This window comes from Primulina huaijiensis, chromosome 18, assembly GCF_012295235.1.
Source record: "Primulina huaijiensis isolate GDHJ02 chromosome 18, ASM1229523v2, whole genome shotgun sequence".
Taxonomy (NCBI): domain Eukaryota; kingdom Viridiplantae; phylum Streptophyta; class Magnoliopsida; order Lamiales; family Gesneriaceae; genus Primulina; species Primulina huaijiensis.
Window position 1 is genome coordinate 19811644 of NC_133323.1, and position 144179 is coordinate 19955822.

The 144179-nt window shown below is 34.5% G+C and overlaps 12 protein-coding genes, 1 long non-coding RNA gene and 1 pseudogene across 17 annotated transcripts in view; 10 read left to right on the forward strand and 4 right to left on the reverse strand.

The window, feature by feature from the left end:
• Positions 1-13594: 13594 nt before the first annotated feature.
• Positions 13595-17450, reverse strand: LOC140964041 (cyclin-A1-4-like). Its single transcript, XM_073423531.1, has 11 exons — positions 16971-17450; positions 16044-16422; positions 15736-15872; positions 15557-15649; positions 15320-15453; positions 15153-15228; positions 14997-15073; positions 14879-14912; positions 14489-14638; positions 14290-14424; positions 13595-14024 (listed from the first exon to the last, which is right to left on the reverse strand). The coding sequence occupies exons 1-11, from the start codon at positions 17187-17189 to the stop codon at positions 13962-13964; spliced, it is 1497 nt and encodes a 498-aa protein (XP_073279632.1). The 5' UTR covers positions 17190-17450; the 3' UTR covers positions 13595-13961.
• Positions 17451-26801: 9351 nt separating this feature from the next.
• Positions 26802-30003, forward strand: LOC140965020 (uncharacterized). Its single transcript, XM_073425051.1, has 2 exons — positions 26802-26884; positions 27382-30003. Exon 2 carries the CDS (start codon positions 28263-28265, stop codon positions 29307-29309), a length of 1047 nt encoding a protein of 348 aa, XP_073281152.1. The 5' UTR covers positions 26802-26884; positions 27382-28262; the 3' UTR covers positions 29310-30003.
• LOC140963992 (uncharacterized) lies at positions 27398-28231 on the forward strand. The gene has a single exon (XM_073423469.1). It carries the CDS (start codon positions 27398-27400, stop codon positions 28229-28231), a length of 834 nt encoding a protein of 277 aa, XP_073279570.1.
• On the forward strand, positions 29332-29820 carry LOC140963993 (uncharacterized). Its single transcript, XM_073423470.1, has one exon. The coding sequence runs from the start codon at positions 29332-29334 to the stop codon at positions 29818-29820; it is 489 nt and encodes a 162-aa protein (XP_073279571.1).
• Positions 30004-30112: 109 nt separating the features above from the next.
• Positions 30113-31405, forward strand: LOC140963994 ((DL)-glycerol-3-phosphatase 2-like). Its single transcript, XM_073423471.1, has 4 exons — positions 30113-30167; positions 30362-30634; positions 31146-31206; positions 31318-31405. Exons 1-4 carry the CDS (start codon positions 30113-30115, stop codon positions 31403-31405), a joined length of 477 nt encoding a protein of 158 aa, XP_073279572.1.
• Positions 31406-35080: 3675 nt separating this feature from the next.
• Positions 35081-37656, forward strand: LOC140964089 (uncharacterized). Its single transcript, XM_073423614.1, has 3 exons — positions 35081-35273; positions 35763-35865; positions 36913-37656. Exons 1-3 carry the CDS (start codon positions 35220-35222, stop codon positions 37245-37247), a joined length of 492 nt encoding a protein of 163 aa, XP_073279715.1. The 5' UTR covers positions 35081-35219; the 3' UTR covers positions 37248-37656.
• A 1736-nt stretch (positions 37657-39392) lies between these two features.
• Positions 39393-43047, forward strand: LOC140965220 (3-deoxy-manno-octulosonate cytidylyltransferase, mitochondrial-like). 4 transcript variants are annotated; one of them, XM_073425350.1, is made up of 11 exons: positions 39393-39567; positions 40014-40072; positions 40209-40399; positions 40859-41085; positions 41163-41208; positions 41321-41407; positions 41495-41619; positions 42133-42272; positions 42366-42417; positions 42516-42626; positions 42732-43047. In XM_073425350.1, exons 3-11 carry the CDS (start codon positions 40339-40341, stop codon positions 42822-42824), a joined length of 942 nt encoding a protein of 313 aa, XP_073281451.1. In that variant the 5' UTR covers positions 39393-39567; positions 40014-40072; positions 40209-40338; the 3' UTR covers positions 42825-43047. The 4 variants fall into 4 exon arrangements, with proteins under 4 accessions (XP_073281451.1, XP_073281450.1, XP_073281453.1 ...); XM_073425349.1 differs by having other exon boundaries at positions 39406-39567; positions 40011-40072; XM_073425352.1 differs by lacking the exons at positions 40014-40072; positions 40209-40399 and having other exon boundaries at positions 39417-39567; positions 40860-41085.
• Positions 43048-45763: 2716 nt separating this feature from the next.
• Positions 45764-51763, reverse strand: LOC140964317 (SWI/SNF complex subunit SWI3C-like). The gene is made up of 8 exons (XM_073423985.1): positions 51552-51763; positions 50487-51065; positions 49339-49874; positions 48704-49055; positions 48551-48624; positions 47774-47906; positions 47539-47702; positions 45764-46546 (listed from the first exon to the last, which is right to left on the reverse strand). Exons 1-8 carry the CDS (start codon positions 51568-51570, stop codon positions 46097-46099), a joined length of 2307 nt encoding a protein of 768 aa, XP_073280086.1. The 5' UTR covers positions 51571-51763; the 3' UTR covers positions 45764-46096.
• A 1648-nt stretch (positions 51764-53411) lies between these two features.
• Positions 53412-56327, forward strand: LOC140964025 (N-glycosylase/DNA lyase OGG1-like). Its single transcript, XM_073423509.1, is given in 4 exon segments — positions 53412-53566; positions 53568-54136; positions 55191-55401; positions 55869-56327. Coding segments are annotated over 4 exon segments (1110 nt in total). The 5' UTR covers positions 53412-53440; the 3' UTR covers positions 56073-56327.
• LOC140964026 (uncharacterized) lies at positions 55439-55947 on the reverse strand. Its single transcript, XR_012172806.1, has 2 exons — positions 55820-55947; positions 55439-55771 (listed from the first exon to the last, which is right to left on the reverse strand). It is a non-coding gene; the product is annotated as an uncharacterized lncRNA (long non-coding RNA).
• A 1569-nt stretch (positions 56328-57896) lies between the features above and the next one.
• On the forward strand, positions 57897-62285 carry LOC140965142 (proteasome subunit beta type-3-A). Its single transcript, XM_073425209.1, has 7 exons — positions 57897-58103; positions 58198-58379; positions 59226-59333; positions 59732-59821; positions 60323-60407; positions 61809-61903; positions 61999-62285. Exons 1-7 carry the CDS (start codon positions 58098-58100, stop codon positions 62045-62047), a joined length of 615 nt encoding a protein of 204 aa, XP_073281310.1. The 5' UTR covers positions 57897-58097; the 3' UTR covers positions 62048-62285.
• Positions 62286-104999: 42714 nt separating this feature from the next.
• Positions 105000-106371, forward strand: LOC140963762 (NAC domain-containing protein 2-like). The gene is made up of 3 exons (XM_073423150.1): positions 105000-105259; positions 105350-105627; positions 105763-106371. Exons 1-3 carry the CDS (start codon positions 105091-105093, stop codon positions 106195-106197), a joined length of 882 nt encoding a protein of 293 aa, XP_073279251.1. The 5' UTR covers positions 105000-105090; the 3' UTR covers positions 106198-106371.
• Positions 106372-122264: 15893 nt separating this feature from the next.
• LOC140964104 (protein disulfide-isomerase-like) lies at positions 122265-126047 on the reverse strand (annotated as a pseudogene).
• Positions 126048-142469: 16422 nt separating this feature from the next.
• The window catches only part of LOC140964432 (aldehyde dehydrogenase-like), a 5433-nt gene continuing 3723 nt past the window's right edge, over positions 142470-144179 (forward strand). Inside the window, exons 1-2 of one of the 2 annotated variants that reach the window (XM_073424216.1) lie at positions 142470-142605; positions 142741-142947. In XM_073424216.1, the coding sequence (XP_073280317.1) occupies positions 142762-142947 (186 nt within the window). In that variant the 5' untranslated portion in view covers positions 142470-142605; positions 142741-142761. Of the gene's footprint in view, positions 142948-144179 lie in introns of both variants that reach the window. The other variant, XM_073424215.1, reaches the window with a different exon arrangement.

Here is a 144179-nt window from a genome sequence, read left to right on the forward strand (position 1 = left end):
GTTGTGTTTGTGTAAGGGGCTACTGATTTACGTTTTTTTAAGGGCTGTACATGTTGAGATCGAAGGCGTCTAGGTGCTGGATTTGGGTTTGGAATGTGTCATGGTAGAGGACCGATCGGATTTTTTGGGTGTCGTCTTGGTATGGACTAGATCGGGCTTTGGGAAGGGGACCGGCGGTAGGAGAGCCAAACCAAGCCACGGTGCAGACCCTTAGGGGTCTGAATCGTGGTCCAAGATGGCTCAACCACGGCTGGTCACGGCTTAGGAATAGATCGAGGCGCAGTTTCTTGGGATTAGCTAGGTACTACAAGAAGTTTATTCAGGACGTTTCTTCTATTGTAGTACCCATAACCGCTTGACAAAGAAGAATGCCAAATTCATCTGGGGATCAGAGTGCCAAAAATTTTTGAAAATCTGAAGCAAGTATTGACTTCAGCACCAGTTCTAGCTATGCTATCAGGGCAAGGCGAGTATTTGCTATATACAGATGCTTCGAAGCTTGTTTTGGGCGCAGATGCAACATGACAGAGTGATAGCCTAAGCATCCAGACAGTTGAAGGTTCATGAGAAGAATTATCCGACTCATGACCTCAAGCTAGCAGCAGTAGTATTCGCCCTGAAGATTTGGAGACACTATCTGTATGGGGAGAAGTGCAATACTTTCACAGATCACAAGAACTTGAAGTACTTCTTCACACAGAAAGCTGAATATGAGACAGAGGAGATGGTTAGAGCTGGTGAAGGACTATGACTGCAACATTAGCTACCATCCGGGTAAGGGTAATGTGCTAGCCGACACACTGAGTAGGCAGACTGCACTGATTGCTCAGTTGTCTGCACAGAGACCATTGCAGGCAGAGATTTGAGCTTGCAGTTCATGCTAGGGGAGATGCTCCTAATATTTCTACCCTAACAATGCAGTCGAATCTTACAGACCGGATTCGAGCAGGGCAGTCATCTGATGAGTAATTGCAAAAGTGGAGGCAGAGGGATGAGTATAAGGGACTAAGATTATATTATGTTGAGGATTGTATAGTCAGATATCACGATCGACGGTGGGTTCTTAGAGGTGATTCACTGAGAGCAGACATTATGAAGGAAGCCCACGCCCCACTGCACCCCGTACTCCATTAACCCAGGGAGTAAAAAGATGTATAAGGATCTGCTGTCTTTGTATTGGTGTTCGGGCATGAAACGGGATATTTTGTGTTTTGTGTCTGAGTGTTTGACATGTCAGCAGGTTAAGGCAGAGCATCAGAGACCAACAGAAAATCTGAAATCGCTCCTCTATTCCCGAGTGGAAATTGGAGAAAATCACTATGGATTTTGTGACAGGGCTACCGAGGACCGCTAGAGGGTATAATGTCATTTGGGTGATAGTTGATCGGCTTACCAAGTCAGCATATTTTCTACCGATCAAGAAGACTTTCACCATGACTCAATACGCAGAGTTGTATATCATACAAATAGTCGGACTGCATGTGATTCCAGTATCCATCGTGTCAGACAAGGACCCAAGATTCACATTTGCATTCTGAAAGAGTCTGTATAGGATACCAAGTTGCTATTCAGTACAGCTTTCCACACTCAGACCGACGGTCAGTCTGAGAGAGTGATTTAGATCTTGGAGGATCTACTTAGAGCTTGGGTGATCGACTTCCAGGGCAGCTGAGAGCCGAAGTTACCTCTTGTGGAGTTCACATACAACAACAGTTACCAAGCATCTATTGGTGTGGCTCCATACGAGGCACTTTATGGAAGAAAGTGTAGGGCACTAGTCTATTGGGATGAGGTAGGGGAAAGAGCAGAGCTGGGTCCAGACATCATTAGATAGACTGCAGAGCTAGTGATCAAGATCTGGGATAAGATGAAGACTGCCCAGAGACGACAGAAGAGTTATGCAGATCAGCGGCACATGGATCTAGAGTTTGCAATGGGTGATCACGTGTTCATGAAAGTCGCACCGATGAAAGGTGTGATGAGATTACTCAGTTCTAGATTCATAGGACCATTCGAGATCCTTGAGAGCGTTGGGACACTAACATACAGATTTGTGTTGCCGTCGAATCTGGCGAGAGTTCATAACGTGTTTCACGTCTCGATGATGTGGAAGTAAATGTTGAACCCTTTGCATGTGCTGAACTATGAGCCTCTACAGCTGACGCCGAACCTGTCTTTCGAGGAAAGACCTATCCAAATTTTGGATAGACAGGAGAGGAGACTCCGGAACAAGGTGATCCAGATAGTCAAAGTCAAGTGGCTGAATCACTCTGAAGAGGAGGCTACTTGGGAGACTGGGACAGAGATGAGGGGTCACTACCCGGAGTTATTCGGTACGTTTTAAATTTCGAGGATGAAATTCAATTTAAGGGGAGAGGAATCGTAAGTTCTAGAAATTCAAATGACGTAACCTGACTCAATGCAAATCTAGGATTTTGTTAAAATGTGTGTTTAATTATTTTTAATGCATCAAATGCATGATTGTGATATGAATATATGTTTTTATTTCTTGGTTCATTAAGATTGCATGATGTAGGGCTTTTAGCAATATTTCACGCTCGAACGAGGAGCGGAGACCGAAGAAAGTTAAGGAAAAAGGTTTTTATTAAATAATTATTTAATATATGATGTAAATATGAGAGATTTTTGAAAAATGGGTCTTTTAAGGTATTTTTACGCGCCAGCCATATTTTTAAATCGGTATGCAACTTTTAGCAAAACGGTGGACTTTTTGAGAGTTCGGGTAATATTTTCATAAATGTACCTAAACGAAATATTTTACGAGTGTGTTATTGAGCTTAATAAGCCTATTTTAATATATGTTGGGCCTAAACTCCTACACATCCTTATTAATTTTAATTAAGGCCCAATGTATACTTATTGTATATCAAACCCTACCCCCAAAACCCTAATCTTCCCTCACTCACACACTCGGCCTCCCTTCTCAAAAATCCGGCAGCTCTCATGAATTTCGAGCAGCAACCTTGCTAGGTTTTCTCAAGAAATTTTCATAGTAACTCTTCCCCGTCCTTTCGGTGTCCGTTCTACGCGATTGTTGTCAAGATTTTAGAGCGTATATACACAAAGGCAACCTCCATACCTCTTATTTCTCATTAATCACATCATGATTTTGTTTTTAATGGTTTTTGCATGATATTACATAGATTTATCATTGTGCATTGAGTTACATGATTTTTACACGAAAATATGCATATTATATGTCATGATGCTCACGTTTTTGACATGGTTGAAGGGGCTGCTGGATCTGTGAGGTTTAGGGAGAATTCTACAGTAGGTTTCAAAGGTGACTAAGGCTGATATCAGACCTGGATCGAGGAGGGTAGGGCCGATGTTGTTTTCTTTGTTTTAGGGTTCGAATGGCTAGATCGGGTGAAAAGGGGAAGGCACCAGTGCATGGCTCATTCCAGGCACTGGTTCAGGTCATGTGTTGTCCATGTCAAGGCTTGGTATGGTCCATGGCCAGCTGGTAGTAAGGCTAGGCTTGGATCGAAGCTTGATGACAAGCTAGGTTGAGTTTTGGGCGAGTTCGAGTGAACCCGATCACAAGAGCTGTAGACGTGGGTTAGGTTGGTCCAGTTAGGTGCACGTGGGTCTGGTCATGGTCCTAGAGGGGTTAGCCAAGGTCTGGAGACATCGGTTTCTGGTCTAGGGTCGAAGACTAGGTGCACTAGGGTTTGGACCTTGTTGCGTGCAGAAAATTCCAGCAGTTGTTCGAGGGTTTTTGAAGGCCTTAGATGGTCTGAAATGTGTGATTTAAGGGCTGATCAGGTGTGGTTAGGTCATGGTTTAAGTTTGGAAAGATTTGGTTGAGTTTTAGGTTAATTCGGATTAAAATCGGCATCCCAATCCAAGTTTTAAAACGAATTATAAAGTTGATGCATGGGCCCAAATTTACGTCTAAAATATGGTTAAACGTATAGTTTAAGGTGTTTGTATAAGTTTGGTTGGTTTCGAGTCGAAATTTTGAGTTTCAGGGGTAAAATGGTCAATTAGGGTTTCTATGGGCAAAATGGTCATTTGCACCCGGGTCGAGTTAGCAGTCCTAGCAATGCCCTGATAACCGAAGTTGCATGTTTAAAATGTTTATGTTTAAGATGAATATGAATTTTTATGAAAATAAAGAAAAATACGTTGCATGCTTGATTTTAAGAAAATGTACATATATACATAAATTTTATAAGTGATGAATATGATGGCATGTTTTTGAAGGAGGTGAATTAGTTGTGACTAATACGAACACGAACATATAAGATCAAGGCTCAGTGGATGGGTAAAAATGTCGCCGATGTCCCCGTCACTGGGTACTGCGGTTATACGTGGATGGATCCATCGATTTAGAGTTGATACGAAAGTCACAACTAATGATCTGAATTCAATAAAGAAAAATGAACACGCATATGACTACATGATGAGATATGAATTGAATACGTTTATGTTATGTCATGTTATGTTTAAGTTCACGCTTTTAACGATCATGAATCTTATTTTAATTACAATACTTTTCACTGTAGTATGTTATGTATATGTAATTGTTATATCGGTTCAGGTGTGTTTAGTTTTTAGACTTACTAGGTGTGATTGATGCAGGTGAGCATGATGAGGTATAGACTGGGGGCACTGAAGAATGAGTAAGCGGAGCTGAGAGTGCACACGATAACTCGAGGACCTTGCATTCTTCCGCATATTATGTTTATGAGTCAGGGGTGAAACAATGTTTAAAATGTTTTTGCATCTTTTTATGCTATGATGATGTTGAGTTCTTTTCAAAACAGTAGTCTAGGAGTTGATGATATTTATGATTTATTTAACTGCAGTTATTTTTTTTTCAATGGTTGACTGTTTTTATTCACATGCATGTGTATGAGTATTTTCGAACATAGCTTAAAAAAAATTCTAATAGTATTTTATTCGAAGACGTCACAGCATAGGTAGCTACACCTAAAATGAATATTCTTCATGCGACAAATATACCATCAAATCCAATCGTGTCGAAACTTAAAGAATTTATATCATTAATTACCCAAAATTTCCGAAATTTACATCACTTAATCCTTATAATTCTCGAGATATACACAATTTTTGCCCAAATTATTTTCGAAAATTGCATTTCTATCCCTTAAAGTTTCGAATTTCTTATTTTTGGCCCTTAAGATTTCGAAAATTGCATCATAGCCCCCAATTAATTCCGAATTCAATCAATTTATGCCCTAAACTTTCGAAATTCATTGTTTTGATCATTAAAATTCCAGAAATTATGGAAATAGCCCCTGAACTTTCCAAACTCTGCAATTTAATCCCTGAATTTTTGAAAATTCCATATTTCACCTTAGAATTTTCGGTCATCTTAATTTCAGTCTCTGAACTTCTTAAAAATATCCGTTTAGCCCTTGGGATTCTCGGCCATGTACAATCTAACCCTTAAACTCGAACTACAGTAGAGCATGCAACCTATTTTCTTCTAGATTCTTATTATCCCTATCAATTCTCATAAACAATTTAACATTTCATGCAACAAAAGCAATATAAAAATGTTAAACAACTAGGTTACCAGTAATCAGAGTCGTGTTTGGCTCTGCCTTGACCTTCTCAGCATGCATAACATAAACTCTGCCAACTGTTGGTCCTTTCTTCTTTGGGTAGTCAGCGGCTTTATGTCCTTCCTCCTTGCAAATGAAGCACTTGTATATTCCCCACATGCACTTGCCAAAGTGTGAGCGATTGCATTCTTTGCACAGTGGCATCTCTTCAGGTTTTGGGCCTCTAGACTGTGGTGGCTTCTATTGCCCGGTTTTTTCCACTATCCTTGGGGCTTTTACTGCCCTTGAGCTTTGAGAGGTCCCATAAATTGCCTCTTGACTGGCTGAGAGTTCTGTTGGTGCTACTGTCTCTTGCGCTGCATCTCAAAATCAATATCCTTCAAGGCTTGCTCATCTTGGAAAGCATAAGTAGAGACAGCTGCATAATCCGCCGGTCGCATCGACATCATATCACGGCGTATAGTAGGTCAAAGGTCATCCAAGAAATGCCTCAATTTCTCAGCAACATCCCTAGCAATAAGGAGCACCTTATCAAACTTCCTAACGAACTCAGCCACAGTCATGTCTCCCTAACAGAGAGTCGTAAACTCCCTCTTCAAGCGTCCTCGAACGTCAGCAGTAAAATACTTCTCATAAAAAATGTTCATGAGTTGCGCCCAAGTGAGGGTGGCTAGATTGACACCATGTTCTGCTCCTTCCCACTAAAGAGATCATTGTCTCGCAGCATATAAGTAGCACACCTAACTCGATCAGCATCCCCAATATTCATATAACGAAAATGCACCACAAAGGATCTAATCCAACCCTCAGTAGCAAATGGATCGGTGGTGCCGGAAAACTCCTTCGGATCCAGCCTCCGGAACTGATCATACATGGCATGCTGTGGCCTAGGAGCCTGCTGCTCAAAGAAGCGTGCCATATCCTTCAGAACATGTGTAGCAGCATCCCCATTGGGAGTTGGGGTTGCATTCTCTCTATAATCCTCATGAGTCTCAGCTTGCTTATTAGTTCTAGGTGCGCGTCTAGGAGGCATTATATCTGACGTTTTTCAAATTATAAACGTGACCAACATGCATTTAAATATAAGTTTCTAATCATGCAGCATATAAAAATCCTTTATCGATCAACTTAAGCGTAAATATGTATTAACTTTAAAATGCATTTAAACATGTAACTTAAACATATAAATCATATAAACATGTAGGTACCAACAATAAAATCATTTTAAAGCATTTAAACTTACAGACTTGAGGTTTGACACTGAGCTTTCCGGAACTGACGGTGGCACAACTCTTTGCAAGAACATTGCTCTGATACCAACTGAAACGTCTGCTACATGTTTTCTTTAAAATATACTAGAAAAATTTTTTGTTTTTTTTTAAAATACTTTCAGTCGAATATACTTACATACATATATACTTTGTACCATTTAAAATAACTCACCAACTATTTTACTCAAAATCCAAAATTGCGGTGCAAACGTAAAATAGTAAACCGTCAAACCAAACCTAAAACTAGCATTTTCAGAAAGAAGAATAAACACTTAAATCCTCTCAAAAACACACTCATAAGCATAAAAGTCATCAAAATTATACTAATGCGGAAAACTAGCAAAGATCCTTGGGTTACGTGCACCATCAGTCCAGCTAGTTCAACTATCAAGTCCTCCAACATCATCAAAATCATGATCACCTGCATCATTTACACCTAGTGAGTCTAATGACTCAGTAAACCTTAATCGTTATAACAAATAGTACATATATATTCACATGCAACAGTGAAAAATACTTTTAATAAAATTTTCATGAACATGCATAACTTTAAATCATTTCCTTTCATCATATACCTTATGACTTGCGTTTCAGCTGTAGGTCGATTGATCAATCTTACGTATAATCATGGTACCAGGCGGCGGGGACACTAGCGACACTCTCGCCCGTCAACTAAGCCTTGGCTTTACATATCATCATATCCTTTCGTATTCGTATTTGTATTATCTACAATCAAATCACATCCTTCAAAACCTTTCATCTTATTCATCACCTATAAAAATTCATGCATAATATCATTTTCTTTTAAACCAAGCATGCAACGCGTCTTTTAGCATTATCGTTTTCCATAATAAAATTCCATAATCTTTTAAAATAACATTTTAACATTCATTACAGCATTCAGGGCACTGTCAGTGCGTCTAACATTTTCCAGGTGTAACCTTAACTTTCCCAATTTACCCTTGGACCTTAAAACTACGACCCGAATTCATCCAAACTTAACATAACACCTTAAAATACACTCATAAATATTTCTTAGTCATAAAATTAAGCACTTCGACTAATTTCTAATTCATTTCAAAATTGAACCTACCTCTCGGTTTTAACCTAAATCGACTCAAAACTTAACCAAACTTGAACCAAAACTTATTAACACCTAACCATACCCTATGCATCCAAAATCAAGCCATTTAGAACCTTCGGAAAAGCCAAGAAGGCTTCTGAATTTTCTACCCTAGTTTCGAAAACCCTAGTTTTAACAACCCATGAATTCCTTCTACTCTAGCCCTTAACCAACAAGTCCAGACCCTATGAAACCTTCCTAGGACCATGACCGAGCTCTTAACAAGCTACTGGACAAGACCTAACGAATTGGGCTTGCACAGCCCTCAAGCCACGCCCTTACAAGACTCGCGTGGCAAGGTACTCGCCTACCGCCCTTTCCGTTCGAACCAGCTAGACCCTCTTAGGACCCTTGAACACATCCCAATTGCATCACACAGCCCTCTCTTTCCTAGCCACCAAAACCGAACCCTAGCTTCCACAAAACCCAACTTTTTGTTCGACCTATGTCCCCTCTTGTCCAGACCTTGTACAACCCCACCTAGGCTCCTAAACCCTCTGAAATTCATCTCTTCTAATGGCCTTACCATGGCAGCCCCTTTGTGCATCAAAAACAGGAATTTAAAAATATGAAAACTCAAATTTTATCATGTATATATGCCATAAAAATGAAAATAATTGAAAGGGTATCATGTTTTTCATGCAAATCGTAAATAAATACACATAATATGATATGAACGATGAGTAGAGGAATATTAAGGCGTGCCTTTACATGTTTCACACACGAAAAACAATTTGAGATGCGAAGAAAGTTGGCGGAGAGATTGGAGAACCATGTTGCGTTTTCTTCTTCCAAAATCACGTGAATTGACTTGGATGTGAGGGTGTGTGATCGTGTGTGGCTGCTAATGGAGAGAGTGCTAGTGTTTGGTGTGAGTTTGTGTGTTTTTGGACTTGTAGAAATCAAGTTTTGGTTATAAATAATTTGGTAGGGGTTTATACCCAATAACCTTAGTATAATAGGCCTATTAGGGAGTAAGAAAAATATTTCGTTTAGGATAGTTTTCGAAAATATTAGTCGAGTTCACGAAAAGTCCTTGTTTTCGTCAAAATTTAATTACCGGTTTAAAATACGACTCGTCTCATAAAAACAACTCAAAAAAGTCATTTTCAAAACTTACATATAAAATATACCATATTTTAAATAACTAAAATAATCATTTAATAAAAATATTTTCCCTTTACGGTCCCCGGTCTCCATTCCTCGATCACGTCTCGAATAACCTTTTAAAACATTGTTTTTTGCCTTCTAATAGAAAACCATATTTTAAACATGTAAACATGTCTACCATATTTAATTAATGCAATTAAAATTATTTAATTAAATATTTTCTATTTTCCTTAGATTTGCATGCAATTGGCTTACGTTATCGCTTTTTGGACCTTAAAAAAAGTCTAATCAAAAAAACATTTCCAGTCAATAACAGAGATCTACTCAAAATTCTAATATAATAATGAGATTACAGAGTATAGAAAATGGAACAAGATGATTTCTTAAAAAATCTGATAAGTCTTGTACGAGTGTGCTTCTGAATAATAAAATATGTTCACGTTGAGTGTATTGTCTCTTGTTGAAATATGATTTGAATTTATATAGATGATCTTCAAAAGGTTGGATCTTAACGGCTATAAATTGGTCATATCAAGATCATTGATGCATTTATCCAATATGTCAAATATAATTTAACCTGCTCCAAAAGTAGAAAGCGACATTAAATGCTTTACATTGTCTGTTAAATTAGACAAAAGTTGTCCTCTATAACTATAATGATGAACATTTTCTGAATATTCTTTCTACTGATTTTTTATGTTTCAATAAGTACGATGATAAATTCACTGCTCATAAATTATCGTTTTCAAGATTCAATAGTCTCTGGATGTTCAGTAATTGCTTGTTTGTTAGATTCGGTATATTCTGATTACATAGCAAATTATCGACTACTTACTACTAAATTTTTTGAAGTGCCGACTTTATTAATCTTGAGTTAATTCCTTTCGAATAGGTCATCACCAAAACGTAAATGTATAACATGATTCATCTCTAACTTTTTCTCATTACATCCAAGAGCTTCGATATTGAGTTATCAAACTACAAGAAAAAAATTAAAAATTATTATCACTATGAGTGCTTCCTTTTGCATAATTGGTTCTAGAGATACTTATTGTGACGAACTTTTACTTAAAATAGTAATACTTTAATAATTTCTTATTAAATAATTTATTGTAAACATAACTCATAAAATAAATAACGGTCATCAGTACTCATACTAAAAATAAAGTTAATATTACACTTCAATGTTTGAATACCACAATCATAAAAATTCCAAGTTAAAAACGACTACCATAATCTGTAAAAAAATCTAACATAATATAAAAAGTTTCAATCTTCTAGTCACCAAAACTAAGGCATAAAATCAGAGTAATTTGTTTTAAAATGTGCATAATTAAATTTCATAAACTACAAGGTCATCGGGTTTGCACTGTCACTGGCCCAATCCTGCTCACTGGTCACTACCTCCAGTCTCTTCATCTATACCATCTGCATCGACCAAGCCTAATGGCTCAGCATGCATAAACTATGTATAATAAGTAATACGTAATAAAAATTCATGCAATTCAAATGTAGTTCATACGTAGCGTAATATAAGCATAAATATGTATAACGCAACTTTCCTGCATAAAAATTTTCATAAAATTACCTTTTCATGCTCGTCATAGTAATCGTAATCGTAAATCATTTTGCATAGAGTTCTGTTCAATGCAAGTGACCCATAACATAAATCGTCTGATCAAACTAACCATAGTACTGAGCCGGCAGGGATCGCCACAACTCTTAGACTGGATGTCCACAACCTAACATAACATAATTCCTCCGAAGAGGTTGGAGAGGTCCCCGTACACGTTCTCTGGTTTCAAAGCTCGTAACATAATTTGGCCACAAGACAAATCGCATACCTAAAAAATAATTATTTTACACGTCATATATACTTACGAACATCGTGAATCTAGTTGAATCGTCCCTGGACATGCTGCCACCACATCCTAAAATATTAACAAAAACAGCTTCTAAAGGTGCATACGGACAAGTACGACTCTCGAATTAAATAGAACCACTTAGGACGTACCAATCAATTCAGGATTCGACCCACACGTTAAACACATCACAACCTACTGCCCAAGGCCTTAAATCAGTCCCGACCCCCGTACCATGCACAACGAACCATGAAGACACAAGCTGTCCCAAAGAGTGACACTATGGCATTTATGTGTTCCGTACGACTTTCTATCGATTCCAACTCGAACCAAGCCCTAAACTTGACCCTTAGACATCACTTACGCCTCTGGTTTGACCCTTTCCTACCCATTACACAAGAACATCCCCTTAAACGGATCGAGCCATGAGCCCTGAATCGCGCCCAACCAATCCATAACCAACCCATACCAGGCTTACCTCGGGACACTAAGACCCTACCTAGACCCTAACCACAAGCCCTGGTCCATCCATGCAAGCAACCACACGCTTAACCCACGATCATCCCCTTATGTGCGGGTGTGATGCTTCCTTCGACTATTGATGCACCAGCGGCCTACCGGCCCATCCCAGACCACTTAATGACACCTAAACACATCCCATAACATAATCATATGTAGCAGCAAGCCTTCGGATCGGTCCAGCGAAGCCGACGATCAAAAACTCGAGAAAACTAAGAAGTTCATATGTGTATTATATATTGAAAACAAATTTGATAACGTTCTAGCATTCATATAATCAAACCAACAAGTTTTCATGCATTTTTTGTATAAAAATACAGTAAGTAACATGATCGATGTGTCAAAAAAAGTTTTAGACATGCTTTGCGTTTTAAACGCATGAAATATCGAAAACCGACGCAGGGAAGAACGGAGGTCAAACAGAGAATGATTTGCTACGTTTTCTTGCTTAAAAAGTGACTATATTAATCAAGGAACGCTGTGTGATGATCGGCTAAGGCTGCTGTTGGAAGAATAATAGAAAAAAATCCTCCAAACCCTAGGCTAGGTTCGGCCGAAGTGTGTGTCTCTGGTGTGTGTTAGTGCATGTTTGTGTGTGTTAGTGTGTATTGTATGTATGTCTTTGGTGTGTGGCGTGTGATGTATGGAAATTAGGGCTAAGACTCTCCCTTTTATTTAATAAAAACATTAATTAGGGTTTTATGTTAATTACCCAAACTTTTAAATCATAATTAGGTCCTCAAACTTTTAGAATATGACAATTCAAGAGTCCTTAAAATCCTAAATTCTACTCATAATTAAATACTAACTAATTTAATTAATTAAGTAATAAAATAATTATTAAGAATATTATATCCCGAGTGGAAGTATTTAAATTCCTTAATTTTCGTAATTTGCTAATTAAATGCTTAACATACTTTTATGTTATGAAATTGATTAAAGCAAGCAAATTAGAAGTATATATTCTCTTTTTAAGAAGAATGGAAAATTCTTTCTTATCTTGAGTTAGATTATTCCTTTGTGACATTTGCTAATTTTCCCAAATTGTCTTTTCATTTGTTATATTTCAACTTTCAATGCTTTTGTGAATAAAAAAAGCAAGAAAGCTTTTCAAATTGGTCATTATACAGTGTTATCTAATACAAGAAAGTGGATTTTTTTATTTAACGTTTGATCAACTATATTTTTGTCTATGGGTATAGGGATGATGATGGCGTGGGCCCGGAGAGGATTTGTCATCTTCATCCAAATTTCATCCTCACTCTCATGTCCATTCCGATTTCTGCTTTCCCGAATCCAAAATCGCGGGAGGATCAAATTCTTATCCGCGCCCTCATCCTCATTTCAAAAATATTATGGGACAAGACGAGTGCGGGTTAGGGATTTTCTCAAACCAAAATTTGTATTATCTATTATTATTAGTGAAAATATTATTATTATTATTATTATTATTATTATTATTATTATTATTATTATTATTATTATTATTTTAAAAAATAATATTATTATTTTATTGTTAATATTACTTTCGAGACGTGTTTGAAATGGAGATAGTAATCTCATATTTGTCCTGAACTACTTTGGAGATTTATCCCAAACCCAAAAAAATCGAGAATCCCCATCCTTGTTTCGAATTTTCCGCACGGAGTCTCGAACTGGTGGAGAAAGTTGTCATCCCTAGTAGGATAATCCTTTTACATAAAATTAAAACATGTATTAACAACAATTCAATAATTGAATCCAAACAATCGACGAATTTTTCTCCATAATTTAATTTAGATATTTCAATGCAGATCATCATCGTTTAGTTCCTCAAAATCAAACAGCATGTCCTTCCAAAGAAAATATAGATAAACCCAATAAAGTACTGAAAAGATTATATTATAATTCAACTTGTTATGAAATTTGAATTTCAAAAAATGCTAAAGGACACGAAGTGTGTGGGTATTGAAGCTCTTAAATGGAGCACATGACATGAGGAAAGTCTTGCAAGTTGCAACAGACTTCCACAGATAGTCCACTAGCACTGCCCTACGCATTTTGGCTATATTTACCTACTGTTGAGATAGGCACATCGTTTGAATATATTTGTTATTTTTATATTTTCATATTTCTATAACTTCTTAATGTCATTTTTTTGGGGGGAAAAAAATCCTGATCCCAGAAGTAAGCATAACATCATAGAACACGACTTTCTTGAGAAATGAATTATTAGAACGATGCGAGTCTGTACATAAAACTAGAGTAAGATCTAAAATTGAGCGAACAGGATGTTACAAGGTTTGTAACGTGAGCTTATCAATGTCAACTGAAGCATACAAAAATCATATCCACCTGCATTCCCTCTTCCCTTACACATGCCTAGTTTTCAGCATGCAACAGCTTATCTATAGAAATATTGAATCAAGGGGAAATGTACTCGATTTTCATTGAGCAACAAGCAGCAGCAGATGAAGTTGGTGTGAGTTCCATCCAACTAGAGCATGGCAAAGTAGGCACGATTCTAAGGTTAGCTGCTTCAGTCGCCGAAGAATTCTGCTGGTATGGATGGAGGGCAGTACTTCTTCGCTACAAATTTGTACTGATTCATGAAAGAAAACATATTGTTAGGATCGGACAACCTTATAGTGCATCTACAAACAAACAAAACAAAACAAAACAAAACCAGACCAAATGTTGCAGGTCTAAATATTAGTTGACACAAAGTAAAGTAGTTTGCACTCTTGGTTTGAGATTAGCAACCATGGAGGGATGCACCACAATCTAAAACATGTGTATATTCTTTCCGGTCATTACTAATATTTGATAAGAGATGCAACAGTTGTAATGTTAGAAACTTAGCTTACCTTATGCTGGCTATATTTTTCTCTGATGGCCGGTAGATTAGAATTTTGGGTATTGCAGCAAAGGCCATGTAATGCCCAAACACAGTCATGTAATTCAGAGACCTGGTAAAGAGTATAATGTTGAAGGGTTGGATTCTGCATTAACATGAAACGAGGTCAGATTGTGCAATGGAACTCTGTTCAACGACATATTACATACCCAAGGCTTCTTGGAGGGGACAAGAATAAACTTTGCCAAGAAGATTGATGAAGCTGCTATCAATGACGGAGCAAAACAAAGCATATTATACTCTATAAGAGATAATTCTGCAATGTAGTTTGCTAAGCACTCCAGCTGCAGCAATGGAGCCTGGGATGACAGCATTTTGAAGAATCATATTAATCTATTGCTCCTGTAATTATAGTATTGACGCATATGCATTTGCGCAAATGATGAGCTCAGTTCAATTGAATGGATTTGACAGAAAGATAGTTGTCAAGGGCATTAAGCGTTCAATAATAACAGATGCAGTGGGATATTCCTCAAAATTCTAGACTATGAAACAGGCAGTTCCATATTTAAAACAAGTATTATTCAAAGGATTGATACCTCGTCAATGCCTTGTGCAACACGAACAAATCTCCTATAATAAATTACAAAATAAAAAGAATCATCACCAAACATATTAATCTAATAGAACTCTTTAATTTGTAAATCAAAGGATCACCTTAAGAAACATTTAGCTGTAGGTGCTGTCATCTCAAATTTCAGGTAATTCAATACAGCGGATTCCATTTGCAAAACCTGATTTTAAAGCGCTAAAATTATGAAATTACTCATAGAAAGGTTCTCAAAAGAAGAAATGGAAAGGGAACAAATATACCTCTTCCTTGAAGTATGTGTTATCAGTTATGTAACAAAACTCTTCAACCTGAGGGGCACAAATCTCTTCATATTTACTGCAATGTACAAGTTCACATTTCCAATGTCATAAAGGCAATAATGCGAAGAAGAACAGATACAGGAAAGATAGGAAATGCTGTAGCTTACGAAGCAATCATCATGCAAGCCACACCAAGCAACTGCAACCGTTGCCTGTCCATAACATTTCCCGAAAGATAACGATCTATGTAGTTAACAGTCAGATATAATGTGTCAGGAAAAAGCCTGTATTCCTCCGCAACCTGTAATAAATTTCTCGTTAGGCAAAATATTCTCAACAGCAAAACAGATTACCATATCTAAAAGATTCTTAAACTACTTCAACAATGCAAATATCAATGAGACCTCAACAAGCCAATCAACAAGAATCGCTCTCATACTGCTATTGATGTCCTTTTGGACCCTTTCCATGAAGTTGGTAGCTGGCCTTTTCTTTGCCTAATATATGCAAATATAAGCAAGGTAAAGGTCAACAAAATCACAGCTTCAGCTGCACAAACTTTGTGTGACATTTAAATGTGTACCTCGGATGCTTTCAAGTGCTTGTAAATATCACATGCAATGGTTGCACATAATTGAGGATCATCCAGATTCCCATCGACATCAACAATCCTATCATTTGATTCTATAGCTGCAAGTATGTCTCGTTTGCATGCATTCTCTGTGGGCATCCAAAAGACAAATTAGATACATACAAATCTTTAGGAATTCTCCCAAAAAAATCAATAGGAATAGGCAGGTGTGTAAATTATATATTAAAAGTTGTCTACGTCAAACAAGGCAAATGAGGCAGAAAAATAGAAGCATTGGTACACAGATCAAAGTACAAAACCTGCTATGTCGACGTGCTCTGAAATGAAAAGCATGTTCGAGGCCTTCCGCTCGATTGAATAAATATGTTCTATTTCATTATTATCCATGTATTCAATATCTGGACTGTTCAAAGAATCGCAAGTTGACATTGATTCATCCATGGAAACAGAGAATCCATCAGACTGGTCAGGGCAAATGTTCATGGTTTGTGGAACGAACACCAAATTCGTCTTGTAGAGTAGCACATCACTTTTTGGAAAAGAAATAACTTTTTCCAAAGGATCATCATTCTGTTTTACTAAGGAGGACGGAGGTGGAGCAGCCCCAGAGATGTTGACGTTTGTCGAAGACAAAGAGCCTTTTTTCTTGATGCTTACAAGTTTTGCAGCACATGGTACCTTCAAAATTCATCATGTTTATCAAATCTATAGGCTATAGCCCAGAAAACTTCTTTCTTCATAGCAGCTTGCTAGTCCCAAACTTGATAAAATGCAATTTTCACAACCAATCATTTTCCCAGAGAGAGAAATTGACGTAAACCTGACTGAATTCAGATAAATCTCCAATTTATTAAGAAAATATCTTTTTCTTCAAGAAATCGCTATCATTCGGATTTCCCTCCAAACCCTCAAAATTTTGAACAACCAATCGACATCAAAAGGCGATATTCCAGAAACCCAAAAGAAGGTTTCCATGCAAGCATGCAGGTTAATGCCTTAATTGGTGCCCTTTTACACGTGATTTTTACATTTTTCTGTCAAGAAAACTGAAAAGGAAAATCCCAATAATACATACTTCGTAGCTACAGAGATTCAAGATCGAAAATCCAAAATCACCCATTGGACGTATGATTTTGAAATAACAAGAAAATACAATCACACTTCAAATGCATAACAACTATTTACAACAAAAAAAATGATTGTATCAACAATAACACAACACGTACAATTTTGGATGATTCCGGTGGACAACCCCGGCTAGGGTAGATGGACCCGGAGCCATGACTCTGGTTAGTGATATTAGCGAGCGCGGGGCGCTTCTTCCCCGCCGCCCCGGACGCAACCTTCCCATGATTATCCCCCGCCGACAATGAAGCGTGACGCTTTGCCAGAGACGACGTCGTCGCTGACGTCACCGACCTCCTTCCTCCGGCAGCACTCGCCATGATTACCAGGAACCCGACCACAACACAACGGCGAGGAAACGAAAACGAAAATCCAACCGAAAACCCACGATTCCGAGACAGAAACGAATTCGAATTCTTATCAGGGCGAGTAATTGAATTGAATTCGATTATGGGATCAATCAAGGGTTTGGATTATACAATTATATTGGGGTTTAATTATGATTTTGAGGCGCGGAAGAAAGGGGCCGGATTTGAATCATGGATCCATCCGGACCGTTGATTTGGGTGCTCAAAGAATCGAATATCGATCTGGACCGTTGATAGTAGTGGGCCCCATGGGAGCCGTGTGTTTGAATCGCTGTGGGGTTAGAATCACGCGAGGGTGAAGGAAGGACGCGATCTTATTGGCTGCAGGGGAGACGGGTGGGTGTGTGGGCCTGAATTTGAATTCGAATTTTGAACCGGATCTGCCTCTGCATTGGAAAAGCAGTCGTCGCTCTAACTAGTACGTTGTCCAAATTGGTCTAACCGATGCATAGGGGGGAGTTACATAAAATTAGGCGTTCAGACATGTAAGAGGTACTTTAATATTATATTGAAGTTTTTAAATAAATCGATTTTGATCCCAAATAATAAATAAATAAAGTGTTTACAATGGGTGTTTAAGTTTATAGTAAATTGATTAGTAGTTACAATAAATTGATAAGTAGTTTTCTATGTGTTTCCTTCTTCGGGTTATAAAAAGTTCACTAGAAAGCTTTTTTTTATCTTATGTGGTCACGGTAAATTACCGACACCCGTAACGTTTTGGTTCACAAGTAGATATGTAAACGATCCAAAATAAAACAAACAATATCATGCTCAAACTTAGTTCGTTTAAGATTGATAGAGGCTCGAGCTCGATTCGAACTTCTATCATTATGCTCGAACTCGATTTGTCTTGAAATTACTAAACTTGCGAAAAGTTCGAGCTCGGCTAATTAAAATCTCGTTTATCATGTTAATCAAGTCAGGCTCGAACTTGATTCATTAATAGCTCATTTATCAGTTTAACAAGTTTGAATTAAGCTCGGCTCGGTTTCGAGCACGTAAAAACATAAAATTGAGCTCGAGTTTGAGCTTGTTAAAAATTAAATATATCTATTAACTAATTTTAAAAAATCAGACATAAAAGTATAAATTCATTTATAAATAATCAAAATGACAAACATAACAAATAAAAATACATAAACGAGTCGAGCTCGAGCTTACGAGCCACCTAAAGAAGCCGAACTCGAGCTCGAGCTCGCGAGCCTGTTAGCGAACATGTTTGCGAACTCGTGATCTGAATATACTTAAGCTTGAGTTTGGTTTGAATAAATTGATCGAGCTCGGACTCGAGCCACCTAAATTATTTTTATGCGTATTTATGTTATTTTATGTGATTATATGAGTTTATTTGATATTAAATGTACTGTTGTTTATATGTTAATTTCTTTGACATATTATTTGACATTTAGAAATAAGGCATGCTACTATAGAATTGCATCTTGAACCTTATCGTTGTTGAAACTCGATTCATGTTGTATTGTATTCTATTCTTGGCACACTTTGTTATTGTTTTGGAATCAGAGCGTTGTTTTTGAACCAAGATATACATGAGACACCACGATATACATGAGACCGAAACTATGATTAGCTATTCCTAGAAACATTTTCTTTGTGATATGCTTTTTTGATCAGATATCATATATTGTATTTTTATTGTGTCTTTCTTTTGTATTGTTGATAGTCGTATGGAGACCTAGTCAAGGGTGTTAGATAGGATATAGGCTAGCACGACATACCTCACATAATTCGCAGGGTGGTTTATCTGCATTACGATGTAGATTCCCTTGTGTTGTTGCTCGAACAATATTCATGTTGTTATCGTATTGTTCATTGGCTCCAGTTATCATGTTGTTATTGAGCCTAGTTACATGTGTTGCATAATTCATTTTATTGATGTGTTTATGCATGATGTATTTTTATTTTTATTGTTATTTATTTCTTTCATGCTAGAATCATAACCTCATTTATTTATAGAGCTATTGTGTTTGATGTTTGGGCAACATGGTAGTTCATCCAAATGATTTTTCAGTTATATTATATTATATTATAATGAATTGTGTAATTAACAATCACGATGTCGTTGCTCATGGATGATAGATTACTAGATTTTTATAATCTTGTTAGCTCGTCTACATTTTTCTGAGAGCTTTGACTGTTATTCACTCACCCTTAGCATTGAATTGTGAATGACTTATCGACCTCTAGTCCTTCGGTTTGTATGTAATGCTTCTGCTATTATATTTTGTATCGAGCAACATTACCTCGATATTGATTTCTTTTCATAACCCCCGATGACGATGATTTGGGATGTTTTGATTTTGCATAAAGTGAAATTTGTAACCACGTAGATTTTTTGAACATTTGGATTTAGTATTTGATTAATACTAGATGTCATCCTAAGTTATTGTCGTATAGCAAGGGATGATGGTTGTGAATTGCATCAAGTTTTAGCTAGGAATCTACTATTTAGTCATTCTTCTTAAATTTAAAATTATTTTTCAGCGGTGGGATAACCCTAGTTGAAAGCAATACAATATATTTGTGGTTTCCTCATAAACTTGTTCTTAGAGAGTAAACAGATGGCTTAGATATGATAATTTTTTTTGTAAAAGGTCTAAGTTTAGAATTCAAGTGAGTGTCAGGAGTAAATATTTCATTTTTAGAGTCGATTATTTGAGTGATCACTTGAGTTAGGGAAAGAGAGATATTCCTGAAACAGTCTAAAGTAACCGTAATAGGTATTTTGTGTGGGGCCCCGGGTCCGATATCTAATATTAATAATTATAATTGTAACAAACCAAATGATCGAGTAAAATACATAATTTGTGGTTCACAAATCCACATAAACATCGTCAAAATAATTTAATTGTCTCAAATGTTTGAAATATAATTTTCAACATGCCAAAATAAAGAAATCCCGACATCATAAAATAGCTCCTAAGACCCGAGAATCACACTCTAACTCTTATCTCCTCGCCTTGAGCTGGACTCTGGCATCCCAAGCCTCGCCTCACCTACCGTTAAGCACATGAAAACAAGAGGTACCGGACATGCCGGTGAGTATAAACCCAGTATGATAAAATCAATAACATATGAGAATTAAAGTGACAAATATTTCATATTAAATTCATAAAGATGCAATATAATGCAATATAATGCAATGCATTATCAGAAGCTGTGGGCTATCAATAAATCTCAAGATCAAGTGAATCATCTGGTCATAGGGTACCCAAGGGAAGAGAATCCCCCAACAACATCCACCGACTCATCCGTTCGGGGTGGGTTGCTGTGTTCTACAATCCCAGAACTATGGTGCGCCTATAGAGAGTGTTCAGGCCATAGCAGCGACCTCCGCATACACTATGCCAACTCAAGTATAGCCCCATACGTCCAAAAAAATCAATAAATCAAGGTGACCTCCGCCATATCAAATTTGAATCGACAAGTGGCTCAATATTCAATATAATGATGCAAATCAATATCATCATCTCAATATCATAATAAACTCATATCAAAACAACAATCATCATCAAATCACAAGTATTTCATCGAGTCATAGAATTTTCAATTTAAAATAAAAATGATACTTTTACCTCGTATGTTACCGACCGTAACATACCTTTCAAATATTACCAAACGAAGATCGAAATGTGTAGGTGAGAAGTCTTGAACCTTCGAAGTCTACTATAACTCAAGAACACGGATCATTTATCAAAACAGAGCAGTTTCTGTACAAAATTCATAATTAATTCAATACGGCTTCAAATCAAGATCCGCTAATTGGATATGCAAGACAACTCAACTCCCAACAATTCTTCTTCATAAACCTTTGTCAAATAAAGTCATTTACGCAGTCGTTCATAATCTGAAACATACAACATAATTCCCACGAATTCTGCATCAGTACAAATCTGCCACAGTTTAGTATTTGGAGCATAAATCCCTCAATACTCAATGGAATCAATCCCATTTTATATCATTTCGAAGACAAGACAATGTTCTATAAATTTCATTTGAACACCAAATTCGGAATCCTAACCGATTAATACCAGAATTCGAATAAACATAAGCCATGGACACAAACTCGGGATTCTAGACCAGGTTTAGTAAATATAGCATATCTCTTTCAATTCTTCATGGAATTGAGTTATTCTTGAACCAAATCGAAGCTAACTAGATTATCTACAAGTTTGATGAAGACCATAACTCCAAAATCCAAACACAAATGTCCCAGAAACACGAAATACAAAAGGTGTGGAAATTTTTCTTCGCACATAAACAAGAAACAATTCTCATATCCCTTTTAAATTCAAACCAACTCAAATACAACATCTTAAATATCTTAATATCTCAAATATCAACTCAAATATAAATTCTAAACTTCAACCCATTTACAAACTTGAACAAAAATGGGAAATACTTACATCCTCGTGAAGCCTGTTATGAGAGAATCACAAATCTAACTTCATTTCATAATTTTTTTGAGCATATCTCCCATAAAATTAGAAAGAAGTTTGAAAATGGAGAGGAAATGCATGTGGGTTTGTGTGAGGGAGGAGAAAAATGATTGGAGGAGGTGAAAGTTGACTTAGATATTGATTTTTCGCGTCTGTAGCGCTGCAACGCCATTTTCTAGCGCCTCAGCGCCAAATTCCCGAACTGTCAGCGCCTAGGCGCCACTATTCAAGCACCGCAGCGCGTGAATAGTAACTCGTGAACAGTAACTTTTTTTTTTCAATTTTTTTTTAATTCGGGTATTACATTTTGAAACTTTGTTAAAGCTCTGTGATCAGAAGGTTACATAATTGATTAATGTTCATAAAATTTCTGTGCAAATTTGCAATTATATTCATCAATGACATACTGTCGAACTTGAGTCATGAGAAAAAAGCATATAGAGCATTACAATTGGTTACGAACTCTTCGAGATGTTCATTTGTGAGTTAAATGCTTGAATATGAGTTTTGGATGTACATACTCTTATTATTTTGGATCTCGTGATATCAGCTTGAGAGATATCTGTAAATCCCATAAATGTATAATTGCCCGTGATATATTCTGACTTCAAGAGTATGTTTATAGATTACTTGGTTAAAGTAGATTATGAGACACAAAAAAAGTGGTTAGATATATTGACCTCCTGGGTAGTATGAATATAGTTGCACATGCGCTTAACATGAAGGTTCAGAATGCTATACTGACATCTTTGACAATCTTCAAAAGTCCACGAGCACTGGAAATTTCAGGATGGACATATCAACCTAGTGGAGACAACTTTATAGTTTCATCTATTCAGGTCAAACCATATATATTTTCTAACATCAAAAGTGCACCAAGGACTGTCCGCATATTCATATATTAAAGAATTGGCTTAGATATGTCAGTCAGAAAAGTTCAATGTTACTTCAGATGGAAGTCTGTGTTTTAATTGTACACTTGTGGTTCCTAACTTAATAGATCTGAAAGAATCTATACTGCGAGAAGCACATTGTAACAGACATAGTTTTCATCCAAGATCAGGAATATGTATCATATTCTGATACCTCAGTTTTGGTGAAATAACAACAAAAAATTTATTGAGTTTGTATCTCATTGTATGATCTAAGGTTAAAGCAAAACGAATGAGACCAAGAGGATTACTACATAGTCTTGAAGTTCCTCTGTGGAACCGAGAGTATGTGACTATGGATTTTGGTTACTCATTTGTCATGTAGTTTTCATTTTTTTTTATGTTATTTGGGTAATAGTAGATAGATTTTCTAAATCAACTCATTTTATTCCGTACAAGATAACATATTTGTACGAGAAAATGACTTGTTTATATATTAAAAATGTGATGATAATACATGAAGTGACAGTTACGATAGTCTCAAATCGTGACTCTTGCTTCATTACGAAATTTTTGACTAATTTTCAAAAATAAATAGATGCAAGTCTTATGATAACATATCACGTAATAAAGTTATACCACTTGTTTGCGTTAAGTGTTCAAAGCATGTGGCAGAATAATCAACTTTGGAAAACAAAGGAGAAGATGAGAGCATTGTATCTTTATTTTAAGGGCAGAGAAATGTAAGGTCTTGAAGCTAATTATTCTTTAATTTGACATAATTATAATATTTATTGAGTTATTAAATTAAAAAAAATTGTTTATGTCAGATAAATTGAAAATATGTGTTAAAATATGTATTTTGAATATCAAAATTTTAAACAAAATAAAATACATATTTGTGCTAAAATAACACGAGTATTAAAAGTTCAAAAAAAATAATAGGACATTTTATTGGGCACCTACTATATATAGCAGACGACACACACCTCAACACAGATACATACTATATTGTTTAATTCATTTCCTTTCTCTCTCCTCTAAATCATGTTTCGCATTTTCCAAAGCCCTTAAACCTACCACCACCATTGCAGCCACATCAAAACAACCATAACTTCTCTGTCCGACGCTGAAATTCCAAATTTCTTGAGGCGTTTCAAATATCTCATCTCAAGCTTCGATTCAATCCATAAATCATAAGTTTGAGTAAGCTTTTGGTCGGAATCGAAGTTGTTTGGTGAACATTCTGCATGAATTTCAAGCTTTTTCTCCAAAAAGTCTTGGTTGCACGAACATTGTTTCGATTTCATTTTTTCTTTCGATTCTTGAAGCATTTTAGAGCTCGATTCTAGTTTCTAAATTGATTTTTCTATATGTTTATTCAAGGTTGACATTTGGAAGTCGTCAAGGCGATTTTAAACTCGTTTCCAAATCTATTCTAGCATTGTTTCTTGAGTTCATCAAGCTACCCAGAATATGGATACTCTCCCTTCAAATTTAATTCGATTTCATCACATTTACCACACTATATTGATTATTGAATTTTTTTTTATTGTTGTAGTTCAATTTTTGGAAGTCACATAGGCCGATGGGGTTAAAGTTAATCGTTCATTGATCATTATTGAGTTGATATATGTATGTTAATACATTAATTATTTTTTATGCATATTTATGTTGTTCTATTTGATTATGTGATTATATGTGTTTAAGTGATATTAAATGTCTCGTTGTTTATATGTTCATTTTTTGACTTATTATTTGGCATTTAGAAATAGGGCATGATATTATTACATTGCATCTTGATCCCTATCATTTTTGATATCATATTCTTATTGTATTGTATTCTTGGCACAAATTGCTATTTTTTTCTAGAATCAGAGTTTGGCTTTTTAGAAAGATATACCTGAAATTTATTCATAGAAGCATTTTCTCTGTGATATGCTCTTATGACCAGATATCATATGTTGTATTGATATTGTGTCTTCCTATTTTATCATTGATAGTTGTATGGAGGCCCAGTCGTGGATGTTAAATATGACACAACACGACATACCTCGCATAATTGGCATGGAGGTTTAGCTGCATGAAGATGTTGCTCCCATGTGTGTTGTTATTCGAGCATTATTCTTGTTGTTATCGCACCGTTCATTGTCTCTGGTTATCTCGTTGTTATTGAGCCCAGTTATATGCATTGCATATTTCATTTTATTGATATATTTATGCATGATGTATTTTTATTTTTATTTAACTTATTTCATACAAGAATGATAACCTATGTTATTTCTGGGGTGGATACCGTGGCTGCTTTTTGGGCACCATGGTAGTTAACCCAAGTGATTTTGCAGTACCGGGCAAAGAGTCCGCCAGTGGAGCTCGTTGATGAGGTTGGATTGAGTCTTTGATCTCCTAGTTATATTATACATATACACATATTTACTTGGGAGATGTCCCAAGTATTTGTATTATGTTTTGAGAGTTTTGTGTCGTTTAGCTTAATTTATGTTGTTATCGAGCCTAGTCAGCTCGTGATCGTTATTGGATGATTTATGTTTTCTTGTGCCTGAAAGATATTTATATGCGTTTTATTTTATTTTGTTGATATCATAGTTTGTTATTTTTATATAAACTGTTGTTTGCATTTTTCTTGTATATTCTACTTATAGTGAGGTCTTGCCAAAAATTTTCTAGGTTCGAGTTTTATTTATAAACTATTTTCTGTTACTAAATATTTATTTCATGTTAATTAAATATAGTAACAGGGTTTCATATCATGTTATCTGAGCATAAACTAGGACAATCTCAAACTAGAGTCTAGGACACTTGATTCAGACATTAAACTTGTTTGTACACTTGTTGATGCTACTTGCGAGCATGTTTATTTGTCTATATGAATTGTTTTATTTTCATTCTAATTATTATTTTATTTGTATCTACTTATATGAGAGCACCAAAAAAAAAATTTTGGCCAGTTTAGGTACGGTTGTCGGTAAAATAAAATACACGTGTCCTAAGTTCCTTTCTCCAACAAAGCAAGCGTTTGTTCTGTCAAAGGCGCATCAGTTTTCTCCTCCTTTTCGTTCTTCTTCGATTCAACCTTCCTACTTTTCTCGCAATCGTACCCTACTAGCATGGGCATTAGTTACAGCAACTTCGATCATTAAATGTGTAAACTTGTGCAATCAGGAAACCTCAAGCCGCTCATATTCCACTTGCCGCTTGCAACCAACAGCTCCAGATTCTAGATTCCAGATTCTATTCCAGATTTAATCCAATAGCTACAAACAGATTGTTATTATGTTAATCCTCAATTAAAGCTTACCCATGGTGCGAAGAAGACAAATAATTACCGAGAAGTGGAGGAGTATGAGGAAGAACGGGAGATTTCGCTTTCATCAGATTCAGAAATCGGGGAGGCGTTTGATTACTTGGATTCGATAGATGGTGCGGAAGGTGGGACGCTCGGCGATTCTTCCACTCTGCTACATAAGAGGCACCCCAATGCCCATGGCAGGCTCCATCCCGGCCTAACACCTACTCGCTCCAACCTGTATCCAACAAATTTCAGAAACTTTCGAGTCATATCAAGGCGCCACCTTTGGAGGTACGAATGAATTGTTTGATGATATTTGTGTGTTTTGTCTGTTAGGTTGAAAGGCTGGATTTTTTCGTGAAATTTAGGTCCTTGTTCTCGGGCTTTCTGAATTTCTTGAATGTATTTTGTGGTTTATAGGATTATGAGCTACTCTTGAGACATCAAGTTATTGGAATTTTTTATTTTGGAAATTTGTAGTGATTAAGACTTTGGGATTTATAATTGGATTTTTAGAGGTCGAGTCCCCATCTCTGAGCGCAGTGCCTTGAACGAACAGGGGAAATTTCTATTTATTTTTATTTTGTCCTTTTGACTTGTAAATAGAGGCAGGGGCGGATTCACACAAATATTTTTAAAAAAATTAGTACTATATAAGATATATTTTATTATTTAGTATATATATTATTTGACCCATAAAAATTATATAGTATCTATAATCAGTCTAATGGTTAAAGACTTTCATGAATAACGCAAGTGGTCTGCGTTCCATCCTTCTTGGGTACATTTTTTTACATTGCTCTGCGACTTTTTTAAACTTAAATAACGGGCCTTTACAAGGGTCAAGGGCCCAACTTAAAATCTTTTAATTAACAAAAACACAATGAAGAAACCCATTTCAAATAACAACCTAAAATTGTTCAAAAAATATCCTATATTGTCGTCTGCCGACTGAGGAGGATTCTTGCAATTTTTTTCTGGCGTTTAGTAATTGAGCAGCGGGAGGTAAAATTATTGCTAATTTTTTGCTTCATTTTTTTATATGGTAGAAGATTTAAATGAAAAAAGGTAGAGATATTAGGATTAACAACAATATTCGGCAATATTAGTACAGCCGACGCGACACGCAATGCGTTGCTTCTGGTATGTGTTCCTCTTTAGTTTATTCGATTGCCTTTCTTCTCAAATACCCGTTCCACATTCTTGTTTTTAAGGTTTTTAAATTTTAAAAGAATACATTATATTTTATGGATAAGCTTTTTTTCTCCTCTTTTTTTATCTTAATGATTTGGTTATATTATAGCATTTTGGTTAGAGAAATGACTTTTGACAGATGTTAGAATTATATGAGCAAATGTACAAGACTTCTTCTTAAGCAAAACACTGGGAAGGGAACATATACCGATGTTAGAATTATATGAGCACCTTGCAAGTTTGAATTTTATGAGCTTGGAAAGATTTTAATAGCTATTAGCTAAAATTCGACTTTTTTATTATCACAGGCTTCATATACTTCAAATGGGAAAATCAGTTACAATTGATAAGTTTTTTCAAAGGAAGAGAGTAAATGAATTAGATACAGCTGATATTTTGACCTCATCAACAAGATCAAATAACAATGATCTTCCATTTGAAATTTCTCCTAAAAGATTCAAAAATATAGAAATTGAGGAGATTGATCTCAATTCTTTGGAGCGTGATCCAGGATTGCGTCGAAAAATTTGGGAAAATCATCATAATCAACGTGAAGAGATTCGTCGAACTTATTTGAATCTAAAGGCATATCAACCTATTCTTGGAGAATATCAACTAAATAAAAATATTAAGCACCCTCGAAGATTTCAGTCTACTTGGTATGATAAATTTCCTTGGTTGGAGTATTCACCGGCTAAAGATAAAGTATATTGCTTTCCATGTTTTATCTTCAACAAGCCATCAGGATGCTCAAATCAAAATGCATTTACTGTTGATGGGTTTGATAATTGGAAGAAAGTTAGAAATGGAAAAGCATGTGCTTTCTTAGGTCATATAAGGAAAGATAATGTATCTTCACCCCATCGTAATGCTGAAAAGGCATGTGATGATTTGATGAACCAACCGCAACATATCTCAAGGAGATTCGACAATTTTAATGTTGAACAAGTTGCAAATAATCGTCTTCGGTTAAAAGCTCACATACATGTGGTAAGATTGCTTGCACTTCAAGGAATTCCATTTAGAGGTCATGATGAGAAATCTAGTTCGTCTAATCGTGGTAATTTTCTTGAATTCTTGGATGTGCTAACCATGTACAATGAATCTTTCAAAGGCAATTGCAAGAGCTCCAAAGAATGCCAAGTATACAAGTCATGATATTTAGAAACAAATACTTCATGTGCTTTCAATGAGAGTGAAAAATGCAATTCGTGAACAAATTGGAGTTGTAAAGTATTGCATAATTGTTGATGAAGCCCGAGATGAGTCAAAAAGAGAGCAAATGTCTATAGTATTGAGGTTTGTGGATACTAATGGATTCATTCAAGAACGTTTTTTTGGGCTTGTTCGTGTATCTGATACTGCTGCTTTGACTTTAAAGAATGCTATATATTCTGTTTTGGGTCACTACAATTTGGATGTTCAAATTATTAGAGGTCAAGGTTATGATAGTGCTAGTAATATGAGGGGTGAGTTTAATGGATTACAAGCTTTGATTGTAAAAGATTGTAAAAGTGCTTATTATGTTCATTGCTTTGCTCATCGGTTACAACTGGCTTTAGTTGCAGCATCAAAAAATGTGACATCTATTCATCAATTTTTTGATAAATTAACTTTTATAGTTAATATTGTTGGTTCTTCATGTAAACGCAATGATGAATTGAAGAATGCTCATGCGGATGATATTGCACATTTGATTGCTATTAATGAACTCGAGACAGGGCGTGGACTTAATCAGATAGGTACTTTACAGCGAGTTGCTGATACGCGTTGGAGTTCTCATTTGAGATCATTAGCAGGCCTAATTAAGATGTTTAGTGCATCGTGTACGGTATTGCTTAATGTTATGGAGGATGGACTTCCTTCTCAACAAGCAGATACTACATCTGTATATGATGAAATGACTTCTTTTGATTTTGTATTTATCTTGCATCTTATGAAAGAGATTATGGGGATCACAGATATCCTTTGCCAGGCTTTACAAAGTAAGTCTCAGGATATAATAAATGCAATGGAACTTGTGATATCTACCAAGAATTTACTTCAACATATGAGGGATAACAAGTGGGATGATTTGCTTGTAAAAGTGAAGTCTTTTTGTGAAGTTCGAAATATTGATATTCCTGATTTCAGTGCTCCGTATATTGACAGACGAGGTCGAGTCCGTCTTCGTCGAGACAATTTCACCACTGAGCATCATTATCGGGTAGACCTCTTTTATTGTGCGATAAATTAATAGGCGCTTTAGCGATGATGCTATGGAGTTGCTCATTCTGAATAATGCCTTAAATCCTAAAAATGCAGTGGAGTATTTCAGAATTGCAGATATATGTAAATTAGTTGAAAATTTTTATGCACAAGATTTTACAAGAGATGAAAAAGAGCAATTGGAGATTCAGTTGAAGCATTATGAGTATAATATCGTCAAAGGGTCTGATTATAGAAGTCTTTCAACCATTTCAGAGTTATGTCAATGGTTGATCAAGACTAACAAGTCTATGACATACAACCTCATTTTTAGAGTGATCGTACTTGTGCTTACTCTTCCGGTTTCTACTGCTACTACAGAACGATCATTTTCTGCGATGAATATTGTGAAAACAAGACTTCGGAGCAAAATGGAGGATGATTTTCTCTCGTACGCATTAATGATATATATTGAGAAAGAAATTGCTAGAAATGTGAGCATAGAAGATATCATTGAAGATTTTGAAAATTTAAAAGAACGTCGAATTCCTTTTAGTTAAAAATTTGTACTTGATACTTAATTGAGTATATCTTTCAAGGAACTTTTGGCTTCCATCTTTTTGTAATATACTAATATTACTTTTAAATATTCTATTTATTTTTTTAATTATTGTATTCTTATTATTGAAATTTATATGCAAACATATAATAATTATTTTCCTATTTTTGTATGTGTGGGATGGGCCGGCCCCCCCAAACATAATTCTGGATCATCCTCTGAATACAGGTATTTTTTTCGTCTAGGGAATCTTGTTTTTCTTTGGAAAGTGTGTTCGATAGCATGCGTGTACAATGATAAATAGTGTGAGAGGTGAGAATTATTCGAGGTTTAAAGATTCGTCTTATGGTAATTGTTATGCTGAGCCAAATAGGTTTTTCTTTTTTCTTTTCCATAGATCATTGCTTGTATTGGTGGTTTCTCTTTCTGTAATTGTATTTGCTACTAATTTTTTCCCACTTTCCACTGTTGTTGATGTCTTTCATTTTGATCTATTATCCTATTTCTTTTACCTATTCTGGTTATTTTGGCATTGTTTGTAGAGCTTTCATTTATCTATTGCATATTGGAGCGTTTTTCATTAGTTTCAGATACAGAAAAATTCTACACTGAAGTCCAGGAAATTATCCTTTCTAGATACAACAAGACTTTTGATTGGTCTCTCAAGGCTAAAATGATGGGTAAGAAGGCAATAGAGGCTGCTCGAGTTTTTGTTGAAGAGACTGGAATTAGTGATTCACTCTCTGCCGAAGATTTTCTTGTTGAAAGAGAGGAAATGCTGCAAAATATGTTCCCGACAAGTGAACTCATGCCAGGTATTGTATTTTTCTGATATTTGGTTTGGGATGTCGGATATTCTGTTTCTATCCGAACATCTAATACCAAACTGTACCTCAATATCCTATATCAGATGTGAAAGCACCGTGCATTGGCATGGACACATGGTTTTTCTTTTAGATATAAGAATGGGAAATATAAATTATTCATTAACAATTCTTTCTGATTCAAAAAGTAAGATGGAATCATTTCAAAGTATTTGTAGACATAACTAGGTGTGGCTGCTTGGTGAAATTGAATCGTGTTATTAAAACAAACTTAATTTGTCACTATTAGTATATATTATTCCTCCAGAAACTTTGAGCACTTGATTGTCCTGACCTCTTCCTAATAGCTGCAAACTAAACTGACTGTGGTTTATCTCTTTTAATCTTTTACTTCTGTAATCATAGATGTGAACTTCAACACTCTCCCTTCAGTTTATTGGGACATCAATTCTCTTTGTTATCGCTGACTGTTATTTTTTTTTTGCGTATCTTTGTAATGCAGGAGCCAGTCGTTTGATTTTGCACCTCCATTCAAAAGGAATACCAATTTGTGTTGCAACTGGGTAGGTCTTAGTTTTATGTTCAGAAGTCATGAGATTTCGGTAGGTAACTGTTGGTTGCTAATTTTAGCTAAGATCTGCAGCGAGTTAATGAATGGAATGTGTATTACACAGTTCGCACAAGAGGCATTTCCTATTGAAAACACAAAGACACGGCGACTACCATGAATTAAATATGAATACTTTATTTTCGAATTTATAAAAACTTATTTACAGAGTAGATACCAGATTAGATTTTAAGCTTGAGGCAGGTTATTATCATTCTCTCATTCGAACACCAACTCAATCATTTTCATAACTATTTTCAATTTTAAAAATTCCATGTACTTTCATATTTTTTTCTTTTTTAGGCACAATTCCAACTTGAAATAATAATCGTATGACTACGAATAAAAAAGAAAATAAAAAATTATTATACTCATAATAATTATAGCTTTTAAAATTAAATTATTGAATAAGACCTACACAAATATGATCACATAGTTAATACTTCTAAAAAAAATATAAATAATCATATGTTAGACTATAAACCTGGGTAATACACCTCAAGAATTGAGGTGCCCATACCCAATGTTATAGAATGGAAGGAAGTGACAAAACAAGTTGACCAAGTCGCATGTCAATTTGAAGAATTGTATCTAGATGAGTTAGTGTTTAAAGTACATGGAATGTTTCGAATAATATTAAGTGATGGATTAATAGTGTATATTGATTATGTAAGATCTAGAAATTCAAACGACGTAACCTGACTGCATGCAAATCTAAGGTTTTATTTAATACAATAACAAGTTAGTTGAATCGATTATTTATCCAATTTTTGTGATCATCAAAAAGTGAGAGATTGTTGGAACATTTCATGTTCGCAATCTTGATTCTATGTTAACAAAACTTGATATTGTATTTTTATCATATTTACTCACGCATGAAGTTACAAACACAAGAAGAAAACTGAAACTGAATTTAGCCAAAATGAAATTCTAGCGAGCTTGGGTATTATGATTATATCTCTCAATTGGATGATTCAAATGACAATATGCCAACTTAACTGATCAAAAAATGCAATTTGGAACAAGTCGTATTTCACGCGCGTGGGAAAAATCGGATGTTATCGACGTCTAACTTATCGCTGAATTACCAAACTGATTGCACGAAAACAGCAATCATTTGGGTATGAGCAGTTGCCATATTTTGGTCATATCTGTCAGCTCGATTATTGGAATGAAGCATTTTAGTAAGCGTTGGAAAGATAAGACGATGATCTACAAATTATCTTCAGAAGTTAAAATCTGAATCGAAGCTTAAGATGCTGATAATGACGATGAAGCTAATGGTTCTGCACAAACTGAAATCAGCTAGGCTGATTTCAGCACATTAGCTGAAACTGAACCAGATCAGGTGAACTGAATCAAACCAGCTGAAACTGAACTGGATCAGTTGAGCAGACCAGTTGAACTGAACCAGACCAGCTGAAACTTAACTAGATCAGTTGAGCAGACCAGAATTGAACTGAACCAGACCGACTGAAACTAAACCAGACCAGTCGAACTGAATCAGACCAGTCGAACTGAACTAGTTGACTAGTTTAGGCTCAGGAAAATGTTCAGCAAGACGAATTTGACCGTTGTAATTTCAAAAATAGTACAAAAATTTTCCAAACAGTCATTTTTTATCTAACATATATATCATTGTTGGGCCTATAAATACAACATCTTGAAGATCAAATAAGAGCTTTTGAAGAGGATTCAAAGCATGGTCAGTTAACATGAAGAAATCTGCTATTTGAGAGCATAAGCCCTTGTGTGAGGATATATTTGAGATGTACACTGTAAAGGATAAATTCATCATACACAATCACTCACACATATACAAGAGAGTTGAACTTCAAATATTAGTTGAGTGAGTCTTCACACAAAGACATTAAAGATTCTGTTTGTAGTCTTTGCATAAGAGATGTTAAACATTATGTGGATTGTGAGGTTGCGGCCTACAATCGAGAGTGTGCTAGGAGTTTCAATTAGGCAAGAGATAAGTTCTAAGTTGAAATGGAGTTGTAGAAGGTGTTGTATAAATCAAAGTCTTCTAGTGTATCATTCCTAAGGGGAAGAAATGTTGACGTAGGAGCTGTTAATCTCCGAACATCTATAAACAAATCCGTGTCTATTTATTTATTGCATTTACTTATCATTTCCATTGTTTTTAAAGATGCATTATTGAAGCATTTTATGTGTTCTTCAAATACAAAAATATTGCATACCAAGTGTTTGATAAAATGCTTCAACCAAAAATATTTTTACTCATTCAACTTTTATATTTTTTAAATGTTTTACGAAATATTTAATCGATTTCTACGAAATATTATTTCGAGTGTCTTCCGCTTGGCTTGAAAATCAAACTCGATTTAATTAATCGGTGTTCAATATTTCAAGAACCGAGTTATTATAGCTCAACGATTTACCCCCTAATCGATCCTACTAAGTGGTATTAGAGCGGGTTGTTCTTGAAAGAGTGGTGAAACTGATTTTGATGTTTAAAATTCGAAAATTTCAGATTTTTTAAAACATGTATATGAAAAACTAAATTTTCGTGCAGCTTGCAGCAATTGTGGGAAAAATGACATATCTCCTTTCTCGAGTGTCCAAATGACGAACCGTTTTTTGCGTTGCAAACTAGACTTGTAGAGGATTGCATCGGTATAAAATTTGTAGCTTATTTATGCTCAAGAAAAAGCAGTTTATTCGTTGAAGGCAGAACATATGTGTTGCAGCAGAAAATGAGCCATGGAGAAAATTGGTTAATTATCCCTCTTCTTTTATAATTTTCATGTTTTGAAGGATGAGAGTTGGTTTTAACTAATATATATATATACGATGATATGTAAGACCAAGGCTCAGTGGATAGGTAATACTGTCACTGATGTCTCCGTCGCCGAGTACCACGGTTATACGTAGATGGATCCATCGGATAGAGCTGATACGAAAGTCACAACTAATGAACTGAATTCAATTAAAGAAAATGAATATGTATATGATGATATGTTGAGACATGTTTTGACACGTATGTTTTATTATGTTTATTTTAAGATCATGAAATATATTTTTATTACAGTACTTTTCATTGTTGCATGTTATGTATATGTACTCGTTATAACGTTACAGGTGTGTTGAATTTTTAGACTCACTAGGTGTGAATGATGCAGGTGAACCTATTGATCAGGAGATTGGAGGTGCCGAAGACTGAGTAGGCAGAGTTGGTTGTGAGCACGCGAACCCGAGGACCGTATTTTCTGCACATCATGTTTATGAGATGGAGTGATTTTGGATATTTTCATACTATGTCTTCTTATTATATTGATTTTTAACAGGATTTTTATACGTTTCATATTTGTTTTATTTTTTAAAAACGTATGCTGATGGTTGACGAATTGTCTACTTTTAAACTGCAGTATTTTTATCTGTTAGTTGAGTACTTTTATTTTAAAATGTGAAATTTTCAGATACTATTGCATACATGCATAAAGATATAATTTTCGAAAATGAGCTTATAAACAAAAAATAATAATTTCTAGTATTATTTTGAGTAGTAGACACTACACTTATCATAGGTAAATTAGGTCCAATAATACTTATTTAATTGAAAAATAAAAGTTTATAAAAATTAGTTTCCAAAAATAATACTTTTGATTAGGGTTGATCAAAATTTTCCATAAACCGCCCGAAGTCATTTTTTTATAAATAACCGCAATAAAAAAAGGAAACCGCCTTGCGGCGCCCACGGTGCGGTTATAATATTAGACCAAAACTGCACCGTCCCTTCATGTACAATTTTATTTTATTTACCTAAGGTTATTATTATTTATTAACAAACACAAGATATTCATTATTCAATAGATTTCTCATTTGTGCCGCCGCCTTCCCTCTTCCAACTCTTTTTCAGAAAAAAATTTCTCCTCTTTCTACCTTGTTGATCTATTTACTACTTCTCTTTATACAAATATTCTTCAGCATGATTTTGTAACCATGAGCAAGAATGAAACTTCAAGCACCCTAGAAGATGAGAAAATGTCAAATACGGTAAATTATAGTTTATATTTCTACTTTTAGTTTTTTCATTTAATTCTTTATTTTAAACTTGATTTTGGATATGTGATTTTGTTTTTTAATTTTGTTTCTCCACGTTTCAGATTTCATCCTTAACCCATTTCGTTTTAAGCTAGGTTTTTTTTTATTTATTCTGTAAATATCAAATTAGTTTTAAATTCATATCCAATAAAATTACCCTGTTTATGTTATGAATGAGAACATATGGAATTTTCACGCTAATTGTGGCATTCAATTCTAACTTAGTCTAGATTCAAGTTGTATTACAACATAGAAATAAGAAGCAAATTAGAATAGTCAAGAATTTCAATGTGAAATGTATTTCTGGGCATCTTGCATGAGGAATAAGTTGCAAATATTTTATAGTAATTTTCCTACTGAAATTGAAAATATTTCAAACAGTAATTTGCACACAAAAATTAAAGATTAAATTTAATTGAATTTGTATATATTTTTTAACAGGAGGATGCGAGAACTTCGAATGAAGTTTCAACTTTGCAAATTCAAGCCCAAACAACGAGTCTAAGTAAGGAGCAAGAGCAAGCTTCAAATATTGATCAATCAGGTGATGTCCCTCCACAGATCAATTCATGTGTCACAGAAGAAGTAGATAAAAACTTTCACAAAAAACCACCTAAAAAAAGAGGAAAGCACAAGCTGTTGATATCGTTACCAAAGAGGGTTCAAATATTAGCTCTGAAATATGGAGTCATTTCACGAGATTAAAAGATAGTAATCCACCGAGAGCCGCATGTAATTATTGTAGTAAAATTTATGCTGCTCATCCAAAATTAAACGGAACAACTAGTATGTGGACACATTTAGAGTCTTCATGCAAGAAGTATCCATACAAATTGGATAAGTCGGAAAAGACTTCGCAAGATTATAAGAATTTGAGTTGAAGTTTTATAAATAAAGGAAAGACCTTAAATGTTCAAGAAATTAGGACAAGTCTTGTAAAAATGATAATCATTGATGAGTTACCTTTTAGAATTGTAGACTGTGAAGGATTTAAATTGTTTTGTGAAGCTATGGAACTAAGATTTGAAGTATCATATAGGCATACTATTGCTAGAGATTGCATGAAACTTTTTCTTGAAAATGAAAAGGATTTTGAAAACCCAAAGAGTATGCTTGACTACTGATACATGGACATCAATACAAAATTTGAATTACATGTGTCTCACTGCCTATTGGATATCTAGTGATTGGAAATTGGAAAAGAGAATAATAAACTTTTGCATCGTTGAGGATCATAAAGGAGAAACAATATAATTGCGAAATCAAATTGAAGAATGCTTGATTCATTGGGGTATTGATAAAGTTTTCATGATTACTGTAGATGATGCTATCTCTAATGATAGAGCAATCAATCACTTGAAAAGGAAATGCAAGTGGAAAGATAGTATCTTGAATAATGATTACATGCATGTAAGGTGTTGTGCTCATATTGTTAATTTGATTGTCAAAGAGGGATTGGAAGAGCAAAATGAGGCAATTATGAGACTTAGAAATGCTGTTAAATATGTCAGATCTTCTCCAGCAAGGCTAAATGCTTTCAAGAAGTGTGTGGAAAAAGAAAAAATTGATTCTAAGAGCCTTGTTTGTTTAGATGTTGAAACACGGTGGAATTCAACTTATATGATGCTTGAGGCTGCTGAGAAATTTGAAAAGGCTTTTGAAAGGTTTGGGGATGAAGATAAAAAATACATGAACTACTTTGATTGTTATGAATTCAATGAAGATGAGAATACGAAGGGGAAAAAAGGAAAAGGGAAGGTAATTGGTCCTCCAATGGAGATTGAGTGGATTATTGCAAGAAACTTTGTTAAGTTTCTGAAAATTTTTTATAATGTAACTTTAAAGTTTTCTGGTTCATCATATATCACTTCAAATTTTTTTTTTTCCGTGAGCTTGCGATTATGCGTGTTGGTTTGTCCAATATGATTAATAAGGGAGATTATCATATGATTTCTATGACAAGTCGAATGAAAGAAAAGCTTAACAAGTATTGGGGAAGTATTGATAAGGTCAATTGGTGGTTGTTTGTTGCTATTGTTTTGGATCCAAGATACAAGTTAAAGTATGTTAATTTTGTCCTCTCAACAATTTATGAGAAAGATGGCTGTTTTGATGTGAAAATGGCGGATAAGGTAGAAGAAATGTTAAATTTGTTGTAGAAGCAGTGTGCAAGCTCAAATTCTCAACAAAGAGGCAAAGATGAAAATACTCAATGCTATAACTATATGATAGAAAATGAAGAATATGACACAAGTGAGCTACTGGAATCTCAATTTGCTAAGCATTTGGAAGAAGAGCAATGTGTTGAGAGTAAATCTGAATTATCAAGATATCTATTTGAACCCTACTATTTTTAGAAAAATTTAAACATATTTAATCATATTAATAAGCATTGAAAATATTTATTGAAAAATATTTATTTTATCTTGGTCGTCTTCGGTCTCCTTTCTCCAGCCTATTATCGAACATTCGGATAAAATCTTCCATTTCCATAAAATCATGTAATTAGACCTTTAATCATATAATATGTATTATGCAAGCATTTAAAATTAATAAAACAACTATGTATTTTAATTCAATTGCATGCATGTGGTTTACGTAGGTTGATTTTTGGACGTTACACATATTTATTTGAGTTCTATCACCCGAGAAGGAGGATTTCGAATATAACCATAGAAGAATATATCATTGGTGCTTATAAAATTCGGAAGGCCTACAACTCTATTAAACCCATTAAAAAAATTAATGTACTATTGAAATTATTTACTGTTTGATTTTTAACAGGGATATTAAAATCGATATTAGATAATTAATTCATATGTTTCACTTGGTAAAGGGAGTACGAATATTTGATAATCCTTGGGTAGTAAACGAGTTGAATTTATGAATATAGACGTCAATGATAATTTAATATAGTGAAGACCAAGTGAAATCGCACCTCTAGATTCTTAATCTCAGTTGTGTGCTGTAATTCATTTTAGTTTATAATTACCAATCAACAATCGATTAAATTTTTTAAGTAAAGTCTGACTATTCAAATTGTGGTAATTAATAAATTATTAACTTGTACTTTATGTGGGAACAATATATGTGCTTAACTGAGTATTAAAACTTGATAATATAAACTTGCAGTTCGCAAATATTACAACAGAAAGGATGGATGTGCGGGGGGGAAAAATCGAAATTGGTTTGCAAATTAAGTAAATGGAAAGTAAAATATTGATATTTATTTAATGTATATGTAGAGAAAGGAGAATGCTTAAAGCTCGTTATTTTTCAAAGTCGACGAGTTAACAAATCCAATGTAATGGCCATAAAGTAACCATTCATGATGGTGAGCAAAAGTGTTGGGAGTGTGATTTAAATAAACAAGAATTGGGCTTGAGTTGCATATTATAGCCAAATTGTCTACGTGACATTTGTTGGGTCCAAAATCTGGAAAACTTAAAAGACAAAAGCCATAGGTGTAAAGTTCATTAGAAGATTCAGTTGGTTTCAGAAGACGTCTGAGCATATGATTGATGAAGTTGAGCCATGATCCACGACCAATGATTATGGAATATGGGGCACATTGCTTGGAAGATGTGAACAAAACATAGATAATCATCATAAGGAAGCACACACAACACATCATCAACAAATCTATACAAAATTCTTTGAAAATTTAGTTCTAGTTTATCAATTTCTTCATTCAAATTCTAGTTGTTTTGGCTTTTAATTCAAGTTCATGTTTCATTTTTTTTGTAAAAAATGTTTAATTATGTTCGATATGGAATAATTAATTTCATGTCTTTTGCGAATTTGATTTTCTTCATTCCATTGTTTAAATTTATAGTTTAATATCATCTAAAACCGATGAAATTATAACTAACAATGATTCGGGGTTCACGTAATTTGTTTTAGAAGTAAGACTATTCATCCAAAACGCCCAATAGAATATTGAGTAGGCCCAGCCATATAGCTAAAACGGACATATGCAAAAGGGCCCAATAGAATCGAGTAGGCCCAGCTCAATAGCTGCTTAAGCTGCGTGGACATCGTATTCATGATTTCTCTTCGCTGCTGCTTTGCTGGAAATCTAGCTGTCCCACGCGCCTCAGCACTACATTCAGCTTCGTTGGCTTCGGTTGCCGGATCCGCCGCATTTTACCGCTCTGTGTTCCTATTCTCTGGATTCAGAGGTCTTAAGATCCGGTCTGCACGCTCTTCGGTGGTGGTTGAGTCCTCTGTGAGACGGCTTTTTTAGGTTAGAATTCTGGTTCTTTTCCTCGCGTATGTGATGCGTTTTGCTGTTATTATGGTATGGATGACGTTTTTCTTCTGGTGTGCATCGGTTGATTTAGTACTACTGAATCTTAGTAGTGTGTGATAAAGTTCAATTGATTGTTATTTTTGATGGTGTAAAAGGGAGAATATGTTTATTTCAATTATGTTAGCAAAATTGATATGCGGTAGTTTAAATTTTTTTATGTCATTTTTGTCAGACGAGAGCTACGGAATTAGAATGCCGGACTGATTTAGTTTGAAGGTTTTGAAGTATGATACTTGTAGCTGTAGGAGCATGGAAATGAAATATCGACAATAAAAAAACTGGTTTGTTTGTTTGAATGCTGCGGATCCACTATACAATCCCATTTGGTTATTGCTATTAACCCGGATCATTCAGTAATTTCAGTAACTTTTTCTCAGCAGGAGCTGCGAGTGATGCGTTATCACTCCTAGCGGTTGTGCTTAGTGAGAATAGTGCTTGGGTGAGTAACATACGCTTGATTTTGATATATCTTATCAATATCACCATTCCGTGCCTCGTCCCCTCTATCACTTATATTGTCCGTTTCTTCTGTCCTTGTGTTCAGTCTGATCTCACTCTGTTGGTTGAATTTTTAGAGAACTGACCAATGACTATACTGGGAAGTGGGAAACTCTAATTCTACAAGTTAAAACAGACAGCAGCCCTTCAATCCCAACCAAATATGGAATCCGAAGCATTCCGACTGTCTTATTCTTCAAGAATGGCATGAAGAAAGATGCTGTCTTTGGTGCAGTTCCAGAGCCAACACTACCTACCTGCATAGAAGGATTTGTGTAAAACTGTAATATTATGAGCGTGCTCTCATTAAAGCAACCTCTTTCATATTTGCTTCTTTTCATTTAACACGCTGCAACAATCGCTGTAATAAACTTGACAACTTCATGCATAGTTGATACACTAAATGCCATGTTTTCTACAATATTATGTTAATTATTAAATTTATTATGTTAATTATTAAATTATTTGTAACTTCAATGTTGCTTTGTTGAGTCTTCCTTGTCAATTCTTATTTTGTATATTACCCTCACCAGTAATGACAATGGATACAGTTCTATGCTTATCAAAGATTACTCTTTTGTATTTTCTCCTAATAATAATTGGCGGTTAAGCATTGAAAGTTTTTTCTTTAGTATTTTCTATGGGCAAAACTATGCTATATTTGATCACATGGCATAACTCTAAGCTATATGTCCCTCTTTCATCTCTTAATATCTTACAACGTTTAGGATGCTGATCTCCGATTCATCACCAACTTCTAGCTCAACTAAGTCTTGGGTTATTCACTGCCTGGCTGCGGGTGCAGCGGTTGCAGTAGGCCTTGGAGCCCTTGCATATCATCGCCAACTAATAAGGTTCCGGAGCCGGGTCATCGGGATTATACCTGCTCGATATGCTTCCACTCGCTTCCAAGGCAAGCCCCTCGTTCAAATCCTTGGCAAGCCCATGATTCAGGTGCCTTTTGGACTGTGCAATTTAATTTTGGTTGCTCATTGTGGATCAATTGATCTGTAATTATTGCCTTTTTCCAGAGAACATGGGAAAGAGCAAAATTGGCAACAAAATTGGATCATGTAGGTAAGAATTGATCGATTTAGCTCTATATCAACCTGTTTAAAGATAAGAATTTTAATTCAGTCAAGTATTTGGATTGTATTATGGGTGACTTGGGGGTTCGTCAATTGACCAGTTGTGGCGACAGATGATGATAATATTGCTGAATGTTGTAGAGGATTTGGTGCTGATGTGGTAATGACCTCTGAATCATGTCGAAATGGTACAAGATTTTGTATTTTCTGCTCTCTCGAGAACACTAGCTTTGGTTATAGATTTGATTTATCAAGTTACAATTGGAAATGCATAGGCACTGAACGTTGTAATGAAGCGCTCCAAAAGATTGGAAAGAAGTATGACGTTGTTGTCAATATTCAAGGAGACGAACCACTCATAGATCCTGAAATAATAGATGGCATCGTCAAGGCCCTGCAGGTAATAATGCAAACTTCACTAGCAATCTCTCTTTTATAATGAGATGTTCAAACTGCAAAGAACACTGTGTTCCTTTTCATGTTCGGAGTTGAATCTCTTTATACGAAAATATTTACTACCCCCACGAGATCGAATTTCAAAGGAGTTACCGAAGCATTATGGAGTTTGGTGTTATGTAGATGAGCTACAAATGGGTGGGGTTTGATTTAAAATTTTCAAGTGAAATTGTTGACTTCAAATGTTTTAGAATGAATTCATTGGTTAGATATCTTCCGAAGTTAGATGTTTATGTACTGTGTACCATGGTACCAAGCTAATATTTTCAGGGCATGTGGCCAATGATTGTTTCCACACTACGAATATTTTCACTCTCATCCTATCTTTAACTCTTAGCTTTGAAACTTTTGAAGATTACATTTTTAAGTTAAAAAAGTGTTGGGATCTATGAAAAATTAGTATTTGACCCGTTTTCATGGGACTTTGCCGGTCATTCATAAGTTGTGGTCCATGTAGGCTGCCCCAGATGCGGTCTTCAGCACTGCAGTTACTTCTTTGAAACCTGAAGATGCATTTGATCCAAATCGTGTCAAATGTGTTGTAGATAATTGCGGCTATGCAATATATTTCTCACGAGGACTTGTACCATTTAACAAGTTGGTTCTTCTAGGACTCTCATCCTCTATGCATTATTATATCTCACAGGTGACATGGGAAAAGTGGATTGTGATTTACCTAATTTATTGCAGGTCTGGAAAAGTTAACCCTCGATTTCCATATTTGCTTCATCTGGGGATTCAGGTATCAAAATTGTATCATTATGCTGCATATATATCGATGTCTTCATGTATTCGATACAAAACAGATTATAAGATGCTATGGTGTTGATATTTGTTCAGAGCTTTGATGCAAAATTTCTCAAGATATATCCCGAGCTGCCTCCAACTCCACTTCAACTGGAAGAAGATCTTGAGCAGCTGAAGGTCCTTGAAAATGGATACAAAATGAAGGTGCCATACGACTTTTTACCCCTGTCACCCTTCTAGATTCTTAATTTACAACAGGTAAATCTATTTACTAGGTGCATAGTCATGTCACTTTTTCTTGATGCACAGGTGATAAAAGTCGACCACGAATCTCACGGTGTTGATGTCCCGGAAGATGTGGAGAAAATAGAGCATTACATGCGAGAAAGAAACCTGCCTTAGCTGCATAATCGCGTACAAATCAAACGTGTCCTTATGGTTACACCTGTAGCCTTCATGGCCTCATTTTTGTATGCTTTTCAACTGAGTGGCTTGGCTTCTCTCTTTTTATTTTTTTGGCTAAAAAATGTTTAAATTAATAAAACCATAAAATATATACTCACTGGGCATATCTTATCCGTGTCATTTTATGGCACTAGACGTATCGATAGAAACTTTATATTCACGTTAGGTCCAAGTAAAAACATTGAGATTGTGGGCACTTGCTCTTTGTTGATATCATGATATGGAATTCCATTTCTATGGCACAACAATTTTTTGGAAATATAGATTTAAATCGAAAAGAATATGAAAGAAAAATACCAAGCGATTTAACTATTTTTTTATGGATTGAAAAAACTCAATTAAAATGAATATTCTTCTTTTGTATTTTCTATTTTTTTGAATAATATTTTATATAATTTTTTCACGTCGTTCACTACACTTTTTTATATAAAAAATATTATTTAAAAAATAAATAAATTTATAATGAATTTAGAAAACATATATTTATTTTGAACCATAGATGTTTTTCATGTCAAGCCATACTGTTGAAACGTTTCATTTTGTGTTTTGTTTTTAACGAATTTACCTAAGCGTGCAGAAAGTTAAAACTGATCAGGCTTCGAATTGATCAGTTATCGAGCCAAAATTGAAGCTATCGAGACGCAAACTGAAAGTGCCAACTGATTGTCCAAACTGAACCAGTTCAACTGAATATCGAAGACCTTCAGAAGCCCGGTCAGCTGATAAAGAATTCAACTGATGAAGAGTTCAGCTGACCAGTTCAACTGACGAGCCAACTGATTTGACCATGCCAGTTTAGCTGATCAGTTCACAGCTTCAGTCAGGAGCCAAGCAGAACAAGACAAGCTTATTTAAGTGGAATCCAGCTTTGCAAAAAGGGTATAAAAGAAATTTTCCGATCAAAGAACAATAATGACTGTTTTTTGCAGCAGAGCTTAAAGTCAAGACGTTCCAGAATGGCTGTCAGAAAGTACAAGACACAAATTTCGAGGAGCGGATTTAAACTGCAACGAACATATTTGACGAGTCTTGATGTACGGTTACATTGCCTCTATATATACAAGATCAAAACCATCAACAAAGAAATGTGAAAAAACAAAAGAGATGCTCAACTCATATCAGCTTGCAAGAAGCAACTAGCCTAGTTTTGAGAGAACACTTCATAATGTTATCAACTTAGATTAGAAGCACAATTCTCTCAGTGTGTGAGAACACTTTCTTGTTCTACTCATAGATCAGTTCTCACACACGCACACACAATCACTCACATATACACAAAAAATTGAGCTTATTGAATAGCTGAGTGAGTCTTGTACAAAGACATTAAACTTGTGTATGTAGTATTTGCATATGAGACATTAAATAATATGCTGATTGTAATGTGCTGCCAAAAATCTTGAGTGCTAGGAGTTCAATTAGGCAGTAGTGTAAGTTCTAAGCTGATGGGTTTGTACAAAGAGTTGTATAAATCAAAGTCTTCTAGTTGATCCTTCCCAAGGTGGAAGAAGGGGTGACATAGGAGCAGTTGAAGTCTTCGAACATCCATAAACATATCTTGTGTTCTTAACTGTTTAACTATTGTTTTAAAACTGATTTGATTAGTTCAGCTGATATCAGTTCAGTTCCTCCCATAGCTGAACTGATACAAGCTCGAAGTGATCCCCTTATTTCAGTTATTCAGTTTACACAAGCTAAAAGCGTTTAAACGGTTCAGTTTTCTCAACGAATTATTATTTCAAGTATTTTGGTTTAAAACCAAACTCAATTTAATTCATCGGTGTTTATATTCTTAGAACACAAGCTATTGCAGCTCATTGAGTGTATTGCTTTTGAAACACCCTTGCTGGTGTCAAAACCGATCCATTACATACTAATGAGTAATCTTTTAATTTGAATTGTATAGTGTGGAGTATATGCTTGAATTATTTTGATAATGAAATTTATATTTACCAGATTTAAAAAAAATCATTGAGATTGTTTGAAATCCATACAATAGCTTAGGCAGGCGCAAATTGGAAAAAGAGTGAAGAAGTTTAATAGTTACACTTCATTTACACAAACAATAGGCACTTTCTTAGATAAAAATAGCTACAAGCTTAAATTATTGTTAGGCTATTAAATATTCAAAAATCTCATATATTTATAAATTGGTGAATAATAAAATGTCAACAAATTTAAAAATTGGCAAAAAGTCCAAGTAAATAAATAATAAAAATAACAATAATTTAATAGTTTTTAATGAATGAGTTAAATAATAGATACGACATTTGAGAGTTTAATAGTCTTACGTAATTACATGTTACTTCATTTCTAGAGTTTAATAGTCTTACGTAATTACATGTTACTTCATTTCTTTACCATAAAAATTATTTTATTATCTATATTAATTCTGAGAATTAAATCAATTTATAGAAACTTGATAATGATCGCAATATATATTTTTTTTTCATGTTTAGTGTTACCTCATATAGATACAAGTAAAAATAAAATTTTAGATTGAGTAAAATTTTAGATTTGCCACCTTTATCTTAAATTAACTACATTAATATTTGGGGATTAGAAGAGAACAAGCAATTAAATAAGACTATAACTATTCAATTCAACTTTTAAAAAATATGACTTTAAATGAAAGCAATAAAATGTAAATATTTAAAATTAAAGTGATATTTCTAACTCCAAATTTCAAGTTTGCTTCATATTTAACTGGTATTAATTGTATTTTTATCCTAACTAATGTATTTAATTTATACAATTTTAATGGACAATACACATGCATTTTGCTGGTAAAATCAAAAGACTTATTTCATCTAGTGTAGAAGACATTTCTTTTGAAATTGAGCAGTCCTCTCGAACTAATGTACTCATTAGATAAATTAAGCCTAAAATCTTGCTAAAAATCCATCAAATGCCCGAAATCCTGCTCTTTCATCACTATACAGAGTTAAACTAGTACAACATTTCAAAAACCATCCTGTTTTCCTGTCTGATTTAGAAATGGGATAAAATTAGCTCAACAATATCAAATAAAGCTTGCCTCGGTCAGACCGAGCAATCGATCCAATGTTTTGAGACGAAAACCCCCGGCCATCTCCAAGATTCGTGTGAGTAAAACGAAATATTAGAACATAATCATACGATTACTTTCATGTCGTCACTTTTCATGCCTGATCCGAGGAACTGCAACTGCAACTAACAGAATCACTCCCATGTTAACCTAAACCAGATTTAGTCCCAGAGACAGGTCTTAGCATTGGGTGACCAAGAGAAGATGGAGAACCCGATGAAGGGTTAAATGCACTAGAGTTTGATGAAGATGGATGTAAAGATGAAAGGGGCGGCCTTGGTCCCAGCGCATATGCACCTTGTTCCCCGAGTGGCATACGAGGGTGGATAGGTTGGTTATTGCTGTACCCAGAAATGAATGGTTGCTGTGATCCTGGTTGTCTGTTATTTCCTGTGGCATTGTCGTTCAAATTGGTAGCACCTACACCAGGTAAAGCAGTTGGTCGAGATGGTACACCAGATCCGAACTGAGCCGACATCATGAGGGCCCGTTCTGCTGATATCCTCTGCCTTGCCCGTTCCATCTGTTCACATTCCCTCATGAGCATGGTCTCTACCTCTGCAAACTGCTTCAGTTTCAGCTCTAATCTCTTCAACTGAGAGCACAAATTCGTCAAATTTTCAATTGCAATATCAAGTGCTAACGTTTAAAAATACACTTTAACACCAGTGAACACAAAATATCACCATCATTGTGAAGCATCAGCAGCTTAACTACCTTCTCGATACAAGAAAATATGGATAGGAACACAAGTATATGAGACCCTGGCTTCAGTGTATCGTACTTCTCTATCCACCAATTCATCTACTTAATTCTATATTTCAATGCTACAAAGAACATATGGGACATAAAAGCTGTATGGCAATGACGTATCCCAAACCACTCAAATCCTTGATTATTTTTCTAAAAAGACAAAACAAAGAAAGAGAAAAGATAGAGAACTGTGAAGAATGAAGACATAATAATAATTCAGTGGGGAATTTCACAAGAACGGACCAATTTTGGACTAGGCAACAGAATAGCACACAAAGTTTTGGGATCCTAACCTGTTTATTTTCCTCAAATTAACGGTGAACGGAAGACATCAATAAAATCATTTAAGATATTTAAGCTATTTAGTTGCTAGTGAATTGTGTCAAAGATAATAATCAATAAAGGAAGGAAAGAGTGGCTTTATGTGAGAAATAGATGGGCATGGCATAGCGATTAGCCGATATTAGATGATACGATTTTGTGTTATAGGTTTGAAATTTCTGCAATAGAGTAAACACTAGTTTCAGTAGATTTGTCGAGATTGGTGTTGTTTAGGACTTAGGAGTACTAAAAGACAGAGAGAAGATACAACTGAAAAATGTTTCAGCTACAATCAAAATTTATTATAATTTTTGCAAGATTTTCAATAGAAAAATTGCAGCTTCTATCTGTAGAATAACATCATCATAAAGCAATAAAAGCATCTTCAGTTCCCAGATAACATGAAATGTTCAGGTTTTCATAAGTACTAGCATCCATGAATCATTACCACAAGTTCAAGGGAGAAGACACTATCTACAGTTCAGTCCGTCCAAAAGTGAACCAGGCTAGTACCTGATGGTTTATAATATTAGCGGATAACCTTTGGATTTCACGCTCTTCGTGATCAGCGAAAAGTTTGGCCTTTAAAGCGGCAGCAGTAAGACCGTATTTTGCAGCAGTTCTCACCCTTTCAGCAGATAACGGAACAGCTTCAGCATCATGTTCGCTCCAAGGACCTTCAGGGAATGTCGTTCAGAAATATCATACAAGGAAATCAGAATAAAGCCAAACAAAAGCAACAACATACCTTTCTTACTGCTATTCGTCATTTCTTCATGAGGGCTCCCATCCTTGCTTCCATCCTTGGATAATTCAAGCAAGGACGCATGAGCACATGCAGCAGCTACTCTTGGCCCCAGTGTAGAGGCCAGGAAGGCAACCTAAGACCATCAATTGATACATCATGTGGGAAGTGAAAATACCACAAGAACATGGAGTGAGAGAGTTGATACCCGAAAAATAGAAATGGAACTTAAAATGAGCAGAAACAAGGGCAGAAAGAATTGAAACATTTGAGGCATTTCACAGAATGTCTACATCTTAGGAAAGAAACAGAAAAAGATATTACAATTTATAAACAAAAGGAAACAAGTAGGAGGACACAGTCCACATCCATTTATAAAGCAGGACTCGAGTGGTCTCTTTGGTCTAACATTTTTTGCTTTTCCCAAAATAACCCACATTCTCTGTAACTTCAATTCTATTTTAAATAAGAGATGTATGTTAAAAATTTTGAATTTATCTAAATAACAAATCGTTTTCTTTTACATTTCATTTTATTTATTTTAATAGCTTCCATAATTATTTGATATATTTAAATTTCTTCCTGACCAAATCATTCCATGTTCATATTGTAGCAGGACTATAAATAAAGTTGGCAAACAGAATAGAAAGACGTGAAGTACATTTGCCGGGCGGGATTGAAAAAAAATCATATATGGAAAAATAGAAGAAATGAGGAGAGACAGAAGACACAAACAGGATAGCTACACCGAAATCACACAAGTATAAGTTAAAAACCAACCAAGTTCATCACTGGATTCCCAGAATTTGTAAACAGGAATTTGCTTTCAGAATCACACATTCGCGAGTCGAATCCTATACCACAAATGAAATGAATGACATATCAAACCTCCTCAAAATTCATAAAGAAAACCATTTGAATAACACAACACACCATTGGAATTTGGTACTGATTTTCCAATATCATCACCATTGCACATATTTGATGAACCAGAAGTTGTTGGGAGATCGATATTGTCAAGAGGAGCGGAATCTAGAGGAAGTCGCACGAAATGAAGGAGGCACTGATCTTTTGACTTTGAACCAACATGATCCGCGATTTTACTCCAGTTTTCTTCGTACAGCTGCATTCCCTCGAGCAGCAGTAATGTTTCCTGGTCACTCCAGCTATCCCCATCCACATCCCTGAAATATTTCATGAAACTGATTTTCATAAAATCCAGGCTGGAGTGACCAGTAACAAATCGTCCCTCAAGATAGCAATCCACACACAACAGCACATCAGCCTGTCGAGAATAATAGTTAACTACAAAAACCAAATAGCATTAATATAAACCATCAATCTTTCAGACATGCCTATAGAATGTTTGATCGATGCAACAGGAGGCGGCAAGTATTATAATTCATGGATTGGCAAGAAGCTACAACATAAAGTAACACAAGAAAGTTCCAAACTGCCAAAACTTATTCAATGTCACAATGTATTTACACAACATATTAGCGAAAACAATAAAAGACAAACAAAAAAAATTAGGAACGAGGCTAAAGAAGCAAATATATGTTGTTTACCACTTTCTGTGACTGATAGTACGCAGTAGAAATAGAACGAGAACAGTAGTTGCATTGATGCTCGGACAATTGCTCTCGGACGGAACTTTCCAAGTCAGCTTCCTCATCACACTGATGTGCAAGTTCTGGATAGACATCAGTTGCCTTGAGCCTACACCTGGGCTTGTCAAATTGGATCAGACTATCGATAGAATTCAAAGCATCCGAAGGCACACGAAGTTCACCATTTGATTCCTCACATAAGTATGTCTCATCCTTTGGAGCCTCATGCTTAAGAGGTGTTGCACAATAGTTGATTATCCCCCAATGAACAAGAAACCGAAAAATTCGATTCATATCGTCAGTATCAAATCCAGTTGCTAGTCCCTGACAATCAGCAACAGATAGGTGCTTTTCCGGGTTCTCCATATACTTGGCTACTATAAAGTTGCGACCCTCCATGTACCTCTCTGGAGTATGTTCTGCTGACCTACCAGAGAAAAAAAGTGGCACCACTTGTCGCTCCAATCGATGTACTGAATTTGGGGAAAACCAATCTGCTTGTAAGAAGAATCAAAACAAAAGATTTCACTACATCTGCAATCCAATTTCAGGAAACCCAGTTTTGAAAAATTGTAATTAAATGGCCTCAAGGGTCAACATGAAGAAATGAAAGGCAAAAAAATGATCTAAAGTGAGAAATCCATCAAAAAATGAGTGAAAGCAAGAGACAGGAAACCACGTAGGTATGGGTTTATCCACTATTATCATTCCAAAACAAGTTCATAATCCGCAAATTTTGGAGATATTATAAAGCTTGCAGTTTGCAACTAAAATTAGATATTACAAAATAACCTAACTTAAAGGATGAAGAAGAACGAACCAATCACTCTAGAATTGGCTATTAATGGGGTAAAATCATGATATCTCAAATATAAGACCAGAATTAATTCATTTATTTTCTTGAAATGTATCCACTATGTACTTCAGAATGTACTAAAAATTACCCTAATTTCCTGTTTTTATAGAGCTGTTTGAGCGAACATCTTTATTTAATTATCCAAACCCATGAAGTAGCGTACATTCACTTTGTTCCAAGAAATGAATTATGCAAAACTGAAATTCCAAAAAATGAGATACAAGACCATTAGAGAAGATAAATTATTTACCTGCATGCGCAGGAACAACATGTACACGACATGCACTCCCAAGCCTTTTAGTAACCCCACGAGCAGGAATTACCTTAGGTGGCTGGACCACGTAAGATCCAACACCACTCCCACTTGCAGTATCCTCGAATGAAGCCCCTGATAAAGCTGAACTATCACGGGGTACGGCAGACAGCGCCAGCAGCTGCCCATATGATACATTCTCCAACATAGCCACACCACTGTGCCCCTGATCCCTGCTATCGCCATTCCTTGCAGCCCTCTCTGCTTCCACAATTCCGAAAACTGATGAATGTGGTCTATTAACCAATCTCTTGATCGCAACTGGGAAATCACAAATTTTCAATCCACCTTCCATCAAATTTTCACTCTCTCTTTCTCGTGACATCTGGGTAACCCTATCTGAGTTCTGATTGTGAGGATCATCTTCAGTTTCAAGGTGGTTTTGAGGTGGGTCCAGATCGGGGTCTTCATCGTCCTCATTGTCCTCAAATGCTTCATCCTTCTCGGGTTCCTTTAGCTTAGATTTTCGTGCAGCTGGGTGTTCTCTTTTCCTCTTCCTCCACCTCGATCTTCCCTCTTAACAACCACAAAGAATCAAACCGAAATTTAGCCTTCCACAATTTAATGTCACATACAACTCTGAAAACAAGCATAACCGTATAAATCAAAGCCTTTCACTTCAAATTCACATTTCTTCATCTAAGCTAACAAAAGTTTACACATAAAAAATCAGTAAATCTCAAATTCCCCAAATAAGTCCGAATGATCACAATCGATCAACACAACTAAACACCCTAGCTTCAAATTCACAAAGGGTCTCTCACCCTCAGGCTTTCAACAAAAACAAAAACTAAAGAAATCCCAGCAAATTCCACACACAAGCGGAACAAAGCAAACACTCTCACACATCAAACCAAACCACCGTACGCACAGGTCTAGCTCAGTTCCACAAACCCACATACAAATTACAGCAAAAACAACAAAGATCCGTTAATCCCGAGTTTAATTCGACAAAAAAAGAAACAAACACACAACTATAAAAGGAAAAAATTTTGAAGTCACCTGAGGTGGAAGCTGGCATTGCTGAGGGAAAATCAAAAAGGGAATTTAGGTATTTGGAAGGCGCGAGGGTTTAAGGGATGGGCAAAATTCTTGGTGGGGTCTGTGTGATTGATGAGGTGGAGAGTTGAGCATGGAGATTTTGGAGAGTGAAGTGTGTGTGTGGGTGCGTGAAAGAGAGAGGAGGAAGAGGGGGGATGCTGTGTACTTTGGGGGACTGCAGCTTCTTAGGGAAATTTTACAGCTGGATTGCAATTAACTCAATTTCTTGGACTGAACTGAAATTTCCAAGGCCCCTAAACTTTGGTGAATTTACATTTCTGCCTCTATAGTTTGTAAGATCTACAATCATCATATAAAAATTACATATATTTTTTAAAAAAAATCAAATATGTCGTTTTCTTTTGTAATTCAACTGACATTAAGATCCAAATTTGAGATGAATTCGAGATTAAATTGTAACAAACTTCTCGCTGATTCAACCATATATTTCAAATATATTTTGGCTAATTCACGATAATTCTTATCAAATTAATCGGCTTGTATATCAAATTTTTTATGCCATTATACTTTATGCAAGTATATTTTTAGAAATAAATTATTTTTTAAAAAAATTAATTAATTAGTTTATATTTATGCCATAAATAGGAAATACGGTAATAAATAAATTCAAATCAAATAGATGACATAAACCTCTCCCCTAAATAATAGCTCTCACTAGGGGTGTGCAATCGGTCTATTCGGTTACCGAACGAACCGAATAGACCTATAACCGATTTTATTTTCAAATAACCGAACCGATCGAAATATTCATAGAAACCGAATTAACCGAACCGATTTTTAAATCGGTTATTTCGGTTACCGACCGAAATAACCGATATTTTTTAAAAAATACGAATTTTAACAAAAAAAAAAATGGAGATCTTATAAATAACAAGGAACATTGAACAAAAAATACCAATAATAAATAAAAATATTGAAGATAAAATCATTGGATGAATGAGCTTCTTTTCTAATATATGAAAAGTTGGGTTTCCTTCTAATGTATTTTTAATGTCCACATACAACTTAAATTAATATATATACTAATTCGGTTAATTCGGTTTAACCGAATTTTTCAAATTAAAACAGAAACCGAACCGGNTGAAAAGTTTAGAAATGATATTAAATTTAAGAATTTTAGACGTTTATAAAAAATATTATTATTAAAACAATTATTTATATATAATATTTTTTTAGATTAAGTCACTTATTTAGTAAAATATATTGATAGTTGATTGTGAATAAAAGTATTTTGAAAAAAATCATGATCTCCGATTTTGATGCAAGTTATGATGATACTAGAAACACGTGCATCGGCTTTTGTTATTAGACACATCGAATCGGTGAAAAGCATTGAGTTATCTACCATCAGACATAACATGGAGTTTTTACTTTAAACTTGACTGATATCTGCGTTTTCTCATATTTGTTACAAACTATTGAAGTTGTCAATGTTTATACCTAGGACTTGAGCCCAAATGGTGTTCTCTCTATGGATATTCAAACTTTGTTGGAATCGGTTTCTTTCATTTCTACAGCATATGAGAATGGTGGACCAACAGTGTGGCTCATAAGCTGGCATGTGAAGCTTTTGTGTTATGCGCAAATGTAGAATAGTTTAATGGAAAGATTTCACCTTGGATCATTAATGTTGTAAATCAAGACATTATCCAGGAATGCACTTTTTTATTTATTTAATTTTTTTTTTGAGAATATCATAGTATAATATAAAATAACATTAAGAATTTATAAAAAATAATAATAATTTAATTTAAGATAATATAAGAAAAAAATATATTTTATGGTGGCCTTCACCTTATGCAGGCATTAAGAACGACGCATGATCCGCCATGAAAGGGCCAAAAGCCCCGTCTGCTCCGCCCACCTCTCCTTTGCCGTCGACGCCTCCGCCTACACGACAGCCTCTATCCCTTACCAAACAGCTCAGACCAATTTCTTAGAAAGCCCGAAACATCGAGGCAAAGTCCCCAACCACTACCCACCTCCACCAAGCCTATAGCGTGGACGCCTCTCAAGATAAATAAGTCGGAGCTCTATTTGCCTCTTACATTCCCGACGGGGCAAACATTCCGGTGGAAACAAACGGGCCCGCTGCAGTACACTGGGGCCGTCGGGCCACACATCATCTCCCTCAAACAACTCGAGGATGATGATGTGGGGTACTTTCTCCATTTCACGGAGGACGAAGATAAGGCAAGAATCTATCTTTTTGATTTTCTGAACATGGGTATTTCGTTGAGGGAGTTGTGGAAGGGATTTAAGAGCTGTGATGAGAGGTTTGCGCAGCTGGCGGGGTGTTTGGAGGGTGCTAGGGTTCTGAGGCAGGACCTTTTGGAGTGTTTGATTCAATTTATTTGCTCTTCGAATAATAATATTAAGAGGATTACTAAAATGGTTGATTTTATCTCAAGGAAGGGGAAGTTTCTGGGATGTGTTGAAGGGTTAGATTTTTTCGAATTTCCGAAGCTGGACAGCTTGGTTTTGGTGTCTGAAACTGAGCTTAGAGAGGCTGGTTTTGGATACAGGTTGAGCTTATTCTATGCGTTTGTGTATGGATAAGCATTTGGTTGATTGGTTTCGTTATGTTTGATTTTTATGTATGATACGATCACAAGCATTGATGTCGAGTTGGAAGCAAAACTTATTTGGCTTTGGTTTGTTTCTACTTGAAATTTGCTTTGCCCTGCCTAGAAGGTCTTCTTGAGGCTATATTATTGTGAATGTCTACTTAATGGGGCCTAGCATATGTTGAGTTCTCTTACTGAACAATCAAAGAAATGTGCTTTGATATCTTCTGGTTTCTGGTACTTAATGGCGTTATTAACTTCCGATATGTTTGCCACTCAAAGCCGTAAGGAACATGCGGGGACATTTTCAATTGGACTGTATATTGTTTAACTTTGCTTGGTCATGATTTTGTATCGGGTCATGGAAAAAGTTCATATTAGTCGCCTTGTTGATCATGGTAACACAGAAAAAGATTCTGAGGGGACGAAATCCTATGACACGACCCTTGAAAATTTTCTTGTGTTGCAGATTTCTTATGTATCCTTCTATTTGATTTGAATGAATGCTTTTGAAATATGTTCAGAATACATCTGCTTCTATATGCTCTATGAAATTTTGTGAGGATTGATAATGCATGTGACTTAATTAAGCTGATGTCTTCATGCAAGGATCCATTTTTCATTCTAAAACGCATCAAGTTTCTGTCTTAAATGTAGTTGATTCCTGCTGTTGAAGTACAGAGGTTTGATTACATGTTTGTAATAAAAGATGTACTAGACATTCTACTCCCTCTCCCACACCAATACTTTGAGCTTGTGACTGAACTTCAGACTAATATGCAGTATTTGTCTTTAAGTGATTCATTTCAAACCTATCCTGCTGCCTGGTGAGAAGAGTAAATAGTTGCATTTGGAACATGACCATTCGTCGTTTTATTGGTTCAGAAATTTTCTCATTGATGCAGAATGAGTTTTGATATTGCTGTCACTTGTACAACAAACGTTGTGTTAATAGATCGTGGGATATATCTGATTTAATGAATTTTCTATATTCTGTCTTGAAAATGAGCAGGGCGAAATATATCGTTGGCACTGTGGCAGCTTTGCAATCAAAACCTGGTGGAGGAGTGGAATGGCTTGATTCGCTTCGTAAATTGGATCTTCAAGGCGCAATTGACGGTCTCTCTAGCTTACCTGGGGTTGGGCCGAAAGTCGCAGCATGCATTGCTCTCTTTTCTTTAGATCAACATCATGCCATTCCCATCGATATTCATGTGTGGAAGGTGAGTAATTTAAGAAGCCTTTTCTTTATAATTCAGGAGGCTAGTTTGAGCCCATTCGAAAAATAATGGTTACCTGAATTTTTTTCTTGTGCATCTACGTCTGCAAATTTTTGTTTTGCTCACCAAGCTCAGTCACATTATCTTTTGCCTCTATCCCTGATTAGAAATTATTATGACACTGTAGCTAAAGTTATCGTTCTATAGATAGAAGACAGTGAATTTTGTTAAAATTGTGATTCCTACAACCACAATCTTTCTTTACACTTTTTAAAGTATCAAGAAAGGGGAAATCATAAATGATTTTTTCAGAACTGTCACAAGCATCGCTTGGTGCTCTTTTCAAGTTTAAATTAAATGACATTTCAATCTTCTCTTTCCATGGTATAAAGACCAGTTTAGCAAAACAGATTGTGCTTACTTCAATCCGTGGTTGCTAATCCTAAATATATTATCTTCTTGTTGAGAAGATCGCTACCAGGTATCTCGTTCCTGAACTGGCTGGCACCCGTTTGACACCAAAAATCTGCAGTCGCGTCTCTGATGCTTTTGTGAGCAAATATGGGAAATATGCAGGTTGGGCTCAAACTCTACTCTTCATTGCTGAACTTCCTTCTCAGAAAGCGATGTTGCCATCAAGCTCCAGCAAATTAGGGGGAACAAAGATAAGCTAAATTTCAAGAGAAGACCGTGCTATTAATGAAAAATCCGGATGAGTACGAGGAATAGGAAAGTCGCATATTAATTACAATTCATTATAACATTCATCATTCAATTTCTTATTTCTACACTATTAAAATGTTTACTTGAACTTACGAAAATATAAAAAAACGTAACACACATGTTGTGGCCTTGGTTGTTGATCTGAGGCATTATTTTGGATAAAAAAACGTGTTATGACAATGTTGTTTGGTCGCATTTCTCTCGAACTCGTGACCTCTATTTTTCCATCTTTAGATTCTGCAAGACAAATAAATTCTCATTCCATCAAAAATAACCTTAATTATGGAGAAGTATAAGCTTTTATTTCAGTTGCCATAACCTTAGATAAAATATTTGAAGAAATTTAAAAGTTCTGAAATTTAAAATTTTAAAAAACTCAAAGAAGAAGGATTATAAATTGATGAAATTCCAAACTGATGAAATTCCAAATTCCCAATCCTACACAAACTGAACAATTGGAAACTATAAATTATCACCAGAACATCCAAAATTCTAATATAAAACAATAAGTAGATAATATACATTGAATTAAAAATTGATTGAATTTAATTTTAACAAATAAAGGTTTATAGTAAAAGTTAGATTTTTTATAGCATAAAGTGATATGTTTTTGTATAAATTTTGAGAAGAAGTTAGAAAAAAAAATTCAAAATAAAAAGTAAGAAAAAAAAAACTTAATTTAATGGCATGATTGATATCGTTTCAATTACAAACCCAAAAATGATTGGTTTTTCTTACATTTGTGAGAATCGAATGTTTCTTTAACATCTTCCCAACGAATGACTCCCGCCCAAGAAACTGAAAAACATCCCCAATCTCCCTTCACTATTCCAATCCAACGGATTATGAAGGCAAAACGAAACAGATTTCTTGCTCTGAATTTTTCCGGAAGAAGAGTAAAAGTAAAGGTAAACAGAAATAAGAATCTCGGTCCATGTTTACCATAAATGGAGCAGATTTTTATGTGAGATTCGAGGAAATACTATCAAGCTCATCAGTAGCTAGTGGTAGTTCAGGGGAAAGTTCGTTGTAACATTTTCTTTCCCTTTCCCTTTCTGGCTGAATTCCACTACTGCTAACTGATCTGGAGCAGCATCTTTGTCAGTATCTTCGGCCAACTCTTTTACTGTCTCTTTTTGAACTGCTGATGATCAATTGCAACACTTGGTGCCTCAACTGTCTTATTGAAGGAGATCAGTTTGTAGGAAGCTTCTATAATGAAGAAAGTCTCTGGAACCATCAAGCTGGTTGAGATCAGTTCTGGTAAAACTGATGGTTCCTGGACTGTTGCTAAAGTTGGACCATCAGCAGGCAGTTCAGTTTCTGACTGAACTGCTTTAGTTTGTGCCTCTGCTACAGTTGATGGGGTATTTCCTACTTCGACCACTTGGCAAAACAACTTCATCAACAGCTTGGTCATCTTTGTATGCCCGTTGAATATTCTCAGCAACTGATGATAGCAACTCATCTACATTGGTTGATATTCTCACCAATATAACATAGTGTTTACATCACGATCCACTCAACTCGTGAACTTAGTGATACTTATAGTATATTTAAAAACTTTATTTATGCACTTTATTTGAATATATAGATAAAATATATATCATAATTGGATAAAATTATAAAATATTATTAAAATTAATATAATTTTTTAAGCATGATTTGTTGGACACCTATTGTAATACAGTCAACATAAATTTTCGAGCTAATCACAACGACCAACAAGGGTTGGACAAATTTAGACTCCTAAACAGGACGGTAACTTTCAAGGTTTCCCCGAGGTTTGATTTCGAAATGGGCCGAGCCCCCAGCCCAATTCGAGTTGACCCGACCCGGTAACACAGTCCCCTTCCCCAAGTCACCCATGCCAAATACGTCTCTCACAATTGTTTTCCCCTTCCAAAACCCTCAGAATTCACTCGCCCCTGAATCAAATCACCATTTCTGCTTGTAAATCCACTCGCTCAAGCTAAATGTCGGTAAGTATCATGTCATTATCACAATTTCAGATGTGTTTGTCAATTATCTGGATTGTCTTTTGTTGGATTGATCGGTTTCGGGTTCAAATTTCAGATCTTTGAGTATAATGGAAGTGCGTTGGTGGCTATGGTGGGGAAGAATTGCTTCGCGATCGCCAGTGACCGGCGGCTGGGGGTGCAGCTGCAAACTATCGCCACGGATTTTCAAAAGATCTACAAAATCCACGATAAGCTTTTCATAGGCTTAGCGGGCCTTGCCACCGATACTCAAACACTGTAAGTCTGTCTCATTATTAATCTAAAGCCTAGATTATTATTAATTTGTTTTGTTTTGGGGCAAATCTTTTATTTGGTGCATAGAGAGGAAGCTTTAAAATCCAAAGCTTGATGTGAAATACCTGTTGTACCGTCTGTGTGCTTATAGCTTGGAAGAGCATCTGAATCTTGACGTACACGTTAGGCTTGGGATGATTTTAAGAATTTTGTGTAGATTTGGAGACGGAATACAAGATACATGCTCACTCTAGAGCTAGGGCAAGATGGTCGAATTTGTGGAAGAGTGTGTATGGACCTGTTTCATTTGTTTATAATGTAATGGTTGTACTTTCTTTTGTAATTTGGAGAATTTTAGGCATTGCTTTGATGTTCAAAGATTTATGCATTAGCAGCCTTGAGATGTTCACGTCATTTTGTGAGGCTATAATCGGTTGTTTGGACCACAAATTTTTGAAGTTTAAAAAATGACTGATAGTTATTAACTTAGATTTTATTTTGCTTTGGTGATGTTCAGTTAAAAATTTATTTATTTATTAGCAGCCTTGGGATGTTCGCGTCATTTTGTGAGGCTAAAATCGGTTGTTTGGACCACAAATTTTTGAAGTTTAAAAAACAACTAATAATTATTAACTTAGATTTTTTTTTGCTTTGGTGATGTTCAGTTGTCGTTTCTTGTGTATGCAACAATAAATGTTATATTCGTTGAAGGTTCTAGATTATAGACTGTAATAATAATTGGTTATAATCAAGTCATTAATGTAATCTAGGCGATGTGCATATATTTTGTCTGCTTTGTGCGATTGAATGTTGACTTATAATTTTGGATATGGTTGATTTCATCTGAAGGCATCAGAAACTTGTTTTTCGACATAAGTTATATCAGCTAAGGGAAGAAAGGGACATGAAGCCTGAAACTTTTGCAAGCCTCGTTTCTGCTGTTCTCTATGAGAAAAGGTTAGTAAGATTGTTTTGACGGTGCATATCTTCAGTTTGTAAGTGTCAGTTATGGACTAAATGGTGATGGAAACTATCATAATTCCTGGTTGTGGAGTGCAACTCAGAAGATACTAATGTATATCACAAATGTAACTTTAAGCCACTGCTCTAGTTTTTCCATGGCTTTGTGTCATTTCACCTTTGTTCTTTGGTGTGGATTACTTTGTTTGACGAGAGTGGGAAATAAAGATCGTACATTAATGTAAACTGCTAGCAAGTAAATCTGAGAAGATTATATAGTTCTTTCATTTCCTATCTAATTTTTTTTTCTGTTTAATGTAAACTGCTAGCAAGTAAATCTGAGAAGATTATTTAGTTCTTTCATTTCCTATCTAATTTTTTTTTTTTCTGTTTAGGTTTGGCCCATACTTCTGCCAGCCTGTTATTGCTGGATTAGGGGATGACGACAAGCCCTTCATTTGCACTATGGATTCTATTGGGGCCAAGTATGTCAAGACTCGTTTCTTGTTCATTTTATGAAAAAGACCAGAGTTTTAATGTCTTTTGAGCTTAAGAAACAAGTGTCATATGTGCAAGTTTAAATACTTATTATTAAATTATTAATTCAAAATTGTGACAATTAAGTATTCATTTTACCTTTGTGATTTAAACGCTTTTTTCTGTTGTTTAGGTATACCGTTGGAAGGAGGGCGATAATTAGGCTATGAGCATTACCAACTAAAATATTTTAATGAGAAATTCTTCAATTTTTTATGAGCTGTGCCACCATTATTCCTCATTTTTAGCTTGATGATACCCGGTGCAACTAAATTGTTACCCATTCACGTGCTGTTATCGACTTATTGTGTTAAAAAAGCTTAAACCCAATATAGCATTCTGATATAATACTGATTTCTGATTAATCTTGTTGGATATCACTTGCTTTATTCCTTAAAAGAATGTTTCCAAAATCCACGGTGTTTATAGTTTTGTTTCATTACATCCAGGGAACTTGCCAAAGACTTTGTTGTTGCTGGTACTGCCTCAGAATCATTATATGGTGCCTGTGAATCAATGTTCAAGCCAGATATGGTTTGTCGCTTTTCTTGCCGGAGTTCGTTATTTTAAGAAAAGAATTAGCTTTTCAATGTTACTTATTACCTATTTCTCTCTGTATTTAGTAAGCTTCATGCTTTATTCACTCATTTTTTGTCTCAGTATTCTTTATTTCCTGGGAGGAAAATAAAACAATAATTGAAAACCAAAAGAAATAGTGCATTTTTATGTCTTGAGATCTAGTCCTTCCATGAGGCCATTGTTTAAATAGCTCTTCGTTCAATCATTTTAGCCCACCTTCTATGAGAGAGTAAAAGAGGGAAGTCGAAGTTGAGTCAGTGACATTTACCAGAAAGTAATATGTCCAAAACTCCTATATGTTATGGAAAAATTAGAACTGTTCTTGTACTTTACAAATAATTATCCATCCCTGTGCTATCCAAGACTAAACAACTGGTAGAGCTTTCAAATAGATCAGGCCCATCAGGTTGGCTTGCCCTGCTCTGTCAAATGATGGTTTGTGGCAGGTTGCGGGCCGACCTGCCCCAACACGCGAAATGATGGGTTACTGGCCCGCAACCCGCCCTGCTTGCCCGTTTTGACAACTCCAACAACTGGCCTTGAATCTTTTTATCATGGAGTTCTTTCTTACTTTCAGCTACATGGTGAAGTTTCACAGCAAGTTCATGTGACATGTACATGACAAAGGCAGATATAGGTAGAAGCTTTGTAGTTATTAGAGATTCTCATTTCCCTGATTTTGGTGTCATCTCTTCCACTTAATTCATATTCCTTTACTTAATTGGCATGACCGTTCCTCTCCACTCATTTCTTATACCTTGAGAGCATAGCCGAAACTATAATACCTTCAACTGGAATTTTGTACAGAACCAACTACAGCATCATAATACCTTTGAGCACCACAATATCCGTTTCATGTGCATAATCTGTGATCATATAACGCCCCTTGATTCATTGTCAATATTGCAGTTACACATTAACTAGTTTAAAAAAACCATGTTAGTTATTAATTAGAGTACCCCCCCGAATAATTTTTTTCAAAACTAAATTCCATGAAAATTGGGGTATCACTATATTTGGCAATACTACCATTGTCCACCTTTGGTTGTCCAGTTTGCAGCTTCGAATGTCAATCAAGTCTTTGTTTATTGTAAAAGTGGTACTAATTTATTTGCCGAATTTTGTGTAACGATTGGATCAGAATTCACAAGTTTGATTTCATGGAAAAAATTGTAGTCCTTTGAATTTAACCATGTTGAAGGGCCACTGAATTTATATGGTTAGTGAAAAATGAGGTTAACAGATAAGCTTAGCTCTTGCGTGGGCCAAAGTTTTCACATTGGTGGTCATTTTGTTTAAAGTTTGTTCCAACCCAATGATTTCAGACAAGTAACTTACTTTGTTAAACGTAACCAGGAGGCGGAGGAATTGTTTGAGACCATCTCACAAGCTCTCCTATCGTCTGTAGACCGAGACTGTTTGAGTGGCTGGGGAGGCCATGTTTATCTTGTGTAAGTGTTTATTTGATACATATCTTTCTCTAGGCTGCAATCACATTTTTTGAACAATTATTGATTTTGCCATCACAAACTTTGCTTGGTTACAGCACACCAACTGAAGTTACAGAAAGAATCCTCAAGGGAAGGATGGATTAAGTATCACAACAATTAGTACGCTATTCGGTATGCCTGTTGCTCCTTGCACGTGTTGTTCTCGATCCTATAATATGTCTCACGTCATGGAAACATTCGTTTGACTATAGAAGCAAAAAGAGACGTATTCTTCGAACATTTATAGTTTCTGTCGTCTTTCGATGTTCTTAAAAACGGATGATCTAGTTCTTGTAATATTGAAATTTGGTTACTCTTTGAGAAATATTTAAACCCAGCAGCAGATCAGTTTGTTTGGTTAAGATGATGTTAACTTCGCCTGTTGCCCAATACAATACATTATAATGGACTATGGCACTATGCCTTCCCTTTCTCTCGTTTCTTGAATATGTTTTATTTTGACCAAATTCGGCATTTTACCTTCCTACACTTGCTGTTATCGTTGTCGGTATATAGATATATATAGACGTTTCTTAAAAAAAATTTGTTTATTAACGCTATATAAATTACGAATATGTCAAATTTTTATCTTTCATATTGGAAATTAAATTATGAATGTGTCAAATTTTTATCTTTCATATTGGAAATTCACATCATCACATAACTAATAACGGATAAAGGCAGACACGAACAGTTATTCTATCAAAGAAAATAATATTCCTAATAAACGACTTTAAAATTAGCAAATCCAAAAGAGGATTTCCACTGGATATTAAATTATATATTTTTTCTTTTCATATATTGATTTGTTATTGAACGATAATATGTGTAGTATCACTTAGGTAAATTCTTTCAATTAAATTAGTGTACGACATCATTTATTTTTTTTATATAAATTATAAATGAAAATTTTTCACATTTAAATTACTCTCATTCATTACAATTTTTTAAATCTCTCTCAATTTAAATCATTTACTAAAAAAATAATCAGCTTGCTATCATTTTATTTATTCACATTGGAAATTGGTCAGAGGTGTGAAATTGAGGGTTTTTTTTAAAAAAAAAAAAAAAATCTAAAATGGGAACCTTTACTTATTAAAAAAATAGAAAAATGTTTATTCAAAATTGTCAATCGTGAATACAAAGATGGAATTGAAGAAATTAATGATTTTACCTTTATTTACAGGACCACTCCCTTAAATTCTTTAGAATATATTTATTTAAATATTATTACAAATTTAAATTCGAGATTCAACCCACCTAGACATAGCAATCAGCGGTTAAGTCAAGCCTACCCACATTTTAAAGTGCTAATTACCTAGAATTTAGTGAAATGATGTGATGTTTTGCAACCCATATTCACACTAATCAGCACTTATCTATGATAATCAATTATTTAATTATTGCATTAATTGCATTTGGATAACAATAACAATGGCGTAAATTTGGTTAAATGGGAAATTGTTGTAGCCGTTTTTAGAGGTCATGAAACACGTGATTTGGTGCAACTCCGGAATTTGGGTTACATACAAAGCATAACAATTCGAATAATGTATAGCAATGTTTGATGTAAATGACGAGACATTAGTTGTTTATACATTATTTTTTGATGATGTGAAATTTGTAGCTGCTACCCTTCGATGTGTATTAAATAAATCTTCGGACTAACGCAATATCCTGCAAATCACTTTAGCCAGGAAATCCACTGATAAGCATGAATCCTATGTTGTTTTTAGACTTTATTTTGTTGTATTCGTGCTTATTAGGCATTTTTATTCCTAGTTTTACACTTAAATCGTCATATTTTTATTGTTTGTAGGTCTGACCAAAAGGTGAAAAAAGTTTGATTTTTGAGATAATATCAAAAAGAATTTAATACGAAGTAGGAAGAGTTCTTGATAATGAAGAAAATAATTGATTAAGAGTTTTCCCATCTTTCAAGAAAATTTATGATTAGATTAAGGAAGTTTTATGGTCTTGAAACAAATTTGGGCTAGAAATGTGATTTTTATCACATTTGAAATTATCAAGATGAAGTTTTGAAAGAATGACAAAAACAGAAGAATTCCTGGAACAAGATATGGCCACACCTTATGCGTACTTTGCGACTGCATTAAATGAAACGTCCCTTACTCTTTTTTTTTTAAATTATACTAGAATTTTTTTTCTTTCAAATCTTCCATGCTTCGGTCGAACACACACACAGATATATATATATATATATATATATATTTTAAATTCACCATCTATTTTACTCAAAACTTAGTAACTGCAGTAAAAGTCATAAATCGTAAACATCCAACCAAACTTAAAACTAACATTTTTCAAAAGTAGCATGAACGTCACAAATCCTCTCAAAAACCATTATTACTTCCAAAAGTCATGAAAATCTTTAAGGTACTGTAAAATCAATAACTGTGCGGAAAACTAGCAAGGTCATCGGGTTAGCGCACCATCAGTTCAGCCAGTCGTATACATCCACATGCAACCGTGAAAAATACTTTTAATAAAATAGATTTATCATGACATGCATAAACTTAAACATTTTCTTTCATCATCTACATATACATTTCCTTTTGGGGTAATATCATTTCATTAATTGTGACCATCTTTTCATCGTTCAGTCGATTGATCAATATCAGCTGTAACCATAGTACTAAGCGACGAGACAACATTAACCACTTTTCCGTTATGTGCTTTGGCCTATAGTTGGTGGGGACACCAGCAACCACTTTTCCATTACTCGGCCTTAGCCTATGGAAAATTTGGTATTGGGTTTTGACGGGGCTTTGTCCTGTAAACGGGTTCCACTGAGGCTTTGTCCATCAGGAATCCCCATTTCCTTAACATTACAATCAAATCACTTCATTCAAAATTTTTTCAACGTTCCCATCACTTTATAAAAATACATGCATAGATATCATTTTCTTTTGAAACCAAGCATGCAGCACATCTTTTAGCATTTATCGTCTTCCATCATAAAATTCCATATCTTTTCAAAATAAACATTTTAACATTCATTACAACATTCAGGACACTGCCAGGATTCCTAATATTTTTCAGGTGTAAAATGACCATTTTGCTCTTGAAACTCTAATTTTCCCATTTTACTCCTAGACCTTAAAACTTTGACCTGAATCCATCCAAACTTACCATAACACCTTAAAACACTCTCATAAATATTGCTTAGACGTAAACTTAAGTCACTTGACTAAATTTGTAATTCGTTTTAAAACTTCAACCGAAGTCTCGATTTTAACCCGAATCAATATGAATCTTAACCAAATTTTACCAAACTTTAACCATAGCTTACTATCACCTAACCAACCCTTTTTCAACCCAATTCAAGCCATTTAAAAGCCTTAGAATCTCCTAGGAATCTACTGAAAATTTCTGCACAAATTGTCCAAACCCAAGCCCTTAACAATTCCCAAGTTCCTTCGCTCCTAGTCCCAAACCAACGTGACCAGACCCTAACCAACTTTCTTAGGACAAAGACCGAACCCCTAGGACCCCTACTAGACCAACCCAATGAGCCATGCACAAGGACATGCATGGTTCACTTGATCGCGCACACATCCAAGTCCCGCGGCACATCCGTGCGACTCCGACATTTACCCTTGTACCAGCCACTCCTCCATCCATCTAGGACCACTCCACAGCCCTTCTATATCGTCTAGAAAAATATCTCGTTTAGAAAAATATCTCGTTTAGGAAAATTTTTGAAAATATTAACCGAGGCTCCAAATAGTCCTTGTTTTCGTCAAAAATTGATTACCGGTTTAAAATACGATTCGATACGTAAAAACATCAAAAAAATACCATTTTCGATAATTACACCTTAAATATACCATAAATTAAATAATTAAAAATAATCATTTAATAAAAATAATTTCCTTTACAGTCCCCGGTTTTCGTTCTTGGTCGCGTCTCGAATAACCCTTAAAAACACTATAACGCCCCGGATTTGACGACTGTACCTACTGTACCAAGACGAGTCTTTCCAGCGTGCTTATGTCCTCACTCACACAAACCTTAGAAAACTTCTCAGGGGTCACTCATACCAGAATTGTCCCAAGTCAAGCACGCTTAACCTTGAAGTTCTTATGTGATGAACTACCGAAAAGAAGATGCACCTTCTTGATATGAGTACTACAAATCAAATCATTTAAGTCTTTCTCAACTGCAAAGTCCCATATCTGAGCAGTTTTGGAATCCCTCTCCTTCCGATGTAAGATCTACGCGAATATCTGTAAGGTTTCGGACGTATATATGCAAAGGCACGCCCAAATTCTCATTTTTCTCATCATTCACATCATTATATGCTGATTTGTGTGTTTATGCTTGAAAAATTATTAGATCTATTATGTTGCTTCGTTTTTGCAAGGTTTTGTCGCGAAATATGCATACTTCTCTACATGTACGTCATGTTTTCTATGTTTTGTGCAAGAGGCTGCTAGATCTTCAAATGATGGTGTTTTTGTTTTCCAAATTTTAGTATCTGTCAGAACTAGAACATTGTCTTCTTTAAAAACATTCCAATTCCAGCTAATTTCTTCACGGAACACAATATTCCTGCTAATGATCACTTTGCTACTTATCGGATTATACAAACGATAAGCTTTGGATTGAAGACTATATCCAATGGAAATACATTTTTCATATTTTTTTTTTATCAAGATTAGAACGAATATTAACCAAAGCATATGCTATACAACAAAAGACTTTTAAGTGGCTTAATCGAGGCTTCTTGCCCATCCAAGTTTCATAAGATGTCCGATTCAAAACAGCCTTTGTTGGAGAGATATTCAAAAGATATACAGTTGTTACAACCCCAACACTTATCTGGAATCCCCTTTGCTTTAAGCAGGCTTCTGGGCATTTCCACAACCATTCAATTTTTTCGTTCCGCAATGTCATTTTGTTCCCATGATTATGGTGTTGTAAGTTATCTACGAATACCATTCTCATCGCAAAAATTAATAAAATCACTAGATAAGAATTCACTGCCTCGATCAGTTCGTAATGCTTTTATTTTGTTTCAATTTTGCTTCTCCACCAATGCCTTAAATTTCTTAAAATTCTCAAAATTTTCATATTTGAATTTTAAGAAATAAATCCAACTCATGCACCTATGATCATCATTAAACATCAAAAAATACTTATTTCTACAAAATGACTCAGTTTTCATTGTCACACACAAATCATTATGCACAAGTCCAAGACAATTTGAAGCTCTCCATGATTTTCCAACTGGAAATGATTTCCTGTTTTGTTTCCCATAAACACATCCTTCACAAAAATCAAGTTCACCTATTTTCGGTAAGCCAACAGCCATTTCTTTTCTACTCAAAACTTTCAAACCATTCACATTCAAATGCCCATAACGTAAATGACATAGTTTGGCCTCGTTATTCCCTGAAACAACTAAAGCATTGTTCTCAAAATTCGATACATCCAGGGAAACATTCTGTTTTGTGTCATATAAATAACTGCTAAAATTTGACATGTTTTCTTATCATGAATAGCACATGTGTCGCCATCAAACACAATTTAATAGCTACTAGTCATCAATTGTTCAACACTTAGCAAATTATGAGCTAAACTAGGCAAAATTGTACATCATAGATGAGTTTTCACTACTACAAAAACGACATTCGACAACGGATTTTATCCGTTGTCGTAGCCATACTAAAACTGTTGTAACTGAGTGTGTTGTTGAAAGTCCGTTCAACGACAACGGTTTTTATCCGTTGTGGTAGGTCGAATTTGCGACGGTTTCTTAAAACCGTCGCAAATAATATTAGCGATGGATTTACCGTCCCTAATTTTGAATTAGCGACGGTCCTTAATTTTGAATTAGCGACGGTTTATCAATAAATTCCGTCGCTACTTTTAGCGACGGTTTATAATCATGATTTCCGTCGCTAAATTGTTTCGAAAAATAAAAAAACTTTTTATAATTTAATAAATCTAAAAAAACTAACAATCGAAACTAAAATCGTGTCATGAGAAAAATTTTAAGTGTTGTGAAGTAGTAAAATCGTTTAAGAGAGAAAATTTTTTTAATTTTGTGAAGTGGTGAAAATAATTTTAAGTGTTGTGAAGTAGTAAAATCGTATAGGAGAGAAAAATTTTAAGTGTTAAAGTGGTGAGAAAAATTTTAAGTGTTGTGTGAAGTGATAAATTTGTGTAGGGAGAAAAATTTAAGTGTTGTGGAGGGAAATGGAACTAGAATGGTGTTATTTATAGACAGTTTGCGACGAGTTTTGTTTAAACTCGGTAATTGAAAAACCATCGCAGTTTTTAATTTTGCGATTGTTTGGATCTAAACTGTCGCCATATTTAGCGACGGTTTTACTAAACCGTCGCTAATTTTAAACATGCGACGAATTTACGTAAAACCGTTGCTAAATTTAGCGACGGTTTTGCCAAACCCGTCGCTAAATATTGCAACGTTCTCAAAAACCGTTGTTATTTGTCCAAAAATCACGCTAATCGACAACGGTTTCTTAAAACCGTTGTCGATTGTCCAAAAAAACACGCTAATAGACAACGGTTCATAGCACCGTTGTCATTGACCCTAAAAAAACGCTCAAAGACAACGGTTTTATAGAACCGTTGTCATTGACCTTAAAAACAGTTGTCTTTGACCCCAAAAAGACAACGGTTTTGGAAAACCGTTGTCATTGACCCCCCAAAGACAACGGTTTTTGAAAACCGTTGTCTTTGGCCCCCAAAAGACAACGGTTTTCGTAAAACCGTTGTTAAAACACATACGAAAACAGTTTTTCACAAAAATCGTTGTCATATGTGCGTTGTTATATGCAGAATTTCTTGTAGTGTTTGCATTACATTGCGCAGTTTTAATAATGATTGTGCCTTATCCCTCAACTTGAACTTGCTTGTTATCACCGAGCCGAACTACACTTTTATGTGTCTCATCAAGATCTTTAAACAAGGATCTTGAACTAGACATATGATTTGAGCATCCACTATCAATATACCAAAAACTACTTATGACATCAGTGATGGGAGAAAGAGCTATAAACAACTTACTTATCTGATTTTCTTTTTCCACTTTTTAGGTGAAATTGACATTGTTTTGCTCATCTCTGCTTTGTCCAACAATCAGCTCACACGGAGATGTGAACCTGCGGCTAGCTGTATCCCTGAACCATTGAGGGTCACATAAATATTGGACTATGTGTTCCCGTTAAGAAAGTCAAAATTCAAGGAGTTGAATTTGGCGACTTATAGTTTGATGGAGATCAAACAGGAAGCTTATAAATGAGTTTATAACCTGATTCCATAAGATAGAAGAAATGAAAGTTAGCTTGATTGCTAACTAAGGAATGAGAGTGGAACTACATGTTTTGGTGAAGGAGTTCACTAAACTTGCAGCTGCCCAATATGGTAAGTGAAAATTTTGGTATTTGAAATTTTCATTTTTCATTATATGAACAAGATTTGTTTTCTTGATACATCGGCGCTTTCAGATCCTCGATCGAGGTTATGATGTGTTTGAAATAATTTATTTAGTGAATTGAGAATTTACTGATTAAATGATTGTACTAGTAGTGGTGACTAATAAAATATACAAATTCTCGTAAAATATTTTAGAGGGGTCTAGAATTAAATTAACTTATGAGTAAAGTATATAAATTAAATAATTTTTATTTAATTTAATATATCTATGCATGTATTAAAAGTGCATGTGTAAATATATTAATATATATACATATATATTTTATATGGTGATATAAAATATGTGTATATATGGTATCAATGCATCATGTATTATCAAAAGTTGATAAATATATTATATATTAATATTATTGGAATTTTAATATAATGAATTATAGAGTCCTAGTGGGATAAGGATTATGAATCTTTGTAAGAGAGGGACTCCTGATGGGATCAGGAATCGTGCTCTATAAACACACCATGAGAGGTCACACAAAATACACACGAAACTCTTGCAAACAAAATCAACACAACAATCCTCCTCTCCTTCTAAACCAAGTATCGGCCATCATAATTTCTTGGGAAGAAATTTTGTCCATCTTGTGTTCTTCCGCAGCCACGCCGTTGTCGATGCATCGTCTCCGGATTTTTGAAATTCAGATGTCATAGTCTCAAGGCACAAATCGCTTGCAATTTCTAGTGCAATCCAAGCGAGGATAACAGTTTCTGATCGTGGACCCATTCTCGCTTTAAACTCGGAATAGTTTGGAGTTTAAGCATGATATAAATGTATGTATAAAATTCTTACACCTTATGAATGTTTTAAACATAAGAGCACCAAAGGACCGTTTTGAATGTCGAAACGAAAAATTTTAAACTTTCGCTTCGCCTTGGGTGGGAGAAAACGGTGCCCCGACACACCGTTGAGCAGGGGTATGACAACTCTCCCCGCACACATTAGCAGATCCTTCCAAGGTCATGCATCATCAAACCATATGGATGTGCACTTAACCAGATGAGATGGAAACAGTGACGAGTGCGATTATGACGAGACCCAACCGTGACTTGGATATTTTGTTCTACACTTTTATGTCACTTATCCATGGTGTTTTAGACGTACAATATGTTACTTGCGTGTGACTCGTTATTTTGTTTTTAACTATCGTGCTTGTGAATGATTGTTGATTTTAGTTTAGGTCATATTATTGATTTTTTGTTTATGTTAATTATTCAAGAATTTACTTAACAATATGCATACAATTTCTGGACAAAAACAAATTAATTTTAAATAATGTAAATTATAATTTTAGAAAAAAAAATTGTAGCGAAAAATTTCATTTATTTATGTAAGAAAAAAAAATTGAGCAGCAGTTTACACGGTTTGAGTTGAACAATTGCTAATTTTGCGACGATTTGGTTAAAATTGTTGTTAAATTTAACAAAGATTGTTAAAAAGTTGTTGCTCATATAGAAACGATTTAACTTAAATTGTAGCTATATTAGCTACGGTTTAATACAATCTGTTGCTATAATGGTAACAAATTTACATAAAACGTTGCTATTTTACTGACGGTTTACCCGCTGCTACTTGAGCGAATGTTTTAAAATAAAACGTTGCTAACTTAGCAACGGTTTTAAAACCGTGGATAAGCTTAACAACATGAATTTTTTAGTCACATTTTAAAAAACCCTGGCTAATAGCGACAGTTTTAGACACGGTTTTTCCATAACTAAAAGGAGTGTTCTTTTTAGTGTCATTTGAAAGGATATGATAGAGATGATTGGGTTGTGGGATATATCATGCGAGAGTAGGTTTATTGTGAGACGGTATCACGAATTTTTATCTGTGAGACAAGTCAACCCTACCGATATTCACATAAAAAGTAATATTCTTAGCATAAAAAAGAATATTTTTCACGGATGACCCAAATAAGAGATCCGTCTCAAAAAATACGATCTGTGTGACCGTCTCGCACAAGTTTTTACCATCATGCGAAACCCATGTGAGAGAGGAGTTTGTTGGCATCTCTATCTCTTTCAACTTTTATTGGGATAAGATAGAGATCTGAATTTTTATGTCAAGAGTGCGTGTACGTAAAATTTATTAAATAAAAAATTTTAATTTTTATATTATTAATATATAATAATAATAATATTATTATTAATTTAGTATAATTTCATGATATCAATTATAAGTTATACTTAATATATATATCTGTGTGTGTGTACGTGTATGTGAACATTTTTTGGAGAGGTCTGATAAAAAAAATTAGACCACATGTATAAATAAATATTCACTCTTAGATGCAGTCGTGTTGGAAATAATATAGAATTATAAAAGAATAATTTGTCTGCATAACCAAAAATATATGATAATACCAAATTTTTATTTCCGATTAGCGTAATGGTATATTAAAATATATAACTATCGCAAAACAATTTTATTACATTTCATATTAAATTTCAATGTTATCTTCGAGTAGAATTTTAAATATGTTTAAAATTTATTACCTAATATTTGAAGTGGTTACTCAGAATGTCAAACCTAAATAGGATAATCATGCGAGTCCGATAAATCTCATGAAAACCTTAAATTTGGACCCATTCATGAATATGTCGACATGATTGTGACATATCATACAAAATTAATGATAGTAGACTTTAATGTTTTTTTATTTGTTATAAAATATCACATAAAAATTAAAAAATTAATTTCGTGTGCATCCAAATTATCATTCAACCAATGCAAAAAATCGACTATGAAAAAATGGATAGCAATTTGTAACTAATTATACCAAAAATTATGGTCGGTCAAATATTATAAAAGGCAAAATAATTAAAGGTTTCGTTTTAATTTCTCGTGTTCGAATAATTATTTCTATCAAAAAAATATCTTCATAATCTATATTGATTACTATTATGAGTAAATCTTAACGATTTATTGCGTAAAATGAAATTAAAATAAGTTTTGGAATACTTAAGTTTTGGTGATGAGCACTTAAAAGCAAAAATCTGAAGCAAACAAATTCAATAGTCTCTTCACTTAATTCAAAATCGATCTTAAAGAACTAACCAAATATATAGAATACTGACTTTTGCTTAGTGATTATTTTAACGGTCATAAATGAGAACCATTTAGTCTGTACACCAAATCAGAAAGTTATTTTGACTATGATTGACAAATATGAATTACAAGTATTAAATTTCATATTCTATTTCTTGACAACATTATTTATGCATGAAAAAGTGATACGATAGTATTTATGACTCTTGTACGATGATTTTATAGTCGTTCAGATTCCACGGTTAGAGATCAATTATAAAAAGGCCATAAAAAAATTTCAGCAATTACAATACACTCATGTAATCGATTCTCTTACACTCTGAAGTGTTGCTGAAAAGATATATAGAAGCACACACTCAAAATTATATTAGATCTTTTAGAGATCAATATGGCTATTCAAACACTCACCATAATTATTATATGTTAGGATCGGGTGATTAATTAAAAGGAGATTGAATAAACAATCACAACAATTTTTGGCTTTTAATTCAGTTGGATGAAAAATACGTGAATTGTCAATATCAATTGACTAACAGGTTGATTCTGTGTGAAAAGAGGCTTACTGATAGATTGAACAAAAAATGGCCAAGCAAGAAAATCAGTTAGTTAAGTAAACTGAAGTGCAGAACGAATAAAACTGACACAAGTAATTTTGCGGATGTTCGGATACTGAATTTATCCTACGTTATCTCTTCTTCCTATATTGAAAGAATATCCACTAGAATACTTTAGAGATTACAACTCTTTATAAAAATACGATTCAGTTAACTTATCACTGGCTAACTGAAACTCTTAGTAACTCACGTAACTTAACAAAATTGAGCAGTACACTTATTGTCAGATTACAAGTATTATTAAAGAAAATAGTAAGCACACAAGATCCTTAATGATTTGATGAAATCACTCAAGTGTGTGTTGGGAATTTTGATCAGTTAGGCTCTTGAAAGCTTGAGAAAGCTTAAACTTTATCAAAGATCTGAGAGAGCTAGACTGACTGATATGTTCTTCTATTTGTAGACTTTGATCTAATGGTGACTAAAATCAAATATGATAAACATTCCTAATGGAGCAGCCGTTGGTCACGCTTTTTTTCAAGTCACTGTCCTTTTTTACAATGGTACACTGAGTGTAGTACTCGCGAAATTCTGACATTCCATAAATAAATCAGAGATTGTTACAATAAGGAAACGTTATCTGACAATTCAGCTTGGTTATGATCTTTAACTCAGAGTAAACTGGTGAATTTCAGGGAATGTTTGCGTAAGAAGTCAGACTGATTGATTTACGATTTGGTAGGCTTCACAAATCAGTCGACATCTTAATTTCAGTTGGTCTCTGAATATAAACGCATTTCAGTTCTGTAGACCTCAAGATATAGTTAAGTAAATTAAGTTGTTTTTTTGCTAAAGAATTTAGTTGGCATTTTGTTAACCCATCAAAACTTAATTGTTCTAAAAATGTCTCCCTTTTGGTGTTTGACAAAATATGCACATATATAATTAGAGAGTTTAAAATTTTTATAACTTCAACAAAATGAAAACAATGACAAAGCTGTTTAATTCAAACTGATAAGATAACACTATATGTGACTGCTTGATTGTTTTTTGGAGGATTCAGTTTGTTTCTTCTGATCAATTTTTTTATTTTGTTCTCCAGTGTCTGATTTTCTCTGACTACTTGAATGAATTTCATCCCCTTTTTTGTCAACGCAAGGGTTCTTCAAAATCTCAAACATAGATGTCAGTTGAGAAGCGAAAATATCAATTTCCGAGGAAAACTGGTCATTTACTTTGTCAATTTTCTCTTAAATATGATGATTCGAAATAGAGAACTGACTAGAAAGGTTCTGTGCAAGGATAGCTTGGTCTTTCTTCAAACTGTATGTTGGAACATTTCATGTTCGTAATCTTTGCTTGATTTTGATGTTAACAAAATTTGTTAATTTGTTACTAATAAATCTACCTAAGTGCGCAAAAAGCTGAAACTGAAATAATGAGTTACGAGCCAAAACTGAAGCTGTCAATGATGCTAACTGAGAGAACCAACTGATCACATGAACTGAACCAGTTCAACTGATGCATTGTAGAATAGTTCAACTAAAATACTCAGCTGATAGACAGTTCAGCAGAAGACCTTCAGAAGCCTGGCCAGCTGATGAAGAGTTCAACTGATGAAGATCCCAGCTAACCAGTTAGAGTGAATCAAAGAAATCAGTTCAGCTGACGAGCCAACTGATTTCATCTCATCAGAACAAGACCAGTTCAACTGATCAGTTCAGAACATAAGTTAGGAGCAATTAGTTGCAGACCACGACAAGCTTACTTAATGGAATCCAGCTGTGCGTAAAGGTACAAAGCTTTTATTCAGTCAAAGGACAATAATGAATGTTGCTTCAAGCGCTCAAAGCTAAATGTTCCAGAAGGGTTGTCGGGCAGGACAACGCAGATCTCAAGGAACGAATTCAAATGCAACAGATACAATAATTGAGTGTCACTGTACGTTCAAAACTTCTCATATATAAATAGAAAATCAGTAAAGACTCGATACAATATATACAAAACACAGAGTAAACAGAGAAGAAAAAAGGGGTGTGCATGTGTATTGCATATCAGCTTTCAAGAAGCATTTTGCCCAGCAGAAGGAACATTCCTTTGATATATCAGCTTAGATTAGAAGCTTCATTTCCCTCAGTGTGTGAGAACATCTTCGGGTTGTAATCATTGTTCAGTTCTCACACACGCACACACCACCACCCAAATTACAGTCTTGCACAAAGACATTAAACTTGTGTATGTAGTCTTTGACACATAGACATTAAAGAAGTGTTGGCTGGAAAGTGCTGCCTTCAGTCTAGACTAGAAGTTCAGTTAGGCAGTGGGTAAGTTCTAAGCTGAGTGGGTTTGTACAAGTAGTTGTATAAATCAAAGGCTTCTAGTGGATCCTACCAGAGGAGGTAGAAGGGGTGACGTAGGAGAATTTGAAGTCTCCGAACATCCATAAACATATCTTGTGTTATTTATCTGTTTAACTCCTTGTTTAGTTCTTAACTGATTTGATCAGTTCAGTTCTATCCATAACTGAACTGATAGATTCCAGAACTGATCCCATTTGATCTTCAGTTATTCAGTTGCACATGATATAAAATATATCAGTTTCCTTAACGAAGGATTATTTCGAGTACCTTCCACTTTGTTTTAAAACCAAACTCGATCTAATTCATCGGTGTACACATTCTTAGAACACGAGCTACTGTAGCTCATGGAGAATATTGTGTTTGAAGCACCCTTGGTGCCCAGTACACGATCTTTCAATCGGTATCAGAGCTAGCTGTTCTAAGAAGGACATTTGAAAACTGATATTTTAAAATATATTTTAAAATGGTTTTTAAAATCGTTTTCAAAACCCTTTTAAAAATTTTAGATCTCACGCGTTTCTTAGAGTAGAGAGGATTGGCTCTGCAAGTAACATTGTAGCCATTTCTCTAGACTCCGTAACTTTGCTGTTTTAGCAGCTTTCAGGGTTTTGAGTTCAACTGTCGGCAGTTTAGCAAAACTGATCAGCGAACAAGATTTCAGTTGCCAGTATACCAGTTCAACTGATCAACAGACGAAACCTAACTACTAGATGAAATTGATGAATTAAGTGGAGCTTAATCATCAAAAGTGCCGCGGCTTCATTGTCATATCAGATCGGAGTAAATGATCAATGCGGTTCAGCATCATTTGTGTCCAGTCTGAGTCAGCTCGACCAGTTAGACTGCACAAAGATCAAGTCCAAGGCAATTAGCTGCTCCTCTGGCAAGACAAACTCAATATCGTTGCAACGTTACAAGAATTTCAAGGCAACCAGTTGCGGTATATCTAGTCCTATTATGTGTAAACTGACTGATACTTGATGTTATTTAAAATTTGCTATTGTTGTAGCATTTTCCCTTACAATATTTGGTGTGCTCTAATGCATAAAAGAGAACGCTTATTGATTAAATAAACATCAGTTTATCCAGTTAGTTTGAATGTAACTGAACTGCTATTTCAGTCTTGTTGCCTAAATTGCTTGTTTGTTAAGTTGTTAAAACTCATTAAATCGCGTGACTGTTTATATTTTTAAGGGAGAGTTTTTAATTCAATTCTGGAGGGGGAGTTTTACTTTTATCCCTCGAACTGAAAAAAGTTTTCAAACAGTTTTTAATTCAGTTGTTGAGGGGGAGCTTTTCTTGTTAAAACTGATATCCCTCAAACTGAAATTTTGTGTAAATTCGTTTTTAAATTCTTTTGATTCTCACAAAAGGGGAGAATCAGTTAGTCATTCAGTTTTAACATTTTTTTAAATTTTAAAAGCTTTAAATTGTTCAAGTTTTGTGAACATAAAAAAGAGGAGATTGTGGGAATATTTCATGTTTGTAATCTTAGCTTGATTTTGATGTTAACAAAACTTGTTAATAATAAATCTACCTAAGTGCGCAGAACGGTGAAATTGAAATAATCAGTTACAAGCCAAAACTGAAATTGTCAATGATGCTAACTGAAAGAACCAAGTGATCACATGAACTGAACTAGTTCAACTGATGCATTGTAGAACATTTCAACTGATGCATTGTAGAACAGTTCAACTGAATATCCAGTTGATAGAAAGTTCAACAGAAGACCTTCAGAAGCCCGACCAGCTGATGAAGAGTTCAACTGATAAAGATCTCAGTTAACCAGTTAGAGTGAATCAAAGAAATCAGTTCAGCTGACGAGCCAACTGATTTCATTTCATCAGAACAAGACCAGTTAAACTGATCAGTTCAGAACATCGGGTAGGAGCAATCAGTTGCGGACCACGACAAGCTTACTTAATGGAATCCAGATGTGCGCAAAGGTACAAAGCTTTTGTCCAGTTAAAGGACAATAATGAACGTTGCTTCAAGCGCTCAAAGCCAAATGTTCCAGAAGGGTTGTCGGGCAGGACAACGCAGATCTCAAGGAACGAATTCAAATGCAACAGATACAATAATTGAGTCTCACTGTACGTTCAAAAATTCTCACCTATAAATAGAATATCAGTGAAGACTCGATACAATATATACAAAACACAGAGTAAACAGAGAAGAAAAAGAGGGTGGGCACGCATATTGCATATCAGCTTTCAAGAAGCATTTTGCCCAGCCGAGGGAACACTCCTTTGATATATCAGCTTAGATTAGAAGCTTCATTTCCCTCAGTGTGTGAGAAGACCTTTGGGTTGTTATCATTGTTCAGTTCTCATACACGCACACATCACCACCCAAATTACAGTCTTGCACAAAGACATTAAACTTGTGTATGTAGTCTTTGACACATAGACATTAAAGAAGTGTTGGCTGGAAGGTGCTGCCTTCAGTCTAGACTAGGAGTTCAGTTAGGCAGTGGGTAAGTCCTAAGTTGGGTGGGTTTGTACAAGTAGTTGTATAAATCAAAGGCTTCTAGTGGATCCTACCCGATGAGGTAGAAGGGGTGACGTAGGAGAATTTGAAGTCTCCAAACATCCCTAAACATATCTTGTGTTATTTATCTGTTTAACTCCTAGTTTAGTTCTTAACTGATTTGATCAGTTCAGTTCTATCCATAACTGAACTGATAAATTCCAGAACTGATCCCATGTGATCTTCAGTTATTCAGTTGCACATGATATAAAATATATCAGTTTTCTTAACGAAGGATTATTTCGAGTACCTTCTGCTTGGTTTGAAAACCAAACTTGACCTAATTCATCGGTGTACACATTTTTAGAACACGAGCTACTGCAGATCATGGAGAATATTATGTTTGAAGCACCCTTGGTGTCCAAGACACGATCCTTTACTGTCCAATTTATTTAGAGTACTTGAAAGAATTTTGGACAAAGACATCACTTAATTTAACATTGTGTCTCTAAAGCTATCAAAATTGTTTTAAGTGTTGATTGGCTGCGTTGAGATTATAGAGACCGGACGTCAATGAAAACAAGCTGAATTTGATATGCTTTAAAGTATCATTCTCTTGAATATCTAGTTCAAGTGACAGATAAAAGTTTGGAATGTCCTTGAAAAAGATTTTCAGTGAAAAATTTGGAGCCTGTCAGGATGAAGGTGCTTGCACAATCATTAGAATGAGCTCAATTTTTTGAGCTTGTTCAGTTGGGTTATCAAATTTAATTTTAACAATCTCAGTTTTCATCTCTTGAGCTACTTCTTCAATATGCTTGAGTAAAGCTGCCTCTGCCTCAAAGTCTTCAATAACCGAAACACTTACTTCTGGCTGGTTAACAGTTCTTCAAACTATTTCCTCAATTTTAGTGAGGATATCAGCATCCAAGGCTTCTTCAAAAAATAATTCTTGAAGAATGACTTCGGGAACTTGGATTTGTGCATGTTGTTAAATCAAGTCTGATTCCTCGTGGTGTTGTTTTGCAATAGATTGCAGAACTTCATCAATGTTGGAAAGAGATATTTCTCATAGTGATGGAGAAGAAATTTCTCCTGTAATCTTGGGAAATGGTGAAATTAGAATTTCTGGAGATTGACTGGAGGAAGGTTCAATACTTTCCTTCATTGAAACATCTTTTACAATTTCTTGAACTGCTGGTTCAGGTGAATTCTCACAGGTCGACTGAGATGATGATTTTGTTGCCTTCTTGGTTTTCTCTTGAGAGTCAACAGGCACAAATGGTCAATTGTCATTTTCCTAGTACTTTAGTTTCATCTGTAAAGACATAAGATCTATTTCTAGTTGATTTATCACAGAGATGTTATCAAAATCTGTTGGGCAAGTTGGATCATAATTGACTCTCCGTTCAACACAACGTGTATTCATCTACTGAATGTGCAAATGATCGATGAGGTAGTCCTTGTGTTGAAGTTCTTATATAATAACCACTTTTTTTACTTGATTTAGCACAAATTTATCTAGTGCTATGTATCTGTCTAGCACAATCTTCTTCTTCAGCCTCTTTGCAAAGGTAATTTATTCTGAACTCGACCCATTCATCAAAGAATTCAACTTTCTCCTCTGTAAATTTATTAACCTCATCCATTAGAATATCAATTTGTGTTCTAATTGCTGACATTGGTTCGGTTTCAATCATTTCTTTCACTTTTTTTTTTCATTTTCCTAAAACTGATTTTGTGGAAAATTTTGATTTCATTCCTGACCTTGTGGAATGTATGGGATCTCTTATGATAATTTCTTTAGATGTGTGAGGAGGTAGAAAAGCAGATGGCATCTTGATTATCCTAGGTGGGGCTGCCATATTATCATCTTGACCTTTTCAGTAGGCTTTCCATTAGCCTTGCCATAAGTTTCTTTGATGCCTTGTACCTGAAGGATAGCTATTGCCTTGATTGGTGTGGATCCTTGTGTGGTCTTAGTGGTTCATGGCTTATTTGAAGGAGGAAAAGTGCTAGCCATCTCAAAATCACTAGATTAAAGAATCAGTTTTCTCTTAGGCTTGAAACAAAAGTCTTACTGACCTTTTTTCTGATGGCTTCTTAGCATCAGCCAACTCTTATCTTATTTCCTTCTTTATAACCGGTATATCAGCTAGGGAGATGTTTAGTGCATGTCCCTTTGGCCTGAAAGAAAGAGTATTGGCGGCATTTAGAGCCTTGAACTTGTGCAGGGTGACTGTGTCATTGAGAAAAACTCTCGAATCTTCAAATAATTTGATGATGGTGATAGCAAATCCAGGAGAATGTCAATTGAATCATGGCTTTGTGAATTTGGGAAAAAAATTATAGAAAATTTAATCTTGATCCAAGTGGAAATGAGTGTCATTTCCAGAAAATTCTAAGTAATAAAAGCATTGAAGGAACTTGCCTTTGCCAAAATAGGCTTGGCCACTACATCAGTTAGCAAATGCTATTCCAATTTAATATCTTTATGTTGGTATGAATGAATTTAGAAGAGTGTTGGAAAGAAAAGTGAGTGAGACTTGTCCCACATCAGAAAAGGAGACAAATTGGGTCTTTCTTATAAACTCTAAGTTTGAGTTAGGGGTTTGCGCCACAAGGGGTACCAAAAGTTTTTAGAAGGGGGAAAACGCTAATAAGATGTGTCTTGGTGAACACGCGCGCGCGCGCGCTCGGCTCGGCCCGGCCCGGCCCGGTGCGGTACGGTGCGGTCTTTGACAAGTATTAATCTTTTTGGACCAAATTTATTTGGAAAATATTGTCATATTGTCAGAAGCACACACGCACTACAGTGCGCACAAAGTGATGCACTTGGACAGAGCTACGCGCGCAGGTGCGCCACATCCCGCGCGGGTGCGCGCCTGTTGCTGTATAATTTCGTTTGCCATTTGAAAAGCTACTGCATATATATTGTTCGCTGCTATCAAGAACAGGGCGCGCGGCTTGTTGCGTTTGTCTGTCCATGAACGCACCAAACGTTCTGCGCGGCTCTTGGCAGTCTAGGATGCTGAAAAATTCTCATACCATCTTGCTGCATAATTTCGTTTGCCATTTGAAAAGCTACTGCATATATATTGTTCGCTGCTATCAAGACTTTGTAGTGCTGCAAAGTTTTGACTTGAAGTCGTTGTATCTTGGGGACTATTGCCTGCAACGTATAGCACTTTATACGGGCAATTTCGTCTTGCGGAGAAAGGAACTTTCTTGCCTCGACTTGCTGTGTTGTTGCTGCTTTTGTTCGTGAATCAATACATCCAGTGTAATCAAACGAATCACAATTTATTCTTCCCAGATGTTTTGATAGATCCACTAGATGCATAAAAATTAACCTTAATTTCATCAATATCATGTTGAAGAACCTCATAGAAGTTAGTTAGCTCCTCATAAGGAAACAGAAAAAGAACTGAGAAAAAGGCTTGGTTAATCAAAAGATTATGTTCCCCCAGATGCATCCTTATTCTTCCATCATCTGTAACTTTTCCTCTTGCATTGAGATTATTCAATTTGGTAACATAAATTTCCATGGATGACTTGAGAAAGATCTTGACTCCAAGTGACTCGATTGCCTTGGAAACTCCAATGATTGCATCATCTTCCTTGGAAGAACTTGACTCAAAGTCAATCGGCAAAGCATTCATGATGTAAGATTGAGTATCAGGTGCTGCCATTTTTGAGAAGAAACTTGAAATAGAAATTATATGATTTCCAAATGAAAAAGGTGCAAGAACCAGCACTTGGAAGAAACTTAATCGGAAATAGAAATAAAATTAAACTGAAAAATTTGAAAGATTTCAGATATTTATAATATGAGACCTTTGAACTAGTAGACAAACAGGACACGTGCCATGCTATCCAATAATATTGTGAAATTTTTTAAAATAAAAGGTTGGGACAATGTACATTTATTAAAATACATAAATAAAATGTTCAAGTCGCCCTTAATATTAATGAGGAGAATTAAATAAGTTATTAAAGTCAATAGTAAATGATAAGATTAGTTCGATTGAGAGTATTGTCTATCAGTTAGGTGATAGGCTAACTATTAGTTAGTGAACCTTAAAGACTAACTGACAATTGTATTATCAGTAGAGCTCACTAAATTCATGCATCTTAAGATAAATCAATAAGTGCTAAATATTTCTGAAGAAGGAAAACTTATTCTCTACAAGAGGTTTGGTGAATATTTCAGATTTCTGCAGTTCAGTTGAGACATATTCCAAACATATGTTCTTTCTCAACACATGATCTCGGGTAAAATGATGACGAATATCGATAAGCTTGGTATGAGAGAGCAAAAATAGATTGTTTGTGATCGCAGTTGCAATTGTGTTGTAGAAAATTGATGACTCCTTAGCAACAATATCATAATCTTTCAGTTGTTGTTGAAGTCAAAACAGTTGGACACAACAACTCCTGCCTAAATATTCATCTTTTGTAGTTGAAATGGCAACTGATGTCTGCTTTTTTTCTTAACCAAGAAATCGGTCGGTCTCCAAGAAATTGACATGATCCAGCGGTACTCTTTCTGTCAAGCTTAAAACCTGCATAGTTTGCATCAGAATATCCAACAAGATTGAAATATGAGTCCTTAGCAGATCATAGTTCAGCATATCATGTTCCTTTAAGATACTTAAGAATTATTTTGGAAGCTAAATAATGAGGTTGCTTTTTAACAGACTGAAAACGTGCACACCTACAGACAACAAACATAATATCAGGTCGAATGGCAGTTAAGTACAGAAAAAAACCTACTAAACCTCAATACATGGTTAACTCGACTAATACTGCCCCTTCGTCTTTATCGAGCTTAATTGATAACCTCATGGGGGTTGCTCCAGCTGAACATTATTTCATTCCCAATTTCTTCAATAATTCTTTGGTGTACTTTTTCTGACTTAAAAAATTTCAAGAGTCTAATTGCTTGACTTGAAATCTAAGAAAGAAAGTCAGTTCATCCATCATGTTCATCTAGAATTTCTCATGCATCAGTTTGGCAACTTCTCTTAGAGTTTTGAGTTAGTTGATTAAAAAATAATATCATCAACATAGATTTGAAATAACAATGTATGATCACCTTTGACAAAAATAAATATAGTCTTATCAACGAACCGATTGTGAAATTTTGATAATGTAGAAATAGTGATAGTCTGTCATACCAGGCACGTGGTGCTTGTTTTAATTCATACAATACTTTATTTAATCTAAACACATAATCAGGTTGAGTATTTTTTACAAAACATGAAGATTGTTCCACATAAACCTCTTCTTGTAATAGGCCATTTAGAAAGAAATTTTTACATCCATCTGAAACATTTTGAAATCTTTGTAAGAAACACAAGAAAGAAAATTTCTAATTGATTCAAGCCTGGCTACTGGTGTAAATGTTTCATCAAGGTCTATGTCTTCTTCTTGCGTAATTCCTTTTGCAACTGATCTTGCTCTATTCATAATCAAATTTCATCTTCGTTCAGTTTGTTCCTGTAAACCTATCTAGTTCCTATGACTGACTGGTACAAGGAAATAAGTAATATACTTTGTTCATGTCAAACTGATTTAGTTCTTTCTGCGTAACTTCTATCCAACTGCTATATAGAGAGAGCTTCATCTATATTTTTAGGTTCTAATTGCAAAATAAATGCAACATGTATATTCATTAAGCATTTTTTGTCTAGTTCTTAGTAGAACTAAAGTGTTACCGATTACCAGTGAAGGCGGATGCTTCTTACTCCATTTGTAACATTGTCCAAGAGGATTTATATTATCGATATTTAGAGTGGGATCAATTTGAATATATTTAGTTGGGTTCACATCAGCTTGGTTTTCATTGATTTGGATATCATCAGTCTGTTTCTTCTCAGTTTGGTTTAGATAAGTTTGGTTATTTGCGGAATTATCTAGTTCCTCTGTAATCTGTCTTACTGACTGATCTCGAATTTTTGGTTCAGCTGACTGATGAATCATCTTGTTTACATTGATTTTATGCAACGCCCCGAAAATTTAAAGGTCCACGCGAACCACATTCACGCAAATTATTAAATTCCTTGTATTTTAATTAATTGTTTTAATTGCATTAATTAATTATGTTGTGCATATTTACATGTTTAAAATATATACTTTTCTGCATGGTTGCAGTAAAATGTAATTTTAAAAAAAAAAAGTTAGTCGAGTTGCGATCGAGGAACGGAGACCGAAGGCTGAAAAATGGAAAATGATTTTATTGGTTAATTGTTTTTAATTATTCAAAATATGGTTGATGGTTTTTCATATTTTTGAAAATAAGGGGTTTTGAGGTGATTTTATACGTCGGGACGTAAATTTTATCGGTGTTGGTTTTTCAATAAAAAATGCGAGCTTTTGGTAACCCGACTAATAAATTCACAAATTTATTTAAACAAAAACTTTGCTAATATTTTATTTAATTCTAATTAAGATTAATGGGCTTAATTTAGAGGCTTAATAGGCCTAAAGCCTTGTTAGTATTTAATTAAGCTATATAATATATTAAACACCTAAAAACCCTACACTTTGCATCTCAATCACACGGCCACACACTTTGCACACATCAAAACTCTCCCCATCAACATCAAACACACGGCACCCACCCCCACAATTTGAAGAGGAAAATTTTCGGTAAAGCTCAAGGAAATCCAAGCCAAGGTCCCGTCGTCACCGTTCTTCGCAACCGTCAACGTAAAATCGTACGTTAAATACGCAGAAGCACGCCATATTCTTTCCTTCAAACATCTATCACACCATAGTATTTTATTTAATGAATTTTTGCATGAAAACAAGTCACACAATTCACAATTTTCGTAACTATGCATATATGTGTTCTAAACTCTTGATTTTTCACCCAAAAACATGTCTGTTATATTGTCAAAGGGGCTGCCATGAATTAGGATGATAAAAGGCATGTTTTACATGAGTTTAAGGGCATAGGACACGCACAAACAGGCTGCACATGCACGAGAGAACAAGCTGGGGTCAACTTTCTGGTTGGTGGTTGTAAGGTTCGGTTTTTGTGAGTTAAGGGCTTGGCCTCGGTTCGGTTGGGACCATGGCCTGGCTAGGGACGTGGTAGGGTCAAGGGAAGAGTCCTAGCCACGCTAGGACTCGAGCCAAGGGGCTGAGGAGGAGTCCTAGCAAGCTAGGACTCCACCCGCGCACACCAGCACAAGATGTGCCATTGGGTGCAGCAGCGTACAGATGATTAAGGGGCTCGGTCTGGGGGCTTCGGGCTGGGCTAGGTCGAGTCATTAGGGTCCTAATAAGGTGCTTGAGGGGCTGGTTCAAGGGCTGGTTCGTTGGTTAAGAGGCTACGCAAGAAAACTTAGAGTCCTAGTATAAGTGTGATTCTCGGCCAAGCTGCATGAAATCTGGTGCAGTGCTTCGGGCGCGAGTTCAAGGGATTGGGACGGTCTTGGCTTGGTCTGGTCGTGGGCTAGGGAAGGTTATGGTCATGAGGGGTCAAGTGGTTAGGGGCTGGAAGTGTCCTAGTTCAATTAGGAGTCCTAAATATCCTAGGAGACACACACACAAAAACATGCAGAATTTGGGTCAAGTTCCAGGGGGCTTTTGAGCGGGCTAGGGCTGGTTTTACGGGCTGGGATTGCACATTAGGGTCCCTAGGTGAGTTGGCTAGGTTTTGGTTCAAGGTGGCTCGGGCGTGGCTCGGGTAAATTGGGAGATGGCTCGGTGTGTTCGTCGAAGAGTCAAAAACGAAAATTAAAGAACTAAAATTGAATCCAAGGGTCCACGGGTGTGGCTCATGACTGGGAAGGGTATAATAAATAATAAAAAGGTTATGTTAAAAATTTGGGATCAAAATAATGAGTTTTGAATTTATTCGGGATTTAATCGCCGCATGAAACGCTAATTAACGAATTAATTGAAACCCATAGTTTTAAGCTTTATAAAATTATGAAAAATTAGATTTAAGCTTGAATAATTATTATAAGTCTAAGTTTTTAATTTGGGAATTTTATATTAAGTTTTGGTTTAATTCAGGATTAAAACGCATTAATACGTCACATTTAAAGATTAATTTAAAAGTCCTCGTTTTAGGCTAAATAAAAATATGAGAAAATTCATGTAAGCTTAAATAGTTATTTGGAACATGTTAGAGTCAATGGAATTAAGAAAAAATAAAAAACGTAAAATGTCACGTTCAGGGGTAAAACGGTCTTTTCACACCTAGAAATTAGTAAACGTCATGGCAGTACCCTGAATGTTGTTTTACATGCTAACATGATTATTTTCAATGATTGCGGATGTTTATAAATTTTTATATGTTAATATGTCTATTTTAAATGTTTAAGGATTTTCATATGTTAAATGGGTATTTTAAATGTTTATGATTTAAATGTCAAAATGTTATTTTAAATGTTTATGACTTTAAAATGTTGATTTTAAAACGTTTATGACTTTTTATGATTTTAATATGTTAAATTACTATTTTTAAATATCTATGATTTTTATGATTTAAATATGGGCATTTAAAAGATATATTGCATGCTTGGTTTCAAAAATAAAACGATATGTATATACATGATTTTTATTAAGTGATGATAACATGTTGAAGGATGTGAAGGGATTGTGACTACTACATGTTGGAAATATCGTGAGGGTTATGGTCCCAGTGGGAGCCCGACGATCGTGTTTCATTGGATACAGATATGAATACGAATACGTGATACGAATACGAATATGTTAATACGTTGGCCAATGCCCAGTTGACGGGTGAGAGTGTCGCTGGTGTCCCCGCCGCCCCGTACTGTGGTTTTCTCTAGATGGATCCATCGCCCAATACGTTTAAGAATACGAGTCACAATGACGATCTGAATTCAACATACACGAATATGAATATGAATATGAATATGGATTCGAATATGGATATGGATATGGATATGAATATGAATATGTTTATGTTGATATGAAAATGTTTATGAAAAGGTTTATGAAAATGTTTATGTTTGAAGAGGATGCATCATTATGAAAATGTTTTTATTTATAGTTTATGCATCATGAAAATGGTTTTGTTTAAAGTTTATGCATCTTCATGAAAATGATATTTTAAATACAAGTATTTTTCACTGTTGTATGTGAACTGTATTACGTATTACTTGTTATCAAGAATATGACGTGTTGAGTCTTTAGACTCACTAGGTGTGATTGATGCAGGTGATTATGATAATGATGTTTATGGAGGTCTTGATGGTTGATCTGACTGGACTGAAGGTGCACATAACCCGAGGACCGACGCTAGTTTGCCGCGCTAGTTATTATTTATGATTTTAAGTTATGTTAAGAATATTTTTATGACTTTTATTTATTTATGAGTGATTTTTGAGAGATTATAGTATGGTCTGTATTTCTCAAATATATAGTTAGTTGTGTTTATTTTAAAATGATGTCCAAAATATTTTATGTAATTTTTTTGGTTCGGCCGATGCTAGGGAGGTTTAAAAAAAAAATTCTAGCACATTTTAAGAAAACGAAAGGCAGACGTTTCATTTTATCTTTTTTGACATCTTGTAAATTGATATCTTGCATCTAATTACTTAGATCAGTTGGGTTAGTTTGATAATTTATTAGTTTAGTTTCATGAAATACAATAGGAACAGTTTCTTCAACATTCAGTATTTTCTTATTAAACAAACGATAAGCCTTACTAATAGCAGAATATCGAAGAAATATGCCTATATTGGATTTAGCCTCAAAAGCAGACAACTGATTTTATTATCATTATTATGAATATATCATTTACTTCCAAATAACTGAAAGTACGAAATGTTAAGCATACTCTCATTCCCTATTTTATATGGAGTTTTACCCGCCTTCTTGTTGATAATTATTTTGTTCTAAGCATAACATGAGGTGTTGATTGATTCTGCCCAAAATCTCTGTGAAATTCTTGAATCATCAAGCATAGTTCAAACAGCTACTTTCGAGTTTTTGTTTCTTCTTTCAGAAACTCCATTTGTTGAGAAGTTCGGGCAGCTGAATATTCATGATTAATCTCCAATTCTGATAAATAAGACTCAGGAGTCTTGTTAGTGAATTTAGTACCTTGATCACTTCAGATCTTGATTAATGAAATTGTTTTTTTTTTTTTCATTTTGAACATGCTTGAGAAAATTAATCAGTTGAGTACATGTAGAGTCTTTACCACTTAATAGAACTACCTATGCAAATCTTGAAAAATCATCAAAATAACAAGAGTATATTTCATTCGCCCTAAGCTAAATACAGGTATTGATCCAAATAAATCCAAGTGCACTATTTCCATACATCTATTAGTCTGTTTGCTATTTTTATTTTTATGGCTAGATCTAATCTGTTTACCTAACTAACATGTTGAACATACATTTTTTTAATATTTTTTATCTCATGAAGTCCATCAACTATAATCAATTTATGCAAGTTATTAATCAATCTAAAATTGAAATGATTCAGCTGCTTATGTCATAACCATTGTTTATCCATATTTTCTGCTACAAAAAATTTGTGAAACTAAGTTGATGGATCGGTTCGGTAACCTGCGAAGGTGCTTCAAACACAATATTCTCAATGAGCTGCAATAGCTCGTGCTCTAATAATGTATACACCGATGAATTAAATCAAGTTTGGTGTTAAACCAAATGAAAAATACTCGAAGTAATCATTCGTTAAGAAAGCTGACTGATTTGAAAGATTTTTAAATTGTGTAAACTGTTTAACTGAAATAAGACAAATCAGTTCTTGCATATATCAGTTCAGTTCTGGTGAAAATTGAACTGATAACTGCTCAAACTGATCAAATCAGTTTGAAAACAAAATTTAAACAGTTAAGTACACAAGATATGTTTATGGATGTTTGTAGACTTCAACTGCTCCTACATCACCCCTTCTACCACCTCGGGTAGAATTCACTAGAAGACTTTGATTTATATAATACTTTGTACAAATCCACTCAACCTAGGACTTACCCTACTGCCTAACTGAATTCCTAGTTTAGACTGAAGGCAACAACTCCAACCAACACTTGTTTTACATCTATGTGTTAAAGACTATAAACACATTGTTTAACGTCTTTTTGTGAAGACGTACTCAGCTATTCAATAAGCTTAACTCTCTGTATATGTGAGTGATTGTGTGTGCGCGTGTGTGAAAACTGATATGATTACAACACTAAAGTGTTCTCACACACTGAGAGAAAATTTCTCCTAAACTGAGCTGAAAATACTTTGAAGTGTTCTCTAAAATCTGGGCTGATTGCTTCTGTAAGCAGATATGCATTATGCGTGCCCTTTTTCTCTCTTGTATTTTCTGCACATCTATTTTTCCACATTTGTATATTGATGATCTTGGTCTGGTATTTATAGAAGCATTGAGACCGTACATCAAGACTCATCAAATATGTTCGTTGCAATTTGAATTCATTCCTCGAAATGTGTCTGTACTTTCCGACAGCTATTCTGGAACGTTTTGTCTTTAAAACTCTGATGCATCGTACATTTTTATCCTTTGATTGGACAAAAGCTTTTTCCTTCATGTGCACTGCTGGATTCTATTGAATAAGCTTGTCGTGTTTTACAAACTGATTGATTCCTAACTGATGTTCTGTACTGGTCAGTTGAACTGGTTCGGTGAAATCAATGGGCTCGTCAGCTGAACTAATTTCGCTGCTTCAGTTGAACTGATCAGCTGGACTCTTCATCAGTTGTCTGGGCTTCTGAAGGTCTTCTGTTGTACTGCTTATCAGCTGGTCAATCAGTTGAACTGGTCTTTAATATATCAGTTGAACAGGTTCAGTTTGAGCAATCAATTGGTGCTTTCAGTTTGCGTCTCGATAGCTTAAGTTTTGGCTCGATAACTGATCAGTTCGAACCCCGATCAGTTTCAGCTTCTGCGTACTTATGTAAATTCATTAGAAACAAAATAACAAGTTTTGTTAACATCAAAATCAAGATTGCGAACATGAAATGTTCCAAAAATCTCTCCTTTTTTATGATCACAAAACTTGAGCAATTAAAGCGATTTAAAATTTTAAAATCAGTTAAAATTTAACTGATTCTCCACCTTTGTGAGAATCAAAAACATTTAAAACGATTAAAAGAAATTTTTCAATTCGAGGGATAAGAAAGCTCCCTATTAAGAACTGAATTTGAGAACGAGTTTAAAACATTTTCAGTTCGAAGGATAATTTTAAAGAAAAACTTCCCCTCAAGAACTGAATTAAAAACTCGTTTAAAACATTTTTCAGTTCGAGGGATGATTTTAAAGAAAACTCCCCCTCAAGAACTAAATTAAAAATTGTGTCTTGATTGTTAAAATAGCCTGCCATTACAAATTGTGTTATAAATAGGGTAGTCATTCTCCCCTAACTCACTAAGAATTCTCCATATAGGAACGACTCTTTGATTTATGCCCAAGTCATGTCCCAATCTATTTTAACTGATCCCATCAGACTCATTTTTAAAAGTTTAATGAATCTTTCTTTATTGAGATCAAGTGTGAATGTTGCGATTCTCATAGTCGATGTCCAGTCATTTAGAAGATCCTCTTTGTTTTTGAAATCCAATACATCAAGGTTAAGCATAACCCTATAAGGATGTATTGGTTCTAAAACAGGCTTCTCATAGGGTGTTTGGTGCAATGAAATTTGATTTCTCCTTGACCTTGTTCTCGCTGGATGTGCTTCTCCACCTACTTGAAAATCTGTTTGGGGTCCTCTCATATTTGTATTATGAGATGCGACACTTTTTTTGTGATTCATGGGAATATGATCAAGTTATTGAGTGAGGTTCGCCTCATGTTGTATTCATCTTCATATCTACGTTATTGGGATTCACAAAAGATTTTGCAAGGTCTTGAAAATCTTTTAAAACAATCTTTTTTATAGTTGTCATCAGCTTAATTTTTTTCTGAGATAGTTTTATTAAGACTGATAATTTTTTCTTTATCAGTTAAAGGTTTGACATTACTTCGACCTTCTCTCTTTGGTGAATAAGAACTCAGTACCAAAAGATGATGATAACCTTCTTTCTGAGATCATTTTACTAGAACTTGGTTGTTGTTCTAGAGTTATTATTCTTGTTTGAATATCATTTATTATTCCAAGAATTTCTTCTTGTTTTTCAAGGGTTTTATTGATTTTTTGTAGTATATATAATATAGTTGATTGTCATAGTTTTGTACATTTTTTTATCTCTCTATAATTTTCGGAGAGTTTAGAAGAATATGTGATTATTTCTAGGAACCTATTACATTGAATCATAAGTTTACCTTAGGACTTTGATGTGTTCTTCTTTTCACCTGACGTCTAACATTGGTTAGCTCTTCTTGTAAATATTTCAAAGTATTGGAATAAATCCTGTAAATATTTAATTTCGAACATATGTTCGGATCCATAATTTTTTAGAAAGTCTCATACTCAAACATTTAATTACACAGTAATAATAACATTCTATGTTTTAATTTTTTTACCTAAGTTTTGATATCATTTATGGCCGAATTATAACATCAATGATATTCTAGGTTACTTTGTTAAAATTGGAGAGTTCAAAAAAAAAAAATTTAGGTCATATAAAATAAATCTTAGGTTGAAACTTGAATTGAAGATTTTTTCTTAATTTACTAAATATTCAAATTATTATACGAATTTTCCAAAAGTATATATGAATTATTAATATCATATATTTTAAATTATGATTTCTTGAGACTTTAAAATATTTTCCCCGAATTTTTAAATACACAAAAAAGGATGGTTCTTTAAAATAAAGTAAAAAAAAAAAAGAAATAAAGAATCGAGAAAATAATTCAACATATGTCCTTATTAATATACTTTTTGTTTATTTTTCAAAATAAATTAATAGAATTTGTTTTTTGAGCTAAGTGAATTAATATAAGGGTAAATTAGCGTTCAGTACCCAGATCAAAGGAATCTTTTTCCTAGCTCCCTGGAGAGAGAAGTTTGAATTTTATATGACAAAAATACCCTTAATCTTTGATTTATTTTAATTGATCCCCGCGCTTCACAAATGGTATCAGAGCCGTAGGTTAATTTATTTCAAACACATTATTTATTATTATAAAGAAACGAAATGTTTGAGGAGGAAAATTTTGAAAATTATGAATCCGAACTTAGGTTCGAGAACAATAATTTACAAGGATTATTCCAATATTTTGGAATATACGCAAGAACATCTAACTATTGTTAGATATCCAGAGCAGAAAGGGAATCATCAGCACACTCAGGTAAACTTATGATCCAATCTAATAAGTTTATGGAAATAATACCAGATTCCTCTAAGCTCTCTTTAGATCTTAGAGAAATTCAGAAGACAGTACAAAATTATGGCAACATGCTATACTTTGTACCGCAACGAGTAGAGAAAATCCTTGAAAACCAGGAAGAAATTCTTGAAATATTAAAGGATATTCAAACAAGAATTCAGAAACTAGAACAACAACCCGGTTCTAGTAAAAGAACTTCAGGAGGATGGTTACCACCATCATTTGGTACTGAACCTTTGTTACATCAACAAGGGAAAGCCAGAGTGGTGTCAAAACCTTTGACTGAAGAAGAAAAGATGATCAATCTAATTAAGTCTGTCTCAGAAAAGAAATTAATCTGATGACAACTTTAGAAAGGATTGGTCTGGAGGATCTACAAGAGCTTGCGGAATCTTTCGCAAATCTCAAAGTTGTAGATCTAAAGATGAACACAGCAGGAGGTGAAACACCTGCTATAACTTGGTCATCTTCTCAGGAACCACCAAGGGAAAGTGTGGGATCTCAAAATATACACATGAGAGAATCTCAAACTGATTTTCATACTGGTGGAGGATCACACCCTGCGGGAACAAGGACAAGGAGAAATCAAATTCCTTTGCACCAAACACCCTATGGGAAAACTGTTTTAGATCTTATACATCCTTACGGGGTTATGCTTAACCTTGATGTATTAGATTTCAAAAACAGAGAAAAACTTATAGACGATTGGACATCTTCTATGAGAATTGCAGCAGGAACACTTGATCTCAACAGAGAAGGATTCATTAAACTCCTAGAAATGAGTCTTATGGGATCAGTGAAAATTGCTTGGGACATGACTTCGGTGGAAACCAAAGAATCAGTCCTAGCCGGAGAATCTCTAAGCGAGATAGCCGGAAGAATGGCTACCCATTTTAAAGCTCAATTTATAGGGGTAGATTATTTTAATAGTCAAGATACAGAGAAGAGGAAGAAATATACTCAAGCTCTGTATAGTCTTGAATTACATGACATATGTTTGGTGGATGAATATATTATGTTATTCACTAAATATAGATGGAATTCAGGAGTCGAAGAAAACATAGCAATACAGCTATTCTTTGCCAAGATGCCAAGTCCCTGGAGAGAAATGCTCATAAGGGAATATGTACCTGGAAATCCAGATACATTAGCACGAAGAGCTTCTTTCCTTAAAGGAAAATTGGCGGAATGGTGCCATTTGGCATCATTACAAAAGAATTACAAACGATTAAGGGGTATTAACAAACGTATGCCTTTGTGCTGTAAGGAAAATGATCTTCCAACAATTATTGGAAGTAAACCACAAAATCATAAAAGGAAAAGTTTCAGGACTCATCTTTATGCTAGAAGTAGAAGAAGTTCTTGGAAACTAAGAACAGTTTGGTCTAGACAGAAAGCTAGATCTTATAAATCTGGACAAAGAAGCGGACCATCCAGAAGTAGGACATCCTCCCAAGCATCGAGTACATTTCAAAGCACGGGAAGAACACCTACAAAGAAAACTTTCAGAAGAGCTCATACACGAGCTAATGAAAGTTTTAAGGATTGTAATTGCTGGACATGTGGAGCAAGAGGTCATATCTCGACCAACTGTCCAGAAAATGAAAAAAGAGGTATCAAACGCTTCGATCCAACTCCGGATATTGAAGAAGCAGTTTATTACCAAGATCTTATTTAGGTATACCGATTTGAGGATATTGACTCAGATGAGAGTATATATGAAGAAGAAGAAGTTTTAAGTCAGGGAGAATCCGATGGAACTGAATCGGAATCTGACTGAAAACGAGGTGTTTCGACATGAAACCCAGGAGGATTTGTCTGGATTCTTTAGCCAGACAACAATATCTCATAACATGGTTCAAAGGATCATTTAAGAAAACCCTAGTCTACAGAGATATCAAGGATTCTCTGCAGGACAGGTAGAAAAGTTCTTAGAAAATCTTGGCCTAAGAAACAGAAAGCATCATCTAATCTATAAAGTCTCTAGAAGAGAAATGGCAATCCCAATGGAACTTACTGGAAATAGAATGGAGATGCAATTAATTCCTTCTGAAGAAATTAAGGAGGAATTACAAAAGCTCCAGATAGAAGTAGCACGGACTATGTCTTGGATTCATATCGGAGCAATCCAGATTATGATAAAAGCTACTTTCAAAGAAGGTATAGATTCACTCATTGATATTGCTATATGAGATAAAAGAATGGGGAACATTCAAGATTCAGTACTAGGAACTATCTTAGGAAATCTCTGTGTGCTCGAAAAATAGTATGAGTAATCTATCTAAGGATAGCCTACAACCTGGCAGATCGAGATTTCAGTCGAGCCTTGACATTACATCAAAATTTCAAGGAAAAAAGGCTGATGAAGGAAGGTAATAGACCATATTCTATTACCTATCAAATCTCATATGCTCTATCTAATACACATCATTCAGAGGTGTTTATTAGAAATGAGTTTATTGAGATACCAGAAATATTCGGAGAAGTTGCTCAAGCAATTTATCCAGAACGAATTGAGTTTCCGGTAATACAGGAAACAGACATCCAAATACAAGGCAAACCGATTCTACAAAGAAATCAAAGTCTTAGATTGGAATCAAGAAGAGTATCAATTCAAGGAGATAGGATTACGAGTTATAGATGGAGAAAAAATCTTGTCCAAGAAACCCAACAGGAGCTAAAAAGTTTTTCAACAATAAGAAAGCTTAGATGCCCAGAAGGGTGGAAGGAGGTCGAAATAGTATTTGATATTACGAAACAAAGGAATCAATTTACTTGTAATACCATTTACTATTTAGAACAACCTATGATAGGAACGTACCAAAGAATGGTCCAAGTTGGAGAATTGGAAGGTCATATCACAGGGATTCCAGGAAAAGAACCAGATGAACTGATTCTTGGACTAGAGTTTCTCGAGGAACATAAACCTTGGAAACGTCTAGAGTATGGAATGAAGTTTATGGCAGAAGATAAGATGTGTAAAATCCAATGACCACAAGTCCATTTTCCATATACATTCCAGTAGGAATGTTATATGAACAATATAAGGCAGAATATTTGGCTGCTTATATTGATTCAGGTGCTGGGATCTGTACAGCAAAACGAGGAGTTTTTTCAAATAATTTGGAAGAAGAATTACCAAAGATTGCTGGAAGAGATTTTTCCAGAAGAATCTTAATCTTATGTAAAGGGATTAAGATGACTAAAATCATGATTGGCGGTGCTTAGCAAACACCTTGGTACAAAGTGAAAACACCACCAATTTATTTTCATGATACATGAGCTGATATTTTGTTAGGAAACAATTTCGTACAAATGTTCAAATCCTATACTCAAGAAAATGAGACTAGAAGATTAGTGTTTACAACTCCTTGTAACCACAAAATTATAGTCCAGAGACTAAGAGAGGTAATTTACAGAAAATTTCCAATCCAGTTTCGCAGCAAGCGTGGTGATTCAGGACAATTTCTGAACCCAAAAATGAAAGATTCTAGAAGGTTTAGAGAAACAATGCTCCATTTGAGAGCAGATAAAGAGCTCCAACCAGAAGAAATAGAATACCTTAAGATAACTCTGCATAAAAATGAAGTAGAGTTTGAATCTAAGGTATCCTTAGAAGATGTCAAGAAAAGGATCAAAGAAAATTACAATGAAAATCTTTTGGCATGGTGGGACAGAAATCAACTCAAAGCTTGCCTTAAAATTAAGAAAGACAAAGAGTATGAATTTGTCCGTTGCAAGCCTATCTCAATGAATATCATTGATCAAAAGGATATGCAGATTATAATCAAGGAACATTTGAACATTGGCTTAATCAAAGCAGGAATGTCACCATATAGCAGTCCAGGTTTTCTGGTAAGAAATCATGGTGAGATAAAACGAAGAAAACCCAGATTAGTTATTAATTATCAAGAAATTAATAAGATTCTGGAGTTTGATGGGTATTTTATACCTAGTAGAGAACATCTAATAAGTTGCATACGCAATGCCAAGATATTCTCTAAGTTCGACTGTAAGTCTGAATTTTACCAGATTAGGATGCAAGAAGAAAGCAAGAAATTCACAGCTTTCTCTACACCACAAGGACATTATATTTGGGAGGTATTACCAATGGGATTGGCTAATTCACCTCAGATATTTCAAAGAAAGATGGATAATCTTTTTAAAGATTATTTTAAGTTTATGTTTGTTTATATTGACGATGTTTTAATAGCGTCTAAAGATATGAATGAACATGTTAAACATTTGGAAATTTTCTCCAATGTTTGTAAAAAAGAAGGACTGGTTTTATCTGAAAAGAAAGCAGTCATTGCTACAAGAAAGATTGAATTCCTTGGAATTGAAATCGATGAGTCAGGAATTATTCTACGAGAACACATAGTAGAAAAAGTGCAGAATTTTCCAGAAAGTCTCAAAGACAAGAAGCAACTTCAAAATTTCTTAGGAGTTGTTAATTTTGCTGGGATATTTATCAAGAATCTAGCAAAACACAGGAAAGTGTTTAGTCCATTATTGAAAAAAGATGCTAGATTTATATGGACGGATGAACACACAAAAGGATTATGCCAATTAAAGGAGATTTGTAAGAATCTTCCAAATATGACCATTCCTCAATATGAGGATGATCTGGTATTGTATACCGATGCCAGTGATCATTGGTGGGCAGCAGTTCTTACTAAGCTCACACCAGATGGAGAACAACCATGCAGATATTGTAGCGGTTTATTCTCAGATGCAGAAGCCATAAGATGGCATATCAACGAGAAGGAATTTTATACAGTAAAAAAGACTTTTGAAAAATGGCCATTATTTTTACTTGCAAAGAAATTCACTTTGAAAGTTGATAACACACAGGTGAAAGCCTTCTTAAGGAATAGAATTGAGTTTAAACCTGAGAAGGTCAGATTATTAAGATGGCAAGTATTATGTCGAAACTATATTTTTGATATTGTGATTATTAAATCTCATGAGAATATTCTTGCAGATTTTTTAACAAGAGATGGACAGCATTGACATTGATGCTATTATCAAGATGCAGAGGCATTTGAGGGAACACCTTGAAATGCTTCATTCAAATCGAGTTTAACAAGTTAGCACTGAACGCAGAAGTTGCGGGAAGGCTTCAACAAGCTGAAAAGAGAATTGTCTCTGATCGAATAACAGGATGTTTACAGGCATATACTCAGTTATGGTCTGTAATGCAAAGGCCTATCCTCCAAGGCATTGAGAAACCATTAGTTTCACAAATGGAGAGTTTTCGAGTACAGGACTCTATATCTGGAGCAGGGGATTCAAGTACCCCTAGCACAAGTGTTAAGTCGGGATCATCTCCAGATGAGTCGGCTGAAACAAAAATTGAGACTCCAGATCCTTATCTCGAGTCCTCAAGTCAACCCTTCACCTTGGGGATTGAAGAGGGGGAGACCAACCTTAGGCCTCGTACTGACAAAGGCAAAACTAAGGTTGGTACTAATGAAACAACAATTTCTCCATTTCAGGTTTACCAACAGAATTGGGAGAAATTAAATACAAGAATTGGCATCAACCCAGCCATGGTTCGAGTTGATGTTGCAGGAAAATATCCTAGGGTATGGATGAAATAAAATTCATATCCAAAGGAGGTTAAAGCCTGATATGAATTTGGGGCTCTTGCCTCAGTTTATACTACTTCGCCCAGCTTCCCGGAGATATCAGCATTACCAAAATGGATACAGGAAGCGGTACATGAAACGTGGACAAACAATGATCATTTGTCCAGAGGAGATATTTTGGAGCTGTATTTTTTCAGTGCAGCACCAGAACCAGCAGGGAAAGGCTCACACGAAGCCTTTCATTTCATCAAGCTAAGGAGACCATACATGAATTCTCAAAAATTTATAAAGGATCCTCCTACAAATAAAACCCCCTTAGTCTCTTCATTCAATGAAGATGATATATCTACCAGGAGAGCATGGGGTATCTGGGTCTGTCTCACGGAGATGGACAAAGTCAAGTTTCCATTTAAGTTTTACCAAAATCCTTTAAATGGATCATTCCTGTTAAACACTATGACAGGAAAAACAACAAGTTTTGCATAAGATTTATTCGAGAAGAAAAGAAATCTTCTATGGAACAGAAAGCTGCCGGCCAGTAAAGAGACTCGCCGAAAGTTCTGTAATATGGCACATATAGGAAGGTGGTCAGAAAACATCTGTCCCGAATGCCAGAATCAGAAAGAACCGGAATTCGGTAAAGGTTTCAAGCCGAGATCTGATCAGAAACATTTTACCGAAACAAGGATAAGTGGGGAAAGACCACAATCACATTTTCCTCGGGGATACAAAAAACCAAAGATTCCTCGACAAAATTAAAAGTAAACATGTGATCAACCCACTAGCATAAAGAAAAACCACTATGTGAGTGGAAGAACAGGACCACCAATAATCGGTGGTAGATGACAAAAGAGCATTGGATACTATATCTTTAAAGACTAAAAGAATCCGATGAATAAAAGCAGGACAACTGGTCCCGAAATTTTCATCTATAAATAAAGATAGATGGGAACCAGTAAATCAAACCAGAACAAAACTCAAAGATGTATTGTACATATCTAAAAGTTTTGAAAAGAAGACTCAAGTATAACAGGAAACAGCTGGAAGCTCTCAGATGGATAATTAAACATTACAAAGAAAAAGGAGACGAGATTTCAGCAGACATCTTACAAACTCATCTCTACTGGTATTGTGGAGAAATAAAAGAAGATGAGAAGTTGATTTCTAGATTAATAATCGAGAAAAAGACAGTTCAAGATAATGGAGGGACCACTCAACCACTACATGGTCCATGTGCAAGCTGTAAAGGTTTATCAAGATTTGAAGTCCGAGTTTCAAATCCGAAAAAGCCTTCTACAAATAAGGCAGGAAGAAGGAAGTGAAGATCATCGAACATATTCCTCATTTCTTTCAACAAATAAATTGTAATATTTCTCTTTCTAGTTTATGTGTTTTTCAAATTTGGCTACTATAAGTAGTTAAACAAGTTTCTCCTCCTCTACAGGAGGTTTCAATGTAATAATAAATGTTTGTGTTTGAATAAAGAGATTTTGGCTCTAGCCCCTCTCATGTATTATTTTCAAAATTTTATCTTTTATTATACACCCTAAGGTAGGAAACAAATTAGGGTTGTGCTAAGTGCTGCTGAAGGAATCTGCGTCTGTAACCATCGGTTGCGATCGTGTGGTTGGACTGTGACGAGCAGTTTGTAAAATACGGTGGATATAACCCGGTGGCATTTTGGTCAAAAAGGTAAAAGATTTAATTTATTTTACGGAAACATGATAGGCCTTTAAATTTGAAAAGAAAATCATTTAATTTTAAATTGGGTGGAAGAGTATTTTAGGAAGTGGGGAGTAGGAATAAAGAAGTATGGTCAAAGCGGACTGAATGCAAATTTTCTTTTAATATAATTTAAACTGTAAAATATATTGAGTCAAACGTTAAATCAGCAAATGTCACTGCCACTTTGGATTTGATGTTGAGATGGTTGGACTTTGGATAACAAACCGATCGAATATTCCGGCGAAATATTCAAATTTTTTCCAATTATATATATATATAACAAATTATCAATAAATCTTCATCTCAATATTTAAATATGTGTTCAGTTTTTATCAGACTAATTCTTTTTCTGCACTCTCTAAATAACCCAAAAAATATTTTTTCATTTCTTGGACCCACATGTGTTTTTTCGGATGAAATTTGGTAAAAAAGTATTTAAAATCCCGAACAAATATATGATATTTAAGAATTAAATTTTTAGATCTGTCACTAATATATAATTTTTAAGGACTCAAATATATATAAAAAATTTTGATATTAATGTCACATTTTTATGTTGAAACTTCAGTACAAAATATTGAAAATCTGGTATTAATATATGATATTTTAGTACTAAATGTTCTTGATCTGACATTAATATATGTTTTTAAGTACTCAAACATGTATAATAAATTTTAATATTAATGATACATTTTTATCGGATGAAAATTGGTACAAAACATTAAATATATGGTACTAATATATGATATTTTAATATAAATTCTTTCAGATCAGACACTAATATATGATATTTGAGTAGAAAAACAAATGTAATAATTATTGATATTAATATAATTGTTATAATTTTATATTCAAAATTTTATCTTTTGTAATATATTTAAATTAATTTGTTCTGCAATATCATATATATGTTTCAGATTTTTTATGTTATGTACTGAATTTCATCCAAAAAATAATTGCGGATCCAAAGAGTGCAAAAATATTTTTGTGTGAATCAAAGATTGCATATAAAGTTTTGATTTTTTTTTTTGATATCATAATATAGGAAGTGGGGAAGACTCGAACTTGNTTTTCGTTGAAAAAAAAATAGTGCTAATGTACGGAAGGTGGATAATGTGATTTTATATTTCCGCGTCGGATCTTACATAAAATTAAAATAATAGTTACTATAAAAAATAAAATATTATATGAAATTTGATCTAACACTTCGTAGATAAAATTTTAGGATATTAAAATCCCAAAATAGACTTTTTATTGTTATTATTATTAAATAAATAGTTAAAACAATAATAAATGAATGGTGGTGAAGATTCAAAGTGTGCCGCCTCAGCCCTTATGAAATTGTACTAATTTTATTAAAAAAAAAGTCCAAATTGGACTATCGAAAAAAGGCTGCTGCACTCACATGGTTCATTTCATGTAGACAGAAAACTCCCCTTCCCCCTTTGCTTCCACTCACATTCCTCTCTTGTCTTATATGCCAATAATCACCCACACCTATTTATTACATTTCTTTATATATATATATTAAAAAAAAATTAATATGTACGAAATCAGATGTTGCTTGCAAGGTAAGGTTTGATGAACAATTCATCAAATTTTTGGATAAATCTTGTCTATTTGATTTCTTTTTCAACGTCTAAAAATCCCATTTTCATTATTTTATTGATGATACAGCTGTTAATGATACAACTTAAATTTTAAACGTAGTTTATGAACTATCTCTCGATTATTCTCTTAATTTTTTTAGGTTTATTCACTGTTTGAAAATTATCATATCTTTTCTTATTGACTCCAACTACATAACATTCTTAAATAGCGTATGTGTTAGGATCGGGAGATTGATTTAGAGGAAGGAGAATAAACAATCTCAACAAACTCACAAAATTAATCTGGCTTAGTTAGCAACGCTGAATTGGAATTCTTGTCGATTGATGTTAGGATCGGTTGAGTGTGATAAAGTGTTTAGAAGGGAGGTTGAATAAACACTTGGCAATTTTCACAAATTTTCGATGGATGAATTAGTTTAGTGATAAACTGAATTCGCGAATCTTGTTGTCAATGTCGATCAGTTAACTAATGAAAGTGCGGAAATAAACTGAATGATAGATAGAATAAAGCTTAGAATAAAGAACGCAAGATTTGTGGATGTTCGAAGACTTCAAACGCTCTTATGTCACTACTTCTATCTCGATGATATAATATTTACTAAAAGACTTTAATCTATACAACACTTTATACAAATCTACTTCAGTTTGGACTTAACACTGTCAAAACTGAAACTTTTAGTATCAACAAGATTTTATCAGTACTCAACTGATGTAATTTCTAAGCACAACTGATATCTAAAAGATCGAATATTACAACAATGAAAGTTTGTGTTTAAGCTCAAAATATAGAATGAAATCTATGGATATATATGATAAACGTGAGCTTTTGAGAGCTTTAACTCGAAAGTTAACTTAGAATGAATATAGACAGAGTTCTTGCTAACTTGATAACTGACCGTGTAACTCGGTTTCGTAACTTCTTCTTAGCTGATCTTGTTGGCTATTTATAGGCTTTGCTTCCAACTGTAATAATGAAAGCATTTGAATATTTTATATCCGTTAGACACATCAATATTCTTCTGACAATCGTACACTGTAGCTTTTCTGAAATGCGGCGTTCCCATTACAAGTTAGCTTATGTACAAATTGTCTCTTGATAGCTACGTTATTTAACTGATGACGTGTCAAGCTGATTTATCAGTTGACTCTTTATAGCCGAAAGGATTAACTGATTGCTATGTAACCGATCAGTCTTAACTGATCATCCAGTTGACTACACAGCTTCAGTTAGCTTTGAACAGTTCAGTTGCCTTTAATAATTTGCGTATTAATCTTCAGTTCGGGCAACTTTCAGTTACACATCTTCAGTTCAGTTATCCTTAGTTGTCTTGATCAGTTCTTCAATCTTTTCTCGCTCAATTTTTAAAACTCCGAAATTATAATTCCAATAATTGAGTTTCAATAAACCAACTATGTGTACTGCAAAAAAATAAGCTCACTGAATCGGTTGAACAACACAAATCGTAAGCCTAAATAACAGTTAGGCATATAAATTGAAAGAAGTGTCAGTCGCTGAAATTGGTAACTACACAAAACAATTGTTTATGTATTTTCAGATATTAAAACAACTCATACGTCACCAATTATTCTACTCATAAAGGATTTCACTAGAAGACTTTGGTGATTACAAGTAATTTGCAAAATTCAACTTCAACAGAGCTTATATCTGGCTCACTTAAACTCCTAGATATTTCACATTTTAAACAAAATGACAAGTAAAACTCTATTATCAATTACAACTATTTATCAAGGAAATATACTACCAAAATTGATCTTCAATGAACAGATAAAATAACTTAACTGTAACATCCCAGATTCGACGACCGTACTCACTGTACCAAGACGAGTTTTTTCAGCATGATTATGCCCTAACTCACATGTATCCTAGGAAACTTCCTAGGGGTCACCCATCCCAAAATTACCTCAAGTCAAGCACGCTTAACTTTGAAATTCTTATGGTATGAGCTACTAAAGAGAAGAAGTACATTCTTTATATGAGCAGTACCTATCAAATATTTTAAGACATCCTCAACTGTACAGTCTTATACCTGAACAGTTTTGAAATTCCTCTCCTTTCGGTGTAACATCGATTCATTCATGTTCCATTCGCCTAGAAGTCTGTCAGGAGTCACTCATTGTTCGTGCAACCTCATGACACCGACGATCACTCCCCGCCCTCTTCTGCCCCGGGCCTCACATGCCCACCAGATTCCGCTTGGTTCGTCTCCGAACCACACCGTACTAAGAGAGGTCGGCTCTGATACCAACTGAAACGTCTACTACTTAAAATATTACTAGACATTTTAAAAAAAAAAAAAAACTAAATCTCAAAAAATACATTTAAATGCATACGTACAATAACAACTGTCAATCACACATTTTAAAATGAAAGTATTCCACTATTGGTAAAAATTTTATAACTGAAAAGCTGTTATGAATATATTATCCGATATTTCAGTAGGACTCTGATCTTCAAAAAATGTTATGCAAACATTCAGAGATTGTTTGCTGAAATGTCTGACTGATTCATTTAGATTAGACGATTAGTATACTTTGAATTAGTGACATTTGACATTCAGGTTTCTTCTGATTATTAGTTATACTTTAATTCTGTTTGGCTCAAAGATCAGTTATGTTCGAGAATTTAGTTATGCATGAATATCCAGTTTTTACTTTACGAAGTCATTTCGGCCAGATTCTTTTAATTGTGAGTTTAATTCAGTAGCATGTTGTAAATTCAAGAAAATTTAATTGATCCAACAGTCTCTATCTAAAAAATATGATCATCAGATTCAATCATTTACATAAAAATCTAATTAATCAACTTAGGATGAGCTAAAGTTTGTCCATATACGTTATAAGTTGTCATAACCAAACTTTCTCATAGTTTTTTTACTCAATTTTTATTTAACATCACGGTAGATGAGATCCTACTTATGTGGGCACTACCCTCACTTCATTTCAACGAGTAAGATCTTGCCACACATACAATTTCCAAAAAAAAAGTGGGTACTATATATGCATGGGCAAATCTTGGCCATTCATCCTATCATGGGGGCAATGTCCACATAGGTAGGATGAAATAAACCGAACATCACCCTTAAAACATCGCTCTATACTAAATTTGTATCTAATAATCCACATTTACTATTACATGCGAGATCTATGATTTTTCTAACTCTACATATAAAAATTTATAAAGATCATTGGATGAAATCTTAGGATAATTTCTTTAAGCTAGAATCACAAACTCGAATACAAAAAAAAAAAATTCAACCAAATGAAAAAATCATTCTAGCTCAATATTTAGATGAAATAAATCAAAGCCATACAAAATCAAACTGATTTTTATATAATTATAAAATGTTAAAAATATAAAGTGAATTATCTACAAGCTAGGTTTACTGAACTTATTGAAGTAGCTAGTGTTTTCTTATGTTAAATTTGTAATGTAAAATCATATATATTGTTGACTTCTTTGATCCCGTGTGCATACTAACATTTAACAAATTCAAATTTTAAAACCGATATTATAATTGAACCGAACAAAAAATCGCGATCTGGATTCTAATGATTCATATGGTATTGTTTCTTGGTTTGTTTACTCAATAAAACATACAAATTTGGTATTTATCTTAGATATATATTTTTTTTAAATCAAGAACCCGGTTCATTCACATAAACCGGTTCGATAAGACTACAAATCCCGCATATAACAGCCAAACACAACCAGAAAGTAGCGAGTCCCGCCAAAACAGGTGACGCAAGCAGTGACATCATCCCACTCCTGCTTCATCTCCCGCCACGTGTCCCTTCCAACCTTATCCCCCACGTGTCTTCTAGATCACGCCGCAACCAGCAGCCAGGTGTCCCCCCTCTTCCCCTATATATACCCTCTCCTCCCAGGCGGACTAAGTTTCACAAAACCCCAATTCCTCTCTCCTATTGGCCCAATTTCTCAGGCTTCGATTGATTGATTGTCATCATCACCTGAAGCAGAAGAAGAAATGGCGGCCTCCGATTTGCAGCTGCAGTTGCCCCCCGGATTCAGGTTCCACCCCACCGACGATGAGCTGGTGATGCATTATTTGTGCCGGAAATGCGCTTCGCAGCCAATTTTCGTGCCGATTATCGCCGAAATCGACCTTTACAAGTACAATCCGTGGGAACTTCCAGGTGAAATTAATCTCGAGTTCATCATTCAGTACAATCTTAAAAGTATCCTAGTTTATTAATTGATTGATTGGTTGTGTTGATTGCGAGCAGGATTGGCTCTGTACGGTGAGAAAGAATGGTACTTCTTCTCTCCTCGGGACCGGAAATATCCGAATGGATCGAGGCCTAATCGTGCGGCGGGGAGTGGATACTGGAAGGCCACCGGAGCTGATAAGCCGATCGGAATTCCTAAGCCGGTGGGGATTAAGAAGGCGTTGGTGTTCTACTCCGGGAAGGCTCCGAGGGGCGAGAAGACCAATTGGATCATGCACGAATACCGCCTCACCGGCGTGGACCGATCAGCTCGCAAGAAGAACAACAGCTTGAGGGTGGGTTCAATTTCGTGCCGAGACTAAAAAATAATAAAAATGGAATACATTGATTGATTGACATTGGTTTTTCTTTCCAACGGTTTGGATTGATTAATGAATGAATCTGACGGCTGTGGTTTTTCTTGTGCACAGCTGGATGACTGGGTACTGTGCCGCATATACAACAAGAAGGGCGCCAGCGAGAAGCACGTGCCTCACGTCATCACCCGGGACCTGACGCACGTGGTGACGCCAGAGGAGGACATCAAGCCCGTCATCGTGACGTCACTCGCCGACTCTTCCCCGGCGTTGTACGACGACTTCATGTACCTCGACGTGTCCGACTCCATCCCGCGGCTGAACCCGGACTCGAGCGGCTCAGAACACGTGATCTCGCCGGAGTTCGCCAGCGCGGTAGAGGTCGAGAGTGCCCCGAAGCTGAGCGAGTGGGAGAAGTCGGCCCTCGACTTCCAGTTCAACTACCTCGACGCCGCCCCGCCGATGGACCTTCTTGGCCCGCAGTTCCACAACTTATACATGGCGGAGCCGCCGACGGAGATGTTCCCTTTTCTAAGGAAGCCGTTTTAGGTGCGCCGACACGTCGCACATGAGACCCGGTGTCTATGATTGTGCACGTGCGGAAATTGTTTGTATTCTGTAAGAAATAGTGACGCAAAGGGGTAGCCTTGTAGGCCAAAGTGTTAATAGTAAAACTTGTGTTGTTTCAACTATTTATTATTTTTATATTTATATAAATGAATTTTATTTTTAAAAAATTGAGGTTTTTTATTATTTAATTTCATATATTATAAACATTAATATAATTATAAATTTTTATATAATTATAAATTTTTAGACTTTTATTGAATGTTAAAAAATATTTAGTTGATTTTTTAAATTTGTTTTTCAAAGACAAGACATTTGACTTGTTTTTGTTCAAAGTGGTTGTCCCTAACTTTGATTAAATTCCAAATTGATTCAAATGCTCCACAGACAAAATCTTCTCTTAAATAATAATAAACTTGTTTTTTTTTCAAATGTAAAATAGTGGATTATATTAATTAGATATTTCTAGATTTTATGGCATTTTTAAATTGGTTAGTTGATTTTTTAAACTATAACTATGGGTTATTTTAAATAATTATTGATTTTTATTTTCTTGTTATAGAATTTTTTTTTAAAAAATAATTAAGGTATTTTACCCAAATTGACATGAAAATAAGTTACTCCAAGGTCTAATTGATAGTAATATATAATACTTTCTAAAATAAAGTTTTGATATATAATATAAACTCGCCAGTCAATTTTTTTTTTAAAAAATAACCTTCCTGTTCTTCTTTTACCATGATATCTACACCTAAATTGAGTATTTTTACATCACCAGCGCGCGCGCACGCATGAATATCGTTTAATTTTCAAGAACTTTGATTTTGTATTAATAATGACATAATAGTCGTATAAAAATACATATATGACCCAAAAAATTATGTATCTATATATATAAAAATTAACTTTAAAAATAAAATCAAGAGTTTCCACTTTACAAACAATAAAATTGTGTGAGATAAAATCACGAATATTGATTTACAGGTTGATGAGTGACACTTTGCCAGAGAACATGATGATGTGTTGCCTTGAGTGTGTGTCTTGTGAATATGTGGCCACTGAACTTTTTTCCTTTTACAAATACACTCTTTGGCCTAAAATATGATCCTAGGCTGGTCCACAATGTAAAGAGTGGTTTCTTTGTATTAGAATATTGAACGAAATGAGATATAGAGTTGTTTCATATTGGAAATTAAACCAAGTCTTATCTTCTTTATTAATTCTAATTTTGAACTATGAGATTGGACCCTTAAAGACATCAGAAGTTTTTGAAAGAGGGGCTACGTTGATAGGCAGTTTCTCTGTGAAACGCATGCGTGCGGCCTGCTGGCCTGGGATGGTGAGGTGAGGTCTCTTGACTGTATTAATTTATTTGAAAAATAAATTAAATTTTCGAAATAATATTATGTGAAAGATTGCATGCACCTATTTGGAAACTTTGTATCTCTTGGCCTATCGCAGAAGGTTACGAACCAGGCTCTTTTCGGACCACTTGGCTTATCAACAGAAGGTTGTGTTCTCCGCAACTGATGGACATGCTACAAATAATCCCTCCATTTGCATTGATCAACATTTTTTTTGACATCTTTGCTGCATTTCCCTTTTCGTTCATTTTGTGTTTGAGAGTTTCTGTGTATTATCGTTCACTGTTATCAAGAGTTTGTAGTACTGCATTCTCTCGATTCGAAGTTGTTGTATCTTAGGGATGATTGTCATCAACGTAAAACACTATTATACGGACAATTTCGTCTTACAGATAAAAGATTCATCATTGCCTCGACTTTACTGTTATGTGTTCTTTCAAATTGTTCGAATTGTTTCAGTGACAAAGATCTAGATACATAACTGTTTAGCCCAATTAATTAGCCAATGACCCAACTTGGCTTGGGGGCAGTTTGTTTAGCCAAAATCCTTAAAGCCAACGAGCCATAGCCCAACGGATAAAATCATATAGTTCCAAGCCATAGCCCTGCGGATAAAGCCCAAGAAGAGTTGCAGTTTGGTCCAAGAAAAGCATGATGCTGGGAGTTGAGCCATGACCCAACATGAATGATCGTGGAATGCAGTTGAAACTTCTCGTGGAGTGTGACAAAGGCAGAAGGAGTAATCAGAAAAAAATCTACCGACAAATCAACACAAAAAATCCATAGCAACGCTCTGTAGAGTTTCTCTCATTTGTTCTGTTGTTTATTCTGTTGTTTATTTCTATTTCCAGCAATCTTCTTCTATAGATTTTGGTATGTCCATCCAAGTTTCATGTAAAAGCTTTGTTCGAATTTATAACAGCATAATAAATGTTGACGTTGTTTATGGATTCTTCCTTTAATTCCATTATATTCCTCATTCTATGTTCATATTTTTGGAGTCATTTCGAGAGAATTAGAACGAACGATCGAATCGAGAGTCGCAACGTTTGATAAAGAAGTCAGGTTATTCTACAATTTTGGCACGAACACGTACCTGTCACGCCCCGCAATTTTCGTGATAAACAGTAACATTTTCTACCCCGTATGTGGTGTTTTGTAGCAATCCAAAATACCAAAAAATAATTGAATTTGATAATTCCAATTAGTTTCAGAATCAAAAGTTATAGATCATGATAACATACATTTTTTGGTTCGATCAATTTACTAATAGAGATAGATAATGCTTCAAAACAATTATTTCTCTGATATTTGGATTAACTTGAGAATTGTAATATATATATATTATTGATTTGATTGTAATGTTCCTTTTATAGACTAACCTCTCTAAATTATAAATATAGGTGTTTAGTTGTAATAAGAGTGACGAATTCATTCTCATTCTCTCTACTAAATTTATAACACGTTATCACCACGAGTGTTCTTCAAAGGTAAACTCATTAATTATTTTCTTTCGTATGTATGCTCACGATGAAGCACAATATGTAGATTTCATATTGGTGCTCTCAAAATAGCAAATATGATCTTATGATGATAATTTTAGTTTTATATTAATGCTCCAGAAGTAACACAATATTTTATGTTTATATTGATGCTCTTGAAGAAGCACAAATTCTTATTTTATGTTGGTGTTCTTAAAGCAGCACTACATATTTTTATGTTGATAATCGTGATAGATATAAGGATACAAGATCTTAAATTTACCAATATTCCTGAAGAATATTATTCAAGATCTTATATCTATCAATATTCCTGAAGAATATTAACCAAGATCTTCAATTTACATTCCTGAAGAATATTGACTAAATACAAATTAGAAATACATTTACTTTATATGCTTTTACATTTTGACCATTAACGTGATTGATTCTTAATTATTATTATTTTCTTTCTCAGCTCTATGTATATACTAATTGATCAGTGACTTATTGCACTTAATAAGTTTATTATTGTTGGATTTTATATTGCAATATTAGTACTAGTTAGGATTTTACATGGTTCTGAAAACTATTGATTAATTATTTCCTTGATAAATGTTTTTACTATAATTGAATATGTTAATATATCTATCAAATCTGTTTCTAAATATGGACATGATTAAATTTTGTGATATTATACCAAAAAAAAATGTCTCTAAAATTTCATTCGTTATTAATTTTCTTAAATTTTTTGCATTTAACAGTTGCTATGACAAATATTACCAAACTCGAATTCGAAGCACTTGACATCAGTGGAAAAAACTATTTGTCATGGATTTTGGATGCTGAGGTTCACCTTATTTCTAAAAATCTTGGAGATACGATAAAAGAAGCAAACAAAGAATCCCTGCAGGATCTTGCAAAATCACTCATTTTCCTTCGTCACCATCTCGATGATGGATTGAAAGCCGAGTATCTCACTGTGAAAAACCCGCAAGAACTTTGGAAAGATCTTAAAGAAAGGTTTGACCATCAGAGAACTATAGTTCTCCCAAGAGCCCGCTACGAATGGATCCACCTTCGCCTGCAAGATTTCAAATCTGTAAGCGACTATAATTCTGCATTATTCAAGATTTGTTCCAAGCTCAAACTTTGTGGAGAAAATATTTCTGATCAAGATCTACTTGAAAAAACATTCTCTACTTTCCACGCATCAAATGTGCTCCTGCAGCAGCAATATCGTGATTGTGGATTTAACAAATACTCTGAGCTTATTTCATGTCTACTAGTTGCTGAACAGAACAATGAACTACTGATGAAAAATCATCAAATGCGCCCAACCGGCTCTACACCATTTCCTGAAGCAAATGAAACAGCATTCCATGAAGTGAATGTCAACTCAACCCAAATCCCTCATTATGGAAGAGGGCGTGGGCGTGGACGCGGACGTGGCAATGGTCGAAGGAAAAATTATCAGCAACATGATGGAAAGAGACAGAAAACAAACCACCAGCCGTGGAAACCGAATAATGAAGAATCAGTTGGAAAACCAAAAGAATATGAAGATAAGTGTTTCAAATGTGGAACGGAGGGGCATTGGCCTCGTACCTGTCGTACGGCAAAGCATCTTGTGGATCTATACCAAAATTCAATCAAAGGAAAAGGAAAAATAGAGACAGATTTTGCTGATGATGATGGCCCTGTCGACATAACTCATTTAGATGTCTCTGATTTCTTTGCACAACCGGATGGGAATATTGATCATTTGATTGGGGGTGGTGTGCTAGAAAATATAGATTGATCAAATTCTGATTCTAGTATTTTTTTTCTTGTCTTAGCTCAATGTGTTTAATTATCTATGTTTTTCTCTAGAATGTCCGCATTATTATATCTTGATTTAAGGTTTTTCTTGAGTTGTAATAAGTGATAACTACTTTGAGGACCTTGTTTAACTATAATTTTGTTTTATGAATCTTAGAGTTATAACTTACTTTATTATGCATTTATTTTTAGATTAATGAGGGAATATCAAGACGTTTGTCTAGCCGATAGTGGTACAACACACACCATACTTAAAAGTAAAAGGTATTTTTTAGAATTAACATTAGCTGAAAATAATGTTATAACAATATCGGGTGCATCAAAAATTATTGAAGGCCATGGAAAGACAAAATTCATTTTACCAAATGAGACAAGCATATATATTGAAAATGCTCTATATGCTAGCAAATCCAATAGAAATTTGGTTAGCTTTAAAGATATCCGTCGAAATGGATATCATATTGAAACATTGAATGCAAACAATGTTAAATACCTTTGTATTACATCTATTATATACGGCCAGAAGCAAATAAAAGAAAGATTACGTGCACTCTCCTCTGGAATGTATTGCACAATAATTAAAGCAATTGAGGCAAATACAGTCACAAACACGAAGTTTGTTGACAAGAAAAATTTCATATTATAGCACGACCGACTTGGTCACCCTGGGAGTTCAATGATGCAAAGAATAATAAATAATACCCGTGGACATCCCCTAAAGAACCAAAAGATTATTTTAAATGATGACTTTTCATGTGTGGCCTGTTCACAAGGCAAACTCATTATAAGACCTTCGCCAACGAAGGTTGATATTGAAATTCCAACATTCTTGGAAAGAATCCATGGGGATATTTGTGGGCCTATACACCCATCATGTGGACCATTTCGATACTTCATGGTATTAATTGATGCCTCAACTAGGTGGTCACATGTTAGTTTGCTTGCAACTCGAAATATAGCTTTTTCAAAGCTACTTGGTCAAATTATTAAATTACGAGCTCAATTCCCAGATCACCCAATCAAGACAATTTGTCTTGATAATGCTGCTGAATTCAAATCACAAGCATTTGATTATTTTTGTATGTCAATTGGGATCTCAGTTGAGCATTCAGTTGCTCATGTTCATACACAGAATGGTCTTGCAGAGTCATTTATTAAGAGATTGCAATTAATTGCAAGACCGTTACTCATGAAAACAAAACTACCATCTTCAGTCTGGGGTCATGCTATCATACACTCTGCATCACTGATTCGTGTAAGACCAACTAATTACCACCAATACTCACCTTTGCAGCTTGCGCATGGTCGAGAACCTGAAGTTTCTCACATTAGAGTATTTGGTTGTGCGGTACAAGTACCTATCCCACCTACACAACGGACCAAAATGGGTCCACAACGTAGACTTAGAATTTATATGGGATATGACTCACCTTCTATCATTAGATATTTGGAGACGTTAACAGGCGACTTGTTTACCGCAAGATTTGCAGACTGTCATTTTGATGAAAGTGATTTTCCAACACTCGGAAGAGCAAAATTGTATCCAGAAGAACAACGAAAAATTTGTTGGAATGAGAAAACATTATCACATTATGATCCCCGAAACAATCAATGTGATCAAGAAGTTGGAAGGATCATTCACTTGCAAAGAATTGCTAATGAATTGCCCGATGCTTTTGTCAATACAAAAAATGTAACAAAGTCACACATACAAGTGGAGAATACTCCAGTGAAGATTGATGTCACTACAGGACCATCTAATACTTCACCCGCAAATGAATCTAAAATACGCCAGAAACGTGGTCGACCGATTGGTTCGAAGGATACAGTACCTAGGAAAAGAAAGGTGCAAGAAAAGCAAGAATTGAAAGCTCCAGAAGAAGCAACCTTACATGATACAACAAGAAAAATAAATGAAACATATGTGGATAACGTGATTCAGGGAGAACCAGAATCACATGAAACTACCGAGACTTCAACGAATTATTTGATATCTCGTAAAATATTGGATCGGAGAAAAACAAACATTGACAATGTTTTCACTCTTAATGTGGCCCTTGATATCACGCAAGGTGTTAATGACCCCGAACCACAATCTGTTAAAGATTGTCAACAAAGAAATGACTGGCCGAAATGGAAAGAAGCTATACAAGCTGAATTAGATTCTCTAGAAAAACGTAAACTGTTTGGACCCGTAGTTCAAACACCTAAAAATGTAGTCCCTGTAGGATACAAATGGGTGTTTGTACGAAAAAGGAATGAAAATGATGAAATTGTAAGATACAAAGCCAGACTTGTAGCTCAAGGTTTTTCTCAAAGACCTGGAATCGACTATGAGGAAACATACTCACCTGTGATGGATGCCACCACTTTTTTTTGATTAGCTTGACTGTATCAGAAAATTTGGACATGCGACTAATGGATGTGGTCACTGCATATTTATATGGTTCACTTGATAACGACATATACATGAAGATCCCTGAAGGATTTAAACCACCAGAAGCAAGTGATACAACCCCCAAGAGCATGTTCTCAATAAAATTGCAAAAATCATTATATGGATTAAAACAATCCGGACGCATGTGGTACAATCGTCTTAGCAAGTTTCTACTACAAGAAGGCTATACAAATGATATTATTTGCCCATGTGTTTTTACAAAAAGAACGGATGAGGGTTTTGCAATCGTGACAGTATATGTCGATGATTTAAATCTTATAGGAACTCCCGAAGAGCTCACCAAAACTGCCAATTATTTAAAAAGTGAATTTGAGATGAAAGACTTGGGAAAGACAAAGTTTTGTCTTGGATTGCAAATTGAACATTTATCCGAAGGAATGTTTGTTCAACAATCTTCATACACAGAAAAGATATTAAAACGCTTTTACATGGACAAAGCACACTCATTAGCATCACCAATGGTCGTCTGATCACTCGACACTAATAAAGATCCTTTCCGTCCACTTGAACATGGAGAAAAAATCATTGGTCCTGAAGTACCATATCTTAGTGCAATTGGTGCATTGTCATATCTTGCAAATTGCACTCGACCAGATATAGCATTTTCTGTTAATCTCCTAGCAAGATATAGTTCTTCTCCAACCCGAAGACATTGGAATGGTGTGAAACACATATTTCGTTACCTTCGTGGTACAATTAACATGGGATTGTTTTATTCGAAAAAATCAAATTTATCTTTAATAGGATATGCAGATGCAGGCTATCTTTCAGATCCACATCAAGCCAAATCCCAAACAGGTTATGTGTTTACACGAGGGGGCACTGCTATTTCATGGAAGTCGACAAAGCAAACTTTAACATCGACATCATCTAATCACTCTGAGATCATTGCAATGTATGAAGCAAGTCGAGAATGTATGTGGTTGAGGTCCGTAACCCAACATATTCAAGAATCATGCGGGTTACCAACAATGAAAGATAGCCCGACGACTATATTTGAAGATAATGCTGCTTGCATCGCACAACTAAAAGGAGGATATATCAAAGGTGATCGAACGAAACATATTTCGCCAAAGTTTTTCTACACACACGAACTTCAGAAGAAAGGTGATATTGATGTACAACAAATTCGTTCTAGTGACAATGTAGCTGATTTATTCACAAAAGCGTTACCAACATCAACATTCAAGAAATTGGTGTACAAGATAGGAATGCATCAATTAACAGATCTTCGGTGATTGAAATCAGGGGGAATATTAGTTGTTGTACTCTTTTTCCTTCGTTCAAGTTTTTCCCACTGGGTTTTACTGACAAGATTTTAGCGAGGCAACATTGGATTCTCAATCAATCATCTAAAGGGGAGTGTTATATATATATATATATATATATATATGATATTTAGGTGATTGATTTGATTGTAATGTTCTTTTTATAGACTTAGGTGATTGATTTGATTGTAATGTTCTTTTTATAGACTAACCTCTCTACATTATAAATAGAGGTGTTTAGTTGTAATAAGAGTGACGAATTCATTCTCATTCTCTCTACTAAATTTATAACAAGAATTAAATATATTATCTTGATTTAAGCGGTTTTTGTAGCTAATAGTAAATGGTTTGACTTTAATTCTTTAATCAATTATGATGTTAATGTTTTCAAATAATTATCTTCCCTATATTTTGATTAACGTGTAACTTATGGGAATTGAATATGAATATTTTTATTATGACAATACTACTAAAACATATAGCTAATAGTACTTATCTTACTTTAATTCTTTAATCCATATACAACTAAATGTCATATGTATCATTTTTCGAACAGATAATTATTGACGATTTACGTAAATACACATGAATATTGTGGGGTCCGTGCTTCTGATTTACGTTTAATTACCAAACAAACAGGATTCGTTAATATAAATAGCGAAAACGATTAAAAACTTTTCTCTTTTTTTAACTTATTATTTAATTAATAAAATTGTACCAAACTTGGAGAATTTGTATGAGCTTTGGAGAAATGAGCCATGACCTCTCACATTTTTGGGAAAATGTGCTCTCACAAATAGAGCATGAGTAACTCCCCGAACACTCAAAACTTTGACTTGTGTGTGTTCAAGGTCCAATCTAACTAGCTAGTAAAGAATCGAGTGAAAGTTAAAGTTTAACTAAACTACTCACAAATATAAGTAATAAATTTTAATCATTATATTATTATTCAAAAAAAAGCCCATCCACACGTCAAAGCGCAATTTACGCCTCCAAGTCGCTTATCTATATTTATATGCTTGTTATTCTTAAGGGATTACTCATGGGTGAGTGAAAATTTATCGATACACGTATGATTAATTTATTTTTTAACGAACTTCACGTATGTTGATAAATATTTACGTTGGATGCATAATTAGGATAATTCCCATAACCAATACACGTCTTTCACAGCACAAGCACACACAAACACACACTAGGAGTCTAGAAGTGGCTGAACCATAAAGGAGAGGAAGGAAGGAAGTTTTGTGTCTCGTTCGTCTCTCGTCGCGTCGTCGCTCGTATACGTAAGAATAAAAGAACAAGACATGTTTTCAAACATTTATTTATGCACCATTCAATCCATAATATTGCATATATGCTGATTTTGTGTGAAAAGTTTATAAGGATTATGGTTTTTAATCTCATACTTGTGCATCTCATGTTTTACAAAAAATTCTTAAAGTTTTAGGGGAATTGTTGAAGGAGAGATGCAAACCAATAGATACAAGTGTTGACCTAGACGTTAAGACTAAGTTTTGAAGGGATAATAGCCAATAATATGAGCCGCAAGGGCCTGTTGGCCCTGCACGCGTTTGATGGAAGGGGGCGGTTTGGGGTTCCATCGGCCAAGGGGGCTGCATGGGGTCCTAACCAAGGTCTTGAGTGAAGGTTTAGAGTCCTAAGATGGTCTAGGAGGGGTTTGGTCTGGGCCTGAACGTGCTGGTGCAGCGCAGTGACCGAGACTCCCAAAAGTTGATCATGTTCGCTTGTTAGGGAACGTGTAGTTCCTAGGGCAAAGGGATGGTGGAAAGGGATGGACCAGGGGCTAGGGTCGTGCCTTAGGGTCCTGATGAGGGTCTAGTGTGAGCCAAGAGTCGAGCCAATGGCAGCCACAGCCGCTGGAGCGTTTGTTCCTCGGCTGCACAAGAAGAGCCATATGGCGGGCTGCTGTTGTGAAGCGTTTGGAGCTTTGGGCGTCTGGTCTATGTCTGAAAGGGCCTGAACATGGTCTTATTTAGTGTCTAAGGAAGGGATCTAGGGCCTGGTTCGGAATTGTTTCGAGCCGTGGTCCGGGGAGCTCCAAAGTATTTTATGCAATCAAAGACAAACGTCTGAGGTGCTCGACATGTTGGACGGAAAATTGTAGTTTGTTCGTCACCTGACGCGACAGCAACAAAGATGGTCTCCCCATGTTCTGGATTTGATGATCATCATGTATACTTATATATTTCTTATTCAACTATTAATGCAATCAATAATTGTTTTCTCTTCAATTAGTTTGTTTTTATGCAACTGCGTTATCCAAATTATGTGTTTGCTAAAGGATCGGAGGAAAACAAAATGAAAAAAAACACTTATTATATGTATATATTTCATTTGTTTAAGTAAAAGATAAAAGATAGTAGAAGATAAAAGATGTGCATGAAGATATGAATTTGAAATCCACATATTTCGATTAATTTTGTTGTTTACGATGAAACGGTATATTAAATCTAAAATCAACTTACTTATTTACACACTGATAACATATAAAATAAATTTCAAATGATATAATTATTGATTAACTTGAAATTCGTTTTTATTAACATAAAATATTATATAAATATATAAGAAATAGATTTGAAATTTATGACTTTACTTTTTTAAACAACAAAAAAAAAAAATTCAAATACATTTAAAATTCAACCAAAAACATGGATCCAAGTACCGTCTAAAAAAACAGTCTTAATTAAAACTATAACATTTAATATAAACATCAGTTCACATCCGATCGATTAGTCAAAATATTTTATTTTCTGATAATGATCATTTATCTATTTTAAGTATGATCATATCTCAAAAATGGCATACAAATATTACTTTGTTAATAGATAATTCTTATAAAAAGAATTTCATTGCTATGATAGATAGTGGTGCAGATTTAAATGTAATACAGGAAGGATTAATTCCTACTAATTATTTTCATAAAACTACACATTCTCTCTCTCATGCTGGAGGAGAACCTTTACAAATAAATTATAAATTACCAAAAGCATATATTTGCAAAGATAAAAACTGTATTCAAACCAGTTTTTTATTAGCAAAAGATATTTCTAGCCAATTAATACTTGGTCTACCTTTTATTTATCAAATATATCCTTTAAAACATGTCGATGAAACAGGTATTACAGGAACCTATCAAGGTAATCCTATTTCTTTTAAGTTTATAGCTAAACCTGTTCATAGAATTCTTAATGAATTACAAGAAAAGATTGATAGAAAAACTTTTCAGATCAATTTTTTATTGACTATAGATGATAAATTAAAAAATGAAAAATATGTAATGATCTTCCAAATGCTTTTTGGAATAGAAAGAAGCATATAATCTCTCTTCCATATGAAGAAGATTTTAAGGAAATAAATATTCCTACCAATGCTCGTCCTTGTCAAATGAATTATGAATATTTAGAATTATGCAAGAAAGAAATTCATTCCTTACTAGATAAAGGTTTAATTAAACCTTTTCAATCTCTTTGGTCATGTACTGCTTTTTAAGTTAATAAACATTCTGAGCAGGAAAGAGGTGTTCTCAGATTAGTCATTAACTATAAACCTCTTAATAAGGTTTTAAAATGGATTAGGCAATCCTATTCCTAATAAAAAAAAGATTAATTATAGAGACTTGTTAATGCAATCATATTTTCTAAATTTGATTTAAAATCAGGATTTTGGCAGATTCAAATACAAGAATCTGATAGATATAAAACTGCTTTTAATGTTCCTATATGACAATATAAATGGACAGTAATGCCATTTGGACTTAAAAATGCTCCTTCAGCATTTCAACAAATAATGAATGATATTTTTTTTTTGTTATAGCAATTTTATAATTGTTTATATCGATGATATTTTAATATTTTCTAATGATATTGAATCTAATTTTAAACATTTAGAAATGTTTAAAAATATTGTAATTCAAAATGGTCTTGTTATTTCAAAATCTAAAATAATTTTATTTCAGACTAAAATTAGATTTTTAGATCATATGATTGAAAAAGGGAAAATTATTCATATCCAAAGAAGTATTGAGTTTGGATCAAAATTCCCTGATATCATTAATGATAAAACTCAGTTGCAAAGATTTTTAGGAAGTTTAAATTATATTTCTCCTTATATTCAAAATCTTACTAAAGTTTCTGCTATCTTATATGATGGACTTAAGTAAAATCATTTACCTTGGACAGATAATCATACTAAAGCTGTTCAGATTATAAAAGAAAAAGTTAAAAATCTTCCATGTCTTATGTTAGCAAATCCCCAATGGGATAAAATTGTTGAAACAGATGCTTCTGATATAGGTTTTGGTGGAATTTTGAAACAAAAATATCCCCAAACTAAACAAGAATATCTTATTAGATTTTATTCTGAGAAATGGAATAATGCCCAGAAAAATTATTCGACAGTAGCAAAAGAAATTTTAGCTATTGTTAGATGTATTTTAAAATTTCAAGATGATTTATATAATCAAAAGTTTATTATAAAAACTGATTGCAAATCTGTAAAATTTATGTTTAATAAAGATTTTAAACATGATGTGTCTAAACAAATGTTTGCAAGATTGCAGGCTCATTTAGCCCCTTTTGATTTTGAAATCATTTATAAGAAAAGTGAAGATAATCACTTACCTGATTTCTTAACTCGTGAATATTTATCTTAATGTCTTTATTTACAGATATGTATTATCGAGATAGAGGAGAGTCCTCTTATAGAGGGCGAGGTGGTAGGAGAAACCCCCCTAATATAATAGCACAGCATGGTAAGCAGAGGCTAATAGCCCAGAACTTATCCAGTACATCAGTCAGTAATACTGAGCAAGATAATGCGTTATACAATGAGTTTCAAGAATTTTTGAAACAAAAGCAGAAATCTAATACAGATTCTCAATCTTCAGCATCATATGCTAATATTATCAAAGAAGATGATAATGATTCAGCTCTATATACAGAGACAAAACATCGAGAACTAATTCTTCTTATAGAAGAAAAAGATATCCAATGGGAAAAGACTCCGTGGACTATCATGGAGAGATATTTAACAAATACATCATATGTATTTGGTTCTTATAAACAAAGAGGATTTTATGAAAATCTTCTGTTATCTACAAAAAGTGTTGATATAACTCACTTTTTCAGTAATACTCAACAAAAAGGAAGTTATAACTTCTCCAAGTTCATTATCAAAAAGATTATATCTATTTAAGAATGGGGTATATCTCCATTGGTTGAAAAAGAATTTTATTCTGATACTCATAAAATGAGTTTCAAATTTAATTTTTGGGATTATGTCGAGAGTTTTAATAAAACTATATTCTATGAAAATGAGAAAAAGAAACATACACGGTTTCTGAAAATTTGTGAAAATGTTTTTCATTATCCTATTCCAAATTGGTTTTTCATATGGTGGAAGATTTTTGGTCCATCAGCAAAAATTTTGCCTGAGATTTTTATAAAACCAATGAGTACTTAGTTAAATGTTTCTCCAAGTATTAAAAAATCTTTTTCTGAACATTGGATTGACGGCAAGACTTTATGTCTGTTCTTCATGGAATTTGGAATCCCATGGATCTGGAGATGGCAGCCAGAATTTGGTTATACTGATGAAGGTATCCCTTGCCTATGGAGAGTTAGCTCTACTAAATTTTGGGATAAACTTTGAAGAGAAGATCCAGCAACTGGACAGATTTATGGCTCAGAAACTCTTCATCAAATAGAAGACAAAATTTCTTCATACCAGAAAGATTTACAGCATCAACATGAAAAAGAAAAAGATGCAATGAGTCCATTTAAAATTTTGACTCAACAATATTCAGAAATTTACTCCAAAGAGAAAATGGTAGAAATCTACATTGAAGAGATGAAAAAAGACCTCTACAAAAATATTGGATGTTCTGATTCAAAATCTGACAAGTCCATGACCTCTGAATCAAGTGAAAATCAATTTATTCATCTAATGCAAATGCAAGATGCTCAAGATCCAGAGGATGATATTTCTCAATTTTCTCAGATCAATGATATTTTTGAAAATCTCAAAAATTCATTAAAGGATAATATTAAAGATGATTAGGATATTCATCTTTACACATCACGTTGCAATCAACTAATGGATGGTGACATATCACATCAAAGGTGGAATATCACATCGTGGCATGATATCATGACAAAAGTGGGTAGCATATTTACTATTTACTTTTTGACTTTGTAACCATGTTACTGTTTGCTTTAATAAAGCATTTTACTGTTTATTTTTTTAGTTGGAATCCGGGGTTTCATGTCCGGCCCTTCCATCTATTTATAGGACCATTCTGTTTTCTTAGAAGAACACGGTCGAGTTTGGTCCCCTATTTTCCTATCTTGTAAAAATCCTTCTTAATAAAAGCTTCCACTTATTCAAGACTTCTATTCTGATTACAATTATGTAAGTTTACTGTTTTTATTTTCTGTTTTTATTTTACAGTTTTAAATTTTAAATTTTGGTATATTAGCCTGAATGACAGGCTAAAACAATCGCGTTAAATCATCTCATTACTAAACCATGATCTTTATTTATTTGTAACTTGGAATTAAATTGAAATGATAAAAGATTTATTTGAATTTTAGAATTTGATGTAATATAAGGGTTAATTGTTGAACATAAGGTTTAAAGACGAACCAGGAAATAGTAAACACAAGGTTCGAAGTTAATTAAGAGGCATAAATTCATGTTGTAGCCCTTCAGCCTGCTTAGCCGAGAGATGACGTTTAAGACGTTTATGGGTGATTTTTATGAATTTATGTTTCTGAAGTTGTCTTCGGGAAATCCTCTGTTGTTTAATTTCTCTGGTATATCTTTTATAATTCCTTTCATGTTTTGTAAAATTGTCATAGATGAACCTTATATTCATTCTTATTCTGGAAATTAAATACATCCTTTTATTAGTTCAGTAATGTGAATATGGTATATAGGCTGGAAACCAATAATCTCCATGTGTGCGAAAACCACTAAGGAAACATTTGGTAAAAAAATATCACGTATTAGATTCAATTTGTATTCCAAGTCTCAAATGAATTATATATAATAATATATTTTTAGTTTTCAAATAATTAATAAAGTTATGATTTTTGTTTATAAAATAATGATTTCCTCAATTATTATATTTACCAAATATAACCGGGACATCCGAACAAATGCATATATATGCTAAATCAAACTGAAATCTTCAAAGTGACATTATTCGACAAGAAACCATGATTTCTGAAATAAATGAACTCTTAAGTTAGGTAGCAGTTAATAAATTACTACGTGATAAATGAACTCTTAAATTAGGTAGCAGTTAATAAATTACTACGTGAGCTATGCAATCTCTAAATCACAAAACAGTCTGTATAAGAAGTTGACACGGATTAATAAAAAAGCTTACTCTAGATTGAAGATGAAAAGAACAATTGTCGCACTCGGTAAATGGGAGAAGTGAATTTTTCTGGAGCTGAAGGATAGTTGGACAGTTGAGGGATTTTGTTTTTACTTTGTACTTGAAAAGTTCACCAAATACCTGGAAGAATTTAAAGATTTAAGCCCACCAATCTACTCAAGAACGTTATGAAGCGGAGAAGATGATGATCCACCTGCAAAACAGAAATGAGAGTTCTTGGTAAACATTTACGCTTATGATCTCATTGGTCGTGGGCTCAAGTTGTCTTGTCGATTCTACATTTTTGGTTTGGCTGGTAAAAATTTATTTTCATGGATGGTGAGTTCTTCTGAAGGAAGTACTAGGAATTGGGTGGAAATCAGATTTCTGTAATAAGAGGGTATAGATCGAAATTCATCCATTGTGCTCGTGAAAGAATGAGCATGAATATATGAACTTCCAGTACCTACTTTATAACTCCTCTTTTCTACTTCCCTGTTTTGCAACTGTATTTCGGTGCTTCTGAATGAAATCTACCATATCATCTTTGGTCCTATCTCCATCATACTGCACCACATTTCCACTAGATGATATGAAATTAAGTGGTATGGGTGAGTCAATCTTACAATTTTTGCAATTATAACATCTGGATCATTTTTAAATGACACAGCAACTTCATCCAAGATGGGAGCCAACTTTTTGCAGTGTCCACACCATGGTGCATAAAACTCTAACAGAACTGCACAACAAATTTTGCCCATATGTGAGGGTATAGTGCAACAACATGAAGACACTAAAAGGAAATAACTTAAATTGAAAATCTCTTTCTTGTCGAGGAAGTCATGAAACTTGATCGGGATGCAACCCAAACATGTGCAACCACAAAAAATTCATGCTGAGGTCTATCAAAATAATTGAGAGAGAGAAACCAAAAATTTCTAATCAAATTAAAGCATGAATAATAGTGAGATAATAGCATTCTAAGAAAGAGAAAAATAAAAGCACAATGCAAATTACGATTTCCATTTTACCCAGGTCAAAAAAAATAAATAAAAGTTTTTTATTAAATGGTGCAACAAGGTACAGAATTAAAATCGATTTAAACAATTTTAAATGTTAGCCCCACATGAATAGAAATTTCAAGCACAAGAAAATGTAAAAAAGAAGGTGAATGATGGCTCACCATTCTTTCCAGAACTTAAGACCATGTCCTGCAGACTGTCAGCCACCACCACCTTAACAGGTTCATCGTTTGTATCAGGAACAGGCTCTGACTTCTTGTATGGTTGCACAATGCCGTCCTTCATATGTCATTATTAAGATGTTAGTTACTGTAGAGATGCAGTGACAAAACAGCACATATTGGGGAAGAAAAACATTTAACATTCTTAGGGCATGTTTAGTATGTGGGGCAAGGTGGGATTGTGGGATAATTGAAGTTTTATCATCATAAAATCAAGAGACGGAAGGTGAAACGAAGATAAAGCTGAATAGAAGGTGATATAAATGAAGAAACCAGTACCTCATAGTCCTTTACCCATGATTCAATGTGATTGGGCTCAACATTTGGCTTGAGATATTTCTCTCCATCTGTCTTCTGGATAATGATGAGGGGGACCTGATCTTCCTTGATCCCAAAATACTGTTCATTTCAGGCAGCGACAGCAAGTTAACAACGATATTCAGTACACTCAACAACAAGGTACTGATACATACTACCTGAAAGGCACCTTGGCTAGCTTCAAGATCGCCCATTAGAAAACTTAAACCTTCGCCCTTATGGTGCAGAGCCACATTACGATGCTTAGATTCAAAAGCATCGAACTGCCCGTTGCTGAAGTTGAGAAACAACATTGCCTGCCAAAGAAAAATGCTTTTATCCAGTAACTGGCCTTGGAAAACAATGAAAAAAACTATGACATATTCCATCTGTAGGTGACAAAAAGAAGGTGCTGAAGTAGAAAAACACTTCTTGTCAACCAAAAATTTTTCGTCAAGCAACTGGTCAAAGGCAATGCAAGTTTCGACTCTGTAAATGGATTGTTTTATTTACATAACAAGACTGTCAGTTACCAATATACTTTCAGAAAGAAAAAGTAAAAGCAGCTCACCTTCGCATTTGGGCTGTTGAAGTATTTAATAACAAAAGGATGGTGCTTCGGATCTTTGTCAAAGAGAGTTACAGTAGGAATACTTGTTTCTTCAACAAATTTCACTAAAGCATCCACATCAAATTCCTGCAAGCAAGAATGTCAGTTACCAGGTTAGGCTACAATAAAAAAATTTCTGAAGAGAACAAAACAGATATAATTTTCAAGACCTCATAACTGTTGTACCTGGAAATTGACGGCAAGTTCATCAAAAGGCTTAAACAACCTAACAAAAGGCCCTCCAGAGGATGTATCTCCATGTGGGAGAAGTTTGGCATCCATGGTATGACCGAATTCACAGTCATCACGCAATCTGTCAGCTAAAGTTGTAAAATTCTCAAAACTTTCTCCAGATAATTCTGGGAACACTCCAACCTATTCATTTCAAGAGAGAGTGGTCAACCTAACCTGGCATACTAGAAGTTCATGAAGCACTAACACAGATTTATGAGAAAGTAAGAGCGGACTTACAACAAGAATCTTATTGCTTTCAATTATAGAAGTAACTTCTTCAGGTGATTTAAGTTCGACTGAAGCAGGACCGCTTTGCTTTTTCAGATAACTGACTATACCATCAGCTTCCCGGGGTCCTTTGTATTCTTGAACAACACTACCACCATATCTCAGTATTTTGAGAGTGGGGAAACCTCGAATCTCGTACTCATTAGTTAGGGGTTTATTATTCTGATCATTAGCATCTACTTTTGCCAAGACAACTTGAGGATCTGTCTTACTCAAAATAGATGCAGCCTTTTCATACTGAAATTCATAGAAGATACTTAGAACAGATAAAAAGAATTCTCCAGATATTTCCAAAAAGAATGTATTGCAAACTCCATTTAGAAAAACAATAACAGTACCTCTGGAGCAAGTTTCTTACAGTGACCACACCTGTTATAACATATTAACATTAAAACAGGCTTGTACTAATGGATGATAAAATCTTATATATTCAGTTGTTAAGGAAATAAAAACAGCAACTTCTTTGCGAAAAAATATCCATAACAGTAACAGCAGTTCAGTTTTTTTTGCCTAAAGTGTAGTGTAGAATCATTGTATTATATCACATAATAAATTGGTGTCAGAAAGAGAAAGAATACTTACACTGATAGGATGATTCAAATAAAACTGAAAGGTAATAAATGTTCATAATTTCGGAGACATTTTCAATGAAAATATTTAAATAGGGAAAAGACTTCAGATCATAATGCCAAAGACAGTTTACTTAAAAATGCACTTTTTCAGTTTTACGGATCTTTTCATATATGCCTTTTTTTCGTTTACAGATCATCATTTATACTTTAGTCTCAATTTTTCAGCATAAGAAAGATTCTCCACATCGACAAAGCAACAGAATATCCTCGTTTTTAGATACAAAGCTTGACACTTTGAACCTAAAAAAATCAAAACCCACAAATAAAAGGAAGCAGCAGCTGGAAAAAACACATAAGCACACGTAAAAACAATACCCCAAAAAAGCCAATTAACAAAACAAGTAGAAGACAACCAAATGCCCACCCAAAACCTCGGTAAAAAGCACAATAAAAAAAAAACAAATCCAAGCAGATAAACACATAAATAATAGTTCAAAAAAGGAAACTAATAATCGAAACAAAAGAGTTACCAAGGGGCATAGAATTCAACGACGGTGAACTTGTGTTTGGCGATGAAATCAGTGAAATTGGAGTGGTCCAAAGTGACCACGAACTCTCTAGATTCGGATTCGTCCGCGTAACTACTCGCCGTAGCTGAAAAGTAATCGAAGCGGGATCCGGCTAGTATTACAAATGGTAGGAATACGCACATGGAAATCTTGAAGATCGCCATTGTTATATGAGATTATCTTGTCGCTTGGCGCGTGTTATTTAGAGTTTGGTCCTAGGTGGCGTTAGCGACACATTTATTTCATTTAACATGGATAATTGAGGAAAATTATATTTTTTTAGGGTTTTTTTACCCCCAAAACCGATGTGAAATATAAAAAATATGTATTATTTTCTTTTGAAAATTAAATAAATATTCTAGATATTAATATTTTATAAAAATTATCAGAACAATTGTGATCCGAAGTATTTTGATGATATATCGTAAAATATTGATCAAAATGATTGACGAGCAAAACGATTAAAAAGAAAACTTAATTTTTTAAAAGTCATATTTCAGGTCAGCTAGATTAATTCGGATATTATCTATACTAACCGAATGCTGGAAGATCGAGCTAAATGACACGGATACAGCCACCGGAAACGTCAACTTTGTATAGATAATGTCCGAAATAGTCTAGCTGGCTTAAAATATGACTTGTACCAAATTGAGTTTTCTTTTTAACTGTCTTAACTGTAGGTTATTTTGATCTTTATTCTATGAGATATTATCAAAATACTTCAACTCGTCAAATTTTCTAGTAGTGCAGGGGATGTTCATTCAACTTTTTATAAAAAAAAATTAATTGTCTAGGATGTCTATTTAATTTTGACAAGAGAGAAGTGTGCATTTTTTATATTTTACGGGAGGTTTGAAGCAAATAACTATTTTTGTCTCAAAAATTTTATGTTTTTTTTTGGTAATGTTAATGGTGTATTTATTTTTTTAGTTTAGTAATTTGCATGTTTTTACCTTTTTTTGTCATGTTAACGAAAAATTTGTATTTTTAGTTTTTTAACTTATACGTTTTTTTTCTTTTTTTCTTATTTTCTCACCGGACTCTGTCGTGTTGCTGGAAATTACTCATGTGACAAACGTGGATGCTGACATAAATTTTTAGAAGGAAACTTGTATATGTGTCGTGTTTTTTAGATTATTATTTGAAAGAAAACACGACGGAATCCAGTCAAAAAATGACCAAAATAGGAAGGAAAAAAACATACAAGTTACATGAATAAAAATAAAATTCACCTATAACTTGGTTAAAAATGGAAAAAAATCATATTATTGTCCAAATTGATAGAGTAAGTGAGCGCTAGGTCAATTGTTCCTCCTACCAACACTTTTTCGGACGAGCTTGTCACACATGATTTGCGTAGTGTGGTTTATGTGGATAACTTGGTTTGGAGGCAATTGCGTTAGTCTCTAGGAATTTAACCAGTGTGCACTGAAGAGTATTGACTGCGGATTCCCACATCATAAAAAATACAAATGTACTGTTAACAGGACAAAAAAAAACATGCAAGTTATGGAAGATGAAAATTCATTTTAACATAACCAAAACTAGAAAATGTAAAAAATTATAGAACAAAAAATGTGTTATCTCCATATATGGCGCTCTAGCTTAGACTTGTTCTATACCTTGATGTTAACTTTCTATTCAATACTGAACGAACCAAACATGTGAACATCCAGCTAACAATAATTTATTTATATTATAATTATACTAATCATAATACTTTCAAATCTTTTGAAATTATTTGTGATGTTTATAATTATAATTATAATGTAGATAAGTATATAATGAATTTGTGTTTCCTTTATTTAATTTATTATTATTAATGAAAATAAATTGGAAATTATAGATTTCAAATAACTCGATCCAAATGAAAATTGTTAAAAATTAACCCAAAATAAATTATAATTGAAAAATATATGTTTTTTCAAGAGTTGGGTGTCATTCCTCGAGCAATTAATCCAGTCTCAGTCTACTGCGACAACACCAGTACTGTTGCGCAAACAAAAGAACCGAGGTCTCATCAACGATCCAAACATATACCGAAGAAGTTTTACATAATTCGGGATATTGTGGGAAGAGCATATATATCAGTAGAGAGAGTTGGATCTGCAGATAATGTTGTTGATCCATTAACGAAGTCCCTGCCAGGATCATTGTTTGAGAAACATCGTGAAGCAATGAGTCTAAGAGCTATGAATAGTTGGATATAGGGCATGTGATAGATTGTTTGAGTAGGTGACCAGTGAGCTAACTTGTGGTTTGGACTTTATTGACTCTAATGCAAAAACGATCTTTACTTTAATAATATGTTACGATTTTATCAAATTATGGCATTTAACTTTATCTGTATACACATGCAAGCTGCATAGATAAAGTCCTTGAATATATAATATGTACTATGAAATTTTTCTCTCAACGTAAGAAATTGAAATTCATTAGGAAGTGTACCATATATTACAAACATGTTCCTAGTCGAATCAACAACCTAAAATAAGGATAAAGGTCGGTTGAGCTTGAGACTAGCATCTATGATATAAATGTTATGTTTTATGGGTAAGGGCATGGAGATGTCCATTCATATAGATGTGTGATCATATGATGAATACTGAACAACCCTCACTCGAACTGTCTAAGTGGTTCTCCCTTATCGTGTGGAATAGCCAGCGGTTATGGTTGTACACCATTAGTCTTTTGACAACGTAGAGGCTCTGTATACTAGCATGCACTTTGATCCGTTTACTGACTCCATTGAAGGTCATAAGGTGGAGAGATTAGGTGTATTTTCAAAATACGTAAGAGCAAATACATTGTAGTCGGGATTCACCGTTCGCTTACGGGTGAAAATATCATATGTGATATGATAAGTTGGTAGTGTAAAGAGACTTTGGCTAGAGAAAAAAATGTGTTTTATTGAAAGGTTTTTCCTAGTTGCACTTAGGATGACAATATTAGCACTCAAAGATACATCACATCGTTATCTATTTCATATGCAACTCTCGATATACCAATGGTTACAGATTCGATCGAGATATATGAGTTGAAGAGACCGTATTGTACGCTAATCATAATTTAGAATTCTTGCAGACATTATCAGCGATACCTGGGAGATTAATGGGCAATGATACCATGCATTATTAAAAGTCGATAAATATATAATATAATAATAATATGAGAATTTTAGTTATTGAAAGAGTTCTAATGATACTAGGATTATAACTCCTAGCAACATACAACTTGTGTTATTTTTATTTTTAATAAATATGTTATAAAGGTTGATAACACATAACATTCAACACAAAACACACAAAAATCTTCTCTCTCCTAACTAAAAGCTCTCGGGCACTTTGAAAAAATTGAAGAAAAGTTTGGTCGTGAGTTTCTTCTTTGTGTCTCGCCCCGCCGCTGTTACATCGACTCCGTATTTATGAAATTAGGGTTTCTGAAGCCCAACGCAAATTTTTTTGTGATTTTTAGTGCAATACAAACAAGGAACAAAGTCTTCATTCGTAAACTTCATTTGAAGATCAAATGGGCGCAGGTGGCGGCGGAGTCTCTTCGGGTCGACTGACTTTGGCGCTTTCATTCCTCACTCTCACAGGTGAGCTCATAGGACCATAAGCCGCTGGAATGCTCCTAAATTAAATTTTGTAATTATGCAGCCCCTATTGTCTTAATTATTTTCTGATACAAGATTGCAATGGAGTTTCTTAATTCTTAGGCTGAGGCCAAATCTTTCTGGCCCAAACCAAACTTTGTGTGGTTAAATTAAGGCCCACGTTTGTTTTGGCCCAAATAAAATTTTGTTAATGGCTTCAATGCTGTGTAATTTATGACGAGTTTGAATTAGTTTTAAAAAATCATTTAATAAAATCTAGCTTTTCGAAATGATTTCCTTGAAAAAAAAAAAAAAAAAAAACAAAACAAAACAGAAACGATTTTCATATTTTGATATATGTTGAAAAGTGATTTTGTTTTTATTTTTAAAATAAAAGTAAGAAAAAAATCAAAATCTTTAAAAAAATAAATAAATAAAATTTTGGGGTTTTGAGATTACTACTAAGTTAAGTGACCAATAATTGATTTCTATTGTCAATTTGTTTGGAAATATAGCAATCAACGGACCAACAAACAAGACTTGTAGCGATAAGTCAAGTTTTCCAGACGAACGTTGGCCTCAAAAAATAACCATTTTTTTCTTCCTTCTTTTGTCATTTATTATTTGTAATAGATTGATTGTCCAAGGAACGTTTTGTGTTTATTCTAATTTTGTTTCGTTGTTCGTTAGACCTAATATTATTAGAACGAATGGATACTCCAAACAATTTTTTACAATAATCTGCAAACCACGTTAACCAGATAAACTATATCGGACAAGTTTCGTGTCACAAATTCATCCGATAAGGTGTTGATATCATTGATCAAGCACTCACCTACTCCACCAACTATAATCTGTTCAGACCAACTTGGTCTTAAATTTAGTCGATTTACTTCAAACTTACAATGGTAATCAAATCTACTTCCGAGTCGAATATTATCATAAGCCCAAAAACTCTTAAGGTTATGTTTGGCTTTACCATTAAATCTCATCACTTTTTTTTGTTATATATTGATCATATTTAGTCAACCAAACCAAATATTCTACTGTTTATTTAATACTATTTCAAATCCTACTCAATATTTTAATAATTACAACATTATTTATCATATCCAATTTCAACAACCTAATTAAATACAACCTTATATTATTCCAAAATAAAGTACTTGTAATTTGACAATAAAATTTACAAGATAATTATTATTATTATTATTATTTTCCTTTATCATTTTAAATTAAATATTTTCTAAATTAATTTACATATATGATAGATAAAAAAAAAACGTTTCTTTCAGTTGTCTTTAATTTTATAGATAGATGAACAAACAATAATTTTTTTTTTGTCTTGTTGGTATGCCCACACGTTTGGTGGGAAAAATGTCATGTCTGGTGAAACAAATTTAGCAAACTAAAGCAACCAAAAGTGGTTTGCGTTTTTAATAAATATATAAATAAATAAAATAAATATAGTGGTTTGTTTAGTTACATGAATATTTGAATTAATTTATTGTGATTAGGAGAATAGTTAACTATTTAAATTGATTTTATAGTTTTTATTAATATTATCATTAAATTAAATTTTTATATCTAGCATGAGATTTTTCAGTTGATAAAGAACGTGTGTTTCTATTTAAGTAATAATAAGAAACTATATGTATTGAATTTCCAACTATGAATATTAGAATATAAATTTATGTTTATTGCATGAATGATCAAATTAATTAATTTCAATTGTGAAATCTACCAAAATTAATGTTATTTTTCATTGATTTTTAATTTTATTTTTGTATGCTTATTAGTTATTTTTAAAATTTTATTTTTATTTTCTTGTTAAAATCACGTTTAAGAAAACCCTCTTATTATTGTTCTTATTTTTAACACGACAAAATTCACACTTTCTCATAAGAACGATCTATATTCACTCTACTACATATTAATTAATGTTATTAAGTAAAGTTTATACGACTAATCACTATCAATTCCTAATCAGCATAATAAATATATAGATATGCCGAACTTTGTTCGATTGAGGACGAGAACAAAATAAAAAGGGAAGTCAACTTCAAGATTCACCAAATTACCACCTACTCTTTTTGACAGTGCAAGTAGTCATGATGCGGTCATACGCAAATCTTTGCTATGTTGGCACTATTGCGGCGGAAATCAAAGGGACCTTGGATAGTCAATATGCCCTAGTATTGAGCCATGTTTTGCGATCGGGTAATGAGGTTGAACATTTGCTAGTTTCTTTTTCTATTTCTCCCCTCCTTATTTTGAGAGATCGGGTAAAGAGGAACACATCGGAGTCCTAAAGTAAACTTATGATTCAAAATAATAGGTTCCTATAAATAGTATCAGATTCTTCTAAACTCTCGGGAGATTTTATAGAGATCCAAAATACGGTACAAAACAATGACAATCAGCTTACTATGTACTATATAAAATTGAGGAAATTCTTGGAACATTAAAGTATATTAAAACAATAACCAAATTCTATAACAACAACCAAATTCTAGCAAAAGGATATCGGAAGGAAGGTTATCACATCCTTTGATACTAAACCCTTATAACACCAAAGAAGGAAGGCCAAGGTAATGCCAAAACCTTTAACCGACGAAGAAAAAATGAGAATTAACTTATGACAATTATAGAAAAAATTGGCTTAGAAAATCTTCAAGACCTCGTAAATCTTTTGCGAATTTCAATGTCGTAGATCTGAAGATGAATACAACAAGAGGCGAACCTCCCACAATAACTTGGTCATCTTCCCATGAACAATAAAGAGAAAGTATGAGATCTCATAATACAAATATGAGAGAACCCCAAACAGATTTCTAAGTAGGTGGAGAAGCAAACCCAGCGGGAACAAGGTCAAAGATAAATCAAATTTTCTTGCACCAAACACCCTATGAGAAGTCTGTTTTAGAAGCAATATATATTCTTATGGGATTATGCTTAACCTTGATGTACTTGATTTAAAAAACAAAGAAGATCTCATAGATGACTGAACATCAGCTATGAGAATTGCAACATGCACACTTGATCTCAACAAAGAATGATTCACTAACCTTAGGAAATAAGTACGATGAGATCAATTAAAATCGCTTGGGACATGACTTCATCCGAAACCAAAGAGTCAGTCCTACCCTGACAATCTCTAAATGAGATAGCTAGGAGAATGACTACCCCCTATTTAAAACACAATTTATAGGGGTAGAGTATTTTAACAGTCAAAACACAGATAAGAAAAATAAATATACTCAAGTTCTGTATGGTTTTGAATTATATGACATCTATTCGGTGGATGAATATATTATGTTATTCACTAAGTATAGATGAAATTCATGGGTCGAAGAAAATATCGCAATGCAACACTGGATATTGAAGGAGTGGTTTATTACCAAGATCTGGTTCAAGTATATCAGTTTGAAGATATTTCTTCAGACAAGAGTATATATGAAGAAGATAAAGTCTTAAATTAGGAAGAAAATGATGGAACATAATCAGAATCTGACTGAAAATGAAGTGTTTCGACACGAAACATATGAAGACTTTTCTAGTTTCTTTATCTAGACAACAATATCTCATAACATGATCCAAAAGATCATGAGGGAAAATCCTAACCTACAGAGATATCAAGGATTCTCTCCAGGACATATAGAAAAATTATTAGAAAATATGGATTTAAGAAATAGAAAACATCATCTAATATATAAAGTTTCCAGAAGGAAAATGACAATCTCAATAGATCTTACGGGAAACCGGATTGAGATGCAGTTAATTCCTTATAAAGAAATTAAAGAGGATTTGCAAAAACTCAAGATAAAAATAGCACGAACCATGTCCTGAATTCATATCGAAGCAATCCAAATTATGATGAAAGCTACTTTTAAATAAGTAATATATTCATTTATTAACATTGCTATATGCGATAAAATAATGAGTAACTTTCAAGACTCAATACTGTGAATAATTTCATGGAATCTATGCGCAGAGAAAATTGTAGAAGCAATTTACCTAAGAATTGTCTACAACATAGCAGATTGAGATTTCAGCTGAGTTTTAACATTGCATCAAAGTTTTAGAGAAAAGAGGGTGATGAAAGTTTATAATAGATCATATTCTATTATCTATCAAATTTCATATGCTCTATCTCATACATATAATTCAGAATTGTTTATTAGAAATGAGTTTATCGAAATACTAGAAATATTTGAAAAAGTTTCTCAGACAATTTATCCAGAAATAATCGAGTTTCATTTAATACAGGAAACATATATCCTGATCCAAGACAAAATGACTCTACAAAAGAGTCAAAGTCTTAGACTGGAACCAAGAAGATTATCTTTCAAGAAGATAGAATAACAAGTCACAGGTGGGGAAAAACACATGTGCAAGAAGCTGAACAGTTACTAAAAAACTTTTCGACAATAAAAAAGCTTAGATGTCCAAAAAGGTTTAGAGAAGTCGAAATAGTATTTGATATTACTAAACAAACAAATAAATTTCTTTGTAATATCATATACTATTCAGAATAATCTATGATAGGAACTTATCAAGAAATGATCAATATCAGATAATTAGAAGTTCACGTCCAAGGAATCCCAAGAAAATAACTAGATCAATTGATTTTTGGGATATAGTTTCTAGAGGAATACAAACTTTGGAAACATCTACAAAATGTAATGAAATTCATGGTAGAGGAGGGAAAATGAAAAATCTAATGACCACAAGCTCATTCTCGATATACATTCCAATAAGGATGTTATATAAACAATATAAAGCATAATATTTTGTTGCTTATATGCATTCAAGAGCTAGAAAAAGATGAGTTTTTCCAAAATAATTAGAAGAAGAATTAACTCAAATTGCTGGACGAGATTTATCCAAGTGAATCTTAATATTATGTAAATGATTAAGATGACAGAAATATTAATCGGAGGTGCTGAATAAACACCTTGGTACAAAGAAAAAACACCATCGATTTATTTTCAAGATACAAGAGCAGACATTTTACTATGAAATAATTTCTATGTTTAAATATTATACACAAGAAAATGCGACTAGAAGATTAATGTTTATAACACCATGTGATCACAAAGTTATAGTCTAGAGACTAAGATATGCATTTTTCAGAAAATTGTCAATCCAGTTTCGCAGCAAGCGTGGTGATGAAAAAAACTTTTGGAAGATGTTATCTCGCAAGTCTTCAAGGTTGTTGAGTCATCTGGGCTAAAGATTTTTCTCAGTTCATCTTTGGACATCTATGTGGATTAGCTGAAAAGTTTTTACACAAGAGGGGGATATTCATTGAATACGGAAAGATATTGATGACTCTGGGAAAGGACAATCTATTGATCGAGCAAGGTTACATCTTTACCCTGTTTCAGTTTCCCACTTAAGGGCTAAATGAATTATTTGAAGTGCCTAAGCAATCAGTTGAGGACATGAAACTCAAGTGTTCTGCATCCAGGGATCCTATCAAAACGTATGGGAAAAAGAAAGAGATGAACTTGGAGTATCAACTTCTGGCTGATGTGGTGGCCAAGCCAATTCTGGCGAAGGCAAACTCATTTGATGCGTACACTAGTGAAAAGTTTCTGGTGATGACAGTCATTGCCACATGACTCAAAGTTAAGTAAGCTTGTTCCAGATTCTAAAGGTGATGATTCAAAATGAGAAGCAATCAGTCAGATTGGCCATCCCCTTGAGCAGATTGTTTGAAGACGTTGGAGCCTTGTTGAGCAACTCTATAACTCTGCACAAGTTCAAGGCTCTTAATGCACCAAATAATCTCTCTCTCAGGCCAAAAAGATAGGAACTGAATATCTCTACTGCTAGGATGGTGGTAATCAATGATGAAATTGGAGAAGAACTGTTACTGTAAAGAAACTAGTTGCAAAAAAGGGAAGCAAGGAAACTGGATCCAAGCACAAGAGGAAACTGATTTTGAAATCCCGTGACTCTGAGGTAGCAACTCCTTCTCCTACTGTGAAAAATCCCAGAACAATAAAAACTAGACCCGTGCCTACACCAATCAAGCCAATACCTATCTCTCAGGTGCAAGCGGTCAAAGTCACTGGAGACAAGGTTATCGAAGAGCCAGCAGAAAAACAAAAACTGGAGTAAGTCTCATGTGAGACGGTCTCACGAATTTTTATCTTTAAGACGGGTCAACCCTACTGATATTCACAATAAAAAGTAATACTCTTAGCATAAAAAGTAATACATTTTCATGGATGACCCAAATAAGAGATTCGTCCCACGAAATTGATCCGTGAGACCGTCTCACAAGAGTTTTTGTGCAAGAAATGATAGCGGTGACAGCTCCATCTAGACCAACAAATTAAGTAATCATTAAAGACCCCATCCAATCCACTAGGTCAGGATTGGTCTCTACCTTCTTCTCAGCCTCAAGAAAAGGAAAGGTGAAGGAGACTGAATGAAACGTCCACTACTTTTAACTTTAAAATCGTACTTAATTTTTTTTCTTTATAAAATTCGAAACTTGCAATTTAAAATACTCAGAATTTCCAAAATCCAAAAATTAATTTAACATTTAAAAATCTTAAGTGAATAAAATCCCTAAATCGTCAATTAACAAATATCCTACGTCAACCATTAACATGATCAAAACTAAACTTCATAATAAAGCATAAATCTATAAATAGAAAATCCTCAAAATCTTTTCGTAAAACTTTTAAATGCTAAATAAGTGCGGAGAATAAATGTCCCTTGGGAGTGTACTGTCTGCCTCGATTCACTCAAGCGTCAGCGCCTCCCTCACTAACATCATCACCTGCAGTATTCAAACTAGTGAGTCTAATGACTCAGCACGTTTCTAAACATGAGTAACAAATAATACATATACAAACATATGCATTAAAATCATATTTTTATTTAAAATAATATTTTTATCATAAATAAATCATAAATCGTAAAATCGTAAAGCTGTCAATCGTTTATCATTTTGGGTGAAGTTTGATTCTTGAAAATGGCTAGCCTTTTATCCTCTGGTCGACTGATTAGTCTTAGCTCACCATTGCGCATGTGGACGGACACTAGGCACCAACGTAAAATGGAAATACGATCGTCGGGCTCCCTCTGGGGTATTTTCCCGTAAACGGGCTCTCTCTGGGGTCTTTTTCCTCACGATATTCCCAAAATCACATATCTTATCATTTATGACACAGTCAATTCAGATCTTTCAAAAATATTTTCCGTTTCCTTTTTATCATAAAATATCGTATCATTTCCACATTTGCAAAATAGCATTTTAACCGTAAAAATTTCACAGCTTTACCATAAATAATCAAATTTATTATTTTCATCATAAACATTCAAAAATATCATTTGACATGTGTTATGATTCATCGGAACACTGCCAGACCTTTCGTACTATCTGGGACGCAAAATGACCGTTTTACCCTTGGACTCAAAAATTATCGATTTTGGCTTTTTCTTACTTTTATTGACTTGAGCCTATCCCAAATCATTAAATAAGGTTAAATTTGACTTTTAATATTTTTCTTAGATGTAAATCCGAGCCTTTCGATTTAATAACTTAATTATTAATCCATAAAGCGTTTTAATCCAAAATTAATTCCCAACTTAATATTATTATTCCCAAATTAGAATCTTAGACTTTTAATCCCTAAAATACCCTCGTGAGCCACGAACCACGCCCCGTGAACCATGGTTCGAGCCATCTTCTTTATACCTTGCAATTTCGTACCCTAGGCCCTAACTCACGTTCTTTTATCCCAAAACCTTCGATCCATCCTCGAGCCTCCTAGGACTAGACCACGTCCAGCCCCTCTTAGACCACCCTGAACCATCTTGGACCAGCGCACCCAGCCTGAAACGTCTGCCTTTATTTTTCTTAAATCGTGCTAGAATTTTTTTCTCTTTAATCTCCATAATTAAAAATATACATATATATAAATACTTTAAAATATCTTGTCACCATTTTAAAAATAAACATCCAACTAACATTTAAAAATCCAAAGGAAAATAGTTTAAATCGTCAGACGTTTACCAAACTCAAAAACATTATTTGAAAAGTATAGCTCATACTGTAACCTCTCAAAAACCACTCCTCATTAAATCGTCGTAAAAATATCTTTAGCATCACTTAAAATCATAAATCATAACTAGTGCGGAAAACTAGCGTCGGTCCTCGGGTTATGTTCACATTCAGTCCAGCAAAGTCAACCATCAAGACCTCCATAACCACCTGCATCAATCACACCTAGTGAGTCTAAAGACTCAACACATCATATTCTTGATACCAAATAATAAGTATAAAAATCACATACAACAGTGAAAAATACTTGTACTTAAAATATCGTTTTCATGAAGATGCAGAAACTTTAAACAAAACCATTTTCATAAACATTTTCATGATGGATAAACTTTAAATAAAAACATTTTCAAAATGATTCATCATCTTTAAACATAAACATTTTCATAAACTTTATCAAAAACTTTTACGTAAACGTTTTAATACCATCATAAACATATTCATATTCATATCATCATCAACATATACATATTCATATCCGTATCCAAGGAAACACGATCGTCGGGCTCCCACTGGGACCATAACCCTCACGAAATTTCCAACATATCATCGTATTAGTCACAATTACTTCACTTCCTTCAACGTTTTATATTCTCATCACTTAACAAAATTTAAACATGCATATAACGTTTTTCTTTTTAAACCAAGCATGCAACATGTCTTTTAGATGTCCACGTTAAATCATAAAATCCATCAACATTTAAAATAAACGTTTTATCTTATAAAAATCATAAAAAGCCATACACATTTTAAAATAAACATTTTAACATCATAAACGTTTAAAATAAACATTTTAACGTAAAAATCCATAAACATAAAAATTCCATAAACATTTAAAATTGACATATTAACATATAAGAATTCATAATCATTGAAAATAATCATATTAGCACATAAAACAGCATTCAGGACACTGCCATGACGTTTACTAATTTCTAGGTGTAAAAAGACCGTTTTACTCCTGAACGTAAAATTTCACGTTTTCGATATTTTCTTAATTCCATTGACTCTAACATGTCCCAAATATTTATTTAAGCTTACATGAATTTTCTCATATTTTTATTTAGCTTAAATCGATGACTTTTAAATTAATCTTTAAATAAGACATATTAACGCGCTTTAATCCGAAATTAAACCAAATCTTAATATAAAATTCCCAAATTAAAAATTTAGCCTTTTAAGAATTATTTAAGCTTAAACCTAATTTTTCATAATTTTATAAAGCTTAAACTAGGCGTTTCAATTAACTCGTTAATTAGCGTTTCGTGCGCCGATTAAATCTCGAATAAATCCAAAACTCGTTATTTTTGTCCCGAACTTTTAACATAACCTTTTTATGATTTATTCTACCCTTCCAAGTCATGATCCACACCCGTGGACCCATGGATTCAATTTTTGTTCTTTAATTTTCGTTTTTGACACATAACCAAATCACCCGAGCCAACTCCTAATTTACTCGAGCCACGCCCAAGCCACCTCGAGCCAAACCCAAGCCAACCCATCTAGAAACCCTACTGACCAGCCCCGAGCCCAAGAACCAGCCCCTAAGTCGCACAATCACTCCTGGAAACCGACCCCAAGTACATGTGTGTGTGCGTTTGTAGTGTTTGTAGTAGGTTTCCTAGCCGCCTTGGGACACTACCAGCCCTTACCCATCGGCCACCCATGACCCTTACCGACCCTAGACCACGCCCAGACCAAGCCCAGACCAACTTAGCCACCAGAACCCCAAGCCCGCAGCACCTGAATCAAGAAGCAACCTGCGCGTTCACTTGTTGTCATGCGCAAGCACACATCCCTTCGAGCCCCAGCGCACCCAAGTCACACCAGCCCCTGCCCACACCATCTTGCGCCCTCTTAGGACCCTAAGGACCTAGCCCAACCCAGCCTAGAGCTCCATGGCCGAGCCACTTCTTCCCTAACCCAACTGTCAACCTGCTCTGCTATCTCTTGCTCTCGGGTGGAGTCCTTCTTGGCAAGGACTCCTCCCAGCCCCTGATTTTCGAGTCTTAGCGTGGCTAGGACTCTTCCCTGACTCAGACCATGACCCAGCCCTTACCCCAGATGAACCATGCAAGGCCTATCCTCTTATTCCCCAAAAACCGAGCCCTCAAAACTCACCACCACAAGTTTCGGTTCCTGTTTGTTACATTCATGTTTGTGCAACGTTTAGGTTGTGTTTTATGTACCTAATGCTTCGTGTAAACATCTTTAATTATCCTCCTAACATGGCAGCCCCCTTAACCACATAAAAACATGATTTTGGAATCAAATAACACACGTTTAAAGCATATATGCAATTAGTTACGAAAATAAAACTTGTGTTCTTTGTTTTCATGCAAATTCAAACTTAAATACATAATATGGTGTGATGATGAGTAAAAGGAGAATATGACGTGCTTTTGCTTTATATACGCACGAAAATCCGTTGACGACGAAGAACGGGACGCGAACTAGGCTTGAATCTCCCTTGGACCCCTTCGAATTTCCTTCAAAAGTTGTGTGTGTGTAGTGCCGTGTGTGGGGTGTATTTGGGAGTGTTTCTGATTTTTAAAAGTTGTTGCCGTGAGTTTATGAGTGCATGGGGTATGTTTTTAAGTGTTTTTATATTAATAAAATGGCTAATTAGTTTACTAATTAGGCTTAGGTCTATTATGACATAAAATTAAGCCCATTAGTCTAATTAAGATTTAAATAAGATGTTAACAAAGTTTTGGTAAAAATAAATTTGTGAATTTATTAGCCGGGTTGCTAATACGTTCAAATTTTTGTTGAAAATCCAATACCTATAAAAATTACGCCCCGGCGTATAAAATCACCTCAAAACTTCTTATTTTCAAAAATATGAAAAACCAACACTCATATTTTAAATAATTAAAAACAATTATTTGATAAAAACGTTTTACGTTTCTCAGCCCTCGGTTTCCGTTCTTCGATCGCAACTCAAATATCCTTTAAAAATACATTTTTATGCAACCATGTAGAAAAATATATTTTAAACATGCAATTATGCACAACATAATTATTTAATGCAATTAAAACATTTAATTAAATACAAGATAATTTAATAATTGCATGCATGTGGTTTGCGTGGACCTTAAAATTTTCGGGGCGTTACACAGCCCCTAGCCCAACCATCACAATACTCGAGCCCTAACCTCCCTAGAACCATTCGCCTTCCTAAAACCTCGAGCCACCACCGAACCATCCTGGACCTAACCCTGACCCGACCGTCTTGGACCCTTCCAGGCCTAGCCTAGCCCAGCACCGAACCAGCCCTCAGCCACGCGGAGCCAACCCTGCGCATGCACACATGCGCAAGAGCGCCTAGGGCTCGCGACTACTCTTCCTTCAACTAACCTGCCCCAGACTCCTCGAGGCCCATCTAGGAACCTAGCTGACCCCCTTATTATCAGCCTCGAGCCAGCCCGCACGCCCCTCCAACCGAGCTGAGCCACAGTGTGCTGCTTCCCCCTAGCCATGCCCCTACCTAAGAGCAAACCCTAGGACTCTTCCCCCTTGCCATGCACAACCCTTCCATGCTTGTCCAGCCGTCGTGTTGTCCCTTAAACGACACTTTTCCTAGCCCTTAAATACCTCCTCTTGACAGCGTGTCCTTAGGAATTATAACGTTTTTCATCGAGCGTAAAATCATCAAAATTTTGAATATTTTCGTCAAAACGTTAAGCAATTTGAACTCAAATATTTTTCATTAAAGATACATAAAACATGCATATTATGATTTGAATGATGCGTCAAAGGAGTTTAGAAACGTGCTTTTGCGTTTTAGAACGCACGAATATATGATTGTTGGCGTGGGGCGAAGAAGAAGAACGAACGGCGATGAAGACTCCTTTTTTCTTCCTCCTCTATTTTTTTGAAATTTAGGTGTGTGTGAAGTGTGTGTTTCGGGTGACATCCTTCTCAAAAGACCTAGGAATTCTTTTTTTATAGATTTTAATTTGAATGTTAATGGGCTTATGTTTTGGGCATTTGATTTTAAGAGCAATTGGACCTACTTATCCTAGGTAAATTATGCCCAATAACACTCATTTAATTGAAAAATAAAAGTTTATAAAAATTAGTTTTCGAAAATAGTAATATTAATCTTTTAAAAGTCTCTCATTTGCCCAAAACCGACTTTCCGAATAAGATCGAGCTCGTCTCGTAAAATAATTTGAACTCTATCATTTTTACAAAAATTTCCTTGTGAATTCCATGTAAGTAAGAGTGAGAAATCTTACTGTTCAAATCATTCTAGATTGAAGTTAATAAGAGCTTCAGTTAGGCAGTGTTAAGTCCTATTGAAGTGGGTGATTTCGAACTGTTTGTAATTACCAATGTATTTTAGTACAATCTTTTTGTGAGGAAGAAAGAGTGACGTAGGAGTATTGAAATCTTCGAACATTTAGAAACAACTTTGTTCTTATTTACTTATCAGTTTATCTATCGTAAATATTATTCAATAGAACACAACTGATTTTTTTAATAAGTCATTTGTTCGAACATTCTTAGTTAGTCTACTTTCAGACAGTTCATACCAATTAACTTACTGAAAACCCAACTGACAAAAATAAAATTTCAAAGTTGCTAACCCAATCGAAATATTTATTGAGATAAATTTATCCACTTTCCTCTAAATTTATTTCCGATCCTAACAACGTGATATTTGAACTGTTGTACCGTATAAAAAATCAGAGTTGTATCATTGTCATTGACTATAATTTTGGTTAAAATTGCAAACACTTCGTGTTACCCATAGTGTTGCTTCTTTGTTTTATTTTTTGTCCATTTTTTTATAAAAGTATATAATCCTAAATATAATATATTCACTATTTTCATTGAAGTAAAAATATATTACACGGTTGATTTTGAAGGCTTATTTCTATACCGTACCAATTACTTGGCATATGAAACACAGCTCAAAACTCTGAGTGATTATTTTGTCTGTGTCTAAGATACTCTCATTCGGCTGTGTTTCAGCTTTTTAGTGATATCCAAAGTTAAAAAGGGGACATTTTTTTACATAAGGTTATCCGTAACATGTATGTACACACAAGCTGAAGCAGGCGGCCAACTTTCCTTGAACAAGATCCCAAAACGTATCTCCTTCCTTCTAATGACACTCTGTCACGGAATCAAATTTATTTTATATATATAATCTGGTCTACGTAAGCGTAAGTATAATATTTTCCACCAAGAGTTGTTTTTCACTGTTTGTTAGCGGGGTTTTCTAGATTTTCTTGACAACGGCGGCGATGGATGCGGAAGCAGTGGTGAAGGAGCTGAGAGCCACCTATTCCGGCGGGAAGACCAAGACTTTGGAGTGGCGGGTTTCCCAGTTGAAGGCCCTTTTGAAGATTACCGAGCATCATGAAGAGGAGATCGTCCATGCTCTGCGTTCTGATCTGAATAAGCCAGAATTTGAGGCCTTTGTTCATGAGGTGAAAGGAAAATAGTTTTATTTTGTTGTTTCTTGCAGCTTGGGATTTCTCGGATTCGTGTTTTTAAATGCGATTCATGTGTTGTTTTTCCGATTTAAACGATGTGATTATTTTTTTTGTCCTTTTCTTGGCTGTATTCAATGCTCTGTTTTCATTAAAGATGAAAAGTTGAATCTTGGGATCTTTTCCGCTTTTTAATGTGTTTCTTTGATGGAAATCTGAGGTATGCTGAGATGGTTATGATTTAGTTGGGTAGTTCCGTGTATTTAATGCGAAATTTATATAATTTTAAAAAATTGTGAAATATTTATGAATTTTTATTTTCTTTTTTAATTTTAATGAGGGTGACTGCCTGGCTAGTTCTAAACCAGAGCAGAAGGGATTGAGGTGTAAAATTGAAAATCAATTTTTGTTTATAACTTTTGGACCTTGATTTGTGATTATGATTAAAAGTATGAGGTACTAATTAGTATGTTAACTGTTGTTTCTACCTTAGAAGAGGAAAGCTAAACAAACGCCTACTTTCAATCTGTAATGAAATTTTTTCATGGAAAACGTTCCTTGTACAGTTGTACATCAGTTAGATGGAATGATGCATGCATAAAACTGTCATCTATGAAAATATATTTTGCTGTGCAAAAAGTGTGGCAATTCTTGATTCCTGTTTTCTTATAATAAAAATGTCTTCTTGATTCTGCCTTTTTGGGTTTCAGTGAATGGCCCTCTGTCTCTTTTCTTGGGGTGGGAAATGCAGCAAATGGGGTCTCGAAAAAGAAGTAAAAGATGATGGACTAATTTTGTTGAAAGGATATACAGTGAATTTAGTATGTCATGGATTGCAGCGTATCAGAATTCAAATCGATGTTCAAAAGATTGATATCAAAGAACAATGACCAAAAACTGATGGGCTAAGAACTATAGCGAAAGATAGGTGTATGTTGAGGAAAATAACTGAAAACAATTCATTATTAGCGGTTTTTGGAATTAATAAAGAAGAATAATTTAATCATTTTTTTCATAATTGTGGATAGCTATCCCTACCAAGTGCTATCATAATGTAGAAATCACAATCAGGGTCGTTTCTAGGATCAACTGAATCATTTCAAGATTGACTATGGTTGAGTGTGATTATGGCTTTGAGTATCATATTTGTACCGTTGAAGTTTTTTAGAAAATGAGTGGAAATAATTGAGTAAAAACTTAAAATTTCCTTTACGTTTTGGCCGTGGCAC

Excerpts from the sequence above, each read along its gene's own strand:
- LOC140964041 (XM_073423531.1), bottom strand. The coding sequence starts at position 17,189 with ATGGCGAGTGCTGCCGGAGGAAGGAGGTCGGTGACGTCAGCGACGACG. Across the intron at positions 15,454-15,556 it reads TTGTTGATTGGCTTGTTGAG|GTTGCGGAGGAATACAGGCT; the intron begins GTCTCATTGATA and ends AATTTATTACAG. Across the intron at positions 14,913-14,996 it reads ACAGCTAAATGTTTCTTAAG|GAGATTTGTTCGTGTTGCAC; the intron begins GTGATCCTTTGA and ends AATTTATTATAG.
- LOC140963992 (XM_073423469.1), top strand. The coding sequence starts at position 27,398 with ATGGGAAAATCAGTTACAATTGATAAGTTTTTTCAAAGGAAGAGAGTA.
- LOC140965020 (XM_073425051.1), top strand. The coding sequence starts at position 28,263 with ATGAGAGTGAAAAATGCAATTCGTGAACAAATTGGAGTTGTAAAGTAT.
- LOC140963993 (XM_073423470.1), top strand. The coding sequence starts at position 29,332 with ATGGAGTTGCTCATTCTGAATAATGCCTTAAATCCTAAAAATGCAGTG.
- LOC140963994 (XM_073423471.1), top strand. The coding sequence starts at position 30,113 with ATGATAAATAGTGTGAGAGGTGAGAATTATTCGAGGTTTAAAGATTCG. Across the intron at positions 30,168-30,361 it reads GTTTAAAGATTCGTCTTATG|AGCTTTCATTTATCTATTGC; the intron begins GTAATTGTTATG and ends CATTGTTTGTAG. Across the intron at positions 31,207-31,317 it reads CCAATTTGTGTTGCAACTGG|TTCGCACAAGAGGCATTTCC; the intron begins GTAGGTCTTAGT and ends TGTATTACACAG.
- LOC140964089 (XM_073423614.1), top strand. The coding sequence starts at position 35,220 with ATGAGCAAGAATGAAACTTCAAGCACCCTAGAAGATGAGAAAATGTCA. Across the intron at positions 35,274-35,762 it reads ATGAGAAAATGTCAAATACG|GAGGATGCGAGAACTTCGAA; the intron begins GTAAATTATAGT and ends ATTTTTTAACAG. Across the intron at positions 35,866-36,912 it reads TTCAAATATTGATCAATCAG|ATGTTGAAACACGGTGGAAT; the intron begins GTGATGTCCCTC and ends TTGTTTGTTTAG.
- LOC140965220 (XM_073425350.1), top strand. The coding sequence starts at position 40,339 with ATGAAGAAAGATGCTGTCTTTGGTGCAGTTCCAGAGCCAACACTACCT. Across the intron at positions 41,209-41,320 it reads AACAAAATTGGATCATGTAG|TTGTGGCGACAGATGATGAT; the intron begins GTAAGAATTGAT and ends TCAATTGACCAG. Across the intron at positions 42,273-42,365 it reads GGACTTGTACCATTTAACAA|GTCTGGAAAAGTTAACCCTC; the intron begins GTTGGTTCTTCT and ends AATTTATTGCAG.
- LOC140964317 (XM_073423985.1), bottom strand. Across the intron at positions 49,875-50,486 it reads TGTTGTTCCTGCGCATGCAG|ATTGGTTTTCCCCAAATTCA; the intron begins GTAAATAATTTA and ends TCTTACAAGCAG. Across the intron at positions 47,907-48,550 it reads GGAATCCAGTGATGAACTTG|GTTGCCTTCCTGGCCTCTAC; the intron begins GTTGGTTTTTAA and ends TGATGGTCTTAG.
- LOC140965142 (XM_073425209.1), top strand. Across the intron at positions 59,334-59,731 it reads GCTGTTCTCTATGAGAAAAG|GTTTGGCCCATACTTCTGCC; the intron begins GTTAGTAAGATT and ends TTTTCTGTTTAG. Across the intron at positions 60,408-61,808 it reads CAATGTTCAAGCCAGATATG|GAGGCGGAGGAATTGTTTGA; the intron begins GTTTGTCGCTTT and ends AAACGTAACCAG.
- LOC140963762 (XM_073423150.1), top strand. The coding sequence starts at position 105,091 with ATGGCGGCCTCCGATTTGCAGCTGCAGTTGCCCCCCGGATTCAGGTTC. Across the intron at positions 105,260-105,349 it reads CAATCCGTGGGAACTTCCAG|GATTGGCTCTGTACGGTGAG; the intron begins GTGAAATTAATC and ends GATTGCGAGCAG. Across the intron at positions 105,628-105,762 it reads AGAAGAACAACAGCTTGAGG|CTGGATGACTGGGTACTGTG; the intron begins GTGGGTTCAATT and ends TCTTGTGCACAG.